This window comes from Nuphar pumila, chromosome 2 (assembly GCF_984573655.1).
Source record: "Nuphar pumila chromosome 2, dmNupPumi1.hap1.1, whole genome shotgun sequence".
NCBI classification, from domain to species: Eukaryota; Viridiplantae; Streptophyta; class Magnoliopsida; order Nymphaeales; family Nymphaeaceae; genus Nuphar; species Nuphar pumila.
The window spans coordinates 129,379,618-129,523,796 of NC_143250.1; the positions used below are offsets into that span (position 1 = coordinate 129,379,618).

The 144,179-nt window shown below is 36.8% G+C and overlaps 3 protein-coding genes across 4 annotated transcripts; 2 read left to right on the plus strand and 1 right to left on the minus strand.

Annotated features, from left to right (window-relative positions):
- The first annotated feature begins 27,626 nt into the window (after positions 1-27,626).
- LOC149847092 (syntaxin-132-like) lies at positions 27,627-43,200 on the plus strand. Its single transcript, XM_089996805.1, has 13 exons — positions 27,627-27,774; positions 35,579-35,689; positions 36,242-36,298; positions 39,036-39,084; positions 39,205-39,293; positions 39,392-39,465; positions 39,560-39,602; positions 39,710-39,770; positions 39,866-39,891; positions 39,981-40,058; positions 41,319-41,399; positions 41,479-41,544; positions 42,795-43,200. Exons 1-13 carry the CDS (start codon positions 27,757-27,759, stop codon positions 42,966-42,968), a joined length of 927 nt encoding a protein of 308 aa, XP_089852931.1. The 5' UTR covers positions 27,627-27,756; the 3' UTR covers positions 42,969-43,200.
- Positions 43,201-71,175: 27,975 nt separating this feature from the next.
- LOC149847093 (uncharacterized) lies at positions 71,176-109,432 on the plus strand. 2 transcript variants are annotated; one of them, XM_089996808.1, is made up of 6 exons: positions 71,327-71,543; positions 72,069-72,204; positions 72,299-72,461; positions 72,561-73,123; positions 88,347-88,548; positions 109,127-109,432. In XM_089996808.1, exons 1-6 carry the CDS (start codon positions 71,467-71,469, stop codon positions 109,150-109,152), a joined length of 1,167 nt encoding a protein of 388 aa, XP_089852934.1. In that variant the 5' UTR covers positions 71,327-71,466; the 3' UTR covers positions 109,153-109,432. The 2 variants fall into 2 exon arrangements, with proteins under 2 accessions (XP_089852933.1, XP_089852934.1); XM_089996807.1 differs by having other exon boundaries at positions 71,176-71,543; positions 72,299-73,123.
- Positions 109,433-130,174: 20,742 nt separating this feature from the next.
- Positions 130,175-135,345, minus strand: LOC149847094 (glucan endo-1,3-beta-glucosidase 14-like). The gene is made up of 2 exons (XM_089998290.1): positions 135,222-135,345; positions 130,175-132,446 (listed from the first exon to the last, which is right to left on the minus strand). Exons 1-2 carry the CDS (start codon positions 135,271-135,273, stop codon positions 131,374-131,376), a joined length of 1,125 nt encoding a protein of 374 aa, XP_089854416.1. The 5' UTR covers positions 135,274-135,345; the 3' UTR covers positions 130,175-131,373.
- Positions 135,346-144,179: the final 8,834 nt, after the last annotated feature.

The following is a 144,179-nucleotide window of genomic DNA, read 5'->3' on the forward strand; positions in this document are numbered from 1 at the left end:
TGTGGAATGAGAGAGAGCTGGCCTATGCTGTGCTAGGTCAAAAAGAGGCCTCCATTATAGTTTTATACATACTGGATAAGTATTTTTTTCTTGGTTCTTTCCTTTTCTGTGGGTTCCCCCCGTTTAAAGTTGATGTAGAAAGTTGTGATAGCGTTGTTTTAAGGTTGCTCTTAAAGCTTCCAATAAGATTCCGGAGGATAAGCCCCTTCTCATCAACATAGCTTAACATGCACTTTTCACAAATTTCTATCAAGGAATTAAGAAATTAGAGATGACACCAGCATCACACGGATACCCTAGATTTCATATTTCCTTATATGTTAGTATTTCATAAAAACAGTTGTATTTTTGCAAAAAATAAAAAATAAAAATGGTCGTATCCCTGTATCTATAGCTGTGTACGTGTGACATAGGATGACACTGGTTTTAAGCATTTAAAACTGAAACTGTAATAATGTTTGTTTTTTTACTTGAAATGACAGATGGTACTCAGTTTTGGCTTTTGTGGGGACTAGAGAAATATGTCAAACATGGCCAATTTACTGCTCAAAATATACCAAACATGGACACTTAATTTTTTTGACAGTTTTATCCCTTTATCGCCTTTAGTCACGTGTCTGAAAAAATCAGGCACCATGTAAGTTGTCGCTTAAAAAAATCAAATGCCTAATTTTTAGATGATAAAGGGCAAAAATGTTAAATAAACAGTAAATTGGTCATATTTGTTATATTTTCTAACTTGCAGTTAGCAATGGTATTTTAATAAAAGTGAGGGCCATCTAGGGTTTATGATAAGAAACTCTTGATGAGAACCCAGTCTCTTAATGGGGGCCTGCCTTGCAAGGTAAACCCTGGGTGAGATCACAAAGACCCAATATCGATAGATTTAAAGGCAACTACACATACATACTATGAGAGTCAAACATGGAACGAACGGGTCAGTACCTTTTCTCCAAGCTTGCTGCAACTCTGGGGACCTGGGCGGGTGTTTAATTATATGCATTTATGCTTTTACTGGTAGTATAGAAATGTTGTATGGGAACTTGGACACATTTGAATGTGAAGACCGATTGTTGGAGAAACTCTTGAAAAGAAAATTTTCATGGCCTTGGTCACACCCTTGATGTGTAAACTAATCCACAGAAAAAAAAAAAAAAAAACATTAATGCAAGTCATTAGGCCACCGACAACAGTGAGGAAAATAATAGAAAAATAATAAAATTGCTACTGTCCTTTTTATTTAGAATTTGCTAATCATAACTAGGGGTGGGCATCAGGCAGGCCCGTTTACTAACGGGTGAGTTTATGCCCGGTTCTTAACTGGCTCGGCTTACCCCCAATCAACAGCCCATCCCGTTTACTAATGGGTAGGTTTTGGCCCGGTTCTTAACAGGTTCAGGTTTGTTTGAAGAGATGCCCATAGCCCTACTGGGCCAATGTGAAGCAGGCTGGATCTGGCCTGGCCCAATCTTAAAATGCATAAATGCTTGACTATGGGTTAATGAGATAATAGCAAGTTTTCTTGCAACTAATTCTTAATTAGTACAACTAATTAGGTAAATAATAATAATTAACAAATAACAAGTTCTCATGCAACTAATTAGGTAAATAATAATAGTTATCTAAGTTAGTATGTAGTAGTTAATTTTTAAAAAATTTATATTATTAAAAAATTAATAAATAGCTCAGGCCCATCAGGCCGGGCCGGTAGCCCACTGGTGGGGCTCATTTTGGCCTGGTACCTAATGGACATGGGCCTGAAATCATGGCCCAAACTCGGACCATGGCGGGCTGGGTCGGCTTGGCCTATCGGGTCGTTTATGTTATTTTTGATGATAATTATATGTTATCATTTTTATTTGAAATAAAATTGATGATGAATATAGTCAGTATTAAATGGTCGACTTTGGGATGTCGTCGATAATATTAGATCTAAGGTGACAATAAATATCATCGATGATAGTAACTACATTCGATAATAAATATTGTCAACTATATTTAACATAACTAACAATATTTATCATCGATTTTAGATTAAAAATGATGACAATTATCATCGTATTGATCTTGAAAAATCATATATGTTGAAATAGCCGACAATAAATATTGTCGGCTATAATAGTTAAAATCGATGATAAATATCGTTGGATATATTATTTTAAATTGACGATAAATATGGTCGACTATATTAGTACCAAAGACAAATATCGTTGGTTCTATTATTTTAAACTGATGATAAATATCATTGCTTATATCGATATTGAAAAAACATTCATGTAGCCAACGATAAATATTGTCATGTTATCTTAAAAATTTGATTTTAAATTGTCGACATTGACTTTAATTTTTTTTTTTATGAATACAAACCCAACATATCAAGTATGCACATTGCATGTAGATCTCTTCTTACATTTTCATTGTCTTTTGTTATAAGATCTAGCAGTACACTTAACATATTATCGCATACATTTTTTTCAATATACATGACATCTAAGTTATGTCTTAACTTCAATGTCGACCAGTAATAATTCTCATAAGATACATCTCTTGGTCCAATTCAACTCGATCTCGCTATGATTCAGCCTTATTGTATCATTCTCAAATGGCCTATGTGAAAGTTACACCAACTGCATAATTAATACCTCAACTCCGGATAATTCTTTAGATGTTATCCTAATCTCATCAGTGTCATCAAATAAGATCTTTTGCTTTCATCATGGATGATCTTGAGATAAGTATCGACGATAGCCCATATAACATATCTTTCTGTCAAACTTGAGCCATTTGTATTTTGTATTTTTGTTACACATGGGATACGTAAGTTTACCCTTAGTAGACTACCTAGATAGGTTTGCATATACAAAAAAATCATTTATGGTCCATAAAAGTGATGCATATAATTAAAATGTCTAATCTATGGATGCATCATACGTATGCAAGCCATGGTACCATAATTCTTTCATATCTTGAATTAACAACCACAAATAGATATCTATTTCATTGTCAAGTATTGTAGGTCCTAGAATAAGCAGGGACAACATCATTAATGGTGATTTCATACACCTTTAGGGGGCTAAATTATACAGAATTAACACTACAGGCCATATGCTATACAACGTGCTCATAGTTTTGAATGGGTTAAAGCCATCACTTGCCAAGCCAAGTCGTACATTGCAGGGATCTATTGTAAAAGAGCTATATTCTTTGTTGAATTCTTTATATACTATAGAATCAGCTAGATGTCTTAGGTGAATCTCATCATCTACATGTCCTTCCTTGTGCCACCTCATTGCCTTTGCAGTATCTTTTGATATAAACAACTGCCGCAACCTGACTTTGAAAGTATCGCAAACCTTTTTGAGGTATACTATCATGTTTATTGTCATGACATTTTTCATAGTACCATCATGGAGTTCCACACTTCGAGCATTCAGTGGAATTTGCATTTTTCTTTCAAAACAACATACAATCATTCTTGTAGGCATATATTTTCTTATAGCTAAAATACAAGTCTTTTTTTTTAACTATTTATTTTATAGAATGAGTTTGACAAGCCGACCCACTTAAGGAACACATCTCTTAACAAGTCAATCAACATATTGAATGACTTGTTACTTCAATTTTTAAGTATCTTCAAATGAAGTAGCCTAATGATGAAAAAGAATTTTTAGAACTTCTTACATTCTGAATAAAGTTCAAACCAAGACAAGTCCCATAATTTGTCAAACAATCTCTCTTTGTTATCATTGGTTGTTGCACCCGGTATAGTAGAAGATTGGCCAAGGTTAGAAGATACGTGTGTCCCCATATAAATGTCATCCAACAATTCATCCACATCATCTTCAACATTCATAGCACTCCTGATAACATCATCATTTTTGGCATACTCGTACCCAATCCTTGATACATATGCTTCACCGTGATAGATCAAATTTGTGTACTCTTGATAAAAGCCCATTATACATCAAATGATTGTCTACCACATTTACTTTCAGGTACAATTTGCTTTTGCACTTCACACATGGACACTTAATCTTAGCATGGCTATCTATATGATTACGGGCTAAGTTATAAAATGTTTGAACTCTGGCTATGTATTTGAGCCCGTGTTTGTCTCTACGAAAAAATCCAGCTCTTATCCATCCAGTACACAAGCAATATGTAACAATTAAGAAAACATTAAAATCTAAGTATATAATAAGTTTAAAAAATCAAGATAAATCTTTGAGAACTTAACAAATATCATCGTGAAGAAATAGTTTCTATCTAAAACTAATATAAGAGGACTCCTATTCTATTACTGAAAAAAAAACCACGAGAACAAGACAAGAAATTTCATTGAAACAAACAGGGGAAACAAGTCTTGAAAAAGGTTTAAAAGTCCCTCACTGAAAAACAAAGGAAAATGCACAAAAGAAGGTCAAGATTCCTTTTAGATATGAAACCAAATCATCCTACCCAACCATACCCACCCATTCTCCTGCCACCAAGGATAAAACTGATATTTTATTCTTCTTGTTCTTTAAAAGTTTTGTGAGATGAGAGGGCAATAATATCAATGAATACCGCAACAGAGGAGTATGGAACAAAATTTCATGGCCATGATTGCTACCATTACTTTCAGTAAGTCAAGAGGCACTCGCCTCCTAAGGCATACATCGCTACAGCCACAAACAGGTATAAGCCTTGAAGCAAAATTTTCCCTTGAGGCTTATCTAAAAGCTATTTCTTTTAAAACATGCAAGCTTGTGAGTATAGCTTCCAGCCTGAAGATCAAGGTTGAAGGCAAACAAGCTGAGCTTGAAGAGAACTAGGCCTGGATTGACACTATAATGGCACATAAATCATATATCATTTAGTCATTTATCAGCTATTACTTAACCGTTTATAATTAATGTATAATGCCAAACAAAAGGAAGCCCTAAAAGCCTACCATGTGCCCACTGTTGCAGCCCGAACTTGCAAGTTGGAATGCATAGAAGATGAATCAATTTTAATGATTCAATTGTTGACTCCAAATTAAGCTTGAAGCCAAGCTCTAGCTCAAGATAAAGCCCACATCATCCAGCTCACTGATAACCATAGTTATCCAGCCTATGTTGATGTAATCATGTCCGTGTCCTCAAAAAAATATGCACTTGATAAAGAGCTACATACACAATTGGGCATATGGTAGTAATCAGTTCGTCCAATCAAAACCTTTTGAGGGCAAACCTTACCTACACTCATAAATTACTGCCTAATCAAAATTCTTGGATCTATATAGAAAAGGAATTCCAAAATAGTTTCCAACAGCCATGGGCTAATACTAACTGAAGAAAAAGAGGGGATAGATGAAGCCATGGACTAATACTAACACAAGAAAGCAGAAGTCACAATCACAAAAAGTTATCCAAAAATGACAGCATGATAGATAACAATACCGAAAATACCAAAAAGAGAAAACCGCACAGCGCATACAAGGACTTATATGAATGCAAAATGGGTGTTGAATTAAGAAAAAAAAAGTGTTGGGAAAATAAAAGGCTGGAACTAAAAAAGGGAGGTATCACTTATCAACCATCATGGCATTAAGTATTCACCTCTTTGTGGTGGTTCTAAAGGTTTCATGAGCATGCTTCTTGAACTTCTTGTCACTAACGAGCGGGAGAGTACTTGTCGAGATTCTTCTTCTTCCTTTCGATAGAAAGAGACGGAGAGAGAGGAAGAGCGAGAGAAGAGAGACGAGAGAGTAGGAGAGCAAGAGACAAGAGATGAAAGAGAGAAACAGAGAGAGCAGGGAGAGCGAGAGAAAAAGAGAGATTATGTAATATCGCATATTTTTACACTTATTTAAATTTAAGATTTTTGAAAAATTTGGCTAAATATAGAAGAAAAATCGGTAGATTTCTCTATTTTAGGCCGATGCTTTTGAGCCTAGACTAGGCCTAGGTCTCATTGTCAAGGCCTAAACGAGCCACTCGAAATGTGAAAAAAAAGTTTTGTTTTTGACATGTAAATTCGAGCAAAATTCAAGTTATTTTCGAGCAAATTTCGGAAGCAAAATTTGAGTTACATATCGTTGGATGGGTCTCGAAATTTTGAGTGTAACGCTATTTTATTTTTCTTGATTCGGACTACGGTTGGCCCGAAAATCGTATTTTTTAAAAAAATGAGCAGTTTGTCGGTTCAGATCCGAATTTGGATCAAACCAAATCTGATGAATTTGATCCAAATTAATATGGATTTGAACTCTATTCAAGACCCATATTAATCTGAATTTGATCCAGTTGTTATCATCGCAAAAATTTTCGCTCCCTCTACGAGAGAGAGAGAAACGATTCTGCGAGTCAAACTCGACCAAAGTTTTGGAAATTGATTTTTGAAAATTACTCGCCTCCGTTTTTGGAAATTTGCAAAAAAAAATCGTGGAATGGGATCCGCATGTCGGTACGACGTTCGACCGTTCCTGACGCCTTTACTAGGGGTAATCGAACCAAGGATCAAATGTGTGCTTTGACTAAGTTTAATTTTCTAAATTATGCTCTATTTTTCTAAAAATGTATAAAGAATTAGGCATGTGTTATGAAATTTTGAAAAGATACAAGTTTGAGAAATATGATGTTTGCTTGAAAATTTGAAATGTGTTTGGAAAATGAATTCCTGGGAAAATCATGAATTTAATTGGAAATGAGGAATTTGCATTGGAAAGTGACTTTTGAAAGGAAAATTGATTCTTAGGAAAGTTTGAACTTTGAGAAAATCGATTTTTGAAATTTAGATTTGAAATGAAAAGCAATTTCTGAAGGAGATTTGAGAATTCTGAGAAACCAATTTCAGAAATAATTCAAAAATTTTGAGAAAATCGATTTCTAAAAAACTTAGGATTTTGAAATTTGAGAAAGTTGAAACATTGAAAATCATGATTTGAACTTGGAAAATACTTGGAATCTCATTTGAAAACTCAGAGTTTTTGGGAAAATTGATTTGTGAAAAAGACTTGGGAAATTTTGAGAAAATCAATTTCTCTGAAATAGAATTGGAATTTGAGTTAAGAAAAATGATATAAATTGAATAAAATGAATAAATATGGATTTGAAAGACATTTTCTGAGGAATTGAGAAAATTCTTTTGTATTTTTGAAAAATGCAGTGCATTTTTTATGTTAGCCTAAAAGTGTAGGCTGAATGTGGCTAATACGAAGATCATAAATCTGGGTTTCATTCGTATTCTGACTATAGCCATAAATACGAATTTCACCGAGTTTGTCAACTCCTTAAGAGCTTGTGCACGTGTCATTCATGTCAACCATAGTGAATTTGAATAAAAATACACATGAATCATACATCAGATATTGAATTACGAAAGCAAACTATATGCAATGCATCCTATTTTAAGTAGAAAATGTAACTCTTATTCCAAATATTACATTTTGAAATTACATTAAATTAAATAAAATAAAAATAAATAAAATAGCTAAATCTTTCACTTGAGTAATCCTGTAAAACTAGAAAACATGTTAGCACAAAAATGTAGGTTTATCTGGATTTATCCGAAAATATTGAGAAATTATCAGATATTATCCAAATGTAAACCCAATTCATACCTCAGTGACATAAACATAAATGATGAAATTGGATTGAAAATATGAAAATGAGCTTTGGAAAATCGAAATTGGGGTCAAAATAACCAAAATGCCCCTGATAACAAGACTATGGCCTTGAAATCAGGGTTTTCAGAAAGATCTTTTACAAAATTGGGATTTTAAAATTCAAATGAAAATCAAATCAAATTCAAGATGATATGATATGATGTAAATATAAAAAATAAAGTTTGAAATTTTAAAATTGGGGTCAAAATGACCAAAATACCCCTGATAACAAGACTATGGCCTTCAAATTAGGGTTTTCTGAAATAATTTTTGTAAAAATGCAAATTTTGATATTCGAATGAATGAAAATGATGTGGAAATAAACTATAATATGATGTGAGATGATGATAAATATATTAAAACCCTAAAAACGTAAAAATATCACAAAATTGTTTGAATTTCGCCTTTAATTTTAAAGATGAACTAACACAAAAGGCCAATAAGCTTGGAATTGATTCAAATTTTGCATGGACACCTAGACTAACCCTAGGAACAGAATAGAATCTGAAAACTAATATTTTTGGTATTTTTCAATATGAAAATTTAAATAAAAATCCTAAATTACATTATTTTTACCTAAAATTTCAGACCAAACCTAATGACAGCAGGGTTTCGGGTCCTATCCTACCATGGAAATCTACTAAATTTTATGGGATGACAGAGGACAGTTAGGCAAAGATTTTTTCCTTTTACAGATTTAGGATTTGACTTGTGGTTGGAGATTTACAACTTCGGCAAGTCGGATCGAAATTCGGTGACTTTAGAACTTAGGGCAGACTAATAAAGATTTACAAAAAATATAGGAAAATGGTAAAAGTGGCCAAAATGGCTGAAATTTTAGGAGGAGATCCCTGACACACAAAGAAACAAATGCACTTTAGGCAGTTTCTGCATTGGACATATAGATTGGAAGGACACAGAGGATTATCAGACCTCTAATTCTAATAAAATCGATTTAACAGGGATTTCAACAATGAACTTGTAAAATCTAGAAAAATAGGAATCTGAACCCTAAAAATCCTGAAATTTTGAGAAATTATAGAGGAGTTCATGAGAAAAATTGCTATTTTGATGGTTTTGGCATTGGGCCTACAGATTGGGAAGACACATCAGATTAGAGTCGGTCTAGACCCTGACAAGGATATCACCAGATTTTCACAAGGGTCTGCAAGATCCAATTTTTGACAGAGACTAAATCATTGTAGAAAAATACTGAAAGATAATAGGTTCTACTAGGGATCTGCAGTAGTTTTTTTAGAATGATTCGGATCTCCCATGGGGGAGATCTCGGATTCTTATGTATGCTAAAGAGAGATTCCAGATTTTTACAGGGTTTAAAACCCAATTTAGCATTTGATTTGTTAGAGGGGAATCTGAAACTCAAATTAAACCAAACTTTTGGCAGAAAATCAAGAACATATAAACCTATCTACTATAAAAAAAATTAAGATTTATTGCCGAAAATACTAACATGAAATAACAATTGTATTCTAGGTATAAATGAAAATCTAAGTTAAAGACTTAATGAAAGCAACATTAAACATTTATGAAGTAACCAAACTACTCTAACATGCAATACTAAGAATGAAAAGTTGCATGAAAATATGAAAATGAACAAAATCAACAGAAGGTATGAATCATGCTTGTTTTTGGCTCTCAAAAATAGGAGATCTGATCCAACCGGTGGATGAATCCTATAATCTATATAGCCTTAACGAACAAAATGAAGGTTTTATCATATTTGCTTGACTTAAAACCAAAAAAGAGGCATTCATGCAATTTTAAATCAATCTTTGATTTGATCTCATCACATTCATACGAAAAATGAAGCCCAAGTCTCAAGTCCATGGGCGATAAAGGTGGGCATCAGAGGACTTTACCAAAAAAATAAATAAAAGGCATGAAGTAAAAGAATGATCAAACTCACCTTGGGGATTCGGCTGCAGACAGTGGAGTAGTAGCAGCAGTAGAAGGCTGCACCTTGTGAACCGACTGGAATGGAGCAGGTGGCTTGGGGAAGGAGGTGTTTGCTGCAATGGTGGATCGGCTGAAGGTGGGTAGACCGGCTGAAGGAGGAAGGTAGGTTGCACCTTGTGGACTGGCTGGAGCTATGGAGGTGGTGGTGTTGCAGGCCTGCAACTGGAGGAGGTGATGCCTTAGAAGAGGTGGCTGCAATCAAGGTGGGTCGGCTGCTGGGAGAGAAGTTAGGGTTGAGAGGGGGAGAGAAGTGAGAGATAGAGAGCTACGGTTGAGAGAGGGAGTCTCAAGGGGGCTGGGCGTCTCATGTTTTGGGAATTGGAAAGGTCCACACCTTATGGTGTGGGCTGGACCAAAGAGGAAAAAGAAGGAAGGAGGAAAAGAAAGAAGGAAAGAAAAGGAGGAAGAAGAAAGGAAAGAAGAAGGGAAAAGGAAAGGAAGAGGGAGGAAGAAAGGAAGCGAAGAAGAAAAGGAGGAAGTAGGGTGGTCGACCAAGGGGGAAGAGGAAGGAAGGAGAAGCGAAAGAAGACAGAGAAAAAGAAAGAAAGAAGAAGAAGAAAAAGAAAGAAAAGGGAAGAAGAAAGGAAAGAAAAAGAGGAGAGAAAAGGGAGAAAGGAAAGAAAATGGGAGAGAAGAAAAGGAAAGAGAGGAGAGGGCTGGTCGACCTCCTTGTGGGTCCCACCACCTCTCATTAGGTGAAAATAATAAAAATAATAATAAAATAAATAAATGAAGAGAAAACAAAGAAAAGAAAAGAGATTTTTTTTTCTTTTTGAAAACTCAAAGTGTGGCACCACCTTGAAAATGGGTCCACGTTCGTTTTTGAAAGTCAGAGGAGTAGAATGGTCTCTTAGAAAATTTCTAGACGAAATGAGCTATTTTTGGCAGTTTTTAAAATGAGCTTAGAATTTAAAGTTCTATACCCTGTTGCGAAGCAAATCTAGTTTAGAATTTGAAAAACCAAGTTTGAAAAGAATCCAGATTGTTTTTTCAGGAAAATATTTCCAAATTTAGAATTCTGGGGGTAAAAATGTTAATTTTGAAAACCCAGGGTTTGAAATTGATTTTTGAAGACTTTAAAACTCGAATCTGGATTGAAATTTTCAAAACTGGAGTTTTGGACCTTGAAAATGAAATAAAATGTGATAAAATGATAAAAAATGATAAGAAATGTTGAGAAATGATATAAAATGCCATGTAAAATGCTTACCATGGATGAAGAATTTTGGATATTAGACTCTGATTGACAGTTGTACCTGTTCAAAAAGTGATAATTTTGATAAAAATGAACAAAATAGTTCAAGAAATGATTTTTGGTCCCTACCGGGCTGGAGTGACACTGAAAATTGAGGTTTGAGCTGGATTGGACTAAAATGAACTAGATTGAGCTGGATTTTAGAGTTTTAGAACTCAAACGGACTGACAAGACACTGACTCAACCGAACTTTCAGACTAAATTGTTAAGAAAAGCTACCATTTTTAGAGAAATGGTGAGAAATGCTCATTGAAGTGAAGTAAATTACAAACCAGAGCTGGATTTGAGCTGGAACAATGATCAATAATACTGAGATGAACTAAAACTGAAGCTCAAACACTAGCTCAACTGACTGGATTCAGCTCAATTTCAGCTGAAAGAACTGAAATGGGCTAAAATGGGCTCCTAGACACTTGGAAGTGGATTTGATCTGAAACTGGAGCACTTGAACTCTTGGTGAGCTCAAGCTAGACTCAGAAAAATATGACTGACTGGGAATGACAGACTCAGAGAAAATTGGCTTGGATTTGAGTGAGAAATGATCACATTTTGGCTGGAATGGTCAGAAATGAACATGGTCTACTCACTGTGAGTTCAAGTGAGCTAGAAATGACTGGCATTCTAACTGTTCTGAGCTTACAGATGAACTTGGTCGACTTTGACTGACTAGGGGGTCTGGGATGACCTAGGGGTAAAATGATAATTTTCCTAATAAAAGTGGGTAAAATGATAGTTTTCTAAAACAGACTTGGGGTTGGACTCCTACGCTGACCTACCAGAGTTGGCATTCACACGAGGGGTGTGTTTGAGAATGGATCAAGAAAATTTGGGGTGTTTGGATTTTTTAGATGAATTTAGATCTTGAATCCAGATCCAAACCCAAATCCATGCCCAACAATATTTCCAAATTTAAATTCATTAGATAACTTTAAATTTGGGTTATTTAATGTTAAGAAGCCTTCAAAGTTAATTTGACAATTTTTGGAAGCTTCTGGATATTTATTTATTATTTAATATTAATTAATTAATTAATTTAATTTTAAAATTTTAATTTGACAATTGTTTAGGACTTTAAGTAGAGCCCTTAAACTGATATAAAATCACTTTAGAAGTGTTCTAGTCAAATAATATAATTTTTGGAATCTTTTTGGTATTTATTTATTAATAATTAATTAATTAATTAATTAATTTTAATTAATTAATTAATTTTAATTAATTGATTAATTTTAATTAATTAATTAATTTTAATTAATTCTGAGACTTATTTTTAGAGTGTTTATGACTCTTTATAGAGCCCTTGTTCATGCCTTAGAATCTTTAAGAAAAACTTTTAAAAATACTCAAATTGAAAAAGTCAACACTCGAAGAGTTTCAAAAAATTCAAGAAAGTGGGTGAGAGAAGAGAGCCATAATGAGCTGCACTCTCTTCTCCAGCCCATCTAAAATGGGCTGGATAAGGCTGGGGCGTCCCCCCCTCTTGGCTTATAAATAGATCAAAAAAAAAAAGGGGGGGGGGGGTTAAGAGAAAGAAAGAGAGAGAGCGAGAGAAAAAAAAGAGAGAGGAAGAGGAAGAAGAAGGAGGCTCCTTCTTCGACCGTTCTATGTCTTCCACCATCGTTTTTGTTTCTATTTCAATTCACGATAAAGGTATGGGTCTTTCTCTTATTCTGAATGATAAAAAAAGGCAAGAATTGGATTTTCGTGCAAGATTTTAGTGAAAAATCATGAGAAAAGAGTAAATCTGAAAATTTTCTCTAGTATATAAAGTTTGGGTTTCACTTTTTTCTTTTTTCGGGTTTTATTTTGGAAAGAATACATATATCGATACATGATTCGAAATATGTACTTCGTTGTGTGTTGTGAGTCCCTAAATCGAGACAGATTTGCCATGTTGTAACATGCACAAATCTGGTCCAAATTTAGTGTATTAGACTCTTGTTGAAAAGAAAATACATGATCTGCAATGTTTTCTGAATTTTCTTACATGTTTTCGGTATATGCTCGTTGTTTAGTTAAAACAGAAATTGGTATTGCGTGTGTCCATGTTAAAACACTAGGTTTAGTTGTATATTCCCTGACAAATTATTTTTGTATAGGATTCATGTGAAAACTGAATGTAAAACTCAACATATGCATATATATATATATATATATATATTGGTGTTTGTAATTTGTCGAAATCTTTTTCATGCCCAAAATTTTTTATACTCATTTTTTTTAGGATAATTTTATCCTTGGTACAAGTGAACCTATTGGTGTTTGTTGATAGATATGCATGTTGTCCGAATGTCCCAACATTTCAATAACAAGGAGATTCACGTGAACATTTCGTGTACTGGCAAAATTTGCATAAAATATTTGCCTAACTTAATCCCAACACAGGATATTGGTATTCTAGACCTAATTACCTGCCAACAAAATCACATGTAAATTAATGGAAGTAGCTATTCTATAAAAAGACTATAGGCTAACAAATGTGAAGTTTATTAATTTTTTTAAATAATATCAAAATTTAAATATAAAAAGACTATCAAAAGATTGTGCCCTACCCAAGCCTGGCCTGTAAACAAATCCATGTGCAATATATATATATATATATATATATATATATATATATATATATATATATATATATATATATATATATATATATTGCACGTGGATTTGTTTACACTTGCATATCTGAATATAAGTCTGCAAAGGTATGCTTACCTATTTATAAATTTGAGTATACAGGTATATCTGAATGAATTTTTTTTCATATACATACATGCTTGAATTTAGACATGCAGATACATACATACTTGAGTAATAAACCTAAGTACCCATTTATACTCGAAGGCATATATATATATATATATATATATATATATATATATATATATATATATATATATATATATATATATATTGCACGTGGATTTGTTTACACCTGCATATCTGAATATAAGTCTGCAAAGGTATGCTTACCTATTTATAAATTTGGGTATACAGGTATATCTGAATGAATTTTTTTTCATATACATACATGCTTGAATTTAGACATGCAGATACATACATACTTGAGTAATAAACCTAAGTACGCATCTATACTCGAAGGCATATATATATATATATATATATATATATATATATATATATATATATATATATATATATTTATTTATTTATTTATTTATTTATTGTTGTTTTGTTGGGCTTGCGGGTGGGACCAACATGCTGTCAGGCCCAGCCAATCAACTAGGCTGGTGTCGACCCTGCCAGGCCAGCCATTTGGCTGGCACCCTTTCAAAAGAAAACTTTTTTTTATATACTTTAATTACCGTGAGGGTTCGCAGTCTGGTCGGCAACTCGAAAGAGTTCAAGGAAGAAAATTCCTCGCCAGAGATTCCAAATCGAAGGGGAAGCCTTTGTGGTCATGCCCCAAGTTGATGAGATACCTAAAAGTGTTAGAGATGCTCTATCTTGTTCTAAAAGGGATGAATTGCGTAAGGCAATGGAAGAGAAAATGAAATCCATGGCATCTAACGAGGTTTGGGATCTTGTTAAACTTTCAAAAGGAAGAAAACCTATTATGAGCAAATGGGTTCTCAATATTAAGAGGAATGCCGATGGATCTATCGAGCGATACAAAGCTTGTTTGGTTGCTAAAGGATACACACAGATGGCAGGGATAGACTATGAAATGACATTCTCTCATGTGGTCAAATTGACCACTATTCGCCTTTTGTTAGCCATAGTGTCACATATGGATTTAGAATTGCATCAGATGGATGTTAAGACTGCATTCCTAAATGAAAAACTGGATGAAGAAATATATATGGAACAACTCGAGGGGTTTGTTACTGCTGGCTTTGAGCGCAAAATATGCAAGCTCAAATGATCCATTTATGGATTAAAGCAGTCATCCAGACAGTGGTATTTAAGGTTTCATGAGACCATTATAAGCAATGACTTTGCTATGATTGATGAGGACCATTGTGTTTATCTTAAGCGTCAAGGTCCAAAATTTGTAATTCTAACTCTATATGTAGATGATATTTTATTGGCTAGTAATGATTTAGAGTTTTTAAAAACCATTAAAGAATGGTGGTCTATTCATTTTGAAATGAAAGACATGGATGAAGCATGCTTTATGTTGAGCATAGAGATTAAAAGAGATCGTTCAAAAAGATTTCTTTCTCTTTCACAAGAGTTATATATAAAGAAGGTCTTAGAATGATTTCATATGCAAGATTGTAAACCCATAGATACTCCTGTTGCAAAAGGGAATGATTTAATTCTTAAGATATGTTTTAAAGAATCTAAAGAAATAGAAGCTATGTCTAAAGTACCTTACTTCAGTATAGTAGGTAGCCTTATGTACCTTATGATGTGCACCCAACCTGACATATGCTATGCAGTAGGGTTGGTGAGTAGATATCAAGCTAATCCAGAACAAGCCCATTGGAAGGTTGTCAAGAGGATTATGAGATATCTTAAAGGCACATCGAATTCAGTTCTTTGTTACCATGGTGGTTACATGCGTGTGGTAGGCTATACAGATGCAGATTGGGGCGAGACTGTGATGAGCATAAGTCTATGTCTGGCTATGTGTTCTTGATGAACAATGGTGCTATATCTTGGTGTAGCAAGAAGCAGACGTGTGTAGCTTTGTCCACAATGGAAGCTGAATTTGTTGCAGGCTCGTTCGCAGTGTAGGAATGTGTTTGGTTAAGAAGATTCATCAAACATTTGGGACTCACTTCTGAAGTAAAACTGCCAGTGACTTTATTCTGTGATAATCAAGCGACAATTGCGTTTGCTAAGGATCCCAAGTTTCACAATAGAACCAAACATATAGACACGAGATGCAAGTATATGCACGACACCGTATCTAAAGGCAAGGTTACCTTGGCATATGTTAATACCCAAGATATGGTGGCTGATCCCTTTACTAAGTCGATTAATATGGATTCTTATGTTAAACATGTAAAATTTATGGGTATTTATAAGATTTGATATGCTAATGTTATTCATATTTCTTTCTATGATTATTGTATAGCATGTTGCACATCTATATAAGTTTGCTACTAGGTTTGAGATAAATCTCTTCACACAAATTTATCGCCTCAGACGCTGCTTGTGGGCGGGTTGAGATGAGATGTAACAAAATTCAGGATTGCTGAATTAAGAGCATGATGGATTTTGGGGATATCATGTGATAATAACTCAAAAGAGTGGGAATACAATGAGTTATGATATCTGCCATATATACATATATGGGATACATCGCCCTAACTGAGTTAGGATGAGGTCTCATGTGTATTTAACTATATGGAGAGATTGGCCTTGCTATCTAAAAATTTAAGGGTAACTTGGTTGACCAAATTTGAAAACTTGGATAGACATTGCATGGGAATGTGCATCCTGAATGACTCAAGTTAGTTTCTCGGTAAGAAACTGAACTAGTATAGATCTGTACGGCAAAAAATCAATGGTGTATGCATACACTCACTCGAGTGAGATAGTCTTGTCGTAATACGTGAGTCATACCATGTCTGTTGCACCATAACTATAAGTCGACTACAAAAGAAAATAAAGAATGATCTCTGCTTCTTCATTGTGTGAGTCCTTGATATATATATATATATATATATATATATATATATATATATATATATATATATATATATATATATATATTGGTGCCCTTATTGACTTTTGACCTTATTTTAAGAAGAAAGATGAGTGTTGCTACTTTAGCATGTTGCTTAAGGCCATGTCTGATTCAGTCTAAAAGTACATGTCTGGAAAAACAACTTATCTTGATTCAAAGAATGAGAGCTGGAAAGGAAGATCATTTGACATTTTCAAATTATGCACATATTAAAAGCTAGCTTATTTTACCATATCCTGGGGATGTTGGGTTTATGATTAAACATGTGACATAATGAAAAAGGTCTTGTCTAGCATAGCTTAGCATTATAAAATGTGCAGAGGGATTCAGTATGCTAGAATGTGAAAAATGTATTTGATCTAGGACACAATGAGCTTCTTACCTGGCTTGTGCAGGTATACTTTGTGTTATCTTATTGTTTGCAGGTTTAGGCTATTATGTTACACTAACCGGTACATAATATGCCTCCACTCCCTAAACTCACAGGTCACACGATCCATTTGCCAGTATGTATACACTATGTTATTCACCATAAGAACATGTTTGATGTTCCTTCTTCTAAGATCTCTTCCCATCATGTGCGAGTGGGAGAATGTTGGGTTGGGTAGTGGGTCCGCCCATGATGGGCAAGATCCGGACTTGGCCCACCATTTGAGAAAGGGGTGGTTTGATAACCGCCCATTATCCCCTCTTCTAAGGACTTTTTATTCCTGATATGCGTAGAGAGCATAAGAGAATACAAAAGAAGAAAAACTCACATAGAGTGTGAGATGCACAGAAAGAAAAGGTTGGGCCTTTGTGCGCTTAAGAGAGAAGAGAGAGGGTGTGAGACACAAAAGAAAGAGACAAAGGTTGCACCTTTGTGTGCTGCAGTGAGAGGAAATAGAGGCAGAGAGAGAAAGAACAGAGTTTTGTGTTCTCGTGTGCCTGAAAGAAATTTCAACAGTAAAAAGTTGTGCATAGTGTGTGTTTAAGATCTCAATAGAGAGAGATCTTTGTGCACAGTGTCTGGAGTGAAAAGAAAGAAAAAGGCAGTGTGTCTTTGTGGTGAATCAACGTAGTGAGCACTTGGATCGTGGATTTGTCGTTCTCTCCAAGTGAGGGCATGTATCCATTGAGCAAAATCAAGCATAGACAATCCTCTTACGCTTCCGCGACAAGAAAAAGGTATGCATCGAAAACCGATATTAATATAAGCAAAAATTTGAAAAATTATGCAGTTTAAAATAATCTAAGTAATTTATACATCAAAACCAACACCTAAAGGATTCATTCCACCAGAACCAACATTTAAAGTACTCATTCCACCAAAACATTAGATTTATGAGTCCCAAATTTGTATCATTTCTTACACACATTAGAGTAATTACAAGATTTATTACACATTTCTTCTCAAAATGGCCCAGGTTTGTATCAACTGATTCCAACTCTAACCAATAACGCCCTGATCGGCAGACAACAAAGTCCAGTAGAAAATTTAAGCCAATCTTCCAAGAAAATACATTGGTGCATATAGAAAACAGGGGCCCCATTTTTGGAGTATCTCGAAGAAGGTGGAACTCTATTGAATCCTCTGACAAATTCAGGCTTCATCCTTTTCACTGAAATGATATGAGAGGATCTGAATAAATAATCAACAAACTGGATTGGGCAATTCCATAATAAAAAAACTCAATTGCATGGTTTCTCCCTACCAATGTATGGTTTGTCATATTGCATTGGTAAAATACAAGTTGTAGCATACCACAACATAAGATATAATGTGTATCATATGAGTTGACTCGAGGGTTTCTTTTTCAACCATTTCCCACAATTTAATGATAAATGAGGTTGTTTTAGAGATTTTGGCTTAGGCTGCCCCTAGAAGACTTGTCTGGTGCAAAATTTTTAAGGGTTTATCCTAGTTTGACCTTTGGGGTGGTAGATTTGTGTAAAAAGATATCATATCTACATTCTCAAATGTGAAAGTGATTATTATTGTATGGTAAGAGGTACAATTTTGAAAAAATTACAACCAAAACATCTTAAACAATCAAGTTAATAATTTTCAACTTGAATTTCTATACATGAATTCAATTAGCAAGTTTTCCAACATAAATATTGTAAGGTGTTATAAAGACCAATTTGTTTTGTATTCAGACTGTGAAAATGACCAATCTGTTTTTTTATCGGCAGATCAAAATAAGGCTACAGAAAGAAATGGAACATACAACTAGACTAAAATCTACATATGGCATAAAAGTCCCCATATGCAGAAATTTTTTCTTTATATACCCAAGGATTAACGGATGCTTTAGAACACAAATTCATATAGACTCAGTTCTGCTTCACCTTAAAGAAGTTTAGTTGAGCTTGGCTAAGGTGAGCTCGCCTTAGGGAAGGCTTGATTGAGCCCGCTAAGGCATGGCCTCACCTCAGGGGAGGCTCAATTTAGCCTGGTTGAGGCGATGTGTCACCTCCGGCCATGAGCCTAAGGAAAGATAGCTCATGGGGGGCTCGGGCCTCCCTTGCCTGATGCTAGAGAGAGAGAGAGAGAGAGAGAGAGTCGGCGACTGGTGGACGAAGAGAGAGGGTTGGAGCCGGCGCCAGTGGTGGACGAATTTGGGAGTGCTGAGTGAGAGTGATTTCAAAATCGCATGAAAAAGACCCGACCTCTATCGTCGGGTACCCTTATAGAATGGGGGCTGTCCTATCTGAGATTTTCATAAGTTTTTTTATTTTTTTCTAAAATTTCACCGAGATATCGATGCATGGTTGTATAGAAATATACTTTTGGATCATCCCATAAAGATGTATAAAAAAGATTTTTAAGGCTTGAAAATCAACAGCTTGGAATTTTCGTAAATATGTAAGCATAAAAAATCACATTTCAAGATCCTATTATGATGATCCAATAGTTGATTCCAAGCAAATGGGTCATGCCGAATGTATCTGCAAGGTTAGATTTGCAAAAAAACTTATGAAAAACTCGGTTTATATTAATTTATATATTTTGCTAGTTTACATATTTTGGTTTCCCTATGTATATATATATAGAGAGAGAGAGTATTCCATATATTCTTTAGAATATGTAAACACCAACCAAATATGTTTGCTGGTATGAATTGAGATTTTCACAAGGTTTTTTTTGCAAATTTAACTCTGAAGCATTTAGCATGGTTCATTTACTAGGAATCGACTATTGGATCATCATAATTGAATCAAAAAATGTGATTTTTATGCTTGAATATTTATGAAAATTCTAAGATGTTGATTTTCAACCCTTAGAAGATTCTTTTTATATCTGGATTGGATAATCCAAGAATCTATTTCTATAAAACCAAGCGTCTAGATCACATCTGTACAATGAAATTTTCAAATAAAAAAGTAAAAAAAACCTATGAAAATCTTAGTTTATATATATATATATATATATATATATATATATATATATATATATATATATATATATATATGTGTGTGTGTGTGTGTGTGTGTGTGTGTGTGTGTGTGAGTAGAGCCTAGGTGCTTGAACATTAGGTACTTGTGATATATGCTTGATAAGTATTTTTGCTCATTTGATGTTTTTTCGCAGTTTTGACCCCATAAATGTGTTGGGCATGGTCGATTTATGAGGAATTCACACCTAGATCATGTGTTTTCAATGAAAAAAATGATATTTGGAGCCTTGAAATTTTACAAAGATTTTGAACCGTTGATTTTTTGAACCTTATAAAAACTCACCCATGTGTCAGAATCAAACACTTCAAGAGTTGATCCCTATAAAATCAAGTATATAGATCATATCTGTACGGTCAAAATTTAAAAATAAAATAAAAAAAAAAACTAAAATCCCATCAAGCATATATCGCAAGCACCTAATGTTCAAGCACCTACGCTCTACTCATATATATATATATATATATATATATATATATATATATAATCACTAAAATATGAGAACTAATATGTAAACCATGATTTTCATGGATTTTTGTTCTTCTCTCTTGAATCCAACCATACAGATGTTATCTAAATGCTTGGTTTTATAAGAACCCACTCTTGAATTGTGCGTCCGATTTTGATGCATAAACAAGATTTTTTTAAGGCTTTAAAATCAATGGCTCATAATCTTCATAAATATTCAAGCATTCAAAAATTGAATTTTCATCAAAAATACATGATCCAATGGTTGATTCCTTGCAAATTCACCATGCCAAGCACATTCACATGGTTGGATTTGCAAAATAGGTGTTGAAAATGCCAAAATATCTAGTTCTCATATTCTAGTGAATATATATATATATAGGATATCTAAAATGTAAACCAGTAAAATATGTATACTGGTTTGAACCAACAAGAACCATTTGATCTGAAGATTGGATGGTTCCTATGTAACCCTAACCCACCCATCTTTTCCTTTCTTTCTCTTTCTCTTCTTTCTCCTTTTCCTTCCCACCACCTCACTGCCCAGCAAATGACTCCTGATGATTCAAACCATCAAACATGGTTGTTGATTTACATATTCTAGTCATCCTATATATATATATGTGTGTGTGTGTGTGTGTGTGTGTATAATGTCAGGACACTCCAAGTTGGAACTCACAAAAATGAGGCTCTTTTTGTAATATCTCATAATTTTTTCATAATTTTTAAGATCAAAAATATAATTTTTAAATTAAATATTTATATTTAATATGATAAAATTATGAAAAATATTTAAATATGGGCTGACGTCAACATGGGTCTAGACATAGTCCAGGGCCCATTGACAAGATCTTTATATAATAAGAAAAATCTATGAATTTATTTATTTTAACCTTTAAATTCAAGCAAAATAGATTTAAGATCATAGTTAGATCCATTTTGAAACGCAGATCTCGTAGGAGATCTATTTTATCGAATTTGGATATTGGTTTGTTCAAAAAATACATTTTTCTAAATTAACCGACCTCTATTTTTTGGGTCTTTTTCGATTTGGATTGGGCTCGACCTGCTCCATTGAATTGATGTTAATATGGATCTGGATTGAGTCCAGGATCCATATTGACTAGTACCTGGTCTGGGTTGAGATCTAATTAGAAATGGATATGGATTTGGATCATGGGTCCAATCTGATCCTATAATTCATCCATATATTTGTAAAACTAAAATAAATTTAAACTTTAAAAACATAAAAGGTAAAAAATATGAATTTAAAGAGAAAGGATGAGGTAGAGTTCTACCTAGGGTACAACTCTACCCCACTTAATATATCTAGAAGGGGGGCATCCCCCTTAGTGTGGAATATTTTGATCATGCATGTGCACTGATTCATGCATCATTTACTATTTAACATTAGTTTCATTCATTTTTTAATATTTGGTTTAGCATGAAATTATTGAATGTTTGCTTGAACTGCTTGAATGGTAAATTAGTTTTGATAAATTATTACTTGTGATTTTATCTTAAATTTGTGTTTGATTCAATTTATGCTACTTCCTTACTATTGGATTTTTAAAGGAATTCGTATGAGGATTTTGGTTCTTACCCGTTTTCTAAAAATATTTTTCAGGCACAGAGGCTCAAGATCACCTGCAAGTGTTTTATGAAAATGGAGCCTTCTACTTTTAAGGGTAAGACAGACCCTGAAGCTACCGAGTCATGGATGCGCAAGATAGAGCATATTTTTAGTGTTTTGAATGTTTCAATGGAACTGAAAGTGAACTTTGGTACCTATCGTCTTAAGGACCATGTTGAGAAGTGGTGGGATACAATCCATGCGATCAGGTTCCAAAATGAGAATGTTACTTGAGACGAGTTTGTGTAGGTTTTTAATTTTGCATACTTTCCTAAGCATGAACGAAGTAGGAAGATATAGGAATTTCTAGACCTACAACAAAGGGCAACAACCCTGGTAGATTACATCACTAAGTTTCGTTGTCTGGAGTGATATTACCCAAATGTATACATCATGGAAGAGGATCGGGCAATGAAGTTCGCTCGTGGGTTAAAGTCAGTGCTGAAGACCAAGGTGTTTACTCGAGGGAAAAAATCACCCGATGAGGCCATCGAAGTAGCGACCCTATTAGAAGAAGATTGGGTCGAAGGGCAGAAGTTTCAGTAGGATAAACCCGGGCCACAGACCAAGGTTCATATGAGTACTAATGAGAAGAATTCTAGTGGAAGAGAGTGCACACCACTTGCTAAAAAGCAACAAGAAGACTACCAGAACCAACAACAACAAAGACAATCGCAACAACCAAATGTCTAATAAATGTATTGACGGTGCAGTGAGGATCATCCCTTCGGAGTTTGCCCTCTCTATACTGGCTAGTATTTCAAATGTAGGCAACCAGGGTATATTGCTAAGTTTTGTCCAAAGAAGACTACTGAGATTTAGTTTAAGCTGACTAGAATCCCTTGAAATAGAAGATATAGAGTTTATTTTTTTAGTCTTTGTATCAAAATTTGAAGACAAAATTCTTTTAAGGGAGATGAAACTCATTTTAAAAGATTTAGAAAAACAAATACCGTTCACTCTGATACCACTCTTGATGCATTCTGTTGGGCCTGAGTTAAGTTTAGAGGTTGAGATAGGTTAGGTTAGATTTAGTAGTCAAGTTAAAAGTCAATTCGTGTGACAGGATAGGCAAGCTTTGATAGGTTTTGGTAAAAAATCTGGTACTCCCAAATGGTATAACAGAAAAATCTCAAAAATTAGAGGGTAATTTTAATCACTTTAAGGAATGAATGTACCAAAATTTTGGGTCAAGAGATTTATATTTTAAAAATTAAAAATTTGGGAAGTTGTAGGTTGGGTTTTGTTTTTATGCATGCTGGATTGGGTTTGGGTAAAACAAACCCAATTATAAAATCAATATTTTGAATTAAAGATATGATAAAATCTTGATTTTAAAGGGTCTAATATAGATACACTAAGGGTGATTGAGTCCAAATTTTAAGTCTAATTGATAAACGGTTTGGGCTAGGCAGCTTCTGCAAGTCTGACAAAAATTCTGCTTTGTCAACAAACAGATTCTGAACATGATAGAGTTTATGAGAGGTTAGGGCTTGTGAGAGGCTTAGGTAATGATTTTTGATGACTTACACATTTCAAGAGAAGTGTCCTAAGGTTGGAGAAGGGGTCTGGTCTATTCAGGGTTGGCCAGGGGTCCACGCACATGACTTGATCGAGTTGAGTCATTCATGTTTGTTGATGCAATCCACGAATACTAAGTAGAATTGGTTCTACTTAGTACTTAGATAATTTCAGACTTAGGTAGAGATGGTACCGCCTTATGCTGACCAAGAGAAGAACCCTTAAAGAAAGGGTGAACAAGTCAGAGATAGGGACTCGCAGGGGTAAGTAAAGGAGAGAGAGAGAGGTCCACAAGGAGAAAAGGGAAAGTTGAGAGACGAGAGAGTGAGAAAGACAATTTTGAAAGAAAAGTTTTTTCAAATTTCATTCATATTAAATTTCATAAAATGAGCCCCTTTTATAGGCCAAGGGAACTCTCGTAATGATATTTTACAAATCAAAGCATAATTAAAATAATAAACCTACCTAGATACTACCTATTTTCATACTTAGTAATACCTCCCCAAGGTACTTAAGCGGGCTCAACTCATAAGGGGCTCTTGGGCTTCCAATGCACTTTAAGGAGGAGAGCCAAGGGTCTACATGTTCTTCTTGAGAGGACTTAATGGCCTCTTGGGTGCCAACTAAGCTTGCATAATTTGGACCTTAGGAGCTGAATTTGGGCTCTTCCACCACTTGGTCCGTATCAAGGACTTAGGACAATGGGTCCAGAACATGGTCTTCAAATTTTGGTCTCCATCATGGGGGGTGCTGCTATTGGGTCGGCACGAGTGGTGCTCACCTTGACCTGAAGCACTCGAGGTTAGGATTAGCACTTTCCACCTACGTTCTAGGTTAGTGCCCACCATGACTGTTACCCCCTTGGGTGGTTTTTCTGGGTAAGGGTGGACTCAACTCATATATATATATATATATATATATATATATATATATATATATATATATATATATATATATATATATATATATATATATATATATATATATATATATATATATAGCTCTTAGGAGCACCTGCTGCCACCTATTAGAAATTATAGTTGTAGGTTACATCTTCTCAATAAGACCTTGTAGATGTACTTAACATAGTTTATTTGATATGAATCATGTTTTGGATCATGTTTTTTTGACATAAAAATGCAATTTTTTAAGTCATAAAGTTTTGGCATATTGTGAGCCATTGATTTTTAAAAATCATAAAAAACTTGCATGTATGTCATAATCACATTATCCAAAACTTGTTTTCTACTATATAATGATTGTAGATCATATCTGTAGGGTTTGATCAACAAAAAATGCTCAATTTTTTTCAAATTTTGAAGCTTTTATTAGGTGTGAGTAGGTTCTCCGAGAGCACCCTATATATATATATATCAAAAAACACGTAGGTGAATGATCACTTTCGAACGTGACCGAAACGAACTCGCATGAAATGTCCATCTTATACATGATGGATACTCTGCCTGTGGTTCCTCCAAACAAGACATTTAGCAGCGATTTGTGTCGCCGCTAAAGCTCTTGTTCAACGAAAACAAGAGTGGAGCATCCACGTGCACAATGAACGCTATGCACGAGTTCATTTTGGTCATGTTCAAAAGTGATCATGCACCTAAGTGTTACACACACACACACACACACACACACACATATATATATATATATATATATATAGAGAGAGAGAGAGAGAGAGAGAGAGAGATTGGCTACTAATGAGTCGAAGTCATTTTTTCTGATTTTTTTTTAAAATTTTTGCATATCAAATCTTAGGGATGTGATCTACGTGGTTTGCTTTGTAAAAAACTTATTTTGAATCAATTGTTTATCACAAGTAATTAGGTTTGTAAAGAGGTCCAAAAATCAATTTCTCATAATGTGCCAAATTTTCACAATTCAAAATATCATATTTTTACATCAGAAAAGCATGATCCAAGGCTTGACTCTTAGCAAACAAACCATGTTGAATGCGATTATGTGGTTAAATTGAGTTGATACAAGTTGCGCCTATGATTTCTAGCTCATTAGTTCTGTACCTTCATTAGTAGCCAATATTTATATATATAGTCAATTCAAGTTGTTGACTCAGAAAATAATTGAATCATACAAGTCCAAATCCAATCAAAAAATACATTCAATTTCTACTTTAAGATATCCAAAAATAATGCTTTTGGGTTTAAATTGAAAGCACTACTGATCCTAACCATTTGCACCTCCACTGCATGCTGTTAGGGATGACAATTGGTCAGATACTGTCGGAGGTCCAATCCGAATCTGAATCCAATTAGTCAGCCCAGTAGTCAAAGTAGGATCCAATTAATAATTCGATCCAGACCCCATATTGGATTTTGCATCTGAGTTTGACTAAGATCCAAATCCGACTGGAATCCAAATCGGAATCTGAATGCATGTAAAATGTTGGATTTTAAGTTAGTTGGATCCTAATTGGGCTTTAGCTTATTCTATCCGTTGATGAATCTGAATTCAAATCTGATTAAGTCAGTCTATTGCCTAAATCCGACCCAAATCAGACTCGCTTACATCCCTACCTGCTGTGGAGGTAGGGGTGGCAATCGTGTCGGGTTGGCGGGTTGACCCGACGGGTTGGCGGGTCAGCATACCTCAACCCGAACCCGAACCGTTTATTAAACGGGTCGGTTGTGGCAAACACGAACCCGGCCCGTTTAATAAACGGGTAACCCGACACGACCCGCCAACCCATTTAATAAATGGGTTGGGTCGGGTAAGTGGGTTCTCAGGTTGGCGGGTCGGGTTGGCGGGTCGATGGGTTGGCGGGTTGACCCGCCCGCCTAACCCGTTTATTAAACGGGTCAGCCGGGTTGGCATACCCCCAACCCGAACCCGACCCGTTTAATAAATGGGTTAGGCGGGTCGACCCGTTTATTAAACGGGTTGCCTTAAGCCCAACCCAAACCCGCCTAAGAGGCGGGTTGGCGGGTCGTGTCAGGTTTTGCCACCCCTATGTGGAGGATGGGATATATACAATTTATAAAAATGAGGGAAGGTGGAAGATGAAAATCAATGGGGTTTTGGAGTCCAGTTTGGCAAGGATTGACTTTTCAGTTTCTGCACTTCTAAATTGAAAAATCAAAAAAAAAATCAACGCGGACAGGACTTCGTGTTGCTCGGTCATCTTTTCCTGGCACTTTCCTTCGAATAGACAAGATGATCATTGTAACAGGGAAAAATTGCATGCAAGCCCTTATCTTTCTGTCATATATGAAGCATGCCCTCAATCATGTATATTTTGCAGTAGTCCTCAAGTGCATTTTGCAAAATGCACTTCTGCTTTTCTTAGAGGTACTTGTACAAAATTCACATGCCATGAAAACCTTAACAAAATCATGAGAAAAACAATGGTTTTGTTATAACATACATAATATTTCTGGAAAAAATAAACTTGTCATGGGATTTCTCCTTGCTAAGAAACCTCAATAACAGCATTGGCTTGCGAGCCCGAATAGTAGAAGGTTAAATTGCTACTAAGTTTATGTTTAAGATCATCAGTTAGCATAACTTGATTGATTTTATCTTTGCTAAGTATGTGCCATATGGTTGGACTTGGGTATCTTCATTGGTTTAGTCAAAATGTGTGCTACATGGTTGAGGACTTGGTAGCTTCATTTGAGTCGGTCAAGTCAAGTAAATTAAAATGATTATGTTACTTAGTAATTGGATTATTCTCTTGATGAACTCATTCAAAATGGATAAAATTCAATCTTAAATATGGTTTCCAATGATCTAATGAAAAGCATCAAGAGCAAAATAATTAGGCGTGAATCCAATATTTACCAATTGTATTTTCATTTGATAGAGCAATTCAACCACACTATCTTAATTATTAACCAAGGGCTTGATTATAACTTGATTTTTCGGATCATTATTTTGTAATTTCATAATTTTGTTGGGTGTTCTTAATATTCTTGATTGCAAGGGGTCCACGTGCAATTTCTCCCTCTTTCCCGGAAACCGGAGGCTCTTTTTGTTCCCCTTCCCTCTTTCTAAATTTCCTTGCTTTGGTTTCCCCCTCTGAACCTGGTAGGGGAGAGAATCAAAGCCCTATATTTCCCTTTCTTCTTTATTTCCCCACCAATTTCCCTTTTCGTTCTCTTCTCAGAATTTCCGTTTTTTCTTTATTGGGGAGTCGGGATCGCTAAAAGATGAACGATCTTCTCTCGGTAAATTTTTCTTTGTTTTTCCTTTTTTTGTTGTTGTTGAATTTCCAGGATGAGTATTCTTTGAGGCACAATGCTGGTTGAGATCTGAAAGGAACGTTACGTAGTTTCTTCGATTACTGTTCTCCCTTTTACGCCGTTAGCTCGTTTGGATCGATTTATTTTTTTTGGAATTTTCTTGTTTTTTGGGCAATTAGCTAGTTGTTTAACTCGAATATCCTGGAAAAGTTTGAATTTTTTCTTCTAATTATTGCTGAATTGATAATTGGGTTTTTCTCCCCCTCACCTCGAGAATGAATCGTGATCTTTAGATGCGTTTCTCGGTTTTCTTTTTTTCTTTGGGTCTTCTTTTATGGCAGCTTCTGGTATTCCCGTCCCGTTTATTCTGTTGTTTTCTCACTATTAGGATTTAGTAATTATCTGTTTGTGTTCCCTCTTTTTTTTTCTTTTTCTAATTATTAACATTAATAGATGTTGCATTCTAGTTGAATTCTCTTTTGGTATTCTTGTTTTTTTTTTTGCTGTTTTCTGATTATTAGTATTATTAGATGTCTCGTTCTTGTTGAATTCTCTTGGTGTGAGGAATTTCTTACTTTTGGTGCTTTATAATTTATAATTTATGGAGTTGTGGGAATATAGAGTGGAGAAACTGCTATGGACCAGAATCCGTTGGCCTACATGAATCAGAAGGCTTGGAAATTTAGATTTATAATTAGAATCAAACTGTTAGAATACAAGTTGGTCTCTCCTATGTTGGATGACCTCAACAGATTGGACTCTCTTATGCTGGACGACCTCAAGGGACCAAGAGTTCTAGTCTATCTCAAGGTGATCAAGAAGAAGGACTCCATCTATCTCAAGGTGTGCAAGATGATCAAGGACTCCATCAAGAATCCAAGGATGACGATGGATCAAGATCCCAAACTTAAGTTAAATGCTAATTATAACAAGGACTCTAAGAGAGCCAATGTGAGAAAACATGTATTCAAAGAGTTTCCTCTTATTGAGGAGCTTTAACATTATAAATAATATAATGGGGATGACTCTCTGGTGATTGATAGAGAGTTGTTTTCCGTCGTGGACGTAGGCACTGTCATTGCCAAACCACGTTAAATATTGTGTTCTTTTATGGTATCAGAGCCACCATAATTGACATTGCTTAGCTCAAGCTCGACCGCAGGATCTTCCTCCTCCTCAACTGGTATGGTTTCCAACATGATTTCTCCCACGATGCCTAGTAATGTTCATCATTACATACCCATTAAACTTACTTCAGAGAACTACCTTCTTTGGTAGTCAATTTATCCCTATTTTACATACCTATGGTCTTATTGTAACGACCTTAACTCATAGCCATGAAAAAGTGACAATTTTTTTTTAACAAGTGCGGAAACAATCCCAGAGACCCAGGGCCTTACAGTTAAACACCACTACCACCACAAGGGATTTTATACTCATCTTTTATACTAAACTTTATTTATTCAAATGTAAAGAGTCTGAGACATAATTAATTAAAAGTAAAGAAAGCAAAAGGAAAGAGCCACGTCATCCAAGGAATCTGCCACGTAGTCATGTGGTCTCCTCGTGACTCTTCTCAGAAGCAGGTCACCCCACTAGGCATCTGAGACTGCAAAAAACACAAAAAGTAGGGTGTCAGAATCCAAAGAATCATGCATACAGGTCCTTCTAATGATTCAAATAATTAAAAAGAATATAAATAAGATTCATGCAATATTTTAGAGGGACATAAATATAACACATTCATAATTCAAATAGTCATTCATGTAATAAGGAACAATTGTTGAGCATGAGGGACAATTTAATAATCAATAGGAACCACAAGTTAAGCAATATAGACATTTAGCATGCAGTAGAGAAGAAACATCATGCATTCATAAATATATCACAATTAAGGGAACAAGTAAATATGCATGATCTGATGCATGGCAGGAATATGCATGATTTCAATGCAATGCATGCATAATTTATTATCTTTAATCAAGTTTTCTTTCATATGCATGTCCCTATAAGGATGCACACACATTTAAGTTTCACTTTTTTTATTATCATTGTCCGCGGATACTCAAAACGGGTAAAATCCTTGAGATCAAGTAAGGTTTCCAGGGTAACTTAGCACACAATTTGTATTTTATTACTGGGTTTCAAACTTAGCCCTCGACCGATATCAGAAAATAGCATCATCCATCGGAATATTAGAAAACAACATCTAATGTCAGGGACATCAGCATCCACAAGTGTCACTTTTCTTGGTATACCAAAACAACAATAACTGTGTCAAACACACCACTCATAGGCAAAGTGGCGGACTCTCCCTAAAACCGTGGTCAGAAGAAAGAACCTCAATATCGGGTTTAGGGACAACAACAACGCACACGGAGTTTTTGTATCCTCATGGTTTTCCCAAACCGCAACATCCAAGATTTTCATACTAAAGAAGGGATATCAAAGAAACATAAATTACACTGTTCTTTACTTTCTTTTATCTTGTTATTAATTCATCTCTTTTACATTTGCAAATCAATATGCAGAATTAATAACATAAGCTTGCAAATCAGCATGCCAAGCTCTTTATTGGACCACCGCCCGTGGCTATTACATTTGATTTTTGCAATGCATAGAACAACTAAAACAAAGAGCAAGACCTGCTCAAGGCTCACACGGCCCAGGATGATCCATTTGATCATCAATGCATTATATGCAAAAATCATCAACCACATGCCACTATGCATTCCTGTCATATGCTTTTTAATGCACTTTTATGTATACAAACTTTTGAGATGTGCATGAAGAAATGCTACACACAGGCACGTGCATGAGTTCACAACTTCGCGTTTATGGAATGCTTTCATTCAATACATGTATTCTTATCAGATGCATAATCTGATCTAATGCGTGTATTCAGGCCAACAACATGATTTCACTTACAAATCATTTCTAAGCAACTTGTGAACACCTCATGCTATTACTTTCAGGCAAATCCTGTATCACTTCCGTGTATGCTCATGCATAAGAAAACAGCCATGTGTTAACTCTTTTTAACTTAGCATAGGGTGTTCAGTTAAGCCTTGAAAACGGCTTGAATGTCGGCAACCGAAAAGCAATTACAGTCTGTCGTACTGTTTACACAGGTGTATACTTAACAATTCTATATGACCGTATTCATTTTAATCATCATGTACACAGGTATGACAGGATGCATAGAAATGAGCAGGTATGCAGCTAACAATCGACATACGTGAGTCAATTATGCACTTACACAGGAGTAGTTATAGAATCAGAAAGAAAATTGTGCAACAAGTCTAAAATAACATATATATATATATACATGCATAATATGTTATAAAAAAAAATTCTTTCAAGAAGCTGCCAGCACACAAAAATATTATTTATACATATCTGTTTTTTTTTTTATACAGATGGAATCTGCCAGCACTTGGCAAGTGCTGCCCGAGTCCACAGGGACTGGGTACTGCCCAGCCAAGCCTAACTTGGTTGGGCTGCCAGTTGGCTCGGCCTGTCAGGCCAGCCGAACTGGGTTTGGCTGGTCTGACAGCCAGCCCAACCAAACGTAGGTTATATAAAAAAAAATTCTTCCATTGCCAGCACCTGGCTGGCTGAGCCAAAACCCCAGCCCAGCTGACTCAGTCGACTGGGGCTGACGGCACCCAGCTTAGCCGACTGTGGTCGGCTGAGGCCCAACACAGCAAACAGTGGATTTTTTTTTTGTTTACCTGTATATGTGGGTTTTCTTAATGACAGCACACCAACATAAACATAAAAATAACTGCCATGACCTCGGGCATGCTTAATGCACTAAGAACAAAGCCCAATATGCATGTACCTGAAATTTTTGTGTAAAATACACATGGATAGATTAAGTAGACATCAGATTCAATAAGGTACACAATTCGGTTATGAAATAGATATCATATGTTATCATAAACTAACATGCAGCCACATTTTAGCTTGTTATTTCCAGATTTACATGCACTAATAATCCCTAACATGGGTTTTTCATAAAAAACGGCAATACTAGCAGGCACATACATAAGAAACTCTATTTTTCATGGATAAAAATTTTTGTTTTAATGTAAAAACACATCTACACGTGGGTTATTCCATAATAACATACAAGAAAATGAAAATACATGGATTTCATCCATGGATCTTAGAGTAAATGTCCAGATTTACTCTCCCACATGGTTTTACACTAAAATACTTCATGAAAATCGAATCCATGTTCTTTATTCTTACTTAAATCAAAAGAAAGACCCGTACCTTGAAATAAACTATGAAAATAATGGTGAAGGAAGCTTGGGGCTGGAGAAGAATAGCTTCTTCTTCTTCCTCCTCCTTCCTTTCCTCTCTCCTTCTCTCTCTTTCCTCTCTCTTCTTCTCTTTCCTTCTTTTTCTTCCTTTCTTCCTCTTTCTCTCTTTTCTTTCTTTTTTTTTTTTAAGTAAAAGATGAGAGAGAGAGGGGGTGACGCCCCCCCTTTCTCCAGCTCTCTCTTCTTGAGAGAGTTCCCAAAAATTATGGAAACTCCCTCTCTATAGTTAGTTTCCATTTTTTTTTTGAAACACTTCCATATGTTGACTTTTCCTCTCTTTTATCAATTCCAACTTTCTTAAAACTCTCTTAGGTAAGCTTAGGGACTCTTTTAGAGAGTCTCACTCAGCCCAACAAACAAAATTTCGGAATTAATATTAATTAATTATAAATTTTTAATTAAATTAAAATTATTTATAACTTTCCAAAAATAACCAAATTAACCCTAGAGGTTTTTTTAAACTATAATTAACCCCAAAATAAAACTTTAAATTGAATTTAAAGCTAGGAAAAACATTGGACATGGATTTGGATCCGGATCCAAGATCCAAACTCATACCCATAACAAAAATGGGTCCAGATTTGGACCCAACCCAAATTTAAGTAGGACCCAAATCCAGAAAAATTTGGATCATAGGCCTTGGATCCAGTCTGATCTGATCCCAGATCCATTTCGACAAACCACTCCTTTTTCAAAAAAATGTGATTTTTGGGCCAACCGTAGCCCGAATCGAGGAAAATAAAGTATCGTTGCGCTCAGAATTTCAAGACGCATTCAACGACATATAACACACATATGAAATTTCGAATTCCGTTCAAAATTAACCTGAATTTCGCTTGAATTTAAAGGGCGAATTTAAAAACTCTCTACTATGTTTTGATTGGCTCGTATCGACCCCGGGTCAAACCCAGACTCAAAAACATCGGTCTAAAAATCGGGCCTCAAACGATTTCTTTTAGACAAATTTTCGAAAATCTCAAGAAATGTCTAAGTACCAAAATACGCGATCTTACACTTATGGGGTACGTTGATGGCAGCAACCTACTACCTCCAAAGTTTCTAGAAAACTCAATGGATCTAAATCTTGCTTACATTGAATGGTTAAAATATGATCAACTTATCCTAAGTTGGATCATATCATCGTTAACTGAACCCATTGACACTCAAATCGTTGGCCTTCAATCTGCTTATGCCGTTTGGTCTGCTTTGAAGAGGTCCTATGTTGCCCATACTAGATCTCATATCATGCAACTTAAATCACTGTTTCAGCACCTAAGGAAATTGGACTGTAGATGAGTATTTTCAGCAAGCCAGAACTATTGCTCACCAACTTTCAGTGGCTTCCAAACCTGTTGACGAAGAAGATATGATTCTTCAAATTTTGAGAGGTCTTCCAATATTACTTAAATTTGACCATGCAGATGTGATCAGCACGGTCGATTTACTAAGAAACGACACTTGGATCGTGTTTTCTTGATGAAAAACATGATTTTTTAAGTCTTGAATATTTAGAAAAATCTTAGACCATCGATTTTTTAAACCTTATAAAAATGTACATGTATATCGGAATTGGGTAATTCAAGAGTTTATTCCTATAAAATCAAGCATGTAGAACACATCTGTATGGTAAAATTTAAGGAAAACATGGAAAAACCTTCAGAAAGCTTGGTTATCACGGCGGTTAGCAACCACCACATATATATATATTTGTGTGTATAGCAAAAGTGCCAATATGATAATCATGTAAATGAAGAAGATTATGAATTTACATAAGCTTGTTTATCAACATCATGATAACTGGTAAGAACAAATAAATGAATTTCTTTCATAAAATATGGAATACTTTGGTTATAACTATAAACAATCACACAAGTTATTGATATTTCACCTAAATGAGTGTACAATGGGGATATTTTTAATAAAATAATAAATATCATAAAATAAGGTGTTGAAAGCTTTAAATGCACAAAAGAGCATTAGGTTTTAGAAGTGAGATTCAAATAAGTAACAATAATGTGGTTGCATTAAAGTATGAAATTAACCCCTTTCATCTAGTATTGCATCTTTTTTAACATTAAGAAACGGAAACAAGACATAGGATATTTACCTAAAACAAGTAATTAAAAATATTAAATAACACATGTTTTAACTTTTTTTCTACAGAAGGGATTAGAACTTCTTTTTTTCCTACAAAAAAAGAAACAGTTTCTGTTTAAGGAAAATGCATGGAGAATGAGAAACATGTCACAAAGTGGCAGGGATCCCAAGACACAACCAAAAGACAAACAAAAAAGGATCTAAAACATAAACATGATTCATTTAACCAAAGACAAGAAGCAACATATTTATGCACCCTCAATAACACCAAGAAATAAAATAAATACTTTTTATTATTAACAAATAAACAAAAAATTACAAATGAACATCACTACAAAAACATTCAAACACACCCCATATGTATATCCATCATCTCTCAATAATGCAAAGATGGACTAGCTGCCAATAATGCAAAAAAAAAAAAGAATAAAAATAAAAGTGGCTAGTTTGACTAGCTGTTAAACTATCCTAATGGCTAAAAGATGGACTAGCTGCCAATAATGCAAATAAAAAAGAATAAAAATAAAATAAATGAAAATTCTAAAAATTAACCTACAAATATACATGATTATACTTATCCTAAAAGCCATAAGAAAAGGTATGCCTAAAGTATACCTTGAATACAATAAAATTAAAAAATACAAGAATACACACAAAAATTGAGAAAACATACCTAAAGTACACTTAGGTGTACTTTGGTATATACAAGACAAAGAACATAGGGAAATGTTACATATATCTTAACAACATATTTCAGAATCCTTGAGTTTTCACATTTCAGATATGGTTTCCCAGGAAATGCTTTCTCACATGTAGGTGGCATTTTTGGTAAACCTTCTATGAATCTAATATAGCGAGAAGCTAGAATATTGTAGCTTAATGAAAGTTAACAGGAGAATAGGCTCATGTATAAATAAAACAAATAAACTCCTCCAATCACCATAATTCCTATACACGATGTTGATCATGTATCACCATAACTCCTATAAATGATGTTGATCATGTCAAATTATAACCTGAATAATTGAAAATGCAGCCAAGTCAACCAGCTAGCGACTCACTTACCATATATAAAGGGCACCAAAAGAAGTTGGCATGAAAGAAATGTAAATAGCTTTCTGAGTACATGACACAATTGCTTCTTGGAAATTTCTAAGAAACAATTCTGATCTGATGTTTTATGAGTTATGAGTGCAATTGAACAATTTAATTGTAGCTTCTGATTAAACTTTTACTTAATTATGAATTTCATCGGATGCTAATCAATGATCATCTGAATTGCTGTTGTATCTATATTCAATCATTTCTTGATCTTATCATGAAATTTCTATCACCATCTTCATGTGCTGGTGCAATTGCAGGATTCCTTTGCCACCTTCAGAGGTCAAGCCTCTAGGGAAAGAGATATAGAATTAGGACTACAAGCCCCAACGAATACTGCAGATGTGGGGATGGAAAACTTCTTCAAGCAGGTGGTTACAATTACTTGGTCATTTATTTTAGGTGTTAAATTCAGTTTTCTCCCCTTATATTGCTTATATCAGATAATTCTTTCCAGTTTATGTTGGGTACTCATTCCAGTCAGCTTGGTTGGGTTGCTAGAATGTTCTTCTAATCCATTTTAACGAGAAAATGTGACCAAAGGACTTGAATGTTGTTTGGATTTGGTAGCTTCTTTGTTGATTCAATAAAAAGCCAAGTTGGCTCATTTCATCACTTCACTTGGGCTAATTCTCCCAATCCAAATCAAATGAATCCATCATGCACAACATCCGCTTTTTTTTTTTTGGAGAAGACCATGCACAATATCTAGCAAAAGTCAGGCTTTTATGCGTTCATCAAATCTGTTTCTTCTTCTGTTATAAATTCTTATTTGTTCCTCTAAGCTCATGAGAATGCTGTGATTTTGCAAATTGTACTACTGCCTGAGAAATGCATGATCATACACGATGTAGCTGGTAAAGTACTAATATATGCTTTTTCATCGTCTTTTACCAATTAACGTGGATAATGATGCATTTCAGGTGCGTGAGGTTGAGCAGCAAATTGATAAAATATCTAAGCAGCTCAAGAAACTTCAGGTCAGCTCTAATATGCTTTGATTTCTGTTGTTCTATGGAAGATTACAATTGTGGTTGTTTGTACAGATTCAATTTTATTTATTTTACCATCTATTGAACCATCTTCTAGAACTTCAATCCAAGCATAAAAACCAATATTTGGAGAAATCTCCCTGAAGAGTTGTTATTTTGATTCATTTGCTTGACATAAATTTTGTGTGTGTGTGTATGTATGTGTGTGTGGCTCTCTCATTCATATAAAAAGTCAGGTCTTTGGATTATCCGGAGAAGATTGTTTTATATTTGTAAATGATGTCATTTTCTATTTGGTCCAGCTCTCGAGAGTGTTGAAGAGGTTGTGTTCCTGCTTTAACATTCAGATATAGTGGTTCTTGCTAAAGATTGTATGGGATCTACATAGTTCTGTCAACAGTTGAATATCTAAGCTCTTTGTAACGAGTGTAATTTGCTAGTTTAATATATAAATTCCACAATGGCATTATACTTGTTAATTTAACATATGAATTCCACAATGACAAGAGGTTTTAGGCTATTTCTGGTAATATGTGGCAAGTAAGATGCCTTCTTTAAGCTATTGTGCATCTGATCCCACTGTAGAATGAACTCACCATGGCAACATTGTATGTCAGTGCAGCTTTGTATTGTAACCTTACTAACTAAACCAATTGCAGTAGTTGGTTTAAAATGGAATTGGTCTTAGCACTTACAGAAACCAATTACATGGTTGGCATTTAATTTACATGGTTTCAGGTCAAATGGCCACCAGAAAATTTTGTGAATTAATAGCTGTGTTTGTCCATTAGCTTAGTGATTATTATCTAAACTATTATTTTTTGGGTTTTTTAAGCTTTAATTGTAAAAATGTCTACAAAGAGACAATACGCATACGAGCACTAATACCTCACAAGAGATGTGCACAAAGGCACTCAAACAATACTTACAAATATGCACAAAGCCATAAAATAACACAAATATGCACAACGGCATGTAAAGAATCTTTATATTCGAAAAGAGAAGGAGCTTGAGCTCTCAAGCCTACCATTTACAAGGGGGAACACCCCTATATATACACCACAAAGGGGAGCCACCTTGGGGGCTCCCAAAGGAGTCGTTAACTATGGATCCAACTGTGGATCCCCGAGTTATGTATGTTGACCGTTGAGGGCTCCCCAACGACTCTTTTGGGGAGCCTTCCCAAGGTGGCACGAAAACCACAAAAAGAAAAAAGAAAATAGAGAAAAAAGGAAAAAGAGAAAAAATAAAAATAAAAAAGAATACAATCATATTCCTAAGTGGAATATGCGTAAAATGGTAAAATACAGAAATACCCTTTTCGGGTATTATGATCAATATATATATATATATATATATATATATATATATATATATATATATATATATATTAGTATATATATAGAGATATGTATACATATATATGTATGTGTATCTTTATATATATACTAATATATATACGTACATAAGAATTACATTTTTTAACATTAATATCTTTCCTCAGTTGTATGCGAAACTTGGACTTCTTTTTGAAACATTTTGATGATGCATTTCATGCTTTTTCCTGGAAAACATATGAAATCATTGAAATGTATTCAAGGCTTCAAGCATTATTTCAACTTCTGAGGAACCAATCTTTTGAGGTACCCCATGGGGTAACAATTTTTCTTTGGTTCTGCTGCCCATTATGAGGTTAACATCTTTGCACTGGATCACTCATGATTTTTCAGCTTATTTACTCAATTATTTATGGAGATATCTTGCTTTCTGTAATATGAAAAGGGTCAAAGAAACATAATCAGCTGTGAAAGAAAAATGATATCTTTTCTCTGATTACTTAGAATCATAGTGACAAAAGTTTAAAATGGCAAATTCTCGGTTGTGAATTTCTTGGGAGATTTTCAACTTTCTGAATGTTTCTTGAGTTTTTTTGGCAAAATCTCAGGAAAATATTAAAAAATCAAATAAATTCTCAAAAAATCTAAAAAAATTAAAAAATTTCAAGATGTAAACCAAACAAATGAATATGTAACATAACAAACTGTGAGTCTCTGACAACAAGAAAAGAAATTTATGATGATGTGGTAAAGACAATAGGGCATACTCTAGAATAGGAGTGGCAATCGGGTCGGATTGGCGGGTTGGCGGGTCAGCATACCTCAACCCGAACCCGACCCGTTTATTAAACGGGTCGGCTGTGGCAAACACGAACCCGACCCGTTTATTAAACGGGTAACCCGACACGACCCGCGGGTCGGGTTGACGGGTCGGTTGGCGGGTTGACCCGCCCGCCTAACCCGTTTATTAAACGGGTCAGCCGGGTTGGCGGGTTGGCATACCCCTAACACGAACCCGACACGTTTAATAAACGGGTTAGGCAGGTCGACCCATTTATTAAACGGGTTCGTTTTTGCCCAACCCGAACCCGCCTAAGAGGTGGGTTGGCGGGTCGGGTTGGCGGGTCGTGTCAGGTTTTGCCACCCCTACTCTAGAACATGAACCAAGGGCCTCTTGGTGACATACTGATCATTGGATGGCCTTTGCACTTGAAGGAATACCCATTTCTGTATCAATGCAGAAAAGATTACTGCAAACAATATACAAAAGTTCAGACTAAAATTGAAAAATACACAAGGTCATGCAATTATTTTTTCCTAACCCCGCACACATTTTCCACCATAGAAATTTAGTTCTTTCCAATTTCACTAACCTATAATCCATGCAGGATGCAAATGAGGAGACCAAGTCAGTAACAAAAGCTGCTGCTATGAAAGGTAAGCTCTAGCCTCTATTTGCTACAGTCTCTGCTTATGTTGCAGGCTTATAAGGGATTCTTTTTTTTTATATTACTTTCTTAGTTGGTAGCTTAAGCTAACAAATTTTGTCATCTCTAGCGATCAAGCAGAGAATGGAGAAAGAGGTGGATGAAGTGGGAAGAATTGCACGTACTGTAAAGGCAAAACTTGAAGAAATTGACAGAGATGTAAGACTGTAATCTTCTTCATTCATTGTATTATGTATAGTTTATATGTTTACTGTTACTTCTGCCTGCTTAATTTAGATCCATGTTGTCATGGTCAGAATTTAACCAACAGGCAGAAGCCTGGATGCGGAAAGGGAAGTGGTGTTGATCGATCAAGAACAGCAATGACTGTGTATGTATTATTTTAATAATTCACATTTTTTTTCAGAAATGGTGGCACGTGGAGAAGCTTCTTATACTTTATTAACTCTATTTTTCAAATGCAGTGCATTGAAAAAGAAATTGAAGGATCGTATGTCTGAATTTCAGGTTTCATCTTCTAGTACTCTTTCCTTTCTTTGGATTTGTTTGCTTCATAGCCGTCTTCATTATGTTATACTCTTCTTATTGTATCTTTTGTTCATATTGTTTTACAGACCCTTAGGCAAGCAATTCAAGACGAATATCGTGAGGTTATTGAAAGAAGGGTCTTCACAGGTTTGTACAAATTCCATGATTGAATGAACTAAAAATCAATTTTCGACCTTTCTATCGTGGTGTTTAATATTTTCTTGTATGTCATAAATGATCAGTGACAGGTACCAGAGCTGATGAAGAGGTAAGACCATTGATTATCAACACTGAAGTCTTTTTAAGCTTGTCCTGATGTTTCCGGCTTACATGCTGATCCTTTTTCTTACTGAACAGACAATTGATCGCTTGATAGAGACTGGAAATAGTGAGCAAATTTTCCAAAAAGCTATTCAGGAACAAGGACGAGGCCAGGTTTGTATATTAGATATTTGTGATTGTTGATGAGATTAGGAGTGCTGTTTAAGCAACTCATACCATTGGATGATGAACGCATCGAACAATCATCCATTAATAAGCTGATGATAGTTGCTTCATGTTTGGATGGGTTATGCTGTTCTTCTTTAACAAAAGAATCAGCTATTCAATTGCTTTTTTAGGAGAACGTCACTCTTGTCAAACTATTTTGCTTCTCTCAGTTCTTGTTTAGATGGAGAAAAAGATCTCTCTTCCACTAGATCATTTATGATACTCCAAGCGTTGCATAAATTGGGGAGTCCATTGTTTTATCTGACTAGGTACCTTTAGATGCACCTATGTGAAAGGGTAGCTATAGCAAAATATTGTTATGGATTAATCCATTGCAGCTTGCTTCTCCAGAATGAGGGAAGGTGCAATCAGAATTTAGCTTCTCGCATTGCATCATGAAGGCTTATGGTTTCTTCAACTTGCATAACAGCTTCGTTCCTAAATCCACCTCATCAACCTGTCACATCTTTCAAGCATGAAAATTTTCCACCTCAGTACTTAATATCATTGCCATTTATGTCAGAAATTCGAGCTTTACTGCTGTCACGGTTATAGGTTGTAATGTTGGTTATTAACAAAATGATCAATTGCAATCCATTCTGCTGTCCGAAGCAATTGGGATCTCCTCCATGCTATCCGTTTTCTACCTTGTTCACCAAGAATCAACAACTTCCTTTTGTTTCCTTATTCATTTTCAATGAGCAGTCCAGGATATTTAAGAGTAACGAACTAGTTCAATGCCTCCATTCGTGTTTGATCTTATATTTATTTGGAAACAGTTCACGGATTTATTGCATTCTCCATGGTTTGGTTGACTGCACCATAAGAAGTCAGCAGCTTCTCACGATTGCACGGGGGAATAAGTTATCTGGTAAACAAAGATGAGATAAAGGTTTAGACTTCTGTTTGCCATTCACAACAATGGACAAGTATCCAGTTAATAGGTTTCTGGTCATCCCACATACACACTAAAAACTATCACCAAGATCAATGCCTGATTGAATTCCCAGAATAGGATCCCATCTAAGGGTATTGTGATCTTTTAAAACGTCCACTATGAAGTCTATGCTTTCACCTCCATGTTTAGGTTCAATATTATGACTTTGCTTGCAAGGGGCACTATTTTTTTGAGTAAATATGCACCTTATGTTGCTTAGGGAGAGTGGTTTTAGCTTCTCAGGTTATGATCTTTGTCTCATGCTGCAGATCATGGACACCCTTGCAGAAATTCAAGAGCGACATGATGCTGTAAGGGATCTTGAAAAGAAACTTCTCGACTTACAGCAGGTGCCTAACTTTGTGACGCTTATAATTTTGGGAAGCTTGTTCCAGTTTTCTTCATAAATTTTATTTATTCCTCATGCAGATTTTCCTGGACATGGCAGTCCTGGTTGAGGCTCAAGGTGAAATGCTGGATAACATTGAAACTCAGGTTTGTTTCATGTCGACAGTTTCAATTAAATCATTGTGCTACTCATAGTATGTGCAGTCATAATTTTAGGACAACTGGAGCTGGAAGTTTATTGCTCTTTGACTGAAATGCCCAAGTTCTAGATCATCTGGAACTTGTTTGGGCAAGACACAGAACTGAAACATCAGGAACTGGAGTTGTTAGCTGACGTGGCCTTCATAATCTATTCTCAGACTATGCAGCCCAGCCCATTCACTGACAAATGACAATCCACATAAACCACTGTTTTGCACAATATATCCTTAAGAACTGATATAAATTTTGCTCACATTGTCATCCATTTTTACAGATATCTCCAAAATTCTAGATTAATCATTGTGCTTCCAAAAATGATGAAGCTCGTATGAAATCAGTGGAACTGTCGACTTCTCTCCATTTTTTATTAAAGAGAAGAATTTCTTTTTTTCCTTGTATCTGGTTGTATATTACTATGTTTAGTACTATTCTTTCTGTTTGTCTTTTTCTCTTTTTATTTTAAAATTTCAGAAAATAATTTTCTTTATGCGGATGTCCAATATCATTTCAACTGGAACAAAGTTACGTAACATACACTGGCCACTTCTGGTTTGTGTTGTTAGCCATGTTCTAATTTTTATTCTCAAAAACCATAAATTAGGTTTTATAGTTGATAACTTTATAGACTGCAATTCTTTATAGGATGTGAAACCAAAGGCATGCTCAAGACTTAGAGATGTGTACACATCTTGCTTAGTAATAGACTTGGCAAGTTAGTTCAAGCACTTTGGATTCATCAAATATGTCCTAGATTGGTAGCAACTAGCTGGTACCATAACTGTGTTCTTGGCCTGTCTAGACATAAGGTTGTTCGCGCAGAAAGTCGAGAATTGGATTTCAATCTGCTGTGTAGCCATCATGGAGGGTTTAGCTCAACATTTAGAACTTGAACTGCTAAAACATGTAGAACAGTTCCAGGAGTTGAGATTAGTCGCGTGAAGTTTATTAGAAACAGCAACTTACAATGAGTCAAGCCAGGCAGATATAGAATCCAATAATTCAGAATAAACTGCTTGAGTTCTGTTTGCAATTAAGCCAAACCATTTTGTGACTTCGAAAATTTTGTTTACCAGAGTACTACTTGTTTTTAGGAATCACCAAACCTGTAGGTGTCTTCTGTAGTTCAATCTGTTTGAGCTGTGCCAAAGCTTCTTGTTTGTAAGTGTCGGCTCACGTTTTCATTTGATTGTGATCAGGTCTCAAATGCTGTGGAACATGTTCAGTCTGGAATAACTGCCCTTCAGAGAGCAAAGAAACTGCAACGAAACTCACGTAAATGGATGTGCATTGCCATCATCATCCTCCTATTGATTGTTGTGATCATCGTAGTTGCAGTTCTCAAGCCTTGGACTAGCAAAAGTGGTGCATGAGGCAGTTTATGCTTTATCTGCTTCTATATGTGTATATTTTGTAATAGTGTGCACTTCTTTTCACAGGATATATTTAAGCTTATTGTGCCTATTTATTTGATTATTTCTCTGTTAATTCTTATGTATTATTCAAGCAACTGTTTTTTTTTTCCATCCAGTGGGTGATCCTGGTGATGAATAAATATTGCTGAAATAAAGTCCTTGTCATGGGGGAAGGGCATTCAGTTGAAAACTTGGAAATATGTAAACAGCTTGTCATGTTACATCAAAGGGATCGAAACATTACTTGTTGAAAAACAGAAACACGCATGTACTTCGTCCAAGTTGATGTGCTGCATCCATTCTGTAGGTTAGCTATCTGGATTGGTGGGATCTGTTATTTGCGTACAACTGGTCGTCCTTTGAGTTTTTATCTGTATCCCTAGTCAAACCTTCTCTATTGCGCCATTAGATCTAGTTGGAGTATTACTCAACACAGGAGTCTTGATACTTCTATGATGGACTCAAATCTGTTTGTATTGACGAGCAGTATAAACATGCCTGATAAAATATTTGAATTGCCCTGAAGATCCAGCATTACTTAGATATTCCTACTAGTTAAGGATTGCTAAGACTCTTCTTGGATGAGGAATGCTAAAAATCCATGAAATGCTGTTTTTTTCAGAGGCATCAATAAGATTGAGGCCAGGGAGTCTTGATGTTTCCACTAATAATACAAAATTCAAGGATTCGGGAACTTCTAGAGTATTGGAACTGCTGAAATCAATACTCTTGAATGTCATATAGGGTGTAGTTGTTCCAGGCTGGGGGTTGATTTTCTTGGGTCGGCTATAAACACAGCCCTTTGGCCTTTGTATTGGAACAAAGCTCTTTGTGCCGAAGTCTTTACATTTAAAAACAGCGCGGACTGTAGTCCCTTTGCTATGACAGATTAGGTTTTTCTGGTGCAGTCAATAATCTATCGAAAAATGATTACGGTATGGGTAATTTGATGCATTTTCTTAAAAACCTCACAATTTTCAATTTTTTTTTTATATCCAAAATCACAAATAGCCAACCTTGGAATGTCCCTTTTATCCTTCGCATGCACAGAACTGATGAAGTTTGCGCGATATATCGCTCTGCCCTTCGAGTGCTGCATATGTCCACTTAAAATGAGGTTTGCACATTTTTTTTTGTATACTTCACCAAGTTCACATAAAATTATATGTATACTTCCTGTTAAACTTAAACAAAATGAGAAAGTTTGCATATATTTTACAAAAAATGACCATATCTAATTTGACGTATTTTCTTAAAAACTCTATATTTTTTTATATTCTCCTCGTATCCAAAATCACAAATACCTGAATTTAAAAAGATCTTTTTACCCTTTGCATATGTGAACTTTCTCCTATATATGCAAACTTCCTCTCAAACATGAAACTTTTTTTGCAGAACAGTATCTATTCTTACATTTGTATCTTTTTTATCCAACGTCGAAAGCTTATGTTTTTATAGGCATTGGAAAGCTGAGACACAACCATATAACTTTTAGATTTTGAGTTAGAACAGAAAACCCTTCTAGGGTTTCTATTTTTAAATTTCAAAACCATAATAGAAACATGATATGCAAACTAGAATAACTGAATAATGGGTAGTTTCAGATAACGTTTCGACCCAAAAAATATAGGATTTTAAAAAAATATAAAAAAATAATAAAAAAACTAGATAAAAATACCTTTTCAACGATACCTGATTTGCTGAAAAATGACGAAGAGACGCTGAGATACAGGCATAACAATATTCTTAAAACTTGAGAAAGTCTGTATAAAATATATGTGAACTTGAAGAATTTCGCATAAAATATGTGCAGACTTTCTCAAGTCTGCGTAAAATATATGCAGACTTGAGGAAGTCCGCATAAAATATGTACGAACTTCCTCATGTCTGCATAAAATATACTTAAAGAAGTCTGCATAAAAATATATGTGGACTTAAGGAAGTATGCATATATTATGCGGACTTGAGGAAGTCATTTCATGTTTTATGTGGATTTTCTCAAGTCCGCATATATTTTATGGAGACTTTCTTAAATTTTAGGAACGTTATCAGGGGTTGTATCTTAGTGCTCCTTCATCATTTTTTAGCAAATTAGGTGTTGTTGGAAATGTATTTTGATCTAATTTCTTTATTCTTTTCTATATTTTTTTAGCATCTTTCATTTTTTTGAGTCAAAATGTATTCTAAAATTACCCATTATTCGGTTGTTTTGGTTGGCATATCATGTTTTTTTATTTATTTTGGAACTCAGAAATGAGAATTCGAGAAGGTTTTTTTGTTTAGACTCAAAACATGAAAGTTATAGGATTGTGTCTTGGCTTTTCAATGACTACAAAAATAAGTTTTCAATGTCAGATCGAAGAGATATAGATCTGAGAATAGAGACTATTCTGCACAAAAATAGTCATAGATTTGAAAAAAAGTTTACAAAAATATGAGGAAATCCACATGTGTGAAGGGTAAAAATATTTTTTTTAAATCCAAATATTAACGATTTTGAACATGGAGAGAATATAAAAAATTTTAAGGTTTTTAAGAAAACACGTCAACTTAGCGGTAAAATACGACCATTTTTCATATATTTTATGTAGGCTTTCTTAAGTCCATATATTTTATGTAAACTTGAGAAAGTCGGTCTTATGCAGACTTTCTCAAGTCATTCTTTAAGTCCGCATAAAGTATATACGGACTTCCTCAAGTGAATTGAGGAAGTTTGCATATATTTTATGTAGACTTCCTCATCCTCGCTTATGTTCATTGTTTGCATGTTTATGAAAAATAGTCTATCTTCTAAATCACATTTATCTCTAACCGTTAATCAGATCAAGGTGATCTTGGTGGTTGTAGAAAGCTAACATCCTGATATGTTCCTTTATATTTATTTATTTTTCGAGATTGATCAAAGGAATTCAAATTCAAATTCAAATTTAGATTTGAACGGTAAAAAGCTCATACCAGATCTGCTTTTTTACAAGTATTGGATATCCTTCAAAATCACATATTTGTTGGATTTGGTAGGAAAAAAACAAACGAAAACATAATGGACAAGCACTTTCAAAATAGTAAAAGAAACTATGTGCATACAAAGCCACACTATATATATATATATAGAGAGAGAGAGAGAGAGAAATGAAAACCTACAAAATGGCCATTGTGCTAAATGAAACATGATATTGAATTTTCCGTATTTTTTTCAAAATTATGACCCCATAGAGTCATTGATTTTTGAAACCTTATAAAAACATATCCATGCATCCAAATTAAATGCTCCAAGAAGTTATTCCTATAAAACAAGCATATAGATCACATTTGTATGATCAAAATTTCGAAAAAACATCAAAAATCTAATAGCATGTTTCATTTAGCACCTTACCCATTTTGTTGGTTTTCATTTTCATATATATATATATATATATATATATATATATATATAGTGTGTGTGTGTGTGTGTGTGAGAGAGAGAGATAGTAGTAGTTGTTCAATCCATAGCTGCTTAACCAAAATGCATGTATGCTAATTGTCCATCGCGTGCGTTGAGGGCTTGTTTGATGCCTCATCCAAGATTGAACAGAACTAACAAAAATAACAGAATGAACTCATGTTATGTGTGTTCTGTAATAACTGTACTAAGGTCAACATTTGTTTCTATTGTACAAGAAGTTATGCTCCTCGTGTCCAACGTTTGTTTTATGCATTGTGCTGACAACTTAAACACACACGGATAATGGGTTGGATAACTTTATTTTGCATCACACGACTCGATCTGCCCAACCATATGAGTGTTTTAGCATGTTCATTATAGATTTTAGCCCCAAATATAGATCTCGGATTGGATAAAAAAACTAACAATATTTAAAAATTGAGTAATTTGAGAAAAAACAAAAATTGATATTTTTTTATATGTAAATGATTTAATCAATGTTTTATTACACCTAATTATGAAAGTTTATCATAAAAATATCAAACCTTAAAATCAAATTAACTATAAAAATCAAATTATCAAACCCTATTAAATCATAAAACCTTAAAATGCAAGAAAATAAATTATAAATAAACCAAAAAACATTAAACTATAAGAAAATAAACCATAAAATTAAATAAAAAAATCTTAATTCAAACCCTAATCAAAGAAAAAAAACAGCCATAATCAAATACAAGAAAAGCCCTAATCAGATTAAATATAAAAGGCTTAATTAAAAAAAATTGATTCAAAACCCTAATCAAGTTTTTAGTACAACAAGAGAAGTTGATTTTTTATCTATGAGAAGATTGATACACGCACACACACACAGAGCCAAGCTTACACAAATCTACTAGGTGGGCAAGGAGATTTTTTTATTCTTTAGTATCTATCCAAGGAAAATTGATGGGATTCATGTTGCTGTTCCTAGCCCTTAATCTTTTGGTTGGATAAAATGCAAAAAAGTTTTTCAATGCAGGTGTGCAAGCAAATACATATGGAATGCTGGTGGGGAACAAAGTAGATAAGTCCACCACTAAAGTCATTAGTCGATGAATGGCAGTGATGAGGTGTGTGATTGTATATATATGTGAACTGCAAAAATACGAGAAGTGCAAAAATATGAGAACTACCATGAGACCTGATCAATTCCAGCACTTTTTTGCAATCTGACCATGCAGATGTGTTTGACATGGTGAATTTGCTGAGAATCCACTTTTGGATCATGTATTTTTTTTATGGAAAAAGGATGATCTTTTCATGCTTGAATATTTATAGAAACTCTGAGACATTGATTTTCAAGTCTTAAAAAATCCTGCTTGTGCATTATAATTGGATGATTCGAGAAATGGTCCCTATAAAACCAAGCATATAGCTCACATCTGCACAGTTATATTCAAGAGAAAAGAACAAAATACCCACAAAAATCTCAGTTCATACGGGGATATATATATAGGGGGAGAGGGGGCAGGGAAGGGGACCATCCAACCAAAGGAAGGTCCAAATTAGAAAACCAATGATGATTGGATGGTGTTCCTCGTCTAACGATCGAGTTTTTCATCATTCAGACTCTACATATTGAACTTTTATCAATTTTTTTTAATTCACATGTTTATTATGATTTTTCAATATTTAGACGTGTTTCTTAATTTACTAAAAAATAACAGCACACAATACTTTGTATTGTAAAATTAATTTTAATTACATTGTTAGCTTAGTTGTTTCTCACGTTTCAAAAAACGTCTACATGTAAAAGTCTTCATGTAACGCATATATTTTATGAAATAAAATTATAATTATATATGCATAAGATGTAATCGATGAAACATTGAAATAATGCAGAAAGAGAGCTGTCCGGACATCATTACCATAAATGTTGGACCTTCCTTTGGCTGGACGGCCAGTTCAGTGCTGTATCTTGATGCCCATTGTTGTTACGTTGGTTGCTCATCTTTGCACCTATTTCGAGTTTTAGTCACGTTCTACATTGTGTTATCAACTCTGCAGTCAGTTTGGTGATTTTATTGTACTTGCTAACAGGTAATATAGTTGCTGTTGTCCAATGCGAATTTGTATTTATATGGTGTATTTTTCTAATTTCCTTCTGAGTCCATTTGTAATGTTTGGCTTGATGTGGAGATTGTTACTGTTTCTGTGAGAACTTTTTTGTTCTGATAATGGAATACACCTTTGTGTCTCTCTCCTGTTTTTAAGTTCATTTGCTGAGCCAAGTTTCAATGCAGGAATCGAAAAGATTAGCACAGGCACGAGCATTTTACCAAATGGCGATATGAAGGCCAAGACAGAGCATTGATTGATGCAAAGATGTTGGTCTCTCTGTAACTTTGATATTTCATATGCACTCAAAGCAGTTGTTGGCAGACTCCATATACTCGGCCGTTTCTGTTACTGTTATGCTGCTGGTTGATCATCGTTTTGTGTTTGTTTCGAACTTGCAGATGCTTAGACTGGAATTTGGCCACTTTAAATGGGATGTGTACTGTTCAACAGGACTAACAAATTATTTTCTCACTTCAGATTAGTTTTTTCCTTAGTTACTTTCTGAATTAATATGTTAGGTTATCTACGACTGTTAATTGTTATAGCTTGTTACATAAATGGTTCTTGCCTGGATGAGCTTTGTACTACTTTCGAGTAAATTACGAGAAACTGTCCAACTCATTGGATAATTAAGGAAAGCGAGTCAAGTTTTCTGTTATTACTTTTATCCATTTTTTTAAAAAAAATTCAGTGACATGTTTGGTCCTAATTTCTAAAATCTCCCAATGGACATGTCCTTGTTTTTTTTATTAAACAATATTGAGATGGGACGCAATTGTTCTGATGGAGACAAATTTGTCCTGCCCGGACAAAACAAATTCGTTCTGCACAAGGGCGTAGCTAGGGGGGGGCAGGGCTGTAGCCCAGTCCTACCTCCTGAAACAGTTAATTTTTTTTATTTATTTTTTTTAAAGCCCAGTCCTAGCCCAGCCCTGATTCCATATGAAATAGATTTTTATCTATTTTTGTAGCCCAGTCCAGTCCGAGCCCAGCCCTGACTGCAGCAAATAGTTTGATTTGTCCATATGAAATAAATTTTTATTAATAATTGTAGCCATTTTTTATTTTATCTCAAAAAAAAAAAAATTTCGGGGGCCGCTGCTCCGGAACCCCCGACTATCGCACAAATAATTTTTTTTTTCATACACCCCTGTTTGCCCCCCCCCCCATGAATCCTAGCTACACCCCCTGGTTCTCCATGAAACCTAATAACCCTCAAACATGACCCAGCTCAAACAGGAATATTGCGCGGTCTCGGATCTTGGTGAAATATTTTTCCCATCGGGGCTTAGCTATATTTTTGTTTCATTAATCAAAAATAGTCTTCTGTCAATTTAGCTGGGGTGATCATTAATTCAAAGTTTAGTTAATAGGATAAAGTTATTGATTTATCCTCAAAACAATAATTTAAAAAAAAAATCAAAAACACTTAAAATTTAGGCAATAAAAAAAACACTGATAACTGTTGGCGATTGTAGCACAAAACTCTGGTTTTTTTATTAACCAAGAAAAAATGTGTTTTTTAACAATATTGAAAATTTGGGTATGTTTTTTATTTTTGCCCAAAATTTAGGGGTGTTTTGACACTTTTTCTAAAAAGAGAAAACTCTGTGCACGAGTGGCTACATGATCTCCTTGTGTGGGCGAGGGGTAAGCCCTCCGAGTTTTACGCTGTCAGGACAGCGACAGTAATTATGGTAGGCAAAGCCAGCATGACTAAGTCTATGATCCTAGGGCGGTTTCTCCAAGTAAAAAAAATAGCCACATGATTTACTGGGAACTTCACTTTTGTCCTACGCCAAGGTACTGTTTGAATAACTCTGAGATTTGAGGATCTCTAGTTTGACCCTCCCCACCCCTCAGATTGAGCTAGAGTTATGCGGATTTTGGACTTGTTGGATCTGAAATACCTCATTTGAGACGGAGTTGGATCAAAGTGTGGGGCACATGCCTTGATCCGTGAACAGAGGCAACCGGACTTGTTTTTTTTTCTCGCACAAAACCAAAGGGCACACTAATTCAGGGTGAAAATGGGTCAGATTCGGGCTAGATTTTGCCAGATCTCAATCTGAATCCAAACTGCAAGCAGTACATCAGAATCCGGGTTCAAATCTGACAAGATAAGGCTGAATCGAGTCCCAAAAACACATTGTGATTGGATCCAAAAAAGAAACAAAAGCAACTATTTATATGTAAAAAATGCAATTTGCCAGATTTTGAATGGGATCAATTTCAGACCTGACTTAAAATCTTGATCTGAATCCGACCCAAATCTGAAAGTAATCCTATTGAGCAGATATGAATCCAATATGAATGCACATTCAGATTTTACTTAAAAGATTCATTTTCAGAAATAACATATCGAACTCGAATCAAATATCCAATCATATTTGAACAGTGTGCAGACCTCTCTCTCTCTCTCTCTTGAGCATCATTCACGGCACCTGAGTCCACCTGAGCTTGATCTCACGGCAGGCGGCTGTTTGTTTTTAAAAATCATTTTCACGGCTGAGCACCTAAGCATCATTCACGGCAGCTTGATTTTCATGAAAGTGAAAATCGGGTTTGCCTTTTTTATTGCCATTTGAAATCCCTTCTTCCCGATTGTGCATTTTATCCCCTGCATCATGTTGCAGAGTGTGTGTTCTTTTATGCTATTCATTTTAGCCTAGTTTAAGATGTTGTCATTTCTGCAATTTCATGCTGATTTCCTGCATTTTAAATTTCATAATTTGCATTAACCCTTGCAATTTATTTCATATGCATTTCAATCCTTTTTCTTGCTTTCTTGTTTTGCATTTATTAATTGATACTTAGTTCCCTGTTGTTTCTATTTTCATATGCATGTTGTGTGCATTTTTCACTAGTAGTTATTTTGCATTTGAGTTTCATTTATCGCACCTTCTTGATTACATTTCAGCATTTTGCATTTAGTGTTTAATTTTGCATTCATTCCCTTTCATTCTCAAACTTGCATGTGTAGTTAGTATACTTTTCATTTTAGCACATTTAACATTCATTTAAAGCATTTATTTTCTTGCTTTCGTAGCCTATTTGCATTTCACATAGTTTCCTTTACTTAGTTCTATCATATTCTAGAATTTAGTTTGTTTCCGCATTTACATTTTTTTTTACATAGGTGTTAGTTTTCCTCTTGTGTTGCTCGTATTGTGCAGGAAAGCGCAAAGCGAAGGCAAACTAGTGACATACGTGGTGACGCGCATCCAACACGAGGCGCGAGCGTAATAGACACTTTTTGTTTTTCTTTTAGAATTTAGAAATTTAATTCAATTTTTGGGTTTGTAATAAAATCATTTTAAACCCTCTGCGTAGGGTATTCATTTGTTGTAATAAGTAGTTCATTTTCGTACTTTTTAATTTTGGCAATAAAGAATAGTTAATTGTGTGTTTGAATACAAGTATCACCCATTTCCTGAGATGGACCCGGACTCCACCACTCGTGCGAGCCAGTTTTATATTTGGTGTCTGGCTTTCATGTTGCTTTTTTCATATAAAAATATCTTTTCAAAATTTATTTTATCAAAAAAAGACATCAAAATTTTGGCGTCGTTGCCGGAGAACGGCGAAATACGAGTATTCACTTTATTGCCTTGTGTTTGTTCTCGTATTTTAGGTTGTTAGTTTAATTCAGTTCTTTAATTAGGATTTTTTAGTTGATTAATTAAGATTATTTAGTTTGCTTTTCGTACTTAGGATTAGAACCATGTGTTTGCACAACGTAGAGAACAATTTACTTTTCCTACACAACCCACCTATAGGATTCCCATAGAGGTGACTGTGCACGATTGGTACAGTGCTCTTAGTTTGCTTTTCGCAAATTTCCTGTTGAGTGCAAGTGTGTGGTGTTTGTTTGTTTCTCGTTTTTAGTATTTGTTTTTGTTTACTCGCTTTGTGGTTTGTGTGGTTTGACTGCTTAGTGCGTTAGTTAGGTAGAAAACCCAAATTTAGGATGTTTGTCGCACCGGTCTACTCCGTTGGTGCATGTAAGGGCGACGATCGCTCGACCTCAAGCTAGTTGAGTCTTTTGAGGATCCTGAGTCTCTCATTAAGAGAACACCTCATCCCATCACCATGGCCAACGATCATCCTTTGATTCGTCCTCTTAGGGAGTATTTCATGCCAAATCAGTATACTTCTGCCTTCTGCATCACGAGACCAGATGTAGGAGCGAGTCAATTTGAGATTAAGGTCAGTGTTATCCAAATGTTACCTTCATTCCATAGCCTTAGCAACGAAGACTCCTATCGTCATCGCGATGAATTTCTTGAAATTTGCCTGACTATACAAATCAACAACTTTGGAGATGACGCATTAAGGTTGACGTTGTTTTCATTCTCCCTCAAAGATAAAGCCAAACACTGGCTAAAGGCTCTTGAGACGGTTCAGATTACCACTTGGGAAGGAATGCAGCGCGAATTCCATAAAAAGTACTTCCCAATTGGTTGATAAGACGAATCGGTTTCGTAAAGCCATAACCAGTTTTTCTCAGATCAAGAAAAAACAATTTCACGAAACTTTGGAGAGGATGAGAGATCTTCTCTGCAAGTGTCCCCACCACCAGGTGCCCTGTTGGCAACTGGTGCAGTATTTTTATGATGGCCTGACCGAGAAGGACAGGCAAATGATTGATTTGTCATGTGGAGGCACTTTCATGTTCAATAGTGAGGATGATGCATGGTCATTATTTGAGACTCTGAGTGACAACGTGATGCATCATGCCTTGTCTTCACAGCTCGATAGGACCACATTTGTGCCTAGTGGTCCTAGGAAAGTTGGGATTTCTGAAGTAGGGACCGAGTTAGATTTGCATACCAAAGTTGACCAGTTGACTAGGAAATTAGATCAATTCCTAGCCAATTCTTCGCGAAGTCTAGTAGGAAGAGTGTGTGAGCTATGTGCTAGCCCTGCACACTGTGTTTTTTAGTGTCCCACAACACTGCTTTATCTTGAATTCATTCAGGAGCAGGTGAATGCTGCTCAAGGTTTCGCTAGACCCGTGCACAATTCATTTGCACTCACATATAACCCGAGATGGTGAAACCAATCCATCAACCCACCCCATCAGCCCTCCCAGACACAGCATAGACAGAGTAACCCTTTACAAGGTTACTCGTGTCCTATAGTTTCACAGGTCCACCCCCAGTATAGTCTGCCTTCTCCTCAGGAGCCCACATCGAGCACATCGTTTTAGGAGAAGATGTTAGCGGCTTTTTCAGACATTAAGGCCACTTTTTGTTCTCATACGCAGTCAATAGCGAAGCTAGAGACTCAAATGGGGCAGTTGGTTGAGGCCTTCAGCAGGCAAAGCAAGGGGAACCTATCTAGTCAACTTGTTGTCATCCCAAAGAGAGAGAATTCCATGTCATTTGACCTGCACTCCACAAATTCACACCATGCACAAGTCAAATTTGTTATATCCCTTAGGAATGGGAAGGTGCATCACCCCATTCCAGAATTGACTCATGAGCCTAATGTCATACCTACGGACCAGTCGATCTCCTCCATTAGGCTCCAAGAGAAGGGGCGAGGCCCGCAGTTCGTATTGCCATCATATATTCACCGAGCCTCAGTTTCCCAGACCTTAAGGCAATTGACTGCAAAACTCCAATTAATTTTCAAAAATTTCAAAATAGTATTTCTAAAAAAATGTGTTTCACAAAAAAGACTCTTCTAAACCAAATGAAATATTAATTAAACACTTCTAAACTAATTAGATTAAGAATTAAAAAGTTTTAAACAAAATTAAACACTGAAAAACGCAGGGAAGAACTTGAAATATGTGATTTTTTCCTTTATTTTGAATTTGAAGTAGTTTATCAAAAACATTGATAAGAATGAGTTTTTAATGCAATTTTCACTAGATCATGAATAAAATAGTATGAATAAAATGCAAAACTTATGCATGATTGCATACTACCATAGTGGCATGAGCCCAAAGATTCTCAGTCCAGGTAGGACATCAAGCTTCTATTTATTTAGGTAAACTCATTCAGCGTGCTTTGATACCTTTAAACCAATCAAGCAACAAGAGCCCCTGTGTGTTTAAACTACTCTGACATTAATTAAGGTTATGTGTGCAAGAATATTAATTTTGTACAATTTTAGGTCTATGTGCCATACTCTATAATCTTTTTCATTTATATGTCCAATCTCAGGACACCCATGTGCATGCATTAATGCATTACAACACCATCACAACCAATGCACACGTAACAATATAGCACGTGCTCATATAGCACCACGATGGTTAACCAAAATGCAAGCTCCATATGAGCCCTCACTTGCTTACACTATCATACCTGATCATAAAAGAAAGTCGGGTTCATTGAACATGACCCCACATACTCAGCAACACTTTCAGGTTCAACGAGTATGTGTAAGCATAAAAAGAAAAAAATTCAAATCACATGAGCATTTCAAGCATATCCTAGTTAAACTTCAAATTCAATCGGTTTGTCATGCTTAATGCAGCTCAGATTCAATGAGCAATAAAAGCATACCCTAATAAAATTTCATATTGGATAGGTATATTATAACATGCTTAATAAAATTCAGATTTGATAAGCTTGTCATACACATATCTGTTAACAACACAAACACATAGATAAGTCTAATTCTAATGATCCATATTATCAGTTCAGGTTGTATCTGATTTCTAAGCCTGATTGCGATGATTTAAAACAATTTCTCAATCAATAAGAGAGATATCTGTTAACAACACAAACACATAGATAAGTCTAATTCTAATGATCCATATTATCAGATCAGGTTGTATCTGATTTCTAAGCCTGATTGCGATGATTTAAAACAATTTCTCAATCAATAAGAGAGATATCGGGTTCAATCCTATTATGACAGAAAAACAGGTATAAAGGCATTAACAGATTCATGTGTATGTGATCTCTCTCTCTCTCTCTCTCTCTCTCTCTCTCTATATATATATATATATATATATATATATATATATATATATATATATATATATATATATATATATACACACACACACATCGTAAATTCTATTTTCGCCTAACTATACTAATTCAACACAAGGTCTTTCACAACCTGATAAGTACCGCATTTATGTCTCAACTAGACAAAAAAAACTGATTTATACATGAGCAGATTCATGTGAAACAAAAATTTGTCTTTAATTAGATGGCATGGACATAAACAAATGCCTAGACTACCATCTGCATCTATGTCCATATGCTTGGTCAGACCATGACCAATTAGAGCATCATTTCCCATTGTGTTCTCTTATGCCACCGGATCCTCAGCATAACACAACTGGTTTAAGGAAATGGGAAGTTACATAGAACGGTTGATTACAGGTGGTCAGTCGAAACACCAGACGACTAATTCAAACAAGGGATTGTTGGTTCACACAGTAGTTATCAGCCTTAAGCATCTGAAAGAAAAAGTTTTAAAACAATCATGAATGATTATTACTAATTGTTATCTAATATTCAAGTGAAAGTTCGTTAGTAAATTGACGCAAAATCACAACAGAAAGTAACTGTCATCATAACAGAACTGACAGGTACGAGGCCCTCGTTAACGATCCAAACTTTTGCCATAATTGACAGAATATCGCATCCAAGATTTGTTTGATTGCTGGTATGTATCATGTAAATCCTATGTACATATTTGCAGAAGCAAACGCCCACAGTTCAATTAAACATATTAGAAAATAGGAAAAAAGAAAGAAATGGTTCATGTTCTTTAGCAAGAATAATCAAGCCAATTGTGTTATAATTCTAAGGTAATAACACAAAAATCCCTTGCAAATCTCTATTTGTCACCAGAAATAAAATCATTTAATGATTGATATTGACACATGATTTCTAGAGAATAAAACTAACAGAACCTTTTTTTTTCTGAGATCTAATAAAACAAATACCAACCAAAATACAAGTGGATTTCTAAATGTAACACAGAGAGGAACTTCCTGAGTTGTTTAACAGCTATGTTCCAACCCAGAATATGTCATACCAGAGAATTCTGGGAATGACTTGTTGGGCTTCAGATTGACCCAAAACATTTATAGGCTTGTTTTTTGTTGCAGGTGTGAATCGTTGATATATACCATGACAACCTTGGAACATTGAACACAACAAAGGCATATGGATCCTACCTCAGCGTTGAAATGAGGACACCCAGGCACGCTGGATACTCGAATCGTTGGTTGTTCCCTCCTTACAACAGCAACACCCCTAACATTCTCATGCTGGGTTAGGGCAAGAGAGGGAAATATGAAAATCACGAGGGAGAGAGAGATTAAAGATCAGATTTGAGAGAGAGAGGAGGATTTATGGGGTCACGAGAGGGGGGGAGAGAGAGAGAGAGAAATAGTGAGAGAGGAAGTTAGAGAGGGATGCGGTCGAGTGAGAGGGAGAAAGAGAGATCGTGTGAGAGAGGGAGTTAGAGAGGGATGGGGTCGAGTGAGTGGGAGAAAGGAAAAAAATAAGGGAAATGGAGTTCGGGTTCCCTTTTTTCTTGCAAAGGGCGTGAACGGGGATTCCACAAGAGGTGGATTCCCCCCTTGCTACATTTCAGCCCACTTTTCCCCTTTTTAACTTGCCATCTTACTTTCTTTTTTTTCACTTTTTAACCTTTAGTAACCCCTCTTTTACTTTTTTTTTAAAGATTTACATTAGATCTTTTACAAGCCTATTTAACATCTTATTTATGTCAAAAATATATATGTGTTTATATATTAATTAGGTGGGTGATGCCCCCACCCTATTTGGTTTATTCACCCATCATGGATAATTTGATCCACTTAATGAGGATCCAAGATTCATTTAGATTTTTGGATTCATATTAGGTCTATTCATATCCATGCAAGGATCCAAATTTTTAGGGACCCAAAATCCAAATAAGATATCGTGGATCCAATATCAGAGATCAAGATAAGATATTAGAGATCCAATATTAAAGATCTAAATAAGATATCACAAATCCAATATCAAAGATTCAAATAAGATATTAGAGATCTGATATCAAATATCCAAATAAAATATCTAGGATTTAATATCAAATATCCAAATAAGATATCATGAATCCAATATTAAAGATCCAAATAAGATATTAGGGATCCAATATCAAAGATTCGAATAAGATATCCGAGATCCAATATCAAATATGGAAATAAGATATCACATATCTAATATAAAAGATCCAAATAAGATATCAGGGATCCGATATTAGAGATCCAATATTATATTCAAAAGTAAAAATACCCTCATATAACATCCAGACCATATAAAAAAATTCAAAATTCATGCTTATTCATGTTACAAAATTCATAGGTGTTACAATATCAACTTCAATTCAATAAATAAGTATATATATAATTAGTTTCATACTAACTACAACATCTCATTATGGTGAAAATTAATACAGGTTAAACAAAAAAAGAAAATATAAATAGACACTTGTCCTTAGAACATAACATAATATACAAAAACTATGACATGTTCATCCAACAAATAGACATTTGGCAATTCTATCTACGAGAAAATAAGAAAGATCTAGGATAGGGGTTATGTCTGAGAGAATCTATGAAGGTTTGTATCTGCTCTCTGAGCTTCCTAGTTTCTTCTCTCTCTCGCTCTGATCTTCTCTCTCTTGCTTTTGTTACTAAAGGAGTTGCTCCCATCCTTTTCTCTCTCACTCTCGTTCTTCTCTCTCTCGCTCCTATTGAACTTCATTCATTCTTTGTTCTTCTCTAAATTGTTAGAGCTACGACTACATCACCTTCAGTTGAGAAGATAGCTCTGAAATACGGACTTTGCCTTTGAATGAAATGACAAATGTGCTCATCCCTCTTATATGTCTAGATCGCTCCATGAAGACTTTGACAAAGATATCTTGTTGTGACATTGACAGACTTTTTTGTGAATAATATGTTTCATCACTTTCAATCTCCACAGAGTGCAGCTTGTTCTGCACAACGTTAGTATTTGGTTATCAGTAACTAATGATAATGTACAAAATAAAATAAATGAATGTGGCTTTTGCTTCGCTGTTACAAAGTGTGAGTTACTTATAAAGGTGGCTTTTGCTTCACTGTAGATGAATACCATGTGATCTTAATGGGTATGTATCTCTTTGTAAATGCACTCATTGTCGGTTCGTACCCTTTCATTTCAGTCTACAAATAACAAATTTAGAATCTATTAGATCAAACATATTTAGCATTATAATACTATATGAAAAACTTAGGGAATAAGAAACTTACCTTCTGGATGTGCGAAGACGATCTACTGGTATGTTGAACAGTCTATTTTGCTCTATTCATAAAATTTTTCTCCGTCATCCACTGTTATCCAAAAAGAAAATCAATTAGCTCACAAAATCTAAAAATTTGAACATTTATTTACTTATGAATATATATCCAATATTTATTGTTCAATAGTCTCCAGTGAAAAAGTTGCAAATCTCTTTTCACACTTCAGAGTTGACTCCTTTGGGAGGATGTTTTGTTGCTTCATTGTGGTTTTCAAACCTCTTATAATGCTTATAAAAACCTTCTCGCACCCTTGAGTATGATAGTTGAAGTTGTTTATCTATGGTAGCACAATGCTCAACTATATCCTTGTCTAAATCAATCTTGGCTTGCACCAAATTATCAAAATACAATTAGTAACACTTTTTTATTGTTTTAATATGTTTATCAAAATAGTTAGGCTATATACTTACATAAATTATGCCACGCAACATCATCTTCTCATCCTCTGAGACTTTTATCTACGACTTGTGAGTGATGTTGGACCATTCCCTGACAATGCACGAAAGCCACCTAGAAAATACGGAGAAGCCCTCGCCCATGACTTTTTGCATCCTAAGCTTGATATTTACTAAAGTCTTTCATTGCTTGATTTGCTTCTGGTGGGCTATACATTTGTTTTTCTCGTGTTTACGCTGAGAAGATTCTACAATTGTTAATTTATAATAAGAAACAAATATTAATATGAATGATAATAATAAAATTTTAATTATACAAAAAATACAAGATTAATATTTACCTGAGGTTGTCGTGGATGACTCTAGAGCTGCAGTGGTCTGCGGTGTGTGTGTGTGTGGGGGGGGGGGGGTCTCCTCTTTCTCCCTTGAAGTATCACCCACCTATGATCTGAAGTCGATCCCATCTAAGTATTCACCTTGGTTGGTGGATGGTGAACTGATCCACATGATGGAAGAATGTCCACCTCCTCCTCGTGAACAGTATGTTGACATATGTTAATTTCATGCAAACAATCATGCAAGAATATTTACTATCATACAAAAATAATATTAAATCAAATTAACGGCAATAACAAGATCATGGAGTTAAGATAGCATACAATTATGAAATATAAACAACAGCTATATACATTTTTTAATTCATTTTCAAGAAAAAAAAGAACGCAAAGGCATTTACATTACACTTACTTTGTGACCCTACATACTTTATCAACTCTTCAATAGGTAGATGTTTATTTGCACTTAAATCAATTTATGAGTCTAAACATAATTCCAACCAATTAGGACTTTCTGGCAACATCTATAGGGTAAGAATTTAAAAATAAAACAAAAACATCCACAAATAGATTATGATAGATTATGATGATTGTTAAGTGCTCAAATGTTTGTTTGTGAAGTGCTCAAATGAATATGCAATCTACCACAAACAACCTACAGGAGCCAAAATGTTTGGTTGTTAAGTGCTTAAATGAATATGCAATCTACCAAGACTTTTAGCATATCTGAATTTTAAGAAAAGGATGAAATAGACCTCCATCAAATACCAAGAAGCCATTTGTTTTGACAACATAAATCTCAGAAAACAAATTTAACTAAAAGAAAGCAGCAGTGAAATTATATTGGGAGTGTAGCTCCTGTGGAGGCGATTGAATGCAATAAATATGGTCACTGAAGACAACTCCTCTATCCATCAGTCTCACATGCCAGAGAGATTTATCAAAAGCCTATCAAAATGAAGGTCATGTACACATGAAATACCAAGCCAATATGAAAGAGTAGCAAAATGTGCTTCCTTCTCTTGTTGCATCCAGTCAAATGTGCTTACATATGGAATGAAACCTACATCTACAGCTTTCTTGTTACAGTACAAAAAGATATATAAAACCATGTATCAACATTGCCACCATCATTTACGGATGGTTGCAATCAAGAGCTTAATAGTTAGCCATTGATTTAGATTAGGCTGCAGAAACCACACATTTGCCAACTTTATAAGACAAAAAATGCCATACACATAAAATAATACACATTAGAACTATTAAAGTATACAACTATTAACAAAATAATGGTATACAATGATGCTTACATTATCAAATATCGTTTATGCAAAAAGTACATTCAGGTTATGAAGACTGATACTCAAGCTCAGCCGTTGGAGAGACTAATTGATTGGTTTTTACAAATTTGCTTAAACTGACCATATCTTGATAGATTACAGATGTAAATACATATTGAAGCTTGGCAAATGATATATGGTTACAGATGTAAATACTTACAGAGTAAGTAGACCTTCAGCGTCTCCACCCTTTCTCTCTATTTATTTCTTTCTTTCTATTTATACCAACCCCTCCCCATTGTTCCTACTGGATTTTCCGCTCTTAGTCTGCAAGAAACCATCATTATCTTGTGTTGGGATCGATCACACGAGATACTATGCCCCTTCCCTCTTCTATATAAATGAGTAAGGCCTCTCCAAGGAGACTTTTCTCGTGCTTCATAAGCTTTATTGATGTTGATATCTGATTTTTCACATGATTTCGATCAATTTATTGTGTTTGTGCTAATGCACATTGCCTGCTCCCAGCATTATAAAGTTGTGCAACAACCATCTTAAATATCTTAAAAATACTGATAAAGAAATATCATTGAATCACACAATATGGATTGATCTTGTGTTTTAGACACAAAGGGTCTACAACCATCTGAAAAAACATGAGCCACAATTTAGTAACCAGAAAATGCAAGTCATTAAGGCTAAAAAAATCCTTTTCAATAGCCACTTTTATTGCTTAAACATAAAACTAGGGAACTGAATTATTTCTGATGGTTCTCCCTTTATGTTTCCAGACCATTCTATTGAAATGTGATTGTGAATGTTTTGAATCAAACACTTGCTTACAAAATAAGAAAACAAATTTTCAGACCTCAAATTCCTAACCTTGACATGCCACTAGATACAAATAGGTCGCCTTATGTGTGTGCTCAGATCTCTAAGCCTATCTTTTAGTGGACGAAGAATTTGATGTAATGGTTTCAGATATTATTGATATAACCAACAAAGGAAAAAGGAAGATACACACAATTACACATATCAAAAGGAGAGCTAAACTAGACAAATTAGCTAGAACACAGTCCACACTCATATGAGGAGAGGCCCAAGAGAGAGAGAGAGAGAAGAAGAAGAGGAAGGAAAATAAGAAGAAGAAGAAAGCGAGAGAGATACCTTGCACTTGCAGCCAGATAAGAAGAGGAGGGTTGCCAGGCAGCGGGAGATTGCAAAGAGAGAGAGGAGGGAGCCGACACTCCGACGGTGGCAGTGTCACCCGAGCAGAGAGGAGGGAGCAGGCACTTCTACAATGGTCAGTAGTGGTTTGACGAGAGTGCAGAGAGATCACAAAGAGAGAGAGAGAAAAGAAGAAGAGAAAAAAAAAGAAAAAGGGTCTGTCGAACCCTTTTAAAATACTAGGTTATAATGGTGACAAAAATGTTACTATTATAAAAAAAAGAGAAAGGCTATAAAAGCAACAAACATGTTGCCATTATAGAGAAAGGCTATAATGGCGACATTTTTTATCTCACCATTATATATCAATAGTGGCAATTTTATATGCCTATTAAATATTATTGTAAAAGTTTTTTAATGGCAATAATTAATGGTCATATAATTTTGCCGTTATAAACATACCTATAGCAACAATATCTAAAGTCATTGTTATAGGTGTGTTTATAATGATGACATGTTTAACATCCATATAATGTTGTCGTTATAACCATACCTATAACGATGATATATAAAGGTGTCGTTATACACATGTCTTTAATGAAGACATTTGTGTGGAGGCAAGGCATTCATGGAGATATCTAAAGTCACTGTTATTTCTAAGTCAATAGCGGTAACTTTTTTTGTTGTCGTTAAAGTGTCATCTCTATTGACCCTCATCCATGTAGTGCATGCTCTCTCGTTTCAAATCTGGCAATCCAGCGGAATGCCTTCTTTAGTTTGGTGTCAATCAAACTTTACTGCAATAATTATATGTTATGGCAGTCACAAATATAGTAAGTTATATATAGCCAAGGTTTGATTAAATTTGACTGTGGATCTTTTCATACACCAAATCAAGATTAAAGCGAAGGAGAGAAACAATCCATTAATATAGAGAAGCTTGTTTGGAAAAGTTGAGACCAACTTGCATTAAGTTGGATCAAGACTACTCTAAATGATGTTGTGCTTAGTCAAATAAATTGAGTTAGTGTTAGAGATGCTTAGATTGTGCTTGAAAAGATGTATGCTTCTTAGTCTAGTCTTAGAATTATGCAGATGAAAAAGGATTTGTAAGACATGAATAAGGGCGATAAAAATATAGTCGATTATTTAAACCATGTCAAATATCTAGCTAACTCTTTAAGTGCTAGTGATGAAAATATGTGAGGGTGGTTTGGTTTGCTACACATTAAATGAACTTACACACGATTATGAAAGTTTTTTACTACTATCACGACTTTCAAAACTCTTTCTGCATTTTATGAAATATATGATATGATGCTTAAACAAGAAAAGAGTATTCAACTTTTGAATCAGAAGTCCTCTCAAGAGTCTTCGACATATGCTTTCTTTACACAACAAGGAAGAAGTTGTGGTGAAGGGAAGCAATATCGTGGTGGCAAAGGTCGTGATAGAGGTAGAACTCTAGGTGGACGTGGTGTTTCAACTAGGAAATCAAGGCAAATGTAGTAATAATGGTTAAGTCAGAGGGAACAACCAGCATAATGTGACTTGCCAATTTTGTGAAAAAAAAGAATCAGACAGCCATACGATGTTGGGTTATTCCCAAAGCCTTTATTGTTGCCATGAATTTTTTTGAAATGAGAATTTGAATTGGTATCCAAATACAGGGGTGACTCCCCATATGATTGTTGGATCAGGCAATATGACAGGCACATCAGGTTATTAGGGGCATGAAACAATTATAGTTGGTAATGGAGAAAATCTACCCATTCACACTACCGATAACAAAACTTTCTTCTAGTGGTAAATATTTTATTTTAAAAGATGTGTAGCATGTGCCTAAAATTAAGAAAAATCTTCCTTTAGTTGATAGATTTACACGTGAAAATAATTGTTACTTTGAGTTTCACCTATATGTTTTTATGTTAAGGATCACAAGGATAGGGATATCATTCTAAGGGGACCTAATGAGGGAGGATTGTATGCTTGGCACAAGGGGAAAATAACGTTAGTTAGGATTAAAGTTTTAGAGTTCTTTTAGCCAAACACATAAAGAAAGAAAACCCGCCAATGTGGATTCTTTTAGGATATGGTTTTTTTAGTAAAATCCTAATGTGAATTCAGATTGAGTTCGACTTGTTTTTTTTTAATATGGTTTCTTTATGCAAAATATGAATATGCCTTTGGGTTGGATCCAGATATGTTTAATCATAGCATTTTAGGATTCAGGGTAGAATTTAAGTTGGATCTAGGATTGATATGAATAAATATTTGACTCAAATGCATTTTTTGCATGTCATTTGTTCTCATTTTTTCTGGATCCAATATTATGAGGATATATTGTTTACATTTTTTGTTTAGGTTCGGGTTCAAATTTTAGATTAAAATGAAAGTTTCATTTTGAGAGTTAAACCTATTAAATATCAACACATCCAATACTAATGGATGCAAATCTTCTCAAGTACCCTAGGTGGGTGTTGCTAGGGATGGCAGTGGACCAGGATAGGGGCGGGGGCGAGACGGGGACAAGCTCTCCACCCCTGCCCCGTCTCAAAATTTTGCTCTCCATCCCCGTGAGGGGCTTTGATTTTCACCTCCATCCCCCGGTCCATTCTCCGGTTCATGTCCTCCATCCCTGCTCCAAATGAAGTGGGTTCGGACGGTCCTTATTTCTTCTGGGTAAAGATTTAAATGGTATTCTTTAGAGCTGTTAGAGGAAGGAAAGATGAGAGAAAAGAGACCCATTTTTAGGGTTAGAAATATATATGATTTAAAAATTATTTTATAATATAATAAAGGTATATTAATAATTTCATTATGGGAGACCGAGGATAAGGCAGAGCGGGGGCAAGAGTAAGTCCACCTTCACCTTCATCCTGGGTTTTAATTTTCACCTCGATGGTCCATTCCTCCTTTTATATCCTCTAACCTCGCTCCAAACGAGTCTCGTTCAGACTGATCCCTGTTTTTCCCTGATAGCCATCCCTAGGTGTTGCATCCTTGACTATTATTAGGAGACTGATGATGTGGGGGTAGAGCCAAATTGGAACAGACAGTGCCAAGATGTATTTCACAGCCTGGACCGTGTTGGAAAGATGTAGGTGGTTTTTAGCTCTAGGTTGTACAACAATCTAGCCAAGTCTCCTGTTCAGGATTAGGCTGTGTTTCGACCGACCATCATGATGCAAATAATGTAGTGTCATGGCACAACAGCTATCATCGTCTCGTTATAGTCTATCATCATGATGTAAATATGCAATGTCACAGTGCGTGGGCCATTGGGCCTCCCTCCTCTTCTGCATATAAATAGATGATAATGCATTTATTTTTGCCATCATTCTGATGGCAGAAAAAGAAATTATGTCCATCGAGCAATCAATACGCCGATGAGTTGCTTTCTTGCTTTTTGATAAGTTTGATCGTGGGTGAAATTTACGTTATCATTTGCTTCTGAAAGAGGCCAGAACTCAGTTTTACAGGGTTCATATTCCTAAGGGATAGTGACAAGATTTTCAACTAACTTACCTATTATAATGAGAGAGAGAGGTCGGGGAACATGGGAACAGATGACAATGAGCCCATATTAGGTCCTGCCCAACTCATTCCTCCTCCCTTCTACTAAAAGGGATTTATGAAAGAGAGGAGTGGACAATGGGTAGTGCATCCTGGTGGTTCAAGCTGACCCGACCCACCATGGGTCCGGTTTGGATTAAAGTTTTAGGCTCTGACTCGTTAGCTATTGAGCCAAAAATGACCAGTTATATACATGGGCCGGGCCCGAATCAACTCACGAGCTACCAACCTGACTTGATGGGCTTGAACTAGTTAATTAATTTTTTAGTAGTTAGTTGCATAGTAACTTTGTAACTATTATTATTTACTTAATTAATTGTATTTAGGGGTGGCAATCGGGTCGGGTTGACGGGTTGGCGGGTTGACCCACCCGCCTAACCCGTTTATTAAACGGGTCAGCCGGGTTGGCGGGTTGGCATACCCCCAACCCGAACCCGACCTGTTTAATAAACGGGTTACACGGGTCGACCCGTTTATTAAACGGGTTGGCTTAAGCCCAACCCGAACCCGCCTAAGAGGCGGGTTGGCGGGTCGGGTTGGCGGGTCGTGTCAGAAATTGCCACCCCTAATTGTATTGAGTATATAAAAAATAAAAAAATAATTAGATGAGTGCAATAATCTTTCATTTAATTGATTGCTTTTGGTATTATAAGAATTCCCTAGGTTTGAGTTATGCTGGACCGACCCGCTAAACATTAGCTCATCTGATGAATCAGTAAAGTCATGGGCTACTCTTCAAACTCAAGCTCATTAAGAACCAAGCCAAAACCCAACTCATTAATAAATGAGCCAAATCATCTTCGAACCAAAGCACACTTAATGTAATACCCGCAATTTTTTGAGGAATTTTCACATTTTTCTTATGAAATAGTAAATCAAAATTTTAAATTGTTGGTAGGCACTGTACTAGAGGGTTGTAGGATTTAGGAAAAATATCTTAAGTATATAAAAAAAGAAATACCCTATACACCAAGGGTCTCATCGACCCTATTGAGTTTCAAATTTTTCAAAAATTATTTCTGAAGATTTCAAATTAACCTGTAAAGGGATCTTTAAAATAAATAATTTAAATACATGAGAGTTCAAAAATTTATAGATGGAATTTAATTACATTTAAGCTTAATTCAAAATTCATTTATTGACATTTTATTTAATTTCACATTTGAAATTAGAAAGAATTGAATTTGAATTTAGTATGAATTAATTAGAAATTTCATTTAGTAGAATGGAACTAAAAAATTAATTAAATTATATAATATGATAGGAATCCATAGGTGGGCCGTCCCATCCTATGTGGCACTCCAATTTAAACTTTAATATATATATATATATATATGAAACCTTAAAATAAAGTTTAATTTAAAACTTACTAAATTTCAAGGCTCCATAAGGAGGAGCATCAAATCTAGAGGGTTCTAAGAAGGTTGAACTAAGAAAGAAAGAAGGAAAAAAAGGAAAAATGAAAGAAAGAAAGGAAAGGAAGAAAAAATAAATAGATAAATTAATAAAAATAAAAAAATAGTCAATTTGCCTGTCAAGCAATCAAGTTGAAAATTGAAAAGTGAGGGCCAACCCATGGGGGTTGACCAATCCTTCCCTTTTATATAATATATAGTATATATAGTGTACCTTATGATATGTATAGTATATTATATACCCTAGTCTAACTAAAAAAAAAAAGGAAAATAATTCAAAAAAAAAAGAGAAAAATATTGAAATTAGGAAACAAACCTTAATTTGGATCAAGGGCTAGGATTAATTTCAGCCTTTGACCCAAGCCCTAAAAGCTATTAATAAGGAGGAGGGGCTCATGCCCCCCCCCCATTTTCTCCCCTTTGATTTTTTTCAAGCCTTTTTCCCATCTCTCAAATCCCTCTCTTCTCTCTCTTCCTTTCCCCATACCAAACACTTGGTGTTTTCACCCTTGGCTTAGCTAGGGAGGCTTCCACGTTCATGTAAGGAGCGTAAGGAGGTCATGGGTGAGCCCATTGTTCATGTTGGATGGCCGTTTCATGATAGAAGACTGATCTACGCGCATAGGACCAATTTTTTGCCAAAAAGGTAAGGGGTTCTATAATTTACACGTAAAACCAAATTCATGAGCTTGAATTCTATCAATTTTTTATAAGTATAAATCCTAAACCATGCCTCCCACATGTGGGTTTGACTTAGGGCTATCAAAGTATGTGATAGAAAGGGGTTTTCAAAAGAAAACCCCTCTAAAGATCGTATTCTCCAAAAACCGATTTCTCAAAAAATAAAACCGTAAAAGTTTTAAAATACACTTGTTGTTCAATTATTTTTCTACAAATTTTGGTTTGGATTAGTAGATTATGTTAATACGGATGCATTGTAAAAATTTGAATGATTTTCATGGTCAAAATTCTAGGAAATTGTGTGTTTTGTGTTATCGGGTTTCTTAGAAAAAAATTGTTAATTCTAGCAAAAACCATGATATGTCTTATTAATTTCATGCAAAGTTTAATTGAAAGTTATAGTGTATGTGCATGGGAATAGTCTAAATTTATTGCATAATTTTATAATTTTTATTTGTAGGAAAATTATGTGGTTTACTTATTTTATTATAAAATTTACCAAAGTTATGTCTGGAAAAATAAGCCCTATGTGAGACGGGTCTATTTTCAGACCAAACGACTACGAAAATAAGATTTATCTATGGCAGTTTGTCTTAGTTTAGTGTACTTAAAATTTCATAAATTTTCTTGCTTAGTTCATACAAAAAAGTTCAAAAATATAAATTCGGGTGGCCTGTTTTGGCCTCACCCGAATGCATATACCTGATATTACGTATTTCTAGCCTGACACCTATTTGGTAAATCACTCGTATCTTCTTTGTCCAGAGAGTTTTTACGGATGGTTTATTGTGTTGAAAATCTAACAAAATTTTACATCTACTGTGAAATTTTAAGCTATGTTCATGGACTGAGCACTGTTCTATGACAGTCGAAACAGAAAAGTACATGTCTACACTAAAACGTTCGTAACTCCTTCATACAGATGAATTTTATGAACGGGTTGTAGAATTGAAAAGCTGACAATTTTCTACAAATTGTGAAAAAATCAGCTCTGACCATTGACTATTTTTTGTTTAGTTTCTGTAACAATTGGACAAAATTAGACTTTTCGCAAGTTTGGAATCAGTTTAAGAACTGATCTCGAATACTTGCATAAATCATTTATCGATATATGTGCCTCTATAAATACTTCTTAGCCTGCGTATGCTCGATAAAGGTCTGATTTTCTGTAGGAAATGATTTGTCCAACTATTGAGGCATGAATGGAATGCTTAATGAATGAATGAATGTGCTTGCCTATATGGCACACACTAAGTAAGGGACCATAAGGCTCGATTTGCGATCTTAATGATAAATGTTATAATGTTATTCCTATTGTATGTTTACACATATTTCTATGATGATAATGATGATGATGCGAATGCATAGATACATGCAAAGTTATGAAAGTTTACTACATTATTTATGTGTATGCGTGCATGTTTTCAAAGAAAGAAGTTTGAGCATGTAATGAATACAACGTTCTAATTACACATCTATTGGCCCCGAAGTGGCCAAATCCTCTTTGATGGATTCAAATATGATGCTGCATGTAATACATTTAATTTAAATAAGTGAAACATATGATACTAAAGCAAGAGCTTGAAAGTAGAGGGTAAGCGGTACAAATAGTTTTATAAGAATATGTTTTTGAGCACAGAAGGTTGCTCATTCCCAACCACGAAGATAGGAGAAACCCTCTGCAATAGACTGCAACCTAGGGAGAAAAAACTCAATAGTGGAAGTTCGATGCATCATAATGGTAGTGTTGGGAGTTTCTCTTGCTTTTGTCTTTCCTCACCCGAGACTGGTGAAATGTGCTCGGCCAGGCCAAAGCGGCTTTTACATGAAAACACTCTCTACGTCATGGCTCTGATCTAGGTATGTGTTTGTGTTTGTACCTACGGGGCTAAGAAGTAAAACCTGAATGTATGTGCATTAGATAGGCATGACATGCATCATATAAGAAAGAAAAGATAATTAAAGACAATAATCGATTCATGCATATTAATGACTTTTGTATTGGTAAGTACATGCATTTTAACTATTCATGCATTCTTATTTGTTTAAGTCTGAATGAATGATGAATAAATGTTGTTTTTCGTAACGACATGCTTACTTGAGATGTTTGCAATTTATGTTAAATTTGTCTATATTTAATTTTATTAATTGTATTAAAATTTGATAAAATTTTTGCTTACGTATTTTGATTTACTTGTTTAGCATAACTCTATCCTACTAAGAGAATATATGTCTGATCCTATAGTTTTAATGTTTTTTTCAGGAAGTGAGTGAACTCATGTGCGATGACGGGAGGTTACAACAGAGACTGAATCATACCTTTCCCAAACTTCTGACATTTTAAACGGAGAGCAATTTTAATTTCTTAAGACTTTAATAATTAAATTTATTTGTTAATTGAATATTTGTATTTTATTTTGGATAATTATAGATATTTAATTCAATTTATGAATATTTGATTTTTGATTTAAATGCTTATACGATTATAAATGTAAATGAAAAGTAACACATCAAGTTTTGATCATGATAGATTTTACTGTTATAATTTTATAAAAAAATTAAATGCATTTCAAAAAAAAAGTTTTCATGATTTTCAGATTTTAAAAATTAAGGTGTTACAATAAAGCCCGATGAAGTGATCTAAATGGGCGTGAACATGGTCGGGCAAGCCTCATGTCCACCCCTAATGAAAAACCCTCTCCTCGTAGTCCACTATCTCGTACACACACGTAAATGTACCCTATTTAATACGCGTTGGCTGCCCGACCTTAAGTGCCACATACAATAAACTTATCAATAAACCTTTTCTCATCTTACACTAATTAATCTCTAATGATTAAGCTCCTCCTTGTTAGGGGTGGCAAAATCTGACCCGACCCACCATCCCGCTTCTTAGCCGGGTTAGGGTTTGGCTTAAACGGGTTCGTGTCGTAAACGGGTCGACCCACCTAACCTGTTTATTAAACGAGTCGTGTTCGTGTTAGGGGTATGCCAACCCGCCAACCCGTTTGACCCGTTTAATAAACGGGTTAGGCGAGTGAGTCAACTCATTTACACGAACCCGTCAATCTGTCGACTCATATATATATATATAAACTTATCTAACCTATCCGCCAACCAGTTTAATAAACGGGTTAGGCGGAAGGGTCAACTAGTTTACACGAACTCATCAATCCGTATATATATATATATATATAACCCTAACTCCAACCCGCCAACCCGTTTAATAAATGGGGTCATCGTGTCGTGTCAACCCACCCGATTGCCACCCCTGTCCTTGTGTGACTTAAATTAATCTCAAGGGTCATAATTAATGGTTGACACATCAAACGATTGAGACTCTCTCTCTCTCTCTCTCAACAAACCCCCACAGTCAGATTCTTCCTTTTTCTTCTTTTCCTTGCTTACTCACCGGCAAATTCTAATTTAATATTTATTCGTTTGCTTATTTTTGTATTGTATTCTTTAGAAAACACTAATCATTCCATTCTTTTCCGCAACACCACCATCACCATTCTTGCGATGGCACCCATCCCTCAAATTTGATGCCTTATGGTGCCTGAGATTCTGGGTTTGCAAGAGGAGGGAAATGATTTCGTGGGGAGAATGCTTTGCGTGGTTTTAGGGGATGGGTTTTGTTGATCTGGGGGGTTTCTGATGGAAGAACGGGTTCGTGTCCCTCTTAATCTATTTGGGTGCCTGGGATTTTTGAATTCTTGAAATCATATTCGGGTTTGGTGATCGTTTCTGCCGTTGGTTTTGATAGAGATGGCGGGTAATCTCCACAGATGGGAGAGAGACCCTCTCTTCTCAGCCGCAGAAATCGTGCAAGACTCGGCCGACAGGTTTGTATTTTCGTCTCTTCGAATTGATTTGTAGGGATTTTTCCATGTTTATTTGGGTGAATGTCATGGTATCTTTTATTGGTATTTGGTGGTTTCTGGTAAAGCATTCTTTTTCTTGGTTGATTCTTAAGATTTCTCTCTATTACCCATTTTTTTCCCGTTTCAAGTACTTGTTGGGGAAGCATTTTGCTCTCTTGCTATTAACCTTTTGTTCATAAACTGAATGTGTATGCTGGTGTAATAGTTATAAAGTTCAAATAAAATCATGATTCCGATTTTGGCATTTGGCATCTTCTAAGAAGTCTCATCTCTCGTCCTTGTATTAGTTTGGAAGGGATCTCTTGCACGCCGTTTTTTTTTTTTGAAATATATGTCAGACAGATATGTGGATTTGCATAAGCCGCTAGGGCCGTCTTTTATTGCTTAGTTGTGGTGATACCAACTTCGTTTCTATATCTGATGGGAAGAAAGTGAACTACAAAAAAGTAAAGAGAATTTTTAAAAGCAGTTTTTATGCTTTTACAGGATGGAGTCTGTTTTCAGAACTCTTTTACATGAGCAAAGCCTTGTTGGGGCTGAACCTGCTGACCAAAAACTACTCAATTCAATAGAATTTCACCGGCGTGATCTCCTTACTGTCCTTGGAACAACCAAATGGCAGGTATTTATGGTGAATTTTTAGTTCATTTTCGAGTTACTCTTTCCTGCATATTTGATAATATCCCTTTTAACTTGGTTACATCGTTTGTGTTCAGTTGGAGGATTTTGAGAGGGCTGTTGGTTTATCCGGTGTCTCCGATAAGGTGAACTTCAACGGAGATGCTATGTTGAGGCATGACCAGTTTATCAGAGCAATTCGGGAGCAATTAACACTGATGGAGACAAGCCTGCAGCACCAATCTGCGGGAGATGGCAATGGTAAAAATCATTGGGTGAACTTGAACGAACAAGATAGGGACCAGTTAGCTCTATTCCTTTCTGGTGGTGATTCATCAGACTCTGTGAGTTATGATACAGACAGAAGTAATCTGAAAGTATCTGGGGATGAGCCCACTCCCTCTGGCTTTGATGATGGGAGTGATGAAATAATTGGACCGAAGGTCGAAGAGACACCCAACCAAGAAGGAAACATGCAACTTGAGGCCAACTTTCTTAGGCACTCAGACTACGGCATTCAGTCAAAGAGTGCACCACAACTTAATTATTTTGACCATAACCATTTCACATCTTCTCTTATGTCTTCACAAATGAATTCTGATGGGGATGAAAAGAGAGTTTGCTGTCAGAATGGTTTCTTCCAGGGTACACTTGAAAACAGAAACCATGAACGTGTGTGTATGGATTCCAGGGCTTGCGACATGGCGGGAACTGATCATAGTGCTAACAACAAAAGGTTGAAATCATTCCGAAGCAGGGTGGATCTTTGGGGTCTCCACAGCTACTTGGGTTCAGGGGCTGAGAATAAGATGTCTAGAAGTTTTACTAAACGGATGAAAGATGGTGAGGCAAGTGATGAATATTTATTGGATGTTGGGCAGATAACGTCATCTTCAACTTCTGGCATTCCCCACAATGAACAGGTTACTTTTTACAGCACACTGGTCGCAGTTGCCTTTTCTCCTTCTCCTCCGATTACATGAGAATCTGTTTGGGAAATTTGTAGCATGACATATTAGTGTTCCGAGACAAATGAATTTGCATGAGATTAATGCTTGCCAATATCTAGTTACATCATCATTTGGATTAATATGCAATGATTTCATGAGAAAGCCGTTGAAATCTAGGCAAAATAAAAACTCATAATAAGACATTTAAATGACCTGTCCTGGGAATGCAAATAAGAGCTTATGGTTAATATAGATTAGTGGCCAAAGTTTGTCATTCATTGTGCCATGTTATCTGTTAAATGAAATGATTGATATATATTGGGTGCTGGACATCTATTTTATCAAAAAATGATGATAGATTCAACCAGATCATCATTTATGGTTATTGTTAGATGGATGAAGTGGAGACAAGACAACCTAGTGGTGTTTTATGAAATGAAGCAAGTGCCTTCCCAATTGGTGAGGTACGTCTGGAAGGGTATGCCAAAGCATCTGCTATTATATAGAATTGAATGTTGGGCTATGAGCAAGCAAGAAGAAGAATACATGTGATTGACTTGTATATGTTAGGGTGGATCTTGGAAAGAATGACTGAGGAATGAGTGCATTGCAGAAACGTTAAGGATATCACTTATGGAGTAGAAAATTATGTGATATTATTTTATAAATTTCCTTTGTTTTATGGCAAATTTTGAATCCCTTAAAAGTCAACAACACCATTTTTGCAAAAATGTTTTTTAGATATCTGTAGGTATTCATGTGCTGAGAATATCCCAAGAACAGTATGTGGCACTATTTATTATTAGCTGAAGAATCTAGAAGAAGGGGGATACTTTAGTAGCTGGATTGCTGACTCCCCTCTAGGTTCTCAAATTCGCAAGTTGAGGGCCAGTTAGTACTCTCATCACATTTCGTGCAAAATGGGAGTGCACTCTGAATACTTTATGCATTTATAACCAATGAATGAATTCTACCTTTGTTGCTAAACAGTAATAGATTTGTTGTTTTTAAGGAAAGTGTTATATCTAAAAGTTCACATTAGTGAGATTTTGATATTATGCATCATATAAATGCTGATGCATTTAAAGATAAACTGATAAAGATAAATAATTACTTTAAGTAATTCACATAAATGAAATGTGCTTATATTCAATGGTAAAATACTGATACTTAAACATGATCCATGAAATATTTCAATAAATTTTCTTTCAAGCCCACTAAGTTTGATTATGCACTCATATGAGCTCGTATACACAGAATCCTTGGGCTATTACTAGTGAAAATGCAAAGGCGGACATGAAACATCATAATGTGATTTAGGTTTTAGTTTTCAAAATAAATACTTGGAGATATAGAACTTGCAAGTTGTTCCCATGTAAATAAGACAAGGACTGGTGGTTATGGTGGTCATCAGTGTTATTAAAAACGCGCCTAAAGGCGCAAAAAGTGCGCCTCGCCTCAAGGCGAGGGCCTTTGTGCCTTGAGGCGCAGGTATAAAGCGCAATACCCCTGAGGCATGCGCCTCATAGGCCTTGAGGCTCATGCCTTGAGGCGAGGCGTGCCTCGGACTGAGGTGCACACCGTTGCTGTCATCGCTGGCTTGAACGTGATGCGTATCATCAACGAGCCCACCACCACTGCTATCGCCTACGGTCTGGACAAGAAGAACACAAGCGCAGGCGAGAAGAACGTCCACATCTTTGATCTCGGCGGCAGTACCTTCGATGTCTCTCTTCTCACCATTGAAGAGGGTATCTTTGAGGTCAAGTCCACGGCAGGAGACACCCATCTTGGTGGGGAGGACTTTGACAACCGGATGGTGAACCACTTTGTTCAGGAGTTCAAGAGGAAGCATAAGAAAGATATTACCGGCAACCCCAGGGCTCTCAGGCGACTGAGGACATCTTGCAAGAGGGCTAAGCGCACCCTCTCATCCACCGCCCAAACCACCATTGTGATCGATTCCCTCTACAAAGGAATTGACTTCTACTCCACCATCACCCGTGCTAGGTTCGAGGAGCTCAACATGGACCTTTTCAGAAAGTGTATGGAGCCCGTCGAGAAGTGCTCGAGGAATGCCAAGATGGACAAGAGCTCGATCCACGATGTTGTTCTTGTTGGTGGATCGACTAGGATTCCCAAGGTGCAACAGTTGATGGGAAGGAGCTCTGGAAGAGCATCAATCCTGATGAGGCCGTCGCCTACAGTGCTGTTGTCCAGACCACCATTTTGAGCGGAGAGGGCAACGAAAAGGTGCAGGACCTGCTTCTTCTCGATGTCACCCCTCTGTCTCTCGATCTTGAGACCGCTAACAGTGTCATTGGGGAAAATTTTGATACGCGTGTTTGACAGTGAAAAAGATATAATATGTTGAAATCACGGTATGTTCATCAATAAAGATTTTTTTATTTATAATTTTAGATATTTTTTATAGCTTTTTAAGTTTTTTTTTAAAAAAAAACTTTGAGGCTTACGCTTTACGCCTTGAGGCTTACGCCTCGCCTCAGATTTTGGTGGAGCGCCTCGCTATGCCTCAATGCTTTTCACAACACTGGTGGTCATGATTACGGCACTTAAATAATGATGATATAGATGCTGATACATCATGGATGATGGACCCCAATAGTCTTTGGACCGTCGACGTCTAGAGAGATGCATAGATAATTATGTAAACATCAAATATGTGGAAAGGTGAAAAAGAAAAATGTCATGCTGATACATCATGGATGATGGACCCCAATAGTCTTTGGACCGTAGACGTCTAGAGAGATGCATAGATAATTATGTAAACATCAAATATGTGGAAAGGTGAAAAAGAAAAATGTCATGGGTTAGTTCAGTTGGTATCTTTTGTTCATTTGTTCCTTAAATTGGTTTACCTTGAGACTATTTAGCTTGCTCTTTATCACTCGATCTTGTGATGGCGGATGAATGAAACAAACAGTCCACACGTTTATGTTGATAAGAATGACTTTTGATGGAGCACAGTCCTTTTCCTTGAAAATCATTGCTCCTTAGAAACATGAGAACCACCTCATGATGTATGTTCGCTTTTTATGCAAGGCTTTTTCTAGATTACTAATTTACGTTGGAGTATTTCCATAACTTAGTATTTAACTGGGTTTTCTAACATTCTACTCATTTCTCTGTTTTCCATAATGTGGGATTCCCAAGAAATTTGTCAACTCACGTCTGTCCTGAAAACACAGAACGTGTTCCTCTTTAAATGGATATCTGAGACTTGATGTTAAGCCTGAGAAATTTGTGTTTGGCTCTCACTTGACTACTGCCTGTTGCTTCTGCTCCTCCGTATGAATCACCTCTGCACTTGTTCTTCAGCATTGCCTACTTGAGGAAAACCTTTTGTGTTACATGGTCTGTAGCAATGTTGTGAAAAGCGTTGAGGTGTAGCGAGGCATACCATCCAAATATGAAGACTCGAGGCTAAAGCGTAAGCCTCACAAATAAATATTTAAAAAACTTATAAAAATTTTAAAAAAATACTTGGAAAATAAATAAATGTAAGCAAATGCATTAGTGATAAACAAATAGAGAATTCAAAATAAATATCGAAAGGTCCAAAACCAATATCTAGCAATATCACCAATGCAATAACTTGATCTAAGTATCTAACAAAATAAAATATGAGAATTCGACCAAAGAATAATAATAAACTCACTAAGCACATGCAAATACATTCTTGAATACACAAAACACACAAACGAACAATATAAAGCACATGCAAATACGCTTTTAAATACACAACAATTACTTATAGAGCAGATTTTAGCAAACTTTTTGTAGATCCCAATAGACATCCGCATCTCAAAAATCAAGCAAACACACAGTTTGATACATAAAAAAAAGTGAAACATCTAATCCAAGACGTAAGGCCATTGTGTGCATAATAGTGGAAAAAATGCATCAAAGAGGCATAGAATCATAAGATTGTTGCAAGGCAACAAGTCATCCAATTTAATATGCAACTCACACACAAATTTATAGGATTTTCTATAAATCTCAATATATATGAGGAAAATCACAAAAAGTGAAAATAAAAAGGGCAAAAATGATAGAAACATAAGAATTTGTTTTACTAAAGCAACCTTCCAGGACGAGACAGAGAAATGGAAGAAATAAAGAAAGAGAAAAAGAAAAGAAGGAAAAACAGGGGAGACACAAAGAGAAGGAAAGAAGAAAAAAATAAGAAAGAAAGAAAGAAGAAGAAGAAGAAGAAGAAAGAAAGAAAGAAAGAAAAAAAGAGAAAGAAGAAGGAGAAAAAAGAAAGAAGGAGAAGGAGAAGAAGGAAAGAAAGAAGTAGAAGAATAAAGGAAGAAATGAAGCAAGAAAGAAGAAATAAGAGAGAGGGAAGACATACCTTTGTTGGAAACCTCATTGTCATGCCGGAAGTGGTCGCCGGAACCCCTCATCCTGCCAAAAGTGGTCACCACTCGTTGCCAACTTGCCATTGAAGCGAGGAGTCGTGAGGTGTTGGGAGGGAGTCCTACCTATCAGGCCCCCTTTTATTTTTATTTTTTTAAATTTAAGTCAAATGGGGATTTGACCCCCATTTGAGCAGCGTCATAAGAGGTGGACACCTCACCTTTGAGGCACGCCACACAACGAGGCGTGCACTATAAGGCAATGAAGCACACAGCTCATGGCCTATGCGCTTCATAGCAAAAGGCAGCTCCCCTTGAGGCGAGACACACTTTTTGCCCCTGAAGGTGTGCTTTTAATAACACTGGTCTGTAGGCAAATTCACCTGCACTCATCTTCTGATGCCAATTTATACTTCCAGCTTGTTGGATAACTATTAGTGTCTGATCTTGTTTCCGTCGCTCTTAACAACCTATTGGTTTCTGTTCTGGGAAAGGAACAACTGGATCTTCACAAAATCTAATCCAGTCCTCCCTTTCATTCACTCTCAAGTCATGCTGGCATTGATCATTGTGCTGCATCTCATGTCTGATAAATGGATTCTCCATGACAGTATACATCACCATGACTTGTTTTGCATCTTTTCGTTTTATTATTATTATACTATTGTTTGGATTTTGTGGTATCTTGTCACATTTAGCATCTTAGCAAATTGTCTCCTTATTTTCAGGAAAGTGTCTATATTAAAAATCTCTAGGGAAGGTTTTTAAGGATTTTTAAATGATTCTGAATGTTATTTATTTGTTTTGTACTGATGCTCCCTTAGTGATTCATTTTTCAGCTATGTGTCCCTTATTCTCTTTTGGCTACTATTTTCAAAGCTTTTCATGTTAATTTTGCAGTAGTTCTAGTCGGATAACTCATGTGAAGTATGCCTACCATTCTTCATCCATTTGTTGGCCTTGAGATCTAAATGGAAAGGTTTCTTGAAACATCTCTTTATTACAACCAAAAGACTGATGTTAAAGAATCAGGAGTAGTTTCAAGATATAAATTTTATACGTGCATGTGTAAATGCCTAAGCAAGGTGCATTCTTCAGTGGTCTTAGCAGGACCACTATATAGTTGAGGACCCCCAATATTCAAAACAATGCCAAATGCTGCTCCACCTGTGTATAGCCCTAAATTGGTGTTGGTTTTGTTTGCAAGTTTAGTTAACTCACGTGTGTTGTGCATATGACCAGTTTGGTGGTGGTTATGAGATTCATCTACGTTTTGTTCCATAAATATGTTGGTTCACCTTGGGCATTTTTCTTTGGAAAGTCCTTGTGTGAGTTTTGTTCTATTTAATGAAATGCCTTGGAATTGGTTGATTATCATAAAAAGCCTTCTGTAAATCACTTAACTGTGTTCAACTTTTTGTTGTGAATGAGTGGCCTAATGAACATATTGTACCTCTTTTTCCCTTTTGATAGTCAATTTTAGATTTAAGGCATATCCCTATCATTAAAGATCAAGAAATACACATCTAAAAATCAGGATTATGAGTCTGGTAATATTGTCTATTTGAGCAACAATTCTTCCCTACAGATTTTATAAACATGAGTTAAGAGCTATGTCACATGGGTGCAGGTGCGGGGATGCGGCATTTTCCATTCCACTAGCTTTCCAATTTAAGATCCTACTAGCTTTTCTAATTTGGATTTCAACCCAATTAGGATCCATACTCATTTAAGTAAACCCAAACCCAATCCATTGTTAAAATGTAAAACTGTACATATATGTATATATAATAATATTATATATATATATATATATATATATATAAATACATTTTTCATTTCTTTCTTTTCTGTAATTTTTTTCCTTTATTTTTATTTTTTGTCTTTATGTCATCTAGTTCAGTTTGAACTAGAATGACTGTTGCTAGTCAAGTCATGTCCATACTTGACTAGCAATAGAGCTGTTGGACTGACACATTCCAACAGCTCTAAATAGAGCTGTTGGACTGTGCCCAACAACTCTATTGAGTCCTCTTTCAGCTGTGTATATAAAGGGGTGCAGCCCCTCTTGTATTTTACTCCAATGCTTCTTAAGCAATTGGTTTTTCATATCAATAAAGAATACATTTTTATTTTTATTTTGTTTCCAGTTATACCCTTTTTAAGGGTTATGCTTTAGTGTCATTCTTGACACTTGCTCTTGTTAATCTAAGCTCGTGTTTCAAAGATCCCCATTTCATTTCATGGTATCAGAGCCGCGGAGGTACTAAATCTTGAGGAAAAGCTGCTTCGGTTTCCGTGCCCGTTTGCAAAAGTGTTCGCCACTTGAAGAAAAGTGTTTTATCACTTCATTGGAGAAGATTTCACATCTTGTTGTATTGTTTTTTTTTTCTTTCTTTTTCATTTTCCTTCTTGTTTCTCTTCTATCCCTATTCTTTCTCTCCTTGTAATCGATGGATGACAATGATAAAGTCACCATTATGCCTATGAAACTAAGCGATACGAACTATGTAACATGGGCTTCAATCATGAAGCACCATATATGGGGAAAAGGCTTATGGGGGATTGTAGATGGTTTCGATTCGGAACCTAAGCTATCTCTTACTAAAAAGGAGAGAGATAAAGAGGTCCTTCTATCGGAAGAAGAGAAAATCAAGGCTATTGCCTCATACGAGAAGAAATGAAAAGAATGGAGAATATCTCATGCGAAGATAATGTCATGGCTTATCAATAGCGTTGACATTAAAAAATGCTCAAGTCTTGCCAAATTTGATCATGCCGATAAGGCATGGGAATACCTTAAGAATATGTATTCCCTTAAAGATATTGCACACGTGTGCAACCTCCAAGAAAAAGTTCGAATGATGACACAAGGAGATAAAACTATTCGTGAATATTACAATGGGTTGTCCGAACTTTGGGAAGAACTTTTCCTTTTAGAACCAAAGTGGCATTGTGCCGAAGACATCGAGCTTCGTCAGAAACAACTCAATGCCGAACATTTTTACCAGTTTATCACTGGATTAAGGCCGAAATTTGAAACCACTAAATCGGCCCTACTTCACCGGGGAAAAATTTCTTCTATTGTTGAAACTATTGAAGAGTTAACAATGAAAGAAAATCGTCTCCAGAAAGGTTCTTTAAAAATTGAAGATGATTCCGTTTTAGCCGTGTCTAGACCAGGGAATCATGTTCGATCATATAGGCCTCCTCACTTTAACCGACAAAATGGTGACTATGATAAGAAGAAAGTTATTTGTCATCACTGTCATGAACCGGGACACTACAGGCCACAATGTCCCAAACTTAAGGAGCTGAGAGAAAAAAGAGCTGCAATTGCTGGATCGGAGCCTAAAGATCAGGATGCACCAGTTTCCCTGGCCCAACTAATGGAGATTCTTCAGTCTCTCATCAAAGGTGCCTCTTCCTCATCTGAAGCTTCAACCGGCGCAACAGCCTCATCTTTTTCTGATCTAGGTAAAATTTCTTGGCTTCTTGACTCTGGTGCATCTTTTCATATGACCCCAAATAATCAAAGTCTATCCAAATGTGTTAAAAATAAAACAAGTGTGTCAAAGGTCTTTACTGCTGATGGGACTTCTCTTGAAATAGAAGGAATAGGAAATTTTGAAAAAATTTATAAAACAAAAAATTTTTTAATTCCAGAAATTAGACATGTTCACAAATTAAATTTAAATCTTTTATCTGTATCTCAAATTTCTGATTATGGGTGTAATATTTCTTTTTCTTCTCATGGTTGTTGGGTACAAGATCACCAGTCAGGCAAGCTGATTGGGGAAGGCCATAGAGAAGGAGGACTCTATTACATGGATTTTTTGGAAATGCCGAAGAAAGCTTTTTGTTATAATATTCAAAAAATAGAGTTGAAACTGTGGCATAAGAGACTTGGTCACCCACATATAGCCAAAATCCAACATTTTCCAAATCTAGGAAAATTTTGTAACTCTGAATCATTTGATTGTAAAGATTGTATTCTCGGCAAAATGAAAAGATTACCATTTCAGAACAAAACCTTTTTCTCTTCAAGACCACTTGAATTAATACACTCGGATGTTTGGGGTCCTGCACCAGTAATTTCTAAAGGAGGATTTGTTTACTATGTTATTTTTGTCGATGATTTCTCCCGACATACGTGGATGTACTTTCTCAAACATAAGTCTGAAGTATTTTCATACTTTCAAACTTTTCATAATATGGTTAAAAACAAGTTTCAAAATGATATTACTATTTTTCGCACAGATTCAGGGGGAGAGTTTTTATCCACAGATTTTCAAAATTATCTTAAATTGCATGGCATCACACATCAAAGATCTTGTCCTTATACACCTCAACAAAATGGACTGGCAGAACGAAAACATCGCCATATTATAGAAACCACTAGGACTTTATTAATAGCAAATCAAGTCCCGAAAGACTTTTGGGCAGAAGCTGCCTTAACTGCCACATATCTCATTAATAGGATGCCATCTTCTTCGTTACAAAATATCACTCCCATTGAAAAACTTATGAACATTTCTCCAGACTACTCTAGACTAAGAATATTTGGGTGCAAATGTTTCATATTTACTGACAAAAATGATAAACTTACCCCTCGTGCGATTCCCTGTGCCTTTTTAGGATATGCTGAAAACCAGAAAGGTTATAGATGTTTTGACTTCAAAAATAATAAACTATGTGTCTAGAAATGTTTCCTTTCTTGAAAAGGAGAGCTTCTTTGATTTTAGAAAATTAAAAGACGTCACTGAGTACTCCTTTTTGCTAGATCTAACATCAACATCTGATGAATATGACCTTGACTGTAACTTTGATGATGATCAAAGAATTATTGATCTTAATGTTGAAAATGAAGAAGTTCATAGAGATACTAGTATTCAATATTCCAGGCGACAAGAGTCTAATCCTCCATGTGCACTTGAGAAATATTCTAACATTCCAACTAGACAATCAACCCGAATCTCGAGGCCTCCAGGAAAGTTTGTATCATACGAGTCTTTCTCACCCACATATAGGGCAGTTATTGCATTAATTCACTCATATGAAGAACCATCCACATATTTTCAAGCAAAAAATGATATCAAATGGATAGAAGCCATGAAAGCTGAATTAGATGCACTTGAAAAGGCTTCTACATGGAATATTCAAGATCTTCCTCCAGGGAAGAAAACTATAGGATGTCGATGGGTTTATAAAATTAAAACCAAGAGTGATGGTACTCTTGAAAGATATAAAGCCTATTTAGTAGCCAAAGGTTATGCCCAAGAATATGGGATTGATTGTGAAGAAACCTTTGCTCCGGTGGCTCGTATGACTACTGTCCAAACCTTAATTGCCTTAGCTTCTATCAAAAAATGGTCTATTTTTCAAATGGATGTCAAAAATGCTTTTTGAAATGGAAAGCTAGTTGAAGAAGTATATATGGAACCCCCTCCTGGTCTAAGTATTCCTAAGGGTAAAGTCCTTCGCTTAGAAAAAGCTCTTTATGGACTTAAACAAGCACCAAAAGCTTGGTATGATAGGTTTAGTCGTGTTATGATTGATATTGGTTTTCAATTCTGTTTAACTGACACTGCTTTGTTTATTAAGAATTCTGATGCAGGGATCATTGTGCTTCTTCTATATGTGGATGATATGATCATCACCGGAAGCGATAAACAGGGAGTTGAAACAATCAAAACACTTCTTAAATCTCATTTTGAAATGACTGATTTGGGCTTGTTGAGATATTTTTTAGGCATTGAAGTTGCTTATTCTCCTAGAGGATATTTATTATCTCTGACTAAATTTGCTTTTGATATTGTTTTCAGGTCTGGTATTACTGATGATAAGAAAGTCGACACTCCAGAAGTTGTTAATGTTAAAATGAAGATTGATGATGGAGAACTTCTTGCAGACCCTACTCCTTACAAACAGCTTGTCGGGGCACTATCCTATCTATCCATTACCAGACCAGATATAGCACATGCTGTTCATACAGCAAGTCAATTTCAACATGCTCCTACTTCTGTTCATATGGGAGCAGTCATGTGTATTATCAGATACATCAAGTCCTCTCTTTCACGAGGACTTTTCTTATCTTCCTCCTCTTCTCTTGATTTAATTGCATATACTGATGCTGATTGGGGAGGTGATCCCAATAACAGACACTCAACCACTGGCTTTTGTGTCTTTTTAGGGGAATCATTAATCTCGTGGAGGTGTAAAAAGCAGCAGAAGGTATCTCTCTCATCCACCGAAGCTGAATACAGAGCCATGACAACCACGACCATGGAAGTAGTTTGGCTCCAACGACTGCTTGCTGACATGGGAGTTGAAGCAACAAAGGCTTCACAAATGTGTTGTGACAACAAAAGTGCGATCTACATTGCCAGTAACAGAACATTCCACGAACGCACCAAACACATCGAAATGGATTGTCACTACGTCAGAGAGGAATATCTACACGGGATAATTGATCTGCCATATGTCACTTCAGAATATCAGTTAGCAGACTTCTTTACAAAGCCTCTCGCTGCTCCCCGATTTCACTTTCTCTTAGACAAACTTTCGCTCATTGTACCGTAAGTTTGAGGGGGAGTGTTAAAATGTAAAACTGTACATATATGTATATATAATAATATTATATTATTATATATATATATATAAATACATTTTTCATTTCTTTCTTTTCTGTAATTTTTTTCCTTTATTTTTATTTTTTGTCTTTATGTCATCTAGTTCAGTTTGAACTAGAATGACTGTTGCTAGTCAAGTCCTGTCCAGACTTGACTAGCAATAGAGCTGTTGGACTGACACAGTCCAACAGCTCTTAATAGAGCTGTTGGACTGTGCCCAACAACTCTATTGAGTCCTCTTTCAGCTGTGTATATAAAGGGGTGCAGCCCCTCTTGTATTTTACTCCAATGCTTCTTAAGCAATTGGTTTTTCATATCAATAAAGAATACATTTTTATTTTTATTTTGTTTCCAGTTATACCCTTTTTAAGGGTTATGCTTTAGTGTCATTCTTGACACTTGCTCTTGTTAATCTAAGCTCGTGTTTCAAAGATCCCCATTTCATTTCATCCATAGCACATCCAAATCCATGCCCTATTACCAAAACCCCAATCCAAATAAAAATCCAAATTCTCTTTAAATTTCTCCCAAATAAAAAGATAAATTCTATATGTATTTTAAAAATGTAATTAAATCTTTAAATTTATTTTCAATGTCAACCCTTAATTGAATTTTGATTCTTTTTAATATCTAATTAAATCTTAAGTTAGAATTAACTAAATTTCTAATTTTCACCTAAATTAAATATAAAATTCATATATTAATTATTTATTAAAATAATTAAAATTCACACTTAAAAAAATCCAAAGTCAAATAAGATTCAAATCATCATATAATTCAAATTCAAATCAAATCTGAAACCTATTAATTAATCCAAATTTAAATTTCCAAATCGAAATCCAAAATTGATAAAACTCTAAATTCAAACTAAATTCAACTATGTCTCTATTTAACATGTAAACTCAACCTCAAGTTAGTCTTATTGAATTTTTTGTTTAGATTTCAAATCCAATTGAGATCCAAACCTAAATAAAGAAATTCAAATCAAATCTGTCCATACCCTTATACAAAATCCAAATCCAAACCCAAACACAGGAATTCAAATCAAATTAAATTCTTAATGCAATTTCACTCGAATTAAATTAAATTTCAATTATAGTTTAAATCCAATTATTTATTGAATTTAAATTTGATTCCCAACCTTAATCAAATTTTGATTCCTTTTACATGTAAATTTAACTCTCAAGTTGACATTAAATAAAATTCTAATTTCACCCTATTTAAGCATAAAATTTATATTTTAAGTATTTATTAAAATCATTCAAATTCACACTAATTGAGTCCAAATTCTAATAAAACTCTAAAATTAAATCCAAATTAAGTCCAACTTACATTCCGATTAAGTCTAATTTAAAAATCAAAATTCGATTCAAAATAAATTCCTAATTTGAAATTCATCACAAATTCAAATTGGAGTCCAATTTGTAGTTAAATCCCAATTTGTGTTATAACAATATTTTAACATTAAATTCATATTTATTCCTCATAAAAATTGTTGAAAATTTGTGGGTTGTGTATAGGTTTAGTCCCTTCAAATTTGGGTCTAAGCCCATTTAGAAAAGTAAAGAAATGTTCTGTGTTGATTTTTTTTTCACGAGCTCAATGTCAAGTGGACAATGCCACTTAGGCTCTAGGAGAGCTAATTCATCCTAAAATAGAGAAAGAGCATTGTAATATTCTCTTATGCTCATGTCTCCTTGGGTCATGGTCGTCACTTTCTTTTGGAGGTTATATGCATGAGCTACATCTCTTAGGGAATGCATATCTTGGAGATATTTCAAAGCATCATTAGCAAACTCAAAATTTGTCAAACTAGAGCACTTTTTATTTCAACACTATTAATGAGCCATCCCATGATTTTGGAATGATTCATCTTCCACTCCTTTCATCTCTTTTCGTAGTCGGCAATGACTTTGTTCATTTCTTCTCCTTGAAGCACTAATTCTTTTCCATTTTCATTCTTGGCAAGCACACGTTTTGGTTCTTTTTTGGATCCATTCACCAAGCCTCATAGACCCTTTCCCAAATTTTATGTTTTACTGTGGATGCCCACGTCACCTAGTTTGTGTCATTGAGTCTCACGGGCATGGTGACAATCACTTCTCGTTCATCTTTCATAAATATAAGAAGAGAAAGATAGAGAGATAGGAAAAAAAGAGAGAGAATGAAAGCGAAGTTTTTTTGTTGTGAATGAGCCACTACGAGTACACGATCTCACGTCCACATGAACAAGCTTCACCAAGCTCAAGGTTGTGATGGCTGTGATACCAATGCCACTAATGGGCTACAAGGTGCACAATCATAAAAGACACTTATGGGTACAATACACAAACACACAGAAGATAAAAAATAATCTTTATTGAACAATAATATGCACACACAATGCATAAAAAAACAAGGGGCAAGAAACCCCCTTTTATAGAGTACATAAGAGGGAGAGAGGGAGAGACTTGTAACCGTTGGGGAGCTCCCAACGGCTACATGGACAAGGACAGAAATGCCCTTGGCCAAAGCCTAAAAACCCTAACTTAAAAATAAAGACAAATAAATATAAAAAAAAGAAAATCTGTCCCTAGTGGACAGATTCCTATTACAAGAGGAATTCACATAAATACCCCTAGAGGGTATGTCTATTACAAATATATATATATATATATATATATATATATATATATATATATATATGAATAGGAAAAACATATAAGAGCACTATATTCTAACACGTCACATGGATACAGATGTGGGAGCGGGATAAACTTGGTATGATTCAATCAATTTTCAAAATTAGGGCACCAGGGCTGTACGCATATATAGATGTATGTGTCTCTGCGTGTATATTTGTAAATTAGCAATTCAAAATCACTATAATTAGGAACATGAAATAATGAAACTAAGTTGAAATTGAAATTTAATGTAATTGATAAATTTTAAAGAAAAAGAACTCAAGTGAACATGAAATAAGTAAATAAGATCATAAAGAAAATAGATAAAGTTAATGACACAATGTTGACTGTGCATGAATCTGGTTTGACTGTATCCATGAAGTGTCGTATCAAGTGTCGTGGCATATCGAAGGTGTCCATATGACATAGGTCATGGCAGCTGGCCTTGCATAAGTTTGTGATGATTTTAGCACAAATTTCCTGAAGAACTCTATGATCTTTAGGCTGGATAAGAATCAGTGATAAGGTGTTTGATGCATCACAAACAAAGACTAGATAAAGCGAAAGGAGAAAGTTCACTTTAAGGTGAGGTGGCATGATAAATTGAAAAAAATGAAAAAACGAATTTACTGCAACATTATCAATATATTTTCTTTAGAAGTTCAATTCTCAAAAAAAAAATGTAAATTGTCAAAATTTTAGCCTTTTTTTAACATGAGATTTTTCCAAGGAAAACCACTTTTTAGATTTTTTGAGAAAAACTTGTTGATATTATTGCAAGATTGCTCTTTGTGTTTATGGTATGACACACCATATCTTTCTTGCAAAATTTGTGAATCATGGACTTTTCAAGGCTAGGGGTTCTGTTGGGACACAGCCAAGTTAGCGAAACATCGGGTACAGAAATCTGGGGCCAACCTGGGATTGCCAACCCCACTATGGATGCAAGCTACCTTTTGATTCATATGAGACTTCTGAAGCTACCTTTTGATTCATATGAGACTTCTGTTGAGTCACCTTCATTTTTTGGTCTACCAACTCCAAGCTCCTCTTGACTAATGACTTGAACCCCAATTTGATTCTCAAGTCTTTTTATGTTAGTTTATGTTTTGTTCTTCCTGTTATATCTTAAACAGCCTATCCAAGACTGCGAGTGGACACAATCATGGAGCAACGTCCAACAGAGTTATACTAGCCGGAATTGGGTGGTGTGTTCTGTGAGGGTTGTCCAGTGATATATGAAGTAGCATATAGTACCAGGGCTAAAATTCCAAATGAATGGATTGAAAACTATGCATTACTATTAAAAGGTTATTCCTCTATGCTTCAAATTACTGTTAGAACGTAATAGAATAATCAAACATGTTCCATTTTCAGTGTATGAAGTTGATGCAAAATTCAGATATCAGTTAGTTCTTCCAGATATTTACTGTGTAATTATCCTAGTTTTGGTCTCTGGAAATGCTGTACAATACACATCTGAACTATTACTTAATTCTTCATTGTCTCTGTCTTGCAGTCCAAGCATATCTGGCCGTGGTTGACTTCTTCACTTGGTTCTGGACAAACACTTTCTTTCCAGGGTATGGCAAACACCATACGACCAAATCTATGGGTTGGCTCTCTTCAAAGGAAATTGCAAAGGATTCATAACTTTGTCCGATATAAACAATTTCCTGTAAGAGTGACATCTGTGATGCTTGTTACACTTGGAGTTGTAGGTATGCACCATCAATAAGTAGTTTATCGTCAATTAGTTGCCTAGATTTCTACTTTAGTTTTCTCTCTGTTGGGCTAATTTTTGAGATGGAGTAAAGTAACTCGTTACTAAAGGACTAATATGTGATTACTCATTAAAATGTGTTTGATGCCATTATATCACACTTGATACTATAGAAGTATGGGATCAGTAATTTAGAACCCAATGACTTGAGACTCGACTTGGTGTGGGTTAACTAGTGACTCATCCGAGTCAACTCGGTGACTTTGCTAGGTCATGATACTTTTTATAATTTTATATAATATGGTTGTTATATATTATATTATGAATGTGTATGTATTTTTCATATATAATGTATGTAGTGTGTGAGACTTTGAAGCAATGAAAGCTAAACAGATGTACAAATATGTTCATCTAGGACTTGTACAAGTCGCGGTTAAATCATTAACCAAAAAAGGATTAAACACAACAATGTTAGTCAGTCTAAGAGTGTCAAAATTTGAAATATACAAACTCCCTTTTAGGACTGGTGGAAGCTAGTCTAAGCCAAGGGCCTATATCCTGTAACAAGTTGGTATCAGAGCCAAGTTAGTCTATTGGCTATTAGTGAGTATTGTCGCTTAGAAATATTATCTAAGGTCCGAGGCCTCCTTGCCGTGGGAAGCACTATTCTCCCGTTCAATTGTGTGGGCGTTTAGGGACTTTGTGAGTGCTTTGTTAACCATTGACAGGCCAATTTGATAAAATGGCTAGAAGATTAATACAAGCAACCAATAGATCTGATGAAAGCCCTGAGCAATCATCTTTCATATGGACTATGTCAGTAAAAAATTCTAGCTCAATCTGTTTTGAAAATTTAGAAAAAAGTATCACCAATTGGAAAATCCCGAAGGTTCCAATAAAGGAAATTTATAAGCATGGAACTTTTCAGTTCCAATCAGACTTTTAGGTCGAAACCATAGAAAAGATTCTTCCCATAACAGAAAACAAGTATTCTTACAATTATTTAGTGATAAGGATATAGAAGCAATGAAAGCTAAATAAATGTACAAATCTGTTCATCTAGGACTTGTATAAGTCATGTTTAAATCATTAACCAGAAAAGGATTAAATAAAGCAGTGTTAATCAGTCTAAGAGACTGTCGAAATTTGAAATATACACTCACTTTTAGGACTGGTGGAAGGACCTATATTCTTTAATACTTTTCCAGACTTCTCTGTCGCCTTAACAGACCCTCATCTACCTAAGGTCTTAACAAACCTCTGGGTTTAATATGGAACCAGGAGCAGTTAATATATCAGTATCATACAGAATATATTACAAAGTGATGACTACTGTAGCTGCTGGGGCTAAACAATATACCCCAAAGGGTTTGACAACCTATTTTCAGACGAACCCCTGGAACAATTTTGTAGTTCCAAAACAGATTAAGTGGGAAGATATTAAGCTTCCAGAAACATGGACTATTAATGAAGCAGTGCCTCCGCAACCTTTGCAACAAACAAAAATTGAAAGGATCGTGGAAACTCCTGAAGGAGATGTACACATCAGGTTTGCCGCTAAGAGAGAAATAGCATTTACCTCTGCCAGAGCCTCCACCTCTGCCAGAGCCTCCACCTTATCTATTCCAACCTCTGAAATAGAAAAGGAGAGACCAAGACATAGCCTTTGCTATATATGAGCAAAGCTATGAACCCTCGATATCTGGATCCGATTTCAAGATTAATACCATAACAGAAGAATTTAAAATAGACAAAAAGTTCTTGGCAAAAGATGTGTAAAGAGGAAAATAAAGAAAAAACAGAGGTTTTATAAAACCTACAATGAAAAGAAGAGACATCAAGTTAGAAAGTTATGGTATGCCAAGATGCAAGAAGAATGGACATATTATGTTCTTCGAATGGTATGAACGAGATTATGTTCCTTTTCTAACTAAAAAAATAAAAGAATAAAAAATAAAAGATCTGACTATACAAGGGAAAAAGATTTGGAAGACCACAAAAGTGACAGAGATCGAGTCTTCACATCCTCCCTTAGAAACTATAAAAGGAAAAGTTAGAGCATGTCCTTTTAAAACCATCTCAAAATTAGATTATGCCCAAATCAAGACAGAACATATTCAACACCTCATGGAACAACATAACTACACCAACATCCTATTATATTCCATAGGAAAACAAACTAACAGGATAGAAAATACTCTATCCAGTATATTTCAGGATAAAAAGAAATCAATAGCAGTACCTACCGCTGCTATTCAAGTCAAAACTCCTACATCCAGAAAACCTAATTCTTCTTTGTTCAAACTAATAGAAATAGATCTTAAAATAAAATTAGGATCAAAATATTTAGAAGAAATGTTATTTGAATTAATGACAAGATTGTCCAAATTATCAATTAAAGTATCTACTTCAGCATCAATAAATAACCTCTCAAAAGTAGAACAATCATCTGGCTCTGAAAAGGAAGAAACCTCAGAAAATAGTACAGTCATCTAGTGAAAATTCGAACTCATCTCAGGAGAAAATAAATAAGATCTATTTCTCCAAGCCCCAAAGGCTCATGAGAACCAGCAAGATTAAAAATTATTATAGAAGGCCCACATATGCTGACCTTCAAATTAAGGAAACAATAAACACTCCGCTACCATCACAATGCGATGGGAGGCCTATAGTTGAATGGAATTTAGATGGAATGACAGAATACCATTTTTTCACACTTTGCCATCAGATAATTATGTATTTGAATGCTTGTAGAGCCCAAGGGCATACTGATGCCCAAACAACAACCTTGATAATAGCCGGGTTCTCGACACAACTTAGAGGATGGTGGGACAATTATCTCACCAATGAGCAAAAGGTTTCCATACTAACCAAGGTAAAAGGCGACCCCGAGGGAAACCCTTTACCTAATAAGTATAACCAAACTGATAAGATGTGACTGGATCTGGATTGGATCCAAATCCAGATCCGTCTGATATTGTAATTATGTCTTGCTATGTTTTACATGTGTGTAATGGTATGTTTGTAATTTGCTTGTATTTTAATGGCTTTTAAGCCTAATGTGTATCAGGTCATGTATAAAATGGATTAGGGCACGCGTCTTTGTATGGCTGTCGATTTCAGAGCATCTCTCTCTCTCTCTATTTCTTGCTGAGAGAAGATTGTGGCGGCTTCCAGATATCTGATACTCAAAATATTTTCATGGTATCAAAGCAAGGCTGTGGATTTCTTCCAAAAGGTATGCCCATAGAGATCTAAAATTTGATCTTCTAGTCAGAGACTCTCCCTTTACTTTCTTAGTCTAAACCTTTCTTTTCTTTTTCTTACTTCACATTCTGTTCTCCTTTGGATTGCTTCTTTCAAAATAGCATCAAAACCTCTTTTGACGTCAAGTCTTCAATCTGAAACCCTAAATATTTTGACGTCAAATCAATGTTTCTTGTTATTCAAAAATCTTAAACTGAAAATCATGTCTGTTCTGGTATAGATCAGATTTTGTTTTCTCTGATCTGTCGACTGTTTTGAAATATTCAATGTGTCGATATTTCTCTATCGTTGGAGTATTCTGGTTTGACATCGTGGATGGATTACTCTGACGGGTTTCTTATCTAAAGTCTGTCTATTTTGTTTATTACTCTTCTTCATACCCAAAATAACCGAATCTGAAATTTGTCCTGTTCTTCATCAATATTCAGTCAGTACGTATATTGGCAGCGCTTATTGTGTTAGCAGGACTGATCGTAGGGATCAGATTGTGACTGGAGAAGTGGCTATATAAAAAAAAAGGAAAAGGAAGGGGAATATAAAAAAAATTAAAAATAAATAAATAAATAAAAGGGCACGTCTCCATAAAGTTTTGCACTATTGCAGCTCTTGCATTTTGGCTGAATCAGAAATTTGTTGCTGCATATTAGTACTTGACTGAATCAGTCTTACACTTCCTTTTGTTTTCTCTTAGTTCACTCCTCTTGTTTAATCAATGGATTCTTATACCTATGCTGGACTCTCTTCAAATTCTCTAAGTCAGCTTGTGTCCGAAAAGCTTAATCACACTATTTTTTTGACTTGGAAGAGGCAGATTGTTCCTTTCATAGGGAGCCAAGATCTGCATGTGGATGGATCGATTCCAGCCCCACCACAGTTCATTTCATAGGAAACAAAGGATGATAAAGGAGTTGCATCAGTCAAATATATTTCGAACCTTGAATTTACATGGATGAAGCAAGATCAGGCCTTGGTTGCATACATTAGTTTCACGCTATGACTGGAAGTGTTGATATCAATTCCAAATGATTGTACGGCTGCACAACCATGGAACAGGCTTGCACAAACATATTCTCAGATTTTAGAGGCAAGAGTCTTATTCTTGAAGAGGGAGTTTCAAACACTTAAGAAAGGCTCATTGTCAGTTATGGAATATCTAAACAAGGTAAAGACTGTTACAGATCAGCTTGCTATTGTTGGAAGTGCACAAGGAAAAGGTACAACAAACCCTTAATGGATTGGGCCCAGAATACCATGTACTCTCTACATCCTTATCTGTTCTACTAGTGCTGCCCAATTTTGAAGATCTTCAAGCCAAACTTCTTCAGTATGAGATGAGCATAAAGAACATGACTGAAGGTGGTGAACATACAGATGTACATAGTGTCTTCGCCATAGATATGTCTCAAGGTGCTGGATGTGAGGGTAACAGTTTTCAAGGTGGTAGAGGATGTGGCCGTTTTGGACAGGGAGGTCGCAACGTTCTTCCTACTTCAAACACACCAGGAATTTTTAATGTAGGAAATCAAAGGAGAGTGCCTACATGCTTTCTGTGCAATAAGAAAGGACATGTCAAAGCTGACTGTTGGTTTAATTCCCAAAACAAGGGAAAGAATTGCAAAGCAGGAAACAAAAAGGAGTCTGAGGGACATAAGCCCACTAGAGATATGCAGCAGTTTTTGCTGACAACTTTATCTCAAATGACTATCAAACAAAATGGGCAAGGAGAATGGTATGTCGATTCCGGAGCAGCCACCCATGTTACTGGTAATGTTGGTAAACTCTCGAACTTATCCCCTTATTTTGGAAAAAGTAACATAGTCACAGGAGATGGCACACATCATCCCATCCAAGGTTGTTAAATGCGTGAGGCGAAGCGAGGCGTTGAGTATGTTACGAAGCGAGGCGTAAGCCTCGAGGCATTGGGGCGTACGCTTCATGATCAATCGGGTCCAATCGAACCCGATCCATTTTCACCCCCCGAGACCCGGACCCCTAGGGCATCCTCATCCGTCTCTCTCTCTCTCTCTCTCTCTCTCTCTCTCTCGGTCTTCAACACCGTCCGCTCCCTCGCCTAGTTCTGCCTCACCGGCTCCCAGAAGGACCGCAACCGATTCTCTGGCCAGATACCCTCGGAGATCGGCTCGTTGCAGGGGCTATCTATCCTGGATCTGAGCCACAACGAACTCAACGGCGGCATCCCCACGCCGCTCGCCTCCTTGTCGTCCCTAAACAATCTGGACCTCTCTGAGAACAACCTCTCCGACGAGATACCGCCGGAGCTCGGCAGACTGAAGCCGACCTTCCGCAACTTCTCCGACAACGCCCTCACCGGAAAGATCCCCAGCGCCTCGACACCACGGCGTTCGACCAGAGCTTCCTCCAGAACCTCCAACTCTGCGCGTTCGACCCTTCCCTAACCTGAACACTCCGGCGGTGCTCCTCCGGCGGTGCAAGTGCAAGGGAGGTTTCCCCGACGGTTCTCATCGCGATCCTTGTCGTCGTCGGGATCCTTGCCCTCCTCGCCATCGGCTTCGCGGTGCCAACTTGCTCGTCAATGTCCCCGGCGGCGGATTTTGGCAGGAAAGGGGCGGTTTGTAGGGACTACACAGATGCGTACGCTTTAGAAGCGAAGCGCGTTTCGACTTGAGGCGTGCGCTTCACATGAGTGAAGCGTGCGTTTCAAGCCTGAAACGCCTCAATACCTTGAGCGTGCGCTTCACCTATGAGGCGTACGCTTCAGGGGTTGAGGTGTACGCCTCTCACAACACTGATCCCATCACTCATATTGGAAATGCACAAATTCCTTTGTCTAGTTCTTCTCTTAATTTGTCTAATATTCTTCTTGCCCCTAACATTAAAAAGAATATTGTTTTTGTATCCAAACTTGTTGATGATACAAATTCTTCTGTCAAATTCACTTCCTCTTCTGTGCATGTCAAGGATCTTCGAACGAAGGAGACGTTCGCTAAGAGGGAGCGACGATGAAGGAAAGTGACGAGAAAACATGTACGTCTTCATGGAGGATCCCACTGCTCATTCATCTTCTGCCTTAAAGTCTTTTTTCTTGAAACCAGTGTCACAGAGTCTTGAGTCTCGTCATCCAGATGTCTACAGTCTTTCTTAATGTAATAAGCCAGATTTGTGGCACAGTCGTTTGGGTCATTGTAGTTGTGTTTTTATTGAGAAACTTGTGTCAGAAAAATTGATTTCAGAGTCATGTCTGCGCCCTGTTTTGGATGCTAAAAAGTGTTCAAGTTGTCAGTTATAAGAGTCATGTACTTTTTAATCCTGTTAATGAAAGAGCCTCAAGAGCTTTTGAAATTGTGTATTCTGATGTATGGGGACCAACTCTTGTGTATTCTTCATCTGGGAGTCAATATTATGTTTTATTCATATAGTTATTCTCGCTTCACCTGGATATATTTCATGAAACATAAGTTCAAAGTTTTTTGATTATTTCAAGACTTCTGTGCACTCATAAAAACCCGTTTGTCTTCTAATATTATACATTTCCAATGTGATGGTGGAGGTGAATATTCTTCAAATGACTTCGTTGATTTTCTTCGAAGTAATGGGATAAGTAGACGTGTGTCTTGTCCACATACCCCTCAACAAAATAGAGTGGCTAAACAAAAACACCACTATATTGTTGAGAGTGCTATGAGCATACTTTATGATAGTAATGCCCCTATTAATCTTTGGATGGAAGCCTTTTACACCGCAGTTCATGTGATTAACTGCATGCCCATGAGAATTCTAGGAGACAAGTCTCTTTATTTTACTCTTTTTGGGCAACATCCTGATTATAATGACTTGCATATTTTTTGTTGTGTTTGTTATGTTTATGTTGACAAGTCTGAGAAATAAGTTTTAGGATAAAGTCGTGAAGTGCAGGTTTGTTGGATATGCGGATGATTATAAAGGATACAGATGTTATGACCCTATAACCAAACGTATCAAGATTTTAAAAAATGTTATATTTGATGAACAAGATTTTGAGAGCACGTCATTGCCTCAAGAACATAACTCACCTCGAAATGTTGAAGTTTATGATCCTCGGATGAATGCAGAATTGTTTGCAAGTAAAGGGGGGACTTGTCAACCATTTTGTGAGGAATTCAGCTCAAATGGAGAGACTCTCGAACCTCCATATACCTCAGAAAATGAAAGGCCTGAAGAAATTAAGAGATTCTCTGGTCAAGTTTATATACGAAGGGAAAGAAATCATATCTCAGATGATGCTGAGCAGAGTATGAGTCAACCGTCATTAAGAAGATCAGAAAGGACACACCATCCAATTCAAAGGTGGGTCAACTACGATAATTTTTCCATGGATTTTCATTTGTTTATGTTACAAGTTGAGAAGCAAGATGAGCCTATCAACTTCTATCAAGCCATTAAATCTCATAAATGGATAAAAGCTATGAATGAAGAGATGGAGGCTCTACATGAATGCCAAACCTAGGAAATTGTTCCTAGACCCGAGGAGAAAAATGTTGTAAGGTGCAAGTGGGTTTATAAGATTAAATATAAGCCTAATGAAAATATTGAGAGATATAAAGCAAAATTTATGGCACGAAGTTTTACATGAATATGGACAAGATTATGCTGAGACCTTCGGTCCTGTGGTTAAGATGAGAACAATTTGGATTGTTATATCTTTGGCAGTTGATTATGAATGGTAGTTTATGTCACATGGGTGTGGGTGCGGGGCTGCAACACTTTCAAAAAACTTGGGTGCGGGGGCGTGGCAAAAATAAATAAATAAATAAATAAATATATATATATATATATATATATATATATATATATATATATATATATATATATATATATATATAAAGTCCAAAAGTTGGACATAAATGACCCTGGGGGCGTTGACTGCACCCAGGGTCAGGTTGACCGCATCGGGTGTGGGTGCGGGTGCGACGCGGGTGCGACACCTAGTTGAAGAGTCCCTGTGGCATAGATGACAGTTGAGTCAGTTAGATATAAAAAATGCATTTTTACATGGAGACCTAATTGAAGAAGTTTACGTGGAATAACCTCCTGGATATGCTGAAGGAAATCCTAAGGCTTATATGTGCAAACTAAAAAGAGCACTTTATGGATTGAAGCAAGCCTCTCGCTCTTGATTTGAGAGTTTTTCTCTCAAAAATCAAAATTATGGCTTTTGCAAATGCTCTCTTGATCATTCTCTTTTCATTTTCAAGGATAAAGATGTTATTACCTTACTAATATATGTTGATGATATAATTATTACAGACAATTCAGACAGTCATATACAGACAGTGAAGAAATTGTTGATGCAAAATTTTAAGATGAAAGATCTTGGTGATTTAAGATATTTTCTTGGGGTTGAAGTGGACAGAAAAGGTGATGTTTTAACTCTTATAAATACACTCTTGATCTTTTGAGCAGGGCAGGAATGACAGATTGTAAACCTCTAAACACTCCTAGTGTTTTGCATCAAAGGCTGAACTCTAAAGATGGAGACTTATATAATGATTCGACTAGATATCAGAGCATTGTTGGGATGCTTTAGTATCTTACCTTCACCAGGCTAGACATTGTCTATTCTATTAATCAGGTATCCCAATTTATGCACGAACCAAGGACTAGTCATGTTATGCTGAAAAGAGAATTTTAAGGTATTTGAAGGGAACCATTGAAGATGGTCTCCTTTATCAAAGAAATTGACCTGACAAAAGGGGGCATGAAATCATCACTTATGCAAATGCAGATTGGGCAGGGGATCCAGATGAAAGGAGATCTGTTTCTGGGTATTGTATATTCATTGAAAAAAATTTGGTGTCATAGAGTAGCAGGAAACAAAGGGCTGTTGCTAAATCTAGTACTGAAGCTTAATACAGGTCTATGACAACTGAAGCTACATGGGTCAGACATCTTCTGGCTGATCTAAGGGAAAGAGTTTCTCAATCTCTTTTGTTATGTGATAATCAGAGTGCTATTAACATTGCTTATTAACATTGCTTATAACACAATACATCATTGTCGCACAAAATATATTGAGATAAATCAACACTTCATCAGACAGAAGGTTGAAGACAAGGAGATTGAGCCTCGTAACATTCGAACAGAAAGTCAAGTTGCTGACTTGTTTACTAAAGGCCTAACAAAGCATCAGTTTTGGTTTTTAAGGAACAAGTTGTCCATAGTACAAGACCGTGCACAACTTGAGGGAGGGTGATAAGATGGATCTGGATTACATCCAAATCTAGATCCGTCTGATATTGTAATTGTGTCTTGTTATGTTTTACATGTGTGTAATGGCATGTTTGTAATTTGCTTGTAATTTAATGGCTTTTAAGCCTAATGCGTATCAGGTTATATATAAAAAGGATTAGGGCACGCCTTTTTGTGTGGTTGCCGATTTTAGAGCATCTCTCTCTCTCTCTATTTCCTGCTGAAAGAAGATTGTGGTGGCTTCCAGTTATCTGATACTCAAAATATTTTTACAAACAAATGCTATCTTCACCCTCACCAGCAATATAATATTCCACTTTGTTGGAGACATAGGAGATATATATATATGAAAAAATCAGGAGCTCATTAATTTAAGGTGTAGAACACTTTCAGATTTTAGATGGTATAAAGATACATTCTTATCAAAATTATACCAACTCTCAAATCCAAATAATGATTTTTGGGAAGAAAAATTTATCTCAGAATTACCACCACTCTTTCTGGGGAAAGTTAGAACTCAATTAAAAAGTGAAGTTGGTGAACGAAGCATCCCATACTCAGCCTACCATATAGAATATCTAATTCAAAAGATTCAAATTATTGGAGCCCAGTTATGTAATGATCTGATCAAACAAAACAAAATTTTGGAGAAGCAGGAGTTAGGAGATTTTTGCGAACAATTTGGATTCCCAACTAAAAACCCCAAATTCAGAAATAAAAAAAGTCCCTACAATACAAAGAGAAAAGAATACAGGAAGAAGTATAATAATCAAGATAGATTTAGAAAAAACAAGCAAAAGCCACTAGGACAAGGGCCTAGACAACAAAGATTTCCTTTTGTCTGCTATAAATGCGGAAAAATGGTTATTATGCAAATAAATGCTTCCAAAGGCTATAAAAAAAAAGTGCAATAGATAACTGAAGAGGAAGATGTAGAAGAACTTGGAGAGAAAATGAAAAATCTCTTACAAACACTAGAAACTGAGTCCTCAGGAAAAGAATGCTCATGCAGAAATAATTATTCCTCTGACTTAGACAATGAGGTTTGGGTCCTTTCCCCTGAAGAATAATTTCTTCTAGAAATAATTGACAAAATCGAAGATCCTAGTGAAAGAAAGAAACAATTAATTAAATACTTAGAATTACAAAAAGGAGTAGAGTAAAAAAAAGTGGTCATCTCTACCAAAAGAGTTCTATTGTATAGATTAATTGATCAGAAGAAATCAAAAGACTAGATAAGTTAAGGCTAAATTAAGCCTTGAAGATCTTTATAAAGAACAAAAGGAAATGAATAGAGAAATTGAAAACCTCAAAATAAGAATACAGGCTCTGGAGTTAAGTCAAATAATAGAAAACTCCGAGAACGGGCCTCAAGAGGAAAGTGAGTTTGATGATATCGTCAAAGAACAAGAGGAGCCACAGATAGAAGGACAAATGCTTGAAGAAGCAATAAACTCTATTGAAAAGCTATACAAGCAAAAGTGGTACTGTGAGGTTCAGTAGAAAGTGTCACCAGACTTCACCTTCAACAGGAGCAGATATTAACTGCATAAGAGAAGGTTTGATTCCAACCCAATACTTTGAAAAAACTCTTCATCAAGTTAGAGCTGCCAATGGAGGAAAAATGGAAGTAGAATACAAACTACCTGAAGTACCTGTCTGCTCTCAGGAAGGATGTATCAAGGCTTTGTTTTTATTAGTAAAAAAATTTAAGGCAAGGAGTAATCTCAGTAACTCCTTTTTTATCACAAATCCAACCATTTCTGTAACAAAAGAAGGAATATTCAGTAGGATTAAAGAAAATCCTATTTCCTTCAAGTTTTGCACTAGGATTGAAGAATCTTTACTTCTACAATTAAAAGTAGTAGTTCATTATAAAGGAAATTTTGTAAATGAACTTTCAAATGAAATTGAAACTACAAAGATAGAATAAAAATTAAAAGATCCTAAGCTCCTTGAACAAATCAAAAAATTCAAACAAAAACTTGAAAAAGAATTATGTGCAGAAATACCAACCTCTTTCTGGCATAGGAGAAAGTATGAGGTTAGTCTACCCTATATTGAAGGGTTTGATGAAAATAGAATTCCTACCAGTGTTGTGAAAAGCGTTGAGGCGTAGCGAGGCGCTCCACCAAAATCTGAGGCGAGGTGTAAAGCGTAAGCCTCAAAGTTTTTTTTTTAAAAAACTTAAAAAAACTATAAAAAAATATCTAAAATTATAAATAAATAAAAAAATCTTTATTGATGAATATACTGCAATTTCAACATATTATATCTTTTTCACTGTCAAACACACGTATCAAAATTTTCCCCAATGACACTGTCAGCGGTCTCAAGACCGAGAGACGGAGGGGTGACATCGAGAAGAAGCAGGTCTTGCACCTTTTCATTGCCCTCTCCGCTCAAAATGGCGGTCTGGACAGCATCACCGTAGGTGACGGCCTCATCAGGGTTGATGCTCTTGCAGAGCTCCTTCCCATCAACTGCTGCACCTTGGGAATCCTAGTCGATCCACCAACAAGAACAACGTCGTGGATCGAGCTCTTGTCCATCTTGGCATCCCTCAAGCACTTCTCGACGGGCTCCATACACTTTCTGAAGAGGTCCATGTTGAGCTCCTCGAACCTAGCACGGGTGATGGTGGAGTAGAAGTCAATTCCTTCGTAGAGGGAATCGATCTCGATGGTGGTTTGGGCGGTGGATGAGAGGGTATGCTTAGCCCTCTCGCAAGATGTCCTTAGTTGCCTGAGAGCCTTGGGGTTGCTGGTAATATCTTTCTTATGCTTCCTCTTGAACTCCTGAACAAAGTGGTTCACCATCTGGTTGTCGAAGTCCTCCTCACCAAGATGGGTGTCTCGCGTCGTGGACTTGACCTCGAAGATACCCTCTTCAATGGTGAGAAGAGAGACATCGAAGGTACCGCCGCCGAGATCAAAGATGAGGACATTCTTCTCGCCCACGCTCGTGTTCTTCTTGTCCAGACCGTAGGCGATAGCAGTGGCGGTGGGCTCGTTGATGATACACATCATGTTCAAGCCAACAATGACAGTGGCGGTGTGCGCCTCAGTCTGAGGCGTGCCTCGCCTCAAGGGGTGTGCCTCAAGGCCTATGAGGCGCACGCCTTAGGGGTATTGCGCTTTATACCTGCGCCTCAAGGCACAAAGGCCCTCGCCTTGAGGCGAGGAGCGCTTTTTGCACCTTGAGGCGCATTTTTAATAACACTGATTCCTACTAAGGCTAGGTCAATTCAGATGAATAAATGCTTATTGGAAACATGTAAAAAAGAAACTGAAGACCTGGTAGAGAAAAAACTCATAAGAGTTCATCCTCTTGGAGTTGTGCAGTCTTCTATGTTGAAAATGCCACTGAAAGGGAAAGGGGAGTACCCCGACTAGTTATAAATTATAAACCATTAAAAAAGTACTTAAATGGATAAGGTAGCCAATGCCTTACAAGCATGACGTTATTAGAAGAATTCAGGGGAGTAAAATATACTCCAAATTCGATATGAAATCGGGATTTTGGCAAATCCAAATCAAAGAAGCGGATAGATACAAAACGACATTTACAACACCCTTCGGGCATTATGAATGGAATGTAATGCATTTTGGGTTAAAAATGCACCATCTGAATTTCAAAAAATAATGAATGAGTTTTTTAACAGTTTTATACAATTCTTAATAATATACATGGATGATGTATTAATCTTCTCACAAAACATAGATCAACATTGGAGACATTTGAAGATTTTCTTCAATACCGTAAAACAAAATGGACTTGTTCTTTCTGCAAAAAAGATAAATCTCTTTCAAACAGAAATAAAGTTCTTAGGATATAAAATCCAATATGATAAAATCTTTTTAATTCAGAGAACTTTAGATTTTGTAGAAAATTTTCTAGATGAAATTAAAGACAAAACTCAATTGCAACGGTTTTTGGATTCTCAATTGAGGCAGCAAAACACTCTGAGGCAGGAGTTAAGAGATTTTTGCGAACAATTTGGATTCTCAACTTAAAACCCCAAATTCAAAAATAAGAAAAGTCCCTACAATCCAAAGAGAAAAGAATACAAGCAAAAGCATAAGAATCAAGATAGATTTAGAAAAAATAAACAAAAGCCACTAGGACAAGGACCTACTACCTAGACAATTTTTTTTTCTTCTGTCTGCTATAAATGTGGAAAAAAGGGCATTTTGCAAATAAATGCTTCCAAAAGGATATAAAGAAAAAGGTACAACAGATAAATGAAGAGGAAGACATAGAAGAACTTAGAGAAAATGAAAATCTCTTACAAACACTAGAAACTGAGTCCTCAGAAAAAGAATGCTCATGCAGGAGAAAATCCTTAAAGAAAACCCTAAATTATCAAAGAAAGATTTAGAGATTGAAGCCTATAAAAGGGTTCTGGAGTTAATGGAACACTCAACAAAGCCCTTAAACATGCTAATGAAAAATCCTTCGGACCAAGATCCCTCATCAATAGATGACGTAATCCATCCAATGTACCTAAGTTACTACTCTCCGTTGAAAGAAGAAGAAGATAAAGGAGACAAATAAAAAACACTACCTCATCTTCAGCCAGCAGTAACAGCCATACACCATATCAATTGGTAAAAAGGAAGAAAAAACATGACCAGCAGTAGCAGTCAGTTACTTAAAAAAGTCAAAGGGGTAAAACGACTCTTCAAAAAAGCAAGAGGCAGAAGCATCAAGATGAATGAATTCAAAAAAGCAAGAGGCAAATGAAGCATCATGACAAGGGAATAAAGTAAAAGTAGATTCTCCATCATCAAAAGTGACTCCACTAAAATGAAGCGGATTCCTCTTAGTTGGTTTTAGTGTTTTTCTCCCTCTGTAAATAGATCCTTTGTAAGAAGAAGGGCATAACTCTCGGGTGCATCTTTCTCTTCCCGTAGCCCTCTCTCCCTCTTTCTCTTCTTCTAGAGTACTAAGCATCCAGGTGCTATCCCACTCTAGTGTCACCTTATATTTGTAGGTTTTTAAATGTTTTCCTTTCTAGTAAGTATTTTGTAATATGTTGTTCTAATGCATTTCTAGATGTGTGATTCTGTATTCATTATAAGTTTCTATTAGTTTCATGTATGTTTCATTGATCCCATCGATCTGTAATACTGTAGCAAGTTGTTGTAGCAAGTTGCAAGTTACTACAGCAAGTTGCAAAATATTTCGTCGATCTTTGTTCTATCAGATCCTGTAACAAGTGTGTGTATATATATATATATATATAATAAGATCCGACCCCGATACCGTCTTGGATCTGGGTCGGGTCCGACCCGAGTCCAAATTAATTTTAATAAATGGACAAAAATAGACTCAATCAAAGTTGACCGAGTCCAAAATGTGGATGGACTCGGCTCCGGTGTGTTGACCGAGTCCGACACTTACTATACTGTCTCCGAAGCCGCACCCGTGTCGGGCATGTCGACGCGGGTGCGTCAACCTTTTAGCCGAGTCCGTGTGACTTAGATATAAACACATAAAACTGTGTAACATCGAACTCATAGAGTTCTACTTTGCGTCGGACATGTGTGCGCCGCTGATCGCACACACAATGTTAAAAAAATGACCCTTTAGCGGTCATGATCATCGATGATGTGGGCGTCCATTGTTACGTCTCTCTCTCTCTCTTTATATATATATATATATATATATATATATATATATATATATATATAGAGAGAGAGAGAGAGAGAGAGAGAGAGAGAGAGAGAGAGAGAGAGAGAGAGAGAGAGAGAACTCTGGTTATATCAGATCTGAGTTTTTTGGTTTCCCAAAATCTGTTCTTTTTCAATCTCTTGATATATTTCTCTCTAATCTCACGTCAGATCTGATTATACCAGATCTGGGTTTCTGTTTTCTCAAATCCTGGACTTGATTTCTTGATATTACTTCTTTCTTAATCACGACAGATCTGGGTTTTCTTTTTTCTTCAATTTTTATTTCAATCTATCCTTCTTTCTTTTCTCTCTCTGTATTTCCGTTATCTTCTTTCTTTGTTTCCTTGACAGATCTGATCACGTCAGATCTGGAAGCTCGCCCCTAATTCAGATCACGTTGGATCTGATCTTCTTTCAATCTATCTTGCTTTCTTGATTTTGACCATTTTGGATATTGTTTCAGATCTGATTGTGTTATCAGATTCTTTTGTCATTTTCAATCCAACCATCTGGATGTGCTTGTCCTGGTGAATTTGCATGGAATCAACCATTGGATTGTGTTTTTTCAACGAAAAAATACGGTTTTTGAATGCTTGAATATTTTTGAAGATTATGAGCCATTGATTTTAAAGCCTTAAAAAAAACTTGTTTATGCATCAAAATCGGATGATTCAAGAGCACGTTCTTATAAAACCAAGCATGTAGATCACATCCCTACGGTTAGATTCAAGAGAAAAGAACAAAAAATTCATGAAAATGGCGGTTCACACATTAGTTCTCATATTCTAGTGACTCATATATATATATATATATATATATATAGAGAGAGAGAGAGAGAGAGAGGTCTTACCTGGTTTTGCTGGTTCCCGAGTTCATTCACTTCACTCAGTTAACCTATTAAATTGAGGAGCCCATCCAAGTTGGACAGCATCAACGAGTTGACTTTCTGAGTTCTATAGCATGCCAGGGATTTTAGACACTGACTCCAGAGTGAGGTTGTGTCTTAATTGAGTGCCACGTGGACTTGAAAGACCTGGAGCGATTGTGGTGACATGGCCTATGTCTGAATGCTAAAGTATGTTTGACTGCTTAATTTCCGTGCCTAAGAAATGCCGATTTCTTTTTGCCCTCTTATGATAGGATGTTTTATTACTGCTAAAACAATATGTACTAGACTTTGTCCAAGTTTATACTTAATAAAATATATATTGGTCATCTTTAGTTTTAAGGTGAAATGAATGCCATAATTTTGTGATGTTGGTAGCCTTTGTAGACTAAATTATTTTTATAGATCTTCCAAAAGCCAGTTTATCCTTTGCAAATCATGCTGGAAATGAGGTCCCCTAATGTTGACCTACTGCACCTTTCTATTTCTGTTTGATAAGAAAAATATAGTATCCTTGAGGGTATTTTATTTGGCAATGGTTTAGCTACTTGTGTAACCATGAAGGGCAGTTTGCTCTGGGGCTGATCATTAAACTCTGTAGCAATAGCTTCCCCTCGTATCATAAAGATTTTTGGAAATTCAATGGGTGGGTGCCTATTAAACCTTAGCGAACTCTTTTTGCAGAAAGCAACTCAGCGCACAGCTGTTTTCAAGATGTGGGAATAGTTCTGAATTTTGAAATTTGCAAGCATAAAACCTCTATTCAGGCCATTGTGGTGCCTATGATGCCATTTTCCAGGGTGGAGGAAAAACGTTCTGCTGTCCATATGCTTGGCCACCAGAAACCTTGGGTCATCAAATATGTCCAGATTGTGTTACAGCCCATATTGAATTGATGTTTATAGGTTGGGTTTGTCTGTTTTACTATTACCCATGGCGGATTCATGTTTGTAGGGTTTCCTTTATCAGCTCCCTTTGCTGCAGTTGCTTGGTTATCTGTTTTGGGCTGTGAACTGCAATCCATGACCTAGAGTTCTCACATGCTCCTGCAACTGGGCTTTTTGAGACTTCATGACCTCCAAACCATAACCAGCTAAAACGGTGACCACATTTTTCCTACATGTTCTGCCCATCTAGATGTGCAGGCACATTGGGTCAGGGTACATAGGGCTGCCAAAGAAAGCTGATTGACTTAAGGTTGACCCTTGTTGAAGGGCTTCAAATTACATTCAACTTTAACCAGCAGGATTATTCATCGTTCGACGATTTTGTTAAGGGGCCTAAAAGCCATATCCAAGTCAAACCAGCAGGATGACAGCTCTTAGACCTTGCTTAATGCAGAAGTGGCTTTCTAAAGCCTTTGAATCAAATGGGCCAATGTTGCTTGATGCGTTTCACCATCATAGTCCTTACCTTTTAGCAAGGTGAACCTGGAATTTTAGACTCATATCTAACTCATTGATCCATCATTCTAGGTGGGCCAGTTGGGCTATCATAACTTTGCTGACTTGCTATAATATCTTGTGGGAAGATTTTCTTGATGCCTCACTATCATCTATACAGCTATCTCTTTGCTTTTTGTTAAGAAGCGCCTTTTCTTTCAGCCATGTTGAAGTCAATTTAGAGCAGCTTTTATAGCTAAAAACCTAAATGCTTTGGTGTGGTTGGTGGTATGAGAAGCTTTAAACACCTAATATCTGCACGCTAGGGGAAAGACATAGGTAGGAAAATGTGCTACCTATGAGTCAAAATTGGAGAGTTGCTTATATCTTCTTTTGATGCTATATATCTAAAACACTTTATTCTGCTGGTGAGGCTTGAGGACAAGTTCCCTTAGTCAAACTATTGAAATGTAGAGATCTATTGGCCAGGAAAGCAGTGGAGGAAATCATATGAGGTTCCGGTACAGGCTTTTTATGATCAAGATAGCATAATGAGCAGGATATGAAAAAAGAGGAAATTAAAAAGTACTGGTGATTGGTGAAATTCCATGTGATATCAGATGAAGGGGGGAGCTATGCTTTCTGAAGAGGTAAAGTTCAATATTTCAGCCAGAATTAAGTTGTTCAAAAAAAGATGCAGTCAGGAAGGCAAGTGCCATCAAGTGAATCAACTGCCACATAATGAGAAAGACAGGAAGAATCCAGGGAAACAATCTCTGACAAACCTATACACCTTACTCCTGAACCTGACAAAGGTCTGTAAAAATATCTTCAAAGATGTGCACTACAAGCACAAGCTCCACGAAGGGATACGTGTACAAATATACACCAAGAACACTTGAATAAAAAGTACACAAAGGTACAAAGAGAACACTTGAAATGCAAAAGATTGAATCTATTGAACCAGGGTGAGCACAAAGGCTCCCAAAAGAATGAATACAATTAGAGGGGACACACTCCTATTTATAATACAAGAGGAGACCAAAAGGAGGGGCTCCTACTAGACGTTGGAGCCCCTCCAACGGTTAGAAATCTAACCGTTGGAGGGGGGTCCAACGTCTCCCCCTCCTTTGACTTTTAGCCAAAAAGGTAAAAAAGAAAAGGAAAAAAAGAAAGAAAAGGAAGGAAAGAAAAGAGAAAAGGAAAAAAGAGAAAAGAAGAAAAAGAAAATCAAGAAAAGTTACATGCACATTCACAAGTGTGAATATGCATAAAATGGGAAATGACAGAAATGCCCCTGGGGCAAATATATATATATATATATATATATATATATATATATATATATATATCCCTCTCTCTCTATATATATAAATATATGTATACATGATATAATTTAACAAGGTCTACATAAGGTTGACATGGATACAATAGCTCATCTAAATAGAATTCTTGCAAGGCAACACATGTTGGATGCCATCGATCTGACACAACAATTTGAAAAGCTTTGGTCAACATGTGATTTTCAACAATCGTTTGATCCCTTTCACCATAAAAAGGTGCCTCATGTGTGATGATAAGATAGCTGGGGGAGGATACATCTTCAATTGGCCTTTCAGATTCAGAATGGGCTTCTTGACATTGATGGAAATGTCCTGTTTGTTGCTTGCTTTCCCTTCTCTCTCCATTTTTCATATTACTACATGGTGTGGCTACTCATTTGTTATTTTGAATAATATCTTACATTATTCTTATGAAAACAATCTCTAGGTACATAATATTGGTACTTCAAAATATCAAGTGTATCTAACTCAACACTGGCACTTCAGGTTCTTGGTGCTGTGTGCGTGCATGCACGCATGCACACACACATACACACACACACATGTATAAACATGTCTCATCCTAGGAGTGCCCATGTCATACCATGTGCATGTACCCACATCCATGTGACAAAGATCTTTACGGGCGTTAACCTGTGAAAAAAGGCCACCAGTGGCCACTTGATGGCAACCCAAGACCTTTGACCTTTGACCTTTGATTATAGGCCAAAAGCATATCTGGCTGTCAAGAATATAGCTCCAAGAATGGCTAATCAAGATCAGGGTTTTTTAAGTGTTCCATTCCTTGAATCCAACACTGATATATATATATTATATGTAATAATGAATTTATGGATTTGCATCCAATGTATGTAGATACATATTGTAGATTAATCTCTATCAGTTCCATAGCTTCATAGATCCTCTGGTATTTGACACTAATGATCATTTTCTTCAGTTGTTTCCTCGTTCAAATTCTGGCCTTGTGAATGCATGTGTGTGTGTTTTTCTTTTTGTTCTGAAAATGATGGCCTCAAGCAGCAGCAATAGTGAGCACAGGTAAAAATGTTAGACTAAAAGAACATCTGTTAGATCCTTTCCCCAATATGATGTGATTTTTCCAAGATGTGGTGAGCTTAAAAAGTATTTATTGGAATTACTCATCATCTGACGGTAGCCATTACGGTTTCACCACCAATGCCCTGTTCATTAGTTCCATTATCCTAATCCCTAACCCTCTATTAATGAGGGTTCCTGAACTCCAATTAGCAAGGTTTATTCCTCATAAGCCGGCCCTTAATGTCTTGGTTGTTCTATTAGTGATGGTTTTAGAGATAAAAAAATGCGAGGCCAGGAAAGACTGGTTGGCTGGAGAAAATGGATAAGATCTGTGTCCCCCCGTATTGCCATTGGGTAATGAGCCATCTTGGAATGATAAAGGTGATCAATTTCACTTGGTTTATGTGGTACTGAACTGAACCTATGTCATCTTTGATTTCTAAGACATCTCGCTGGTTTTAATTTGTGATTTATCCACATCCATCCTTGAAGTATAATTAAATGTTATAAGTTAGAGAGATTGGAAGCTATTGCAAGAATATTAACAGATGACTTTCATATGATTCCGCTGATCCCGTGTTTGGCTTTTTAGTCATTGGTGCTCATGAAATATGTTGCCTTATTCCTTGAGAATTATTACTATGAAAAGCAAGTATTTTGGCAAGAATGCTTTGATGTTGATCAGATGAAAGGCTGAAATCAATTACTGATCTTAGTCGTTATTCTTTCTATGCACTTGTTTTTCCTAAGAATTTTTTTACTCTGCCAACTGCAGGTCTCCTTGTATTTCGGGCTGTTTAAACAGTTGTATTGTTTTTCATTCTTCCCTTCACGAAGATTGTTGCTGGGTTGCAACCCTTTCCCTGGCCCACACTAGACATTTTTGAGGATATCATTTTCTTTCAACAGGAAATGATAGGTGCTTATGTTGATTCACATACCCTGATTCAATTCAGAATCTTGGGAATTCTGAGAATGTAACATATCTTTTTATTGTATGATATGGCACTTGTAACTGCTTATTGTTGTCTGGCTCCTATTATTTCCTGCTTTAGTATAACCATTTGGTACTTTTCCTTTCTGTACTCGTTTCATTTGGTATGTTGGGTGTTTGATTTGTTATGTAGGTTATGACATGGTACTTTGAAGCTTGAACACGCCAATGACATCCTCTTAGCCTACTTAGAAGTCCCTCCAGATTGGGTTGTTCTTTCAAGCACTCAGCACTAAATTGCTGTAGGCCTTTGAGAAGGGACCCTTTTCCCCAGAACACCTGATTCTTGACTTGGGAGAGTTGTCTTAATTTGTAAACCATGAGTAGTGAAACAGGAAGCCTGTGATCTGGGTAGCTGGATCTTGACTTAGCTATCTGATTAGTGAAAATTTGAAAAGGTGTTCTAGGTGTCCTAAAACTTCTTTTCATATTAGAAGAGAACATATTTTAGAATCAAAGTTTTCATACTCTTTTTTTTATTATCAAGCTGGGGAAAAGGGTCCCCTCCCAAAGGCCTACAACAATTTAGTGCTGAGTGCATGCTTTTTAAGCATCCTATGGATGTGAAAATCATATCAAAACTGGGCGAGAGCAATCAACGTCCTTCCATCCGCACTCTTCATCCAGGAGATCCAAGCTGCAGTTCTTGCAAATACTTCAATATGCTGAAAGCGTGCCTCATCTGGTTCGAGTATACAATTCAGAACAGAGGTTTCAGGGAACAGATACTCACGAGACTTCCTCACAACCCCATCCCTCTGAAAAACACCATCTTTGTCTCTGCACGCCTAGGCCACTAAAACAAATTCAGAACTGACTGAAAGCAGTTGGACATCAAGATGGTCTGACACCGGAGGCACCCAAGGCCTAGAAATAACATCATACTTAACCCAGCAGTACATGGCTTTTCTATCAAATTCAGACCACCTGAGCTTAAGAAAACTATCTCGACAAGCAGCCCAATCATCCCTCTTTATCTGACCCACTGAGCTGGGAATGTTATCATGGCCAATCCTGTTCCTCCAAACCCAAATTGTCCAGATGACGAGATGAACCTCAATAGAATATTGGCCCGAAACCAGTGCTGCAGTTCCAGAATGAGAGGCACAGAATCTGAACCCGGCCAAATTTTGAGGAAATAAAATGTCAAATCTCCGCAACGGGACAACTAATGAATAAATGCTGAATGTCTTCTAATGCACTTTACATAGAAAACAGCAATTGACAGTGGGAATGCCCATTCTATGAATTCTGTCAAGAGTTAGGAGCTTAACATCACATCCTAAAAATAAAGTCCATGCTGCTCTAGGAAGATGGTTTCTAATTCATATCAACCTTCTCTTGCCTTTTGCGACCAATATTCCAAATTTCCTTACCACATATTTTTCAGGAAAATGACAGTATGGTACAACAAAAATAACATGCTTTCCAAAATGCTCCACAAATTTTGAAATCTGCCTGTCTAAATTTTCAAATGTCCAACTTCTTTAAGATCTTTTTATTCTTCACATAAGAGAATCTCATGAGGTTCATTTGCAAACTCATTAAAATGTAGATTTGCACGATTTTTTTTGTGAACCTCACGAAGTTCGCATAACCAAGGTTGTTAAATGCGTTGAGGCAAAGCGAGGCATTGAGCTTGTTATGAAGTGAGGCATTGAAGCGTAAGCTTCATGATCAAAATAAAAAATATAATATTAATAAAATAATAAAATTTTTAAATAAAAACTAATAATAAATGACTATAAAATAAATAGTATTTTCCTATAATTAACTCATCGTTGTCGTCGGGTTGCTGCTCTTCCTCGCCGCCATGTGGCTCACCACCGTCTCCAAGAGCTCCCTCTGCTCGTCCTCTGTTGCGATGGAAACAAAGTGAGAGGACGGTGCCCGGTTTCTCCGTGAGAGGCTCGGGATTAATTTCTTGGCATAGCACACCAACGACCCCTCGATGCTCTCGAGGCACAACCATTCTTATGTAATACAAACCAGAACGGTGAGCTCGTCATACCACCAAGCGGACCTCACCAGTCCTCAGTGCCGGAGGTCGGATTCGATCCCATTCCAGGGGACATCGATGCCTACACTCGCACCAAAATTTGCGTGGTGGTTCCACTGAACTTTGTTGCTAAGCCACAGATTGAGATAGCTATTCTCAATGGACGCTTCTTTCAACAAGAAATAGTGTACGGACAGAAGATACAGTTCTGTTCTCAATGTGGGTCGATGAACCACTCGGCGATGACCTGTCCTGCTCAGAAATCTGATTCCAATGAGACTTCTCAATCTGCCTCCCAGGATGAGTGGACCCAGGTGAAGATGCATCAAAAACCCAAAATTGTTCAAGCAAAGGTTCCCAGAGAGAATCAAACCAACTGTTTTTCAGTCCTAAATGATTTTGAGAAGAACGATAAAACTCCTTAAGATTCCAAATCTACAAAGGAAGATGACTCTACTGTAGTTGCTTCGGTTGCTGCGATGGATATTTAAACATAGGTCCCACCACAGTCTAACGCCCCCAGTGCTAGTGGAGTCCGTGAACCGCAAGCCAACAGAGGGGGATCAATAACAGTTCAAGAGCCTTCATCTCCTATGAAAATCGAGAAGCAGAAGGATACCTTATCAAGTAATACCTTCTCTGGAACTTCTGAGATCGTCGTTTCCAGAACCCCTACCTCATTGGAAAATTTTCCGGCGCCGACGACCGGTTTCAACAGAACAGGTTTGTATTACATAAGAATGAGGTAACCACCAAGCCGACCTCACCGGTCCTCGTTGTCAGAGGTCGGATTCAATCCCATTCTAGGGGACATTGTCATTGGGGCTCGCCAGATCGTCGGATGTCCCCTCGCCACCGGCCATCCAAAGAGGGACAGGTTGGTGGCAGCCTTAATCGCTATGGCTTCGATGCACCACCTGGTGATGCCGAGCTCCTCGACCTCTGACAGGAGCCGCTCACACGAGCTGAGGGTCTTGACAACATCTAGCTTAGGAACGCCTCCGTCTTGACGACAAGATTGTCGTGGTTGTGCTCCTCCGTCATCTCGAGGTACTCCACCGCACACTGAAGAGGGAAGAGTAACATGATGCGTACACCTTAGATGCGAAGCGTGCTTCGATGCAAGGCATACGCTTCACCCATGTGATGCGTACGCTTCAAGACTCAAATGCCTTACTACCACGCCTCGATACTTTTTGCTTACGCTTCGCCTCTGAGGCATACGCTTCAGGTACTGAGGCATGCGCCTCTCACAACACTGCGCATAACCAAATTTATGAACTTCATGTCCCTGAAACATGCATAACTTTGCAAATACCGACTAAATTCATATATATAGTACGACATTCGTGAGATACCATGCAAACTTTCCTTTCAATAACTGATTCTCAAGGAGATCCGCAAATATGTGACGAGCATATAACATGCAAATTTTGTGAAGTTTGCACTCTGAAACAACCATCACAAATAAGGTGCTAAATTCACATATATGGTACTACATTCACGAGATAAAGTGAGAACCTTCTTTCAAAAATTGATCCTCAAGGAGATCTGCAAGTATGTGCGATTTGCGGATATAGCATGTTATGAATTTCTGTGAAGTTCACACTCTAAAACAACCATCACAAATAAGGTATTGGCATGCAAATTTTTATAAATTTGCATGCTTGCTTAATCATATATAAAGTCATTTTTGTTTATTTTATTTTTTTCTGAAAAGAACTCTCACCTTTTCCCCTCTAGAACCCTCAAGCATTTTCTCTTTCTCTTTATGGAGATTTTCATAATTTTTTTTGCTACATTCTGATGACGTTGTAATATCCTTTTCATTGACTTTCCTGATAAGGTAGAAATGTGAGTTCCATACAAACTATATATATATATTTTATTTCATTATGATTTTTTTTTGTAGACATGAGTATTTAATAACCCCATACATATTTGTGTTTGGTTGTTGCTCTATATGTTTTTTGTATATTTCTTTATATTTTATTTAATATTTGCCACCATTATTATAGTTTAGGGTATACTATCTTTTGGTTTTTTTTCATATATATATTTGTTTGTATTGTAGATGATTTATATTTGTTTGCTTGTCCTTTAGTTAATATTCAGTATTTTGTGTTGGTGTAATGGAACTAGGGTTGACTATATACGAGCATTGAATAGGGGGTTAAGAGGTTATTGTAGGTAGTTGGTTTTCAAAGTGGTTGTTATAGGTAGTTATGTTAATTGAATGTATGAAGTGTATATGAATGACATTTTTTGCTATTTTTATTAGACGAATGATATGTTATGTATTTGTTGTTGACATTTAATGATGACATCTGAAATTGTTAAAATATACTACCATAGCATTGATAACCCTACTTAAAGATCTATATTGGTCTCCAAAAATAGTAGCTATAAAAAAATTATAGTTTTGATGTCATGTAAAACCGGATATGTGGAAGAGTCAATGATCCTCCAATATAGTTGTTCTCCAAAATTAGATGGCTAACATATATGGATAGATATCTTTGACGATGATGATGTAGAATCAGTGTTATTTAGTGGTGACGTTGTCAAAAATCTTTTTTCAAAAAACTTTGTCACAAGTGATATTTTTCGCTGTCTTTCAGCTGGTGTGTCTACTTTTTTGTTATCGATCGAGCTTCATGGTGTGAGTTTTATGAAAATAATTTTCAAAACAATATTTTTAATGAAGACAAGTGTGAAAGCCAGACACCAAATAATAAAACCCGGCTCACACGAGTGGTGGAGTCCTGGTCGATCTCAGGGAACAGAAAATACTTTGTATTCAGCACACAATCTAAACTACTCTTTATTGCCAAAATAAAAATAAAGAACTAAGAGAGTGTTGCCCTACGCAAATGGCTTAAACAAATAAATAAATGATTTTATTACACACCAATGAATTGAATTAAATAAAAAAAAGCCTAGTCTAAAAAAAAAAGCAAGAGTCTTCAGTGCTTGAGGCTTTTGTGGTCCTTTTCTGTCCCTTCTAGGTTGAACACTTTTGTATGGTTTGGTTAAGGACCCTCTGAGGGCACTTCTGAGGGCTTGAGGGAACCTCAGAGGGTACTTTTAGGGCACAAAAAGGTCTCTATTACACTCTCCAAACGTTTCCCTACAAAACACAAAAACAAAGCACGCAACAGAAACAATAAATCTACAAGAATATCAACAGAAAATATAATGAAAAATCACAAAAACATGAATGAATAACATAAATTAACTATAATACTGATTATAACAACTACTAAAATAATCTATAAAACTTAACACAACTCACATGCTCCACGACTAAAAATACGAATTGACGATGCAAACTAGAATATCCAATGAATTAAGCTACGAATGGCTACTAGTAAACTAATACTAGAAAAACAATGAATGAAATAAGCTGTCGAAATAAGATGACGCTAACCTACAGCAACATAAAGAAGTTAACAGTGAACCTATATGGTGGAAACACTCAACGTTTGGGGAAATCACTCACAACTAATGAATAGGAAAACGACTGTTACCATGAATATAACTATATTTACGTGACTATGTATATTAATAGTACTAGGCTAGGAAACTAATCAAATTTACGTCTAATGCAATGAGATGACTAACGTCTTATGTAATACAACTATAGGCAACTACGTCTAATGCCGTATGCTACTAAAAATTTAATAAACTAAGACTAATGCAAACAGAATAAACGCTAATTGCAATGAGTTGCTGAAACCGATACATGGAACAATGACTAACTAACACAGAAGCACCAAGGCAAACAACGTTGATTCAAGAAAATTAAAACAATTTAAGATCCTATATGCAAAGACCGACTAATAATAATCAAAATTTTATTAACGAAAACAATGCTATATGTAAAAGACTACACCGGCTGAACAAAGAATTTAAAAAAAATGTAATATGCGTCCATCACGTTGGCTGTCAACAATGGTGGACAGGAGCACTGACACAACGTACTAATAAATAACTAATGCCTTTAACAAATAATGAACTAATATAATGATGAATCAATATAATGAATTCACTAAAAAAAACAAATGCAACATTTAAATAATGACTAACTAATGCAGCTACGTCAATGTAATAAAACAAAACAACTAATGTATGCCCAACACAAAAATCAAATAACGTTGTTGTATGCCCAACAACGTCAATCACACGCTGTATGCATGGTTGACGTTGTTAGGTAAACAAGTTTTTTTTTCTTCAGCTTGAAACACTGTATTTTTCTTTTGTAAAAACCTAGACCTCCACTCGATCATGAACGACTCAAATAAACCTATGACGAAAAAAAAATGTAGCAACTGGTTGAACAAAGTAACAACAAAAATGAAGAACACCACTAAGAAAATCTATTCTTTTGATCTACTACCTAAAACGATAAAAGAAAAATTAAGCACAAGAATACTCTACGCTATGAAGATGGGGGAGAAGAAGCTCACCTGGGCGGCTTGCTTTCAACGGACTGGTTGAGAGAAGAATGTTTGATTCCAGATGAACGCACGCCTCCCCGACGAAGAAGAAGAAGTTGCCGATGACGAAAGGGTTTGAAGCTTAAAGAAAAAGAAGAAGAGGAGAACAAGGAGAGAAATAAATCAGCAAAAGAGAGAGAAGCAAGGGAGAGAGAGAAGAGGGAGGCAAGGAGGGGAAGCAAGAGGGCTGCTGAAAAAAACATGGAGGTGTGCTGGAAAAGTTCTATTTATAGACAAAAATTAGGTTAAAACATGATTTCTATAGAAGTCTGAAATATTTTTAAAAATTCCAAAGAGGGTCTTCCTCAAAAATGTGTTTTTCAAAAGGGTTTTTTCCTAAAACTAATTTAAAACAAATAATTAAATCCTAATCTAACTAAACTATAATTAATATAATCTTAAAATTAATAAAAACACTAAAAATGCAGGGTAAGCTTTGAAAAATGTAATTTTTTCCCAAAAATCTGATTTCAAAGCAAATTATCGAAAACAACGATAAAGACGGGTTTTTAATATGATTTTATCATGGATCATGCATAAATAAAGATGAATAAAACATAGAAATTATGCATGATCACTTCACACACTCGACAACAAAGCGGGGCATTTTGTAGACACCTAATTTCTGACCAAGATATTTTGTCATAGCAAAAATCTTCATAGAGGTTGTTTCAATCTGATTTTTTTAGCATTAAAAACTACCTTTTAAAAGTTTTTTACCAAAAGAAAAGTTGAAGAGGAGATTCTCATCTTTTGAACACGCCAAAAATCAGGTCAATTCGACATCAGGATTAAACTTATGACCAAAACTAATTTCAAAGTTATAACCATGGTTTTAAAATCCAGTGACTCATCACTCAGCTCATCCTTGAGTGACTCATGACTCGATCGAGTCAACTCGGTGACTTGATCGAGTCATGTTAAGTTTATATTTTATAATATATATATCATGTGTATTTTATAGAATGTTATCAATATATTGTATATAATATGCATTATATGATATTTTTTATAATATTTTAATATATAATATTATTAATGCATGTATAACTATATTTTTATATATAATATATATATATAATATTTATATTTTATATTTTATATATATATATATATATATATCACTACAAGAAAAATGCTAATTAGCGACAGATTTTTTTCATCAAAAATTTGTGAGGACTTAGCGAGAGAAAGCTATTTGTCGCTAAAATTTCACTTATTTGCGAAATTAGCGACGAAAAATATTTCATCGATAATCCATCGCTAATTAGCGATGGATTAGTGATGGAATTTATTCTGTCTCACGATCCATTGCAACTTAGTGACAGATCAGCGACACAAATTTTTTGTGGCTACCCCATCGCCAAGTAGCGATGAATTTTTTCTGTCGCTAATCCATCGCTAATTTCCCCGTATATCCCTAATTCGAGTCCCTTTATTTCCCTTTCTGTTTCATCTCCACCGCTCGCCGCCTGCCGCACGTTGTCTGTCGCCCGCTGCCCGTCGCCTGCCGACCTCCCCCTTCAGCTCAGGTAACCTCGACTCTCCTCCCTCTTTCCTTTTTCACCGACCGTTTCCTTTTTTGCCAGGGAGGGGCCAAGCCTCCCTGTCTTACGGGATGCAAGGGAGGGGCTCGGCCCCCCTCCCTGTGCTTTTTTCACTCGGAACGGGCCGAGCCCCCTCCCTGTCTCCCTGTCTTACGGGATGCGTGGGAGGGGCTCGGCCCCTTCCCCTATTTTTTTTCGCCAGGGAGGGGCCGAGCCCCCTCCCTGTTTTGTTTTTGCCAGGGAGGGGTCGAGCCCCCTCCGTGTCTCCCTGTCTTACGGGATGCGAGGGAGGGGCTCGACCCCTTCCTCTGTCCTATTTTTTTTCGCCAGGGAAGGGCCGAGCCCCCTCCCTATTTTTTTTTCGCCAGGGAGGGGCTGTGCCCCCTCCCAGTCTCCCTGTCTTACGGGATGAAAGGGAGTGGTCAAGCTCCCTCCCTTTTTTTTTTTTGCTAGGGAGGGGTTGAGCCCCCTCCCTGTCTTACGGGATACGAGGGAGGGTCGACCCCTCCCTATTTCTTTTTCCGTTAGGGAGGGGTCGAGCCTCCTCCCTGTATTGTTTTGTATATTTGTGCTTTGCAGGTATATTGCTGAGCTAATTGCATAATGCTTAGTGCTAAGCATCACATGCGACGAAAAATGCAATGCAAAAAGAAATAAGAAAAAAATGCAAAGGCAAAAGCAATGCAAATCAGGTAAATACCCGTGGTGTGTAAGTGATGCAAGTGTATCACATGTTATTTAATTTTTTGGATGCAACACTTTTCTATTCACATACTCACTTAGTTGTGGATATCTAGGACTGCTTTGATGGAATTTGGAGATCATGCTGAGCATGATTTTAATGTATGAAAATAGAAGTGTTCTTATTTTTTGAGTTCAGATTCTATGTTAGGCATGGTAGTAGTTAGCGAGATATTAGAGTGTGTTTGTTGTAGGTACACGTTTGACATTGTTTTGATATGAATGATTTGAATGTATTGCAATGTTTGATGTGTTTGTATCCATTCTTGCATGAAGTTATTTTCCATTTGATTATGCCATCCATGTAAAATTGTATCATGAAAACATGCTTAAAATGAATGTATCATTTTATGAAATGTGAATTCATATTTCTAAATATCCTCATGATGTGTATAAATATGATTCGATGGTGTTACATACGAAAACATTGAATTATCAATGCATGCATAATAGTTCATGAAATGACATTTTATATTAAGCATGTTTGTGGTATAGAGGGAAAAAAATTTATGCATTAACTGAAACAAAAAAATTGCTCACAAACAATCATCAAACAAGAATTAATGGATTAATTAGATATTTTTTTCATCATAGCATTATTATGATTTGCTTTTAACTGGTGATGATAATATCCGTAACATTATAGGACAAAATGGTTGCAAACCGTGAATGAATGTACCGTAGGAGTGTTGATAATGAGGTGTCACCTTAATATATGGATGGTGTCGACAGTTTTATTGAATTCACAACGACACGTATCAGTACAATGGATCCCACCGGTCGGATCAGATGCCCCTGCACGATGTGTAAAAACAATCGCTTTTTAGAACCTCATGGCGTTAGACATCACCTATACAAGAAGGGTTTTGTTAGTGGTTATCAAAATTGGACGCTTCATGGTGAAGAATTTTGGAATAATTATGACGCAAGGGTGGATATGGTGCACAATAATCAATATGTGAACCTGATATTTGATGCCGCATGACTGAAAATGGGTTCTGATGTGGGACATAGTGATGCACCAACTGGGGTAGAGGAAGAAACAACAAACAATGCAATTAGTACATTCTATGACTTACTTAGAGATGCTGATGAACCACTGTGGAATGGTTGCGAGAGTCACAATATCATGTCTGCAGTTCTTCAACTACTGAATTTGAAATGCGAGTTTAATTTGAGTCAATCATGTTTTGATCGTTTGTGCTCTATTATGAAGAGTATGTTGCCCAAAAATGAGAAGTTGCAACAAAATCTCTACCGTGTGAAGGTTATGGTCAATGCTCTAGGTATGGGGTATCAAAAGATAAATGCTTATCCAAATCACTGCATGCTGCATTTTAAAGATCATGAACAGACTCGTAGTCAGTCTCCACCAATGAGACTTTTAAAAAATGAGGACTGGATTAACGTTCACTGGATGCTCAACCACCGTCATGTTAGCCAAGATCATATCCTGCACTTTTCCATCTTCATCAGCAGAAGTGGGTTTCGAGAAGGAAACTCTTATGCCTTCTCCACGCTTGTCTTTTGATTCATTTGCTTCGGCACTGAACGAGGTCGACGATGTAGTCGAACCTGTTGCCACTCATTTGCAGGGGGGACTTGCAAATTGATCTTGAGGTGACACTCTCTGTTTGGGATAAGTACTCTCTGAATGATTTGTTGATCCATAATGAGGACAAAAGCGAATCCGTTGCTTATAAATAAAGTTCGCCGATTGAGGATGGCAATTTCTATCATCAGTTTGGGTACGAAGTCCAATGGAACCAAAATGCAGATATGAGCAAATGTGCAATGTTCCATCACGCAGATGTGAGTATCAATATCTAACAGAGAGCCTTGAAGGTATTCAACAATTTCTTCAAACACATCCTTCATCCAATATTTGGTTGAAAGACCCGAAAATCATATCCATAGTAGAACTTTATTGGCAGCTTTTAACTTCAATTCCATATCGAGCAGGGGTGTAGCTAGGATTGATGTGAGGGGGGGGCAAACAGGGGTGTAGCAAAAAAAAATTGGTGTGATAGTCAGGGGTTCGGGGGCAACGCCCCCAAATTTTTTTTGTTGTGATAAAATAAAAAATGGCTACAATTATTAATAAAAATCTATTTCATATGGACAAATCAAACTATTTGTTGCAGTCTTTCTCAACCTCAACGGAAAGTTCTTAAACATTATCTAATGGCAATATATAACACTAGTGCGATAATTTGAAGTTCATAACAATGCATAAATTTTATTTATGACAAAATAAATCAAAACACAAAAGTGCCAACTAAAATGGACCCCGGCGGTTTCCCGCAGCATAAAATTCATCTATAAGAGAATCTATAACTAAAGTCATAGTATATTCTCGTTCGATGTACAATGTCATACAGTCAACAAGAAAACCGTCGTCCATTTTGTTATGAATTTCCGTCTTCACATGCTTTATCACTGAAAAATGCCCGTTCTGTAGTGGTCGTAGAAACTGGTAATGTCAATACAAGACGAAATAATCTAGTTAGCATGACATAACTTTCTGACCTTCCACTTATAACCAACTTTTGATACAAATCAGGTAGAGTAGGTACTTGAAATCGAGGATCAGAAACCATATTAATCTGATAATGTTGTAACTTTGCTTTCAAGTAAAATATATCTTGTGGTGTAAAATCTTAAGGATAAAACTTCTCTGCAAGCTTGCAAATATCAGCTATATTAAAGGATTCAAATGAGTTTCTAGGATCTAATGTCACACTGAGAGAAAAAAGTTCAATTGATGTGTCATTAAATCTAGTATTTAACTCTACCAACAAGAAATCTATAACTTTATTGAAAACATCAAAATGATAGTGATGCTCAACTGAGGGATACTCACGACCATGAGATTGACCAACCATATATGAACCACTGAAGTCAGGTAGGCAAATATCATTTGTTGAACAAAATGATGTTACCTCTTGAAGGAATTCTTCCCAACCATCTTCTCTCAAAGCTTGAAGCACAATCTTTGTAGTTTAGACAAATCTCATAGTAGTCAAGATATCTTAATTTTTCTTCTGAAGGGCCTGACATAGAATATCAGTAACTGCAAATATTCAATTCATCAAATGCAAGACAAATACAAATTCGAAACTTGTAATGCAAGTGTATGCACCATCAACTTCAACCTGAGATCTAGCACTTGAAGAATTTTCAATCAGGCACTCAAATACTTTACATGTTGCAACATACATATCCATCAAGCTCTTTACAGATTCATAATGAGAACTCCAACGAGTAGCTCCAACTCTATGCAAGTTCCCAATCTGATTAGCCCCACTTTCTGTCGATCGTTCCCCAGTTTCTAACAAATGCTCAATTTATTTTCTATATGCAACTTTCAACTCACCAACACGCTTAGGCGAAGAAGTAATAATGTTAACAACATTATCCAAATGAAAAAAGAATTGCCAAATGTTACGAACATCCTTAGCTGCAGAAACCAATGTTAATTGCAAACGATGCACAAAATAATGGACATAATATGCATAAGGACAATCCTTCAAAAATAAAGCTTGGAGCCCATTCCAAGCACCCCGCATATTACTAGCACCATCGTACCCTTGTCCTCTCATATTCTGAATTTGAAGGTTGTGACTACTAAGAATATCAGAAATTTGATTTTTCAGATTCAACGAGGTAGTATCACTAACACTTTTAATTACAAAAAATAGTTCTATTAAAATTCTCTCTTCATTGACAAACCTCAATACAATGCACATTTGTTCTCATTTAGATGCATCTCGTGCTTCATCAACAAGGATACAATATGGTGCATCTCTAACTTCATTACGAATCATACCTTGTACTCGGTTTGCCATAATGTGCAAAATCTTCCTTTGGATATCTGGAGAAGTGTATGTGACATTTCTTGGAGCATTAGCCAAAATAACTTTACCAACATCTGCATTCATTTTTCCAGAATAATCAACCAGTTCAATAAAATTTCCATGATTCAATGAAGATAAAGATTCATCATGTCCCCTAAATTCGCAACCTTGGAGCGCTAACCACCAGAGAGTTACCATTGAGGTTCTTACTCTCAAACGATCTTTCTGATGTTCCTCTTGGGATAAAACATTCATCACTTTGTCAATGTGATGACCCGGTCTCATCAAAATCTTTGCATTTCTTACACATACATTATGATATGAAGACGGTGAAGAATCTACATGGGTAAGAAAAGCACATTTTTCTCCTTGACTAACCTTCTTCCAATTATTAAACCCAATTGTTGCCAATGCTGAGAGATTCGAAGAAGGGCTATTATAAAGAAAAAGAAATAAAGAAAAACAATATGCTTTATCTTCTGTCGGAGAATACTCTAGCCAATGAAACTTATCATACCAATGTTCTTGACATCGACGCACTTGTTTACCACATTGTCTACATGGGTATTGTGCAAGTTTTGGTTGAAAAGGTCCCGCCCTCAGATAAGCCCGTCTAATTTGATCTATTTCATTAACAGGGTGATCACACATACACTTTCTTTTACGCGGATCTCTTTCAATATAAAAATCAGATTCTGAAGTTGGATTTGGAGATGGAATATGCTCAGGTGATGAAGGAATGGTTGGAGTAGGACTTGGAGTTTCCTCGACTTATTCATCTGAAGAGTTGTCTAACTTCGAAAAAAATGATAACAAGTTTTTTCTTTTCTTAGTGCTTGAAGATTATACTCTTTCCATTTCAAATTCTACAAATAAATAAGATACTACATGAGCATAACTTTGACCGTTTCAACTTACAGAAGTATTACTTTAATTGTTCAACAAAACAATTATACATAAGTACACCGAATTCGATACAATTACTGATTGGTGATAAATAATAAAAAAATAATTGAATAACATCATATTAAGGTAGTAAAAAAAACTAGAGAAAAGCAAGTATAATTTTTTCACAGATTCAGATACAATTTCCACTCCAATCCACTCTAATCCACCTATAATTTGATTAAATCAAACTAGCACATATTTGATTAGTCAAATTACCCAAAAGATCAGTGTCTCGTCATCGTGCTCAGTCGATGTCTCGTCATCTCGCTCACTCAGGAGCACGGGAGTAGTGTCGGAGGCTTGGAGGAGAAGCATGGGCGATCGGCGTCGGAGAAGAAGTTGGGCATCTGGACAACGTTGGATCGATCGTCAAGAGTCGGAGGATTGTGGAAGATGAGGGCAAGGGCTAGGTCACTCAAAATCAAGATCGAAGAAGAAGAGGGGCTGAGGGGTAATAAGTTAAACAAGTCGGATCTAGCACGAGCAACGGTACCTGACCACAAGGGTAGGCAGGGAGCTCAGCTCCCTGCAGAAAGGCAGTGGAGGCAGCAAGGCAGAGGGCCCTCGGTTCCCTGCCTGTTGGGACAACAAAGGCTGTCAGCAGCAAGAATAGAATGGCAAAGGCAGGGGGCCTTGCTCCCCTTATGCCGAACAACAGAGAGCGCAAGGGGGCACAACCTTCTGCCATCTTTGCGAAAAGTACAACGGTGGCGACGACGACTCTGACCTGTCCCGCAAGAAGAAACAGAGACAGGGGACGAGCCCCTATCTACAAAGCAAAACGCAGGAGAAAAGAAAAAAAAGGGAGAGGGGGAGGGTTTCGATCCCTCCCCTACGCTGTAAGCATAGGGCGATAGGGAGGGACCTAGTCCTCCCACCGCGCCCTCCGACAAAAGAAAAGACAAAGGAAGGGGCTTCACCCTCCCTGCCAAATGAGAAGAAACATTAGCAAGGGGGCCCTGCTTGCCGAAGAAAGCAAGGACATGGACCCCGCCCCAAAGCTAAAAGAAAACATGGCAGGGGGCAGAGCCCCTGCTGGCCGAACGAAAACAGAGGCAGGAGGTGGGTAGTGTCCCCCTGCTGACAGGAGATGACGACAGGGGACTCGCCCCCCTTGTCAGCCGAACAAACGAAAGAGGCAGGGGGGGAGGAGTCCCCTGCCAACAAGGGATGACGACAGGGGGCTCTGACCCCCTGTCGGCCGAACAAAACAAGAGAGGCAGGGGGAACCCCCCTGACAACCAGAGGTGACGACAGGGGGCTTCGACTCCCTGTTGACTGAACAAAGCAAGAGGCAGGGGAGAGAGACCCTCTGCCAACAAGAGACGACGACAGGGGGCTCCGCTCCCTTGTCGGTCGAACTAAAGAGAGAGGCAGGGGGGAGTCCCCCTGCCGATGAGAGACAGCGACAGGGGGCTTCGCCCCCCTATCGACTAAATCAAAGAAAGAGGCAGGGCGGGGGGGAGAGTCCCCCTGCCGACGAGAGACGACGACAGGGGGCTTCGCCCCCTATCGACTGAACAAGAAGAAGAAAAAAGGGGTTACCTGAGGAGGAGGCGGTCGATGGTAGTGGATACGAGGGAGAAGGTGGTGATGCTCGGAGGGGGGGGGTGGCCGGCGGCTTCGGTCGCCGACGACTGCTCGAAGTACGGGAGGCTAGGGAAAGAGAAGGAGAGGCGAGATGAGACTCCGACATCGAGGGCTCTGGCGCAGCCGACGGTCGGATGGGAGGAGGTAACAAGGAAGTCGGCGGCTCAGTTGTTAGCGGCTCTGGTCGTCGGTGGGGGGGGGGGGGGGGGGGTGAGAGGAGACAAGAGAGGCGGGGAGTAGAGAGACAGTGGCGAGGGGTTTTGCCCCTCGCCCAAGGTGCCTGTGTCTTTTTAAAGACACAGGCTTCTCAAATATTCGAGAAGCCGGGTCCGGGCTGGGCTTGGATCCGACGCAGCGGACCGACATCGGCACGTGCCTAGCATGTGTCCAACATGTGTCTGATACATTTTTTTTAAGGACTCTACACAAGGTGCTGAATCCGACCCGGGAATCAGGGCTGGGCTAGGACTGGGCTACAGCTCCGCCTTTGATATCGGGCAGCCATTGATGCACCGAGTTTTCCCAGCCACTTTTCAGGCCGTACTATGCAATACACGCGTCATATCATCCATACTATTGAACCGGATCAGAAATAGTCCTTGGCCAAGTGAAGAAAACTTAATTGGTTATGCCCATTTCCACAAAGATTTGAGCTCTTGAAAAGAGTATGGGTACTCGATATGCTTTCGATGATTCCCACCAGAAAACTTTGCCAAAAGGGTCCAATTGAACGGCGCCATCATTTCATCATGACGCTCAGAGTGATCTCCAAACGCAGTCCATTCTCGCCCTATCCCAAGGACGCCTTCTGCGAAACACCAGAGTTCTCGCTTCCTTCAACAACACTGGCTCATGATTTTGTAGTATTGCTCAGGTTGGGAGGAGGACCTAGGCTATGAGAAGCATAGACGCTGATTCCCAGAGAGTATGTCAGACTCCATCCCATACAACTTGATGCAACTAAAATATGCATTTCACGTGCATTCAGACAGTCCCATTAAAAGTTTCATAAGAAGATGTAGCATAAGCTGGGCATCCGGCCCGATTTTTAACAGGCTCTGGTTTGAAAAGCAGCTCATGACCCGCTCTCCAATGGGCCAATGTGAAGTGGGTTGGGCCAAGCTAGGCCCAGGCCAAACCCAACTAATTGCAACTAATTAGATAAATAATAAATAATTAACAAGTTCCCATGTACCCAACTAATTATCTTTCTAGTTTTTTATAAAACTTAATGCAATTAATTAGGTAAAAAATAATATTTATCAAGCTACTATACAATTATTTAATTTTTATAATATTAAAATTTAATAAATAGCTCAGGCCCGATAGCCCGCAGGCCGACACGGACCCGGTCCACGTATATGACGGGTCGGGTTTCAGCCGGATAGCTAACAGACTCTGGCCTAAAATCTTGGCCTATGGCCCATCGGGCCCGGTCGGTTGGCCACCCCTAGCATAAGCAAACAAATAATTCAATTAATTAATAGGTGCATGTGAAAGGCCGCAGGGCTTTTTGTTTCATAAAGAATCAAGCAACAATCGATACAAACTGTTATTACATGATTATGATAACGAGTCCAGGAATTTCGGCCGACATCCACATCAGCTCCCTAAACTAATCTACTAAGCTAGCTCATTTTTTATAGAGCAGGCCGGTGGTCTGCCCCAATAGAAAGTGGGCTGCAAAAGGCTGCTTTCTACAGGATACGGCCCAATAGAAGACCATACAGCAGGCGTTGAATGCCAAGCATGTGTCAGATGGAGTTTGCTCAACATGAGGATTGCAGGCAATCAGCACATGCCTTGTGGTTTTTCACAGAGCAGCATTCCGTAGAAAACAAACCTACCTAAACCGGCACTGCCAAAGGTTCCCCTGCAGCAGTTGATGCCTTTTATGATGCCCCCCTTCCCACATAAATCTTTTTGACCTGCACGAAATGGAGACGAGATCAGTAACTGTCACACAGCAAATAAAAGGCTGTCATCACCAATTTTCTTCACTAGCTTCAAGGTATTCACCGATTTTCATACGTGGAAAGTATCAAGTGAGCCGTTAGATTTATTTAATGCCCCTAACAGACTCATGGATTTTCCTAATATTTTAAATATAAAATATATAAGCCACCAAGTAGATTTCAAAGCAAAAGTAGGTTCAATAATAGGATAATAACCTGTCCATTATAAGGTATAAATGGCAACATCTCTTTTATGAATAGGTTGAAAGTCAAGACAGGAGAGAGCATGCATTTGTCTGCGTTTATGTGGACATGCATGTGAATAAAGCAGAACCAGTTAAACAAAAGAAAAGAATCTGCACCGACTGGGCATGGGGGACTATAATTCCCCCATCAGTCCTGCACACAATATAGGTCAAACAGCTATGCAAGTTTGAAAGGATCAAGTGGATTCCAACACGAGCTTTAGTTGACAAACTATAATAAGAGGAAAAGATTGGACTAATGAGCATCTTTACCAATCTGAGTCCCACGCCTATGATCATCAATCTTAGAAAATGGTTGGCATGTGTGTGGTTGCTGTGGCCAAACAACCCTTAATGTTAACAGCTCGACAACACCATGCCCAATCACCTACCAAATCAATCACCTCCATGACCAACCTTTGGTTGGGTACACTCCATCTAAGATACTGCAGTGCCTCTCTTACTGTGTGTGTTTGAGAGAGAGAGAGAGTCTTGTTGAGTTGTGGCTCTAGGTACCTTTCGGGTGAGACGTTTCAGTCATGATCTTAGTAATAACTAAGGACAGGCTTGGATAGCCCCATCATTTTTTCGTCCTTGACTTTTTCATCAAAAAAAAAGGACACCGATTAAAATGGTTCCTTTTTGGGCCAAGAGTTCCACAGAGCCACCGATAGGAACCGAGTCCAGATTCCAAAGGTGCACCACATTTTTTGTGCTGGTGTCGTGATGTGGTCCCACTATTTGGGTTACCAGTCAAAAAGCCATGGTCGAGATCAGACTCCACGAAAAAACTCAACTTTCCATAGAATCTTATCCTCTTCCACAGTTAATGGCGTGGGTTCATTTCGGTCTGACAGTGATTCATGGCGGCATCATGTTATCCCTAAGTGCCCCTTTTGTTCCGCTCTCAATGAAGGGAATAGTCTTGTCAGCTTAGCCTTCTCCACGGGGCAGGTACAAAGGGAGTTACACATGAACAGAGAAAAGTGGTGACAAAAAACTGACACCCACTTGCGCCAGCATGATACTTTCTCACTATCATGCTTGGATGTTTACTTCACCCATTATGAAAAAGGAGGAAAATAGATGTCAGCCTACCAATTTTCCATGAACACTGCATGAGACGAACAGGCCCTAAGTATATTTTTCGTTCGAGACTAGAAAAAGAGAATGAAAACACGACCAACTCATCAATGCACCAACTTCAATGCTTAAAGACATGGGAAACCAAATATCTTGGGCGGACATGGAGGGACAGCATATATATATATATATATATATATATATATATATATACTGCCACTGGACCAGAATGGAACTCCAAAATAACCAGAATAAAGGAGCGTGCACTCACTATCAGAGGTCTCTTGAAGAGAGATTATGGGGGGGAGGTCAATAAGTCATCAATAGAGCACTAGGAGTCTAGGAAGCTTCTATCATCGGCAACTAATCATCCTTCTTGAGCTCACATTGTCAGAATCAACACTGTGCTTAGAAAACCCAAACTCCATAATATCTGCAAGGAATAAAAAGCAAGAAAATCCTTAAATCTGATTGCAAAATTATTGCAAACTTCAAACAATGTCCAACAAACAAAGCATGGTCAGAAATATAAAAATCAAGTCGTCAATGTATACAGAGTAGGTATCGTCTAGAAGCCAACAAATTCTGGAAACTACTGTCACACCTTTATACATGGCATCTGACAACTGCATGAGCTTGATTTAAAGATACAATCAGATCACACAACCATTTCCCTAAAGAAAAATTCACTGCCAAAAGAAAATTTCGATTGAGTTTAGACCAAGAAAACGTGCAAACTGATGTGGATTTATTAAATAGTATTAAAAAGAAAAAGACCAATTGAAAGAACACACACTCCATAAACCCGAAGCAGCCCATATCAAGCAAAAACCTATAGAAAAAATCAACTGTAATATCTTGAAAACTTAAGAAAAGCTAATGAACTATAAATTAAAAACAACCACGTCAAAATTTTCTTATCGAGATAATAAGATATCCTAGAACAACAACCAAAACGCTAAGCTCATCAAAAAGGAGGTTAGAAGTTAACAAGAAAAAAAAAGGTCATAAAAAAAAACTTGAAAAACAAAGTAACTGTTTAAGCTCATTGGAAACATCATTAGTTTTTGGATCTGATGACGAAGTAAAGATCTGGTGACAGGCACCAGTAACGGGACAACTACAGTATACGTAGTTGAACAACTAATTTGGCTGAAAAAGTACAAGAATAGAACAGAACCAGCTAAATGGAATGTACCTAACAGAACTTATCGAGTTCACTGTCATCACTAGGATGCCGAAACATCAAAGGAATCCTAGAAAACATATTTTCGGTTGAGAAATCAAATCAATCATATGTTCACCTGGCCAGAAGTCAAATCAGAAATAGTAAAACAGAAAATTACACAGCACCAACATTAAATTGGGATCTATCGCCATCACAGTATGGCAAGAAAATGACGACACAAGCATAACAACCTCCAAGCACCAATATTAAAAGGAATACAAAAACAGCAAAAAGGCAAAAAAATTGTAATTTTTTAACCTAGAAGAGCAAGTTTAATCATAATTCCCAACTAAAAAGTAAGAAATATAAACAACTCTTCGCAAATATCAAAACCATCATTTTCCTTGTCGTTTTCAGACATCCAAACAAAACCCCAAATAGAGGATACAATTATCGCCTAACAACTCTTGTCCATAATTTAAAATCACCGATGCGAGAAACCCTATTTAGAATACAAAAAGAAACGACCAATGTCAACCAATCGTTAAAGCAACTAAGTGCCATGACTATTTGATACAGCATTTCATGTGGGCTGTAGCTGTGGTTCCCATGCAATGTTGTCATGTGATTGGCTAGTGTCACTTAGCCATGACACTTAGATCTCGAAGCAGGTTATATGTCCCCCCCCTCCCCCACTCAAGACGACCGTTAGCTACATCTCGTGTTCGGGGGTCTCAATGAGCGTCATGTATGTAAGCACGTGCGACTCGTATCCTCATGTTTGTCAGCATCAGTTAATGTCGGAGTCCGGTGCGATTGCAAAGACTTAAGTACCCTTTCTTCCATGGGTATCATAAAAACGACGATTCTAGAAAATGAGTGATTGCAAAGACTTAAGTACCCCAAAGATGGTTATTTAAGACTCAATCCCTGCAGGATTATCCGAGAAAGAACCCCCCCTGAAGAAGGCTATGAACATCAACCTTCTCTCTCTCCCCCTTCTCTTTTTGCCTCTGTGCACTTCTAACAGACGATCCTACACTGCTCCATCAAGCACCGACTGACCTGCGCACTGGCTGTAGCATGGTTCAACTTGATGAGTTGTGGAGCTTAATTCAGAGTTTTTGCCCTTACAGGAGGGGGGTTCGGGGCTCCCCCCAGCGCGGGTCTTGTTGCGCGGTCAGCGGGGGGGGTCCAGGGGGGCCGCCCCTGGCGGGGGGTTTCTGGGGGGCAACGCCTCCCAGAACAAATATTTTTTTTGGGCCTTGTATAAATTATTTCTTTTCTTTCCCTCTTGTAACTGTCGAAAAAGATCAATAATTTTCTTTGGTTGTTTTTTGCTTGAGGTTTTTGTAACACCCTTTCCCACGATTTTCTGTTTTTTTTTTTCGCTATGCAATTTTTGTAAATCACTACTCGATTTAGCGATTTTTTGTTTTTTTTTGCTACATGATTTTCGTAAATTGCTACTCGATATAGCGATTTACGAAAATCTCATAGCGATTTGCCATTTTTTTCTACGCGGTTTTCATAAATCGCTATTCGATTTTGCGATTTGCCATTTTTTTTACGCTACATGATTTTTGTAAATCGCGATGCCGAATACCGCTCCCTTGAGCACGATCTTCGCCGTGATTAGGTTGTAGTCGACAGTCGTCCCGATGGCAATCTTGAGGTCCGTGATGGGGAAGTCGGAGAGGAGCGTGTCATTCCTGACGCCCATGTTGAGCAACGTCAGGGTGGCCTGGAAGGCATAGCCCTCAGAAGTATTGCTGACGTAGAGGGTAGACAGATTGTACTTTGAAAGACTCCGTTGTAGGTGTACTAGAGAAAGATTTTGTTGTACGTGTCCCTTGAAGGCGAAGGAGGGGCCGCCGCAGTCGGTTGCCCGTTAGACGCAACATTTCAGCCACTGCTAGCAGAAAGAGGATGACGATCACCATCGGATCGCCAACTCTTTGCCTCACTTAATTTCTTCTCTAGAGAGAGAGAGAGGGTTTTACAGTGTTTCACGGAGAAGGAAGAAAAAGAAGATGACGAAGAAAAGTTCAAACATAAAAAAAAGAGAGAGTGCTTCAGGTTTGTTTCGTTGTTTAGACTTTAAAGAGTCAACATCATCCTCGACCTTTTGGATGAAAGACATTTTTGTCTTTTTTTTAAACCGTCATTTTTTTTTTAAATGAAAGACATTTTTGTCATTTTCTCGAACCGTAGTTTTATGGCAAAAATAGCAAGAAAGGGTAGTTATGTCTTTGCAACCATACCGGACCCGATGCTAAGTGATGCCGACACACACAAGAATACGAGCCCCATGTGTTTACATACGTGGTGCTCATTCGGACCCCCGAACACGCATTGTGGTCGGGGGAGAACACACACCACCCTCTCCTTAGATCTCAAGGAGAGATAATGACAAGAGTCAAATTTACCTCGCTCCTCATCCCCAACGCCCCGGAATCCCCCGGAAGAACCCCATTCAAGCCAACGTTGTAAACGGGCATGCCATCCGGGTGGAACAACCCGTAATTCCTCTCCGAGGTGGGCCCGGGCTTCAGGTCCTCGTTGAACAGGGCGAACACGTACGTATCCAACGGCACGGAGGGTTTCAACGGCGTTCCCTGCCTCATTTCAATCCTCTTCAGCAGGTTCCCGATATAGATCCCTGCGTTATCCGGCGTTGCCCCAGCCTCGTCGGTGTCCCCTTTTGATGGCCACCCGGTCTCCGAGATCCTCACCTGCAAATCCGGACGGCCCATCGCCGCAAGCGCGGTGTAGACGGCGTCGATCTGGGCGTAGAGCATGTTGTCGTAATGCAGGTTGGATATAGGGTCCACAATCCCCTGGTTCGGCTGGAACAGGACGTAGTCGAGGGAGACCTCACTTGGGTTTCCCTTGTAGGCGAAGTAAGGGTAGGCGTTGATGAGAAATGGGGAGCCGGTCCGGGCGTGGAAGTTGAGCAAGGGCTGGATGTAGCCGGCGAGGTCCTGTCGGAAGGCGCCGGAGGAGGGTGGGTAGGAGGAGGAGAGAACGAGAAGGGAGTGGGCGGTGGTAACGGTAACTTGGCCGCTGAGCCCGAGGGTGGAGAGGGCCGAGTGGATGTTCTGCATGGCGGGGAGGAGGTTGGACATGAGGGTGGTATCGTTGCCGGAGAAGACCTCGTTGCCGACGGTGATGCAGGAGATGAGGGTCTCGGGGAGGTAGGGTTGGACGTTCAGCTGGACCCAGGCGAGCGCCAGGGAAGGGTTAGTCATTTTCTCGACGTACTCGTTGCCGATGCCCACGACAAACTCGACGTTGGTGCCGGAGAAGGCTCGGAGGACGTTGGGGTCGGCGTCGTAGAGCTTCACCTTGCGGACGTTGAGGGAGCGGAGGAGGACGGCGACGCGGGACGGGGACGGCAAATTGTTGGCGATCTGCCCGTAATTTATGCCCACCCCGAGGCTCTCTGCCTGCTGCTGCAACAGCACACCTTCGCAGACAAGAGAAACAACAGGGAGCAGAATTGTGAGGGCCTTGGTGAGTAGAAACGTAATATGGTTGTGTGTGCGTGAAAGAGAATTGAGAAAGTTCAAAAATTAAGAGAGAGAGAGAGAGAGAGAGAGAGAGAGAGGCACCCCATGCAAAGTCTAGTAAAGCTTGTTTAGTGTTCAACTTTGTTTAACGAAGAAGCTTTTTTAGTTTGAGAGGGTAAAAGCAGAGGAAAAACAAATTTTCACATGAATTGCTCAATTGTTTCCGCAGGACATAAAGGAAATGGCAGATATAAAGATGGGTACTAAAGAGCAGAAATGATCATTGCAAACTAGAGAGTTGATCATTTTCACAGAATTGGCTAAAATTTTTAACTTAAAACCAGACTAATCCTACATTGTGTAAGTTGTAGTTTATGTCAAAAAGTGCAAATTTAGGTCATACCACACCTATACAAATATTCTGCAAACTGCAATCTTGATAGAGCTGTAGGAAAGGACAGTGTATTCCTAAGATAAAACCATGGCTGACTTTTATGACAGTGGGCACCTACCAGCATTAGGATGGCAGTGGACCGGGGGAAAGCGGGGCCCCGCCCGTTTGGACCGGGGATGAAGGGTATTAAACGGGGATGGAGGCGGGGACGAAGGTTAAAATCCATCCCCGTCCGAGGGTGGAGGCGGGGATGAACGTGCACTTTTCCCCGCCCCACCCCGACCACTTTTCCCCGCAATATCCCCGCCCCGCCCCGCCCCGCCTCATCCCCGTTTGAACCGGGGATGACATGAAACGGGGATGAAGGCGGGAATGGAGGATAAAATCCATTCCCCACCGGGGATGGAGGCGGGGTGGAGGATAAAATCTTGAAGCGGGGCGGGGGTGGAGACCTTGTCGCCCGCCCCACTGCCATCCCTAACCAGCATTGACATAAGGTCTTTAACTACACTGAAAGGAATCTCGTCCACTTTTTACGGTTGAGCTGGTTCACCCAGGGTTTACAACCACAAAACCCACCCCACTGAACTGTAGCGTACAAATGGGACCCACAGTGGGTTGGGTTTTGTGGTTGTAAACCCAGCGTTTTACAGGATCCGCTCTCTCCAAAATCATGAGCTCCCTATTAATGTTGAGGTCCCTCAAGATATAGTTTCATATCGAGGGGCCATTGATGAAATAAGATGTGACGCATATCAAGAAATCTGTCAGAGTTAGGGAGAGCATATCGATCCAACTTCGCGTTTGCCTGGTAGGAGCAGCTAGTGCACGTCGTCTTGTGCTGGGACGTTGTAAGTTCAAATCCCAATGGTATCTTTGTATAACTGGTAGGGGTCTGCCTAACCCCAGCTTGCCTTTCAAAAAAAAAGCATTAACTTAGTGTTTGAACGTTATAGGGTAAATTGTTTTTAGCGAGGAGACAAAGGACAGAGCAACTTTAAGATTCAAGAACAGAAATTTATTGGATCCGTGGTGACCAAAAGATCCTGTTGACCAGAAGACCTAAAGCACAAAAACGAAAAAACTTCATGCAAAGCCAAAACAAGAAGGAAGTGCAGATCAGGTCAGGGATCAACCGGAACGCACCGTCCGTTCAATATATATATATATATATATATATATATATATATATATATATATATATATATATATATATATATATATATATACCCCGATTCCTCGATCCAGAAAACTTTCAGAAACGTGAAATTTTTGCAACTCCTTTTTCCTCCTCACACAGGTTTTCTTTTAACAATACAAGCCCCTTCATTCTTTTTTACGCCGTCTGATTTTTTTTTTTTGAAAATAGGGAACCCATAAATTTGGCAGAATTCTAAAGAACCTCGCTCGGTCCATGAATCGTGATATTTGAAATTTCCTTTTTACGCTCATTAAGATCTAGAAAAATAACTGGATATTAAAAGAAAAGATAACGTGAATCTAGCGAAATACCCGAAAATTCTGTAATCTAAATTCTCGAAACTTCCGCTCACCTTCGCTTCCGGAACAAATGAAATCTAACCCGCTTTAAATTCCAATCAGCCTTCACGCACTTGAGATCCGGAAAACTAACTGATTTATTCAAAAAAACTAATGACGATTGCTAAAAAACTCTTTTCTCCTAAAAATCGACATAAAGAAAGCAATTCCTCTCGCAAATTAAAATTTCCATTTGTATCCTATAAAAAAAACCATTTGTAATATACCAGGAACGCATTAGAAATGATTTCAAATAAATGATCACCTGGTTTAACACTCATTTCTCGTGTATTCTTTTCCAGAATTCGCAAGTACTCCACAACTCTCCCTTCGTTCGTTTAAGATCTCGAAAATGAGCCTTACAGAATTATCAAAATGACTGAAAATCACTCTTTTGACAGAAATTTGCACAAAACACAGCATTCTCCAAAAACCTCATAATTTCTCTTCGATATTTGCAGATTTATCTAGACATTAACATCGAAATCAGAATATAATTTTCTATCACCCATAGATCAGCATAAAAAGCTCATTTTTCGTCCGAAAAATCCACGAAATCTTTAATTTCTTCCACCTAGTCAAGACGCCCAGAGAGCAAAACGAAGGAAAGAAAATGGAAAATCTAATTTTATCTCCCGCCGTTTAAATACGGAAAAACGAAACATCAAAAAGGAAAATCAATATGTATCTTACTGGTCATTCATTTTCTCTTCTCCATAGATTAAACTCCGCAAAATTGAGCAACTTCACTACATCCAGACAGAGAGAGAGAGAGAGAGAGAGAGAGAGGGTTCCGTACCTAGAAGCAAGAAGCAGACGTAATAGTTGCAGAGACGCGTCGCACGTGCCATTGGTACGTGTGCTCTTTGGGCAGAGACGAAGAGAGGGAGGGGAGGAGTAGCCTTATCGAATCCAACCAAAGGAGGGGGAACTCAAAGCGCGGGTGGCTCCAGTTTTTATAACGCACCGTCCTCCTGCTTCGGACGGCCAACCTTGGAAAGTAACGGCGTTACTGTCAAGGCAATCGCGGACAAAAGGTAAACATTAACGACTGCCGACGGTAATCCACGTAGACTGCACGTGCCTAACGATGCAGAAAAGCTGCACGTGACATGGCTGCCACGTCGTGTCGGGCCCCACGAAATGGGCCAAACGAAAAGAATTCCTTCCTCTCTGACGCCGGCAGTTTGTAGGATATGGACCTTGATTTGCCTGTTGCCACGGAATGGACCCGAAATAACGGGAATGAGCTTCCCACTCATTTGGGTCCTCTTTGGCTTCTTCTGTGAACTGGATGGCAATTTGGTTTGGGTATAGTAATAATGGGGCCGTCGATGGATACGATATCCAACCCCTCAGGGTGCACCTGAATCCCTCAGACTTAATCGCATAATTGAGAGTGTTTAAACCTATGTCACAAAAGTACGTTGACGCAAGAACACGTGACACAACTTCGACATGTAAATTTGATTTTTTTTTGAAAAAAAAATGCAGCACAAATTTTTTTGTTTTTTTATCAATTAAAATAATTTTTAAATATTGTAATGTTTAAAATATATTTTTATTAAAATAATATTAAAACTTTTAAAGTAATGCCCATGATGTTGGAATGAGTACTACGCCACAAGGAAGAAAGAGAGAGAAAAAAGGAAGAGAGAAAGAGAAAGAAGAATGAGCTTTCTTCTTCAATCATCCAACGTTTTTACCATTGATTCATAGTTATTTTCTTATTTACGGTCAAAGTACGAGTCTTCCTCTTGCTTAGAATGACAAAAAAAGCATAGATATGATTTTCATACAAGATTTTAGTAAAAATCTGTGAGGAAAAGAGTAAATCTGTATATTTACTCTAGTATGGGTTTTATGTTTTTCTATTTTGAGATTTATTTTAGAAAAAATACATATATCGATGCATGTATTTGTGAAACCCTAATTCAGGACAGATTTACCATGTTTGCAATATGCACAAATCTGGTCCAGATTTAGTATATGTAAAAAATCTTGAAACTGAATGCAAAGACAAGCATATGCATATATTCATGAGAAGGAAATTGTTTGAATATGCATACCTAACTGAATATGTTCATAAGCATGGTTCATTTGTTTATGAATCTATGCAAATATGAATATGCCCATATTCATGATTTTGAATAGGTAGCCAAATGTATACTTGTGGTATAATTCTTTATGTGTATGCAAAAATTGAATGGAATCATGTTTACTTAAGAGATGAAAGTTGTTTATACATGCAGCCTGAATGTATATATGCATTAATATGCATAATCGAAATTAAACGGGTGTATTTTATACATGTTAAAAAGATTTTTTGTTTGTTTGCTGGCCACGCTGGCAGTCCAGCCGGGTAGGGCTCGGTTGGGCAAAGCCCAGCTCTGCCAGGACCGGTCAATCGGCTGGGCAAGGGCTAATCTAGCAGCCCAGGTCGGGTGTTGTCAGACCCTACCTGGCCCAACTGATTGGCTGGGCAAGTGTCTCTATTAGAAAAAAAACAAAATATATTTTTGTTTTAAAATATGTTGGGCTGACTGACAACCCAGCCAAACTATGTTCGGCTGGCCTGCCAGCTGGTACACAGGCCCAGACTGGGTTTGTGTAGGGGCTGCTAGACCAGCCAACCAAGTTCGGTTGGGCTGGAGCTGAGCCCCAACCAGTCGACTGGGTGTAGATGATTTTTTTTAGAAAAATATGTCTTATACAAGTTAACAACACTTGCTAAAAAATGTCCAGATTTTTGTTTATGCATCAAATGTATTCCATGTCCAGATTATGCTAAAAAAAACTTTCAGAATTGGTAGTTGGCCAATTTTCTAGTTTATGCGTACTGTCGTTACTGATTTGAGCTTGAATAGAGATTCAGTCTGATACACAAAATTTCTAGATTTGTTAATTGAATTGGGCTTGGCTTTATGCATGTAAAAGAACAAAATTTTTGCATGCTTTCACTTAGTGTATCATGTTTAATTAAAGTATTAATGCATAATTATTTTTATGTGCATGTGCATACATGAAATCGATATGTTTTTGCATGTAAGTGATTGCATAAATGTTCACATGTTTAATTAAAATGATTCATGAATGAAAGCATGCATTTGGCATGAATGTGACTCATGCACATGCATATGAATATTATTGTTTTATGCTCATCTCTAAATTGACATACATGATTGTGCATTGGCAGACATGTAAAATGAATACATAATAGCATGTTATTCAACAATTTTGCATAAGAATGCATCAATGATCAAAACGGATCATCATAGGTCGTGTGAGCCTTGAACATGTGTTGCTCTTTATTTGAATTGTTCTAAATCTTCCTGAGCCCAGGATTTTCACAAAATTATCATCATAATCATCAAAAATTCTTAAAGCACCAATACTTCGCAAAATTCTGCTTATAAGTCAAAAACCAATCCTCGAACTAGCCATTTTCAAAATTTCCGATCATGGATCGACTCATTTTCTAAAAACCAATCCCAACCCGGGTCATTTTCAAAATTTTCAATCTTAAATCAAATTCTTCTTCTAAAAATCCAGTCCTTGCACGAATGATTGTTTCAAAAAAAAGAGTTTCGACTTGGATAAATGTTTAAAAAAAATAAGTTCTGACTTCAACGATTGTTTCAAAAATGAGTTTTGACTATGACAATTGGTTTCAAAACGAGTTTCGAATCGGATGATTGTTTCAAAAATGAGTTCCAACTCAGACGATTGTTTCAAAAAATGAGTTCTGACTCAGACGATAGTTTCAAAAATGAGTTTTGACTTGGACGATTGGTTCCAAAACGAGTTCTGACTGAGATGATTGTTTCAAAAATTGAGTTTCGATTTGGACGATTATTTCAAAAATGAATTCTGACTCGGATGATTGTTTCAAAAATGAGATTCGACTCAGATGATTGTTTAAAAAAAATGAGTTTTGACTCGGATGATTGTTTCAAAAAAATGAGTTTTGACTCGGACGATTGTTTCAAAAATGAGTTTCGACTCAGATGATTGTTTAAAAAAATGAGTTTTGACTCAGACGATTGTTTCAAAAAATGAGTTCTGACTCGAACGACTGTTTCCAAAATGAGTCAGACTCGGATGATTGTTTCAAAAATGAGTTATGACTTGGACGATTGTTTTAAAAAATGAGTTCCAACTTGGATGATTGTTTCAAAAATGAGTTCCAACTTGGACATTGTTTCAAAAAATGAGTTCCGACTCGGGCAATTGTTTAAAAAAAATGAGTTTTGACTCAAACGATTGCTTCAAAAATGGGTTCTGACTCGAACTTTCTTTTCAAAAAATCCAAAACTTCTAAGTTACACCTTTTTTAAAATCCAACTTTCTGGTCGGACGAATATTTCAACATCCAATCCTTAAAACTGATTTCATCCTCGAGATTGTGGTTCTTAAGTTAGATCCCTATGAAACCAATTTCTTTGCAACCAAATCTTCGGGTTACAATCTTTATCAATACCAATTTTTATAACCAAACCCTCGGGTTGCAATTTCTTAACTTTATTATTTTTTTAACCTTCAGGTTGCAATTTTTTCAACCTTCGGGTTGTAATTTCTCAGTTCTATCATTTTTTTAACCTTCAGGTTGTAATTCTCAATTTCTATCATTTTTCCAACCTTCGGGTTGCAATTCTCAATTTCTATCATTTTTCCAACCTTCGGGTTGCAATTCTCAATTTCTATCATTTTTTCAACCTTCGGGTTGCAATTTCTCAATCTCAATCATTTTTTTCAACCTTCGGGTTGTAATTTTATCAATTTTAGTCATTTGCTAACCTTCGGGTTGCAATCTTGTCAGATGCCAATTATTTTCAAACCTTTGGATTAAACCTTTCTAATCAATCCTACTTTCGAGTTGGTCGGTCAATCAAAATCCTGCTTTTGAGCTGGTTGGTCAATCAAAATCCTATTGTTGAGCTGGTCGGTCAATCAAATCATACTTTCGAGTTGGTCAGTCAAATTAAATCCTACTTTCGAGCTGGTCGATCAATCAAAATCCTACTTTCAAGCTGGTTGGTCAATCAAAATCTTGCTTCCGAGCTGGTCAATCAATCAAAATCCAGTCTTCACACTGGTCAAACTTTCATGGTCCAAACTTTAGTCACGGATTTATCAATCTGACATCAAGTAACTCTCTTATAAAAGGATTCAAAGACATATTGCCAGTTTGCTACAAAAAATATTTATTGATTTAAAAAAAATCATTGCACAAAAGAATTACCTTGAACTACCTTCAATATTTCCTTTAAAAAGAGCAAAACTTCTGCAAAGAAAGAACAAAAATTCAAGCTATTTTCTATTGGTCAACCGAAAGGATGAAGAAAGATCCTCGATATGGCCGGCAAAGGAAAAATTCAATGATGTTGAAAAGCCATAAGTGAATTGATATTGATCACAATTATGATATATATTTAAAGATCATTCTTCTGGCAGTAAGGCAATGAAGATATCCTGAGCGACAAAAATAATTCACTCAACTTTCTCAAGTCATATAAACATAACCAATTATTTGCAAAAGGGATCTCTCAATCATCACCAAGTTGAAGGTTGATAGGCGAGTTAGACCCCTGAGGCCAAAGAAGACACAGATCATCTCCAAGTTGAAGGAGCTTGTGATGTGTCCTTCCAAGGAAAGTCCAGATCATCGCAAAAATGATGGTTGATGTGATGAACCTTCTGACAAACCCTAAAAGATATTTGATTATCGTCAAAAGATTTTCAATCGAAGAGGCAATATCATTAATATAATTGCTAGGACCAAAGAATACTCGTATCATCTCCAAGTTGAAGGAGTATGGAACGTGTCCTTCCAGAGAAAATCAGAACATCTTCAAGATGAAGGTTGATGTGATGAAATTCTCACCAAACCCCAAAAGTGCTCAATTTCTATGTCTCAAAAAGAGTGGAAAAAAAGGATCATCATAGGTAAATTCCATATATCAAACTGCCAAATTGTAAAAAATTGTCTTTATCTATGTGAAATTCTTTCATCAATATTTTTTTCGTCATTTGCTTTTATGAAACGAAGAATAATTTCTCTCTTTTCATATCACGGAAATAGATAGCTTCATCGAATAAACTCAATAGCAACAAAATTTGAATTTAATTCTTGATTCTACAGAGTTGGCCCGATTATAGAAAAATACTTTAGGTAGAAAAAGAGAATATTCTTTCACAAATGTGCACATTTCAATCATTTTTTGAATCAACTACAATTTTTACCTCATTTAGAAATATTTTCTGATTATCCCAACGTAAAGCAAGAACTTGATGTTCATTTTGATATATCCTGATATTTCTCGCAAGAAGGTTATTTTTCAAAAAGCTCATTTCAGTCTCAGCCATGAGACACCCCATTCATTTTCATCCCTTTTCAAGCTTTAGAAATCCCATTTTTCTACCTTTTTGCAACCCCTTTTCAGATTTTTTGTGTGAAATCTGAAAGTCCCATCATGGTTTCCCCATTCTGATGAGGAATCAACATTTTTTTCATTCCCGTTCAGGTAAGGGTTAAACCTGAGCCTCTTTCTGACGAGGTGTTTCTTTCATTCTCGTTCAGGTAAGGGTTAAACTTTAGCCACATTCTGACAAGGTATTTCTTTCTTTCCCGTTCAGGTAAGGGTTAAACTTGAACCTCATTCTAATGAGGTATTTCTTTCATTCCCGTTCAGGTAAGGGTTAAACTTGAGCCTCATTCTGATGAGGTGTTTCTTTTGTTCCCATTTAGGTAAGGGTTAAACCTGAGCCTCATTCTGGCGAGGTGTATTTTTCGTCCCATCCAGGTTAAGGGCTAAACCTGAATCTCTACAAATTTCAAAAGTTTATCTTGTCTCAGCCGCGAGACTTCTTTATGATCAAAATCTTCCTTTTCGAAGCTTTAGAGACTTCATTTTGCTTGCCTTTTATAATCTCTTTTGAATTTTCTTATAAAATTCAAAAGTCTCATCGCAGTTTCCTCATTTCCTTTATCCAATCATTTCACTCTAGAGGATTTTGTCCTCTTCAAAGCCATTTGGATAAGGTGCAAAACCTGAACCTCACTTCATGAAGATCATTTTCACAATCCATTCTTTTGCACCAGTCAGATTTTTCGTAACTGGGGTATTTTTGAAATTTGGTGTATTTTTCTTTGCTACTAAGCTCGGCTTTCCACCGGCTTAACGGGAAAGAGGGGCACCTGTAAACACCCCAAATTTTTTAAAGTCCTTTCTTGACATTTCTTTTCGTAGATGCCAAGCCCCTATAGGGTAGTGTAGAGTCTCACCCCTAGGTTTACCCGAGTCTAGAGGTTAGTTTGCCTCATTTTGACAATAAAATTATCATTTTACCCCTGACTCACCTTTGCCCCTTTCGTTTGTCCAACTTAACCAAGCTCATTCTAAATTTAATAAAGTTAGAATGTCAGTCATTTATAGCTCCACTTAAAATCTAAATCCTAAAGAAAATATCTCTAACTAATTCTTGAACGACCTAAATCGCCAATTTTAACTTGTATTTTATGCTTTTTTTGATTTTTACCTTTTTCGCACATTTTCTTGAAACTAACTATAAATGTGGGATTTTAATACAATTTCTTATTGGATCATGCATGAATTAAATGATTTAAATGCAAAAATAAATGCATGATCAAATACCTCCACGCGTATCATTTGCTAGTCCTCGAGCAAACTGAAGAAAAACTGCAAGAAATACGAACTAATCAACTACCTCACTTTTGTAGGAATCACGATTGCATTTAGCACATGCAACAAGCTTTTTCAACCCCTGGGTTACCCCAGTGGATGAGTGAGGTCTCATAAGGGTTTGCAGTGATGCTACCCACAAACATCTCTGTCATGTATGCCTAATATCACACATTTTCACAAGCAGTAGGTAATTAAAGAATTTGTTTTCATAAATATTTCCTGTTATTTGCAAAATCACGATATGATTAGAGTCTTTTATATACCACCACAGAAAAAAAAATTCTTTCACTTTTCTAAATATCACAATTATTTATGTTTTATTGTTGGAAAGTCCAACAAAAATAGGTTATTATTTACTTATCCTCACTCATATGTTTTCTGCACAGGTTTTCTCAATCACACTTCTAAGCAGTGAACTTTTTTTTTAAGCTCTTTTATTTTCTTGATTTTCAATTTTTCACACTTTTTCTTTTTGCATACTTATTTTTATTTTATGGCTTGCTTATGGTATGCTTTTATGCCATATAGAATGTCAATATCTTTTATACTTTCTCAATATAGGTCAAAGATATTGACTAAGACACAAAAGTGACTTCCTTTATTCACCTTTTCGACATGAGACTCTAACGCTTCAACTTGCGTCTGCTCCCAGCTACTAGGAATCACAAAGATTTCCACTCTTATTTAAAAAAAAAAACTCAAACGCTTCAACTTGCATCTAAGCCCCATCTACTAGGGATTGTGAAATTATCCAAACAACCTAACACATGATCTTTTTACTTTTGAGCTCATTTTTTTTCCGCTTTTGTTCATTTGCTTAGTTTTTCAAAAATAAAATGGTGCATATTCATATTTGTCATTCAAAATAAAGTCTAATGTGTATCTATTATCATTTTTTCAAAATCTTCATAAACAACCATAATTTTCAGATCCATGTCAGAAAGAATTTTTTATGGGGCTTAAAAATCCTCTAAAAACATTAGATTTGAAATAACATTCATATAAGTTCAATTTTTTTCTTTAAAGACCTACTTTTTATGAAAAATGTGTAAACATGTGCAAGAACATAAACAAAAATATCAAGGTGTGCAAACTACACCATCCCCCATGCTTGAATGACATTGTCCTAGTGGCACTCCCCCATGCTTATATGAAACTAAGTGAATGCACATAAGACACAATAAATGAGAAAAAAGAGTAGAAATACCTGATATGAATTATGAGTGCACATTTTATAAATGTAATTTATACAAGACATAACATGAAAACTCATGAATGAAACGAAAAAGGAAAAATAAAATCTAATAAAACTTGCAAATCCTAAAGGCAAATTTAATAATATATAAGATATGGGCTGCCTCCTATAAAGCGCTAAGTTTTACATTCCCAGCCAGACGAATCTCTAGAAAAACCCTTCATTGTCCATGAGATCAATGGACATGAAGTCGAGCTCAATTAGGCTCTCTGAGAAAAAGAGTGTCATCTGTGACACTGCGCACTGTGTTCCCATCCACTCTACCCCTAAAAGTGATATCATGACTCTTGCCACTAGATGACTGGAGGTTAGTCTCCTCTGAGAGACCACTCTCAAAAGGAGAGTCTAGGACTGATTGACTTCGATAAATGAAACATCAAACAAGGTGCGGCTATGATCCTACTTGATTAGGTCAAGCATCTTTTGCATTTTCACCTCTTGCTTGCTAAAAGCAATTGATGATCCTAATGCTTGGGAGAAAGGGGATCAATGAATATATGATGGCAATATGAACTGTGGGCCTTGCTCCTTCTCCTGGGGCCTAATGGAGGAGATCGACTCATCAGTGGGTATGACATTAGGCTTATGAGTCGATTCCTGAATGGGGTGACACGCCTTCCCTTTCTAAAGGGATGTAATGGATTTGACCTGCGCAGGGTGTGAATCTGTGGGGTGCATGTCAAATGACATGGAATCCTCTCGCTTTGGGATGTCTACAGGCTCGCTAGATAGGTTCCCTTCGCTTTGCCTGCTGAAGGACTCAGCCAACTGTCCCATTTGAGTCTCTAGCTTGGAT

What these genes read in the sequence shown, in the direction of transcription:
- LOC149847094 (XM_089998290.1), bottom strand. Translation starts at nt 135,273, where the DNA reads ATGGCACGTGCGACGCGTCTCTGCAACTATTACGTCTGCTTCTTGCTT. An exon ending in CGTCTGCTTCTTGCTTCTAG is followed by an intron (nt 132,447 to 135,221) that starts GTACGGAACCCT and finishes TTGTCTGCGAAG; the next exon opens with GTGTGCTGTTGCAGCAGCAG.
- LOC149847092 (XM_089996805.1), top strand. An exon ending in AGCAGCTCAAGAAACTTCAG is followed by an intron (nt 36,299 to 39,035) that starts GTCAGCTCTAAT and finishes TAATCCATGCAG; the next exon opens with GATGCAAATGAGGAGACCAA. An exon ending in GTACCAGAGCTGATGAAGAG is followed by an intron (nt 39,892 to 39,980) that starts GTAAGACCATTG and finishes CTTACTGAACAG; the next exon opens with ACAATTGATCGCTTGATAGA.
- LOC149847093 (XM_089996807.1), top strand. Translation starts at nt 71,467, where the DNA reads ATGGCGGGTAATCTCCACAGATGGGAGAGAGACCCTCTCTTCTCAGCC. An exon ending in GTGCAAGACTCGGCCGACAG is followed by an intron (nt 71,544 to 72,068) that starts GTTTGTATTTTC and finishes ATGCTTTTACAG; the next exon opens with GATGGAGTCTGTTTTCAGAA. An exon ending in TGTTACACTTGGAGTTGTAG is followed by an intron (nt 88,549 to 109,126) that starts GTATGCACCATC and finishes TGCCAACTGCAG; the next exon opens with GTCTCCTTGTATTTCGGGCT.